Source organism: Mus musculus, chromosome 6 (assembly GCF_000001635.26).
Source record: "Mus musculus strain C57BL/6J chromosome 6, GRCm38.p6 C57BL/6J".
Lineage (NCBI taxonomy): Eukaryota > Metazoa > Chordata > Mammalia > Rodentia > Muridae > Mus > Mus musculus.
This window is the reverse complement of record NC_000072.6, coordinates 57,426,480-57,570,658: the sequence shown is the minus strand read 5'-3', so window position 1 is coordinate 57,570,658 and position 144,179 is coordinate 57,426,480. Positions and strand designations below refer to the sequence as shown.

At 40.9% G+C, this 144,179-nt stretch overlaps 2 protein-coding genes, 2 long non-coding RNA genes and 1 pseudogene across 21 annotated transcripts; 2 read left to right on the top strand and 3 right to left on the bottom strand.

Annotated features, from left to right (window-relative positions):
• The first annotated feature begins 35,106 nt into the window (after positions 1-35,106).
• Ppm1k (protein phosphatase 1K (PP2C domain containing)) lies at positions 35,107-64,157 on the top strand. Of its 7 annotated transcripts, none has more exons than NR_156744.1 (8): positions 35,172-35,379; positions 45,405-45,922; positions 47,810-47,910; positions 52,452-52,614; positions 54,901-55,066; positions 55,541-55,685; positions 56,583-56,717; positions 59,810-64,157. NR_156744.1 is itself a non-coding variant. In NM_175523.5 (7 exons), exons 2-7 carry the CDS (start codon positions 45,483-45,485, stop codon positions 59,939-59,941), a joined length of 1,119 nt encoding a protein of 372 aa, NP_780732.1. In that variant the 5' UTR covers positions 35,172-35,379; positions 45,405-45,482; the 3' UTR covers positions 59,942-64,157. The 7 variants fall into 7 exon arrangements, 2 of the variants coding, with proteins under 2 accessions (XP_006506145.1, NP_780732.1); NR_156746.1 differs by having other exon boundaries at positions 52,452-52,710; NR_156743.1 differs by having other exon boundaries at positions 52,423-52,710.
• 4930533I22Rik lies at positions 64,156-106,586 on the bottom strand. Of its 12 annotated transcripts, XR_377720.2 has the most exons (6): positions 106,531-106,586; positions 94,235-94,387; positions 93,869-94,046; positions 92,904-93,310; positions 84,802-84,886; positions 74,968-75,104 (listed from the first exon to the last, which is right to left on the bottom strand). It is a non-coding gene; the product is annotated as an RIKEN cDNA 4930533I22 gene (long non-coding RNA). The 12 variants fall into 12 exon arrangements; XR_001785264.1 differs by having other exon boundaries at positions 92,904-94,046; XR_869131.1 differs by lacking the exon at positions 92,904-93,310.
• On the bottom strand, positions 86,480-92,891 carry LOC108169146. Its single transcript, XR_001785266.1, has 3 exons — positions 92,190-92,891; positions 88,574-88,667; positions 86,480-86,776 (listed from the first exon to the last, which is right to left on the bottom strand). It is a non-coding gene; the product is annotated as an uncharacterized LOC108169146 (long non-coding RNA).
• Vmn1r-ps11 (vomeronasal 1 receptor, pseudogene 11) lies at positions 122,333-123,295 on the top strand (annotated as a pseudogene).
• Positions 138,057-138,968, bottom strand: Vmn1r20 (vomeronasal 1 receptor 20). The gene has a single exon (NM_001101533.1). It carries the CDS (start codon positions 138,966-138,968, stop codon positions 138,057-138,059), a length of 912 nt encoding a protein of 303 aa, NP_001095003.1.
• Between the last annotated feature and the right edge of the window lie 5,211 nt (positions 138,969-144,179).

The window sequence follows — 144,179 nt, the reverse complement described above, 5'->3', positions numbered from 1 at the left end:
CTTGGCTTCAGTACACTCTGGATAATACAAATAGCCACCAGAGGGCACTCTAGACTTTAGCATCCTCTTTGATCTTGAAATTTTCTTCTGGCTTATGGTTAAGTGGCCTGAACTCCTTTATGTTCAAGGGTTTTTTTTTTTGTTTTGTTTTGTTTTGTTTTGGGGGGGCGAGGGGGGGAAATGCACTCCTGCCCATCCCTCTGTAGCCAATGCTTAGCGGCCCAGGTCTGGTTGGCCAGGTTTACAGCACCACTAGACACCCTTTCATCTGAGGACTTGTATCCTGAGCCATCTGCCATAACTGATTAGTCTCTCTCTGCTGCTTCCCTGATCCCCACCTCCTCCCCTGGACCTTCTACATTGCCATGTGCTTTACCCAGTGGCCAGCCTTCCTCCCTCTACCCTTCCCTTCCTCCTCCCCCTACCCAACCCTCCCCCTTCTACACTGCTTTACCTACTGACCAGCCTTCTTTTTCCTCTATCCTTTCTGCCTCAGAACCCAAGCTGGGAACTCATGACCCACCTACCTTTTTTCTGCCCTGCTATGGGCTGTAAACATTTTTATTCAACCAATAGATTTAAATTAAGAAACAAGGTTTGCAGAGCAAGAGGAAGCATATGTGAGAATTTACTGGTCTTGAGGCAATTAGGCCTTGGTACACATAATTTAGCATTACAATACATTGCAACTGACTAAGCCTCAACAATTCCTCTTTTTTTTTTTTTGTCTAAATAAGAAGGCCTTTTCTCTTATAATAATAAACAACATCTATTAAGAACAGAAATGAAACAATTATGAAAATTATTAGGTAAGAGTTAAATTCATAATGTCAAGTCTATTTATATGTGGCAACTTGATAAAGTATCCTACCATTATTCTATCTTAAAGGGTTCAGAATTTTGTATCTAACTCAGTTTCCATCCTAACTTACATTACTAACCTACAAACACCTGTTTATACTTCTTCCAACATTCATAAGACATTTTCTGGACCCTCTAACCATCCTTAAAACATCTCCTTAGACCCTTAAACATTTTCTTAGATCCTTTACAACTTAAGGTTATAATAAGACTATGTAGCTTCCAAAAATTATACAAATGACAAGACAGTCCCTAATATTTTCTAAAATACTAGACCATCATCTTCAGCCTTGTGATATCTGATCCTTTTGTGAAGCACGAATTATAAGGGATTTTCTAACCTTGTCTTGCCAGAGCTTGGCAGTCAATTTGCCTATATCTATTTGTCCTTTCTGGACAGCATTCTTTCCTGGTGGCTAGCTTGCCAAAATTAAAAGCCCAAATGGAGGTGCTTTGATTCACATCGCCTTCTTCCAGATCAAATAGAGTGCTACCAGTAGCTGACATGTCTTAATGTCAAAAAACAGCCTGAAATTAATAAAAACTTTTTTTGTGTGTGGATTTTTTGAGGCAGGGTGTCTCTATGTAGCCCTGGCTGTCCTGGAACTCACTCTGTAGACCAAGCTGGCCTCGAACTCAGAGATGTGCCTGCCTCTGCCTCCTGAGTTCTGTGAGTCCCTGAAGTTTTTGAAGACTAAATACGATAGATAGTAGAGTTCTTTCTCCAAAGAATGCCAAATACAAATGCACTGAACATTGGAAATGTACTTCTTTTTTTTTTTTCTTGGAATTTTCTTTATTTACATTTCAAATATCTTTCCCCTTTTCAGGTCTCCCCTTCGGAAACCTCCTCTCCCACCCTCCTATGAGGGTGCCTCTATGAGGGTCCAACCACATCCACCCACTCCCATCCTCCCACCCTGGCATTCCCCTACACTGGGGCACTTAACACCCTCAGGCCCCAGGACCTCTCCTCCCCATGATGTCTTACAAGACATCTGCCATATATGTGGCCAGTGCTATGGGTAGTTCCATGTATACTCTTTGATTGGTGGTCCACTCCCTGGGAGCTCCAAGGGATCTGGCCTGTTGACACTTTTGCTCCCTCCATGGAGCTGCGAACCCCCTTAGCCCATTCAGTCCCTTCTCCATCTCCTCTATTGGGGACCCTCGAGCTCAGTCCAATAGTTGGCTGTGAGCTTCCTTCTCTGTATTTATCAGGTTCTGGCAGAGCCTCTCAGGAGACAGCCATATCAGACTTCTATCAGGTGAATGTACTTCTTACTTGATCATTCTTGTAATTTTTCTTATTGTATGTAGTGTTTTATTGAGAGGGCTAAAGTGGGGAGATGTTAGGGTATACTGTGTGAAATTGTGTCTCTGTCCTTCTTCACCTACCTACATCATTCTTGGATTGTCTTTAGTAAAACAATGAGCTGGGCAGGAAGTGGAAGACGGGACTTCCTGAGAGGGAGAAAGGAACTCTGAGAAGGAGAAGAAGGGAAGCCTTTTTGTTAGGAAGGAGAAGGATGTGGTCACAGGCCTCAAAGGTATAGTTAGCCATGTGGCTGGATGGAGGTAGGTGGTTGGGTTAACTTAGATGAGCTAGATGAGAGCCAGTCCAGCTAAAACCCAAGGCTTTGAAATATTGAAAGGTCTCCATGTGGTGATTTGGGGCAAAAACTGGTTCAGGAATAATTGCCACTGTATTAATTTCCAGCATTAATTAATATATGGAGAATGCTAATAATCATTTTTAGTTTACACTTTCTAGACTCCAGTTTCATGTCTCTGAAAAATCACCATCTCAGTCTCAAGCCTGTCATTACCGACCTCCTATCTCAGGGACTCCTAATTCCTATTGACTAACCTTGCAATGCTCCCATTCACCCAGAGGATAAGCCCTACAATGTGTAAGCCCTCTGGTTCCTACTGCTTAGTACAGGACCTCCACCCTACTAATGAGGAAGTAATCCCAATTTACTCTGTGGTTATCAACCCATCCTTTCTAACTTTCTTCTTACAACTTCCCACTTTACCATACCGAACCTAAAGGACACTCTCTTTACTGTCCCCCTACACCCTGATTCATATTTTCTCTTTGCCTCTACCTAGAGGTCCCAGATACACAGACTTCAAGACAGCTCACATGGACAGTTCTCCTTTGGGGGTTTTGGAATAGTCCTCATTTCTTTGGCCAAGCCTTGGTTTGGGACCTCTCCTCCTTAGACCTCATTCCTCGAACACTTTATTGTGTTGATGATATCTTATTTTGCGGCCCCATCTCTGCCCCAAAAAGACACTTTGTCACTCCAAATTTGCCATCATGTACTTGGGTGTCCAACTCACCTGAATCTGACCTTTACAGAACTTGCAGCCCCTGATGACTGGGGATCAAATCCTTTCATTTCTGTATTCTTCTATCACTGGATCCCTAACTTTTTCATTACTTCCAAGCCCCTGTACCAGGCAGCCAGGGCCCTCATGGGGCCTCTCACCCACCCAACCATGCTCTGCCATGTCTTTACTGCAGGATGACCTCTTTGTGGTCCCTGTGCTGGCTGTCTTGGACTCCATCTGCCCCTAACACCTCTTTACAGATGAAAGGATGGAAGTGGCCATGGGTATCTTAGCTCAACATGCTGGGCCTTCCCATGGCCTATAGCTTTTTTTTTGTCCAAACAGCTAGATTCCACTGTATTTCAGTGATGTGTCTGAGAGCCCTAGAAGCAGTCTCAGAACTCACCTGAGAGTTTCTTCAAGGCCACACTGTTCCAGCCTATCACTGTATATTCTACCCACTGGCTCTCAGACTTTCTGTGTCATTTCTCTACTTCCTTTCTTGGGCCCTCGTGGCCCAAACCTTTCATCTATTGCTTTTAGAAATCCCCCATATTACCTTGACCTTCAGTCCTGCCCGAAATTCTGCAACCTTCCTCCAAGTTCCATTCCCCCCTGATACTCACCTCTTATTCCTGCCCAGAGGCTGTGAAAGCACATACTTACCGCATCTTGTTTCTCCTAGGCCAACTCCTCACAGACCTCCAACTCACCCTCTTTATGAATGGAAGCTCTCTCATAGACTGATTGGGAAACTGCTAGGGGGCCTATTCTGTAGTCAGCTCCATGGATACAGTTAAGGTAATACATCTGCTGGTAGGTTTAACTGCTCTGAATAGACACCATGAACAACACTACTCTTATAAGGACAACATTTAATTGGGACTGGCTTACAAGGTCAGAGGTTCAATCCATTATCATCAGGGTGGGAGCATGGCAGCATCTAGGCCAGCTGGTGCAGGAAGAGCTGAGAGTTCTACATCTTCATCAGAAAGCTGCTAGAAGACTGACTTTTTTTGGTTTTTTTTTTTTTTTTTTTTTTTTTTTTTGGTTTTTTGAGACAGGGCTTCTCTGTATAGCCCTGGCTGTCCTGGAACTCACTTTGTAGACCAGGCTGGCTTCAAACTAGGAAATCTGCCTCCCTCTGCCTCCTGAGTCCTGGGATTAAAGGTGTGTACCACCATGCCTGGTTTAGGACAAGAATCTTAAAGCCCACACCCATAGAGACACACTTCCTCCAACAAGACCACACCTCCAAATAGTACCACTCCTTAGGCCAAGCATACTCAAAGCATCATAGGACCTCTTCATAAAAGGCCAAATTAGTCACGTTAAATGGGGTTCTCCAGCCGGGTGTGGTGGCGTATGCCTTTAATCCCAGCACTCGGGAGGCAGAGGCAGGCAGATTTCTGAGTTCAAGGCCAGCCTGGTCTACAAAGTGAGTTCCAGGACAGCCAGGGCTATACAGAGAAACCCTGTCTTGGAAAAAAAAAAATGGGGTTCTCCAAATAGCCAAATGCCTATGGGATAACATCTATACCGATTTTAGATATTTTAATAGTTCTTTTGGTTTTTCGAGACAGGGTTTCTCTGTATAGTCCTGGCTGTCCTGGAACTCACTTTGTAGACCAGGCTGGCCTTGAACTCAGAAATCCGCCTGCCTCTGCCTCCCGAGTGCTGGGATTAAAGGCGTGCACCACCATACCGGGCAATACCCACTCTTATCATTTGGAAGGAAAGAGGTTTCCTTAGTGCCAAGAGTACTCTCGTTGTCAACACACCCCTTATAGCCAAACTCTTGGAGGCCCTCCAACTCCTGGCAGAGATAGCCATAATCCACTGCCAGAGGCACCACGCTTCCTCGGATCCAGCCACCTTGGCAATCCCAAAGCTGACACAGTGGACTAGGGGCTGGCCTCTAGCTCCAGCAGATCCACAGGACTGGATCCATAGGATACCTCTTTCTGGAACCCTTCTCTTGGCCTAAATATCATCAGGAGGAGAGAGACTCATTCCTCAATAAAAGGGCCACACAGACAAAGGAGGGATAGTTCTATTTGAACAACTGCCCCAGCCTTCCCCAGAATCAGGTGCTCTCAATTGTCTTGATAGCGTCAAGCTCTACACATTGGTACCAAGGGTCTATTCCACTTTCTAAAATCAACAATATTCATGATGTTTTATACTGTAAGTACTGGTGTTTCTTGATTAAATTAGTGTCTAAGGTGTCCTGTAGTGTAACAAACCAGGATTTTGAAAAAAAAAAAAATAAATCAAACAATTTGTATTTTACTAATAAAAGGAAATAAGCAATACTGCAACGATTCCTTCTAGGGTCTCATTGTACTTCTAACCATTAAAATAAAAGGTAATGTTTGGTTATATCTGTAAGGATGACAAAATTCTGGTTTCTAGCATGTTCCGATTTCTTGTTTCTACCTCTATTAATACATCAATAAAATAGAGCAAATAAGTATTCACATAGAAGGGATTATAATTTAAATATTGAAGACCAGTCTTTCCTAAAGTTATATCTAATTATGCCATATGATTTTAAACTATAAACTCAAACTACACAAAATCCCTGAGAGAGATGGAGGGAGAGAGCGGGAGAGAAGAAGGGAGGGAGGGAGGAAGGAAGGGAAGGAGGGGAAGAAGAGGAGGAGGAGAAGGGAGAGGAAGAGAGGAGGAAGAAGTCAAAGAGGGGAAGAAAGAAATAAAAAAGGAAGGAGAAGAGGAGGAGGAGAAAAGGAGAAAAAATAATTTGTTTAAATATCTCAAATATTAGTAAGGTGGTTCATAGAATAAAAATTGCTATAAATACAGGTAGAAATAAGTCTAGCTTTTTTAATTTCCATTTTAGTTAATAATCTTATATTTGAAATGTGATATCAAATATAGAGGACACAAAAGAAATCTGATCCAGATCATAATGATTAATAATCTGATTTGGTTCAGGAATTTTTTGATGGTTTTAATGGTTTTTGCCAGCTATTCCTCTCTTCTGAAGACTGCTTTCCTGACCACTACTTGACCTCATTTAGATTGAATCCTAGAAATCAGAATGCTAGCTCTTTGGGGATAATTAAGTGGCTTACTGGACTCCCAATGTGATGCCTGGGCAGCAGGGGGCATTGGAAATAGAATTCCTGAAAAGAAGCTGTCTCTTAGGGCTTCTTGACTGTGAACATCAGTGGAGCTTAGAATGTTGCCTTTTCAGAACCTAATTACAATTTATGCAGGGCTGACTTTAGCACATAAATAGGCTTAATTTTGCACATCTGTGTCAAACCTAACATCCTGTGACTAACAGACAGATAAGAACCTTCTGTAATGTATTCATTTGACAAAATCCAGTTTTCATGCCATCAAAGGACTAACAGCATTTTCAGCATCTGAGACCTATAGCAGAGATCTCTTCGTTGGGCTTAATTCCCACCAATGTATTTGAAAAGTACCTTGATTTATGACTTTTTAAATTTTGTCTTGTAAAACTATAAAAACTTTATGAAACTGCTTCTATGTTTGAATATGAAATTTTGAGTAATCTAAACTTGTGTGTCTGCGCCATGTTCATTCCTATTTGGCTCCAGAATAAACTAACTTTTAGCCTGTGTGAGGTAAGATCTGTGCTTTTTGTGCTGACAGTAACTACTTCTCCACTGGATGTTCTCTTCTGGAAGGAGGAGGCCCTTAAGATCAGGAAGATAGTGAAATGTGCTAGGATCAGGACTCTCAGAAAGTTATGAGGTTAATAAGGCCCTCCACAGGGTTGTAAAATCAGTGGCAAGTTGCCATGGAGATGAGACTTGTTGCAAGAGTTGCCTGCAAGGTGTGTGTGTGGAGTTCAGTGATGCAGCTTTTGTGAGTATTGCTCAAGATTCCTTTATGTCTTTACGTTACTCATGCCCCTATGGGTTATCCTCAGAGCCATGTTTCTGTAAGTAATACCAATGAACTCACTGATTTACAAAGATAAATTTTGGTAGGATTTCTTTCTTTCTTTCTTTCTTTCTTTCTTTCTTTCTTTCTTTCTTTCTTTCTTTCCCTTTAAATCTATTGTCAGTGTGTTATCTGTGGTGAATAAGCATTTGTTCATATCCCACTCCCAGAATAAGTCACAACAGAAGGAAAAGAGATATTAAAAGGAAACCCAACATTCAAGGGAAATCTAAATAAGCCCTGCATTTTCACTTTTTTTTATGGAAATGGAGAGGAGCCTGAGGAAAAGAAGGTCTAGTGACAGGTCCAAAGTGGGATCCAGCTCAAGAGGAGGTCCCAAGGCCTGACACTATTACTGAGGCTATGGAACACTCACAAAAAGGGACCTAACATGACCGCATTCTGGAGGACCCAACAATTAGCTGAAAGGGTCAGATGCAGATATTTGCACCCAGTGGACAGAAGCTGCTGACCCCTGTGGTTGAATTAGGGAAAGGCCTAAAGTAACTGAGGAGAAGGACGACTCTGTAGAAGGACCAGCAGTATCAATTAATCTGGATCCCTGAGATCTCTCAAATATGGGACCACCAAACAGGCAGCATACACTGGCTGATATGATGCCCCCAACACTTATACAGCACAGGACTGCCAGGTCTGTGTTCAATCAGAGATGATGTACCTAACCCTCAAGAGACTGGAGGCCCCAGGGAGTTTAGAGGTCAGGTGGGGTGGGTGATGGAGGTAGGGACAGTCAGGGTGGGGGGGGGGGGATAAAATCTGGAGTGCAAAATAAATAAATAAATGAAAAGATTCACAAATTTAGGGGCTCTGCAGTTAAGACCACTTGCTGTTCTTACAGAAGATCTAAGTTTGTCCCAACAGCCATATCAGATGGCTCACAATCTCTTTATTCTCCTCCCTCCCTCTCTCCCTCTCTCCCTCTCCCCCTGTATCTGTCTCTGTCTCTCCCTGTGTGTATGTGTGTGTGTGTGTGTGTGTGTGTGTGTGTTTTTGTCTCTCTGTCTGTCTCTGTCTCTCTGTGTCTGTGTGTTTGTGTGTGTGACTTTAAGTAGCTTATTAAGATATAGTTAATATCCCATAGAATTCATCCATTAAAATTGAAAAGTTGCTCAGTTGCTAGAATGTTTATCTATCATGCATAATGCTCTGAGTTTTATCCTCAACACTATATAAAACTAGTCATGCTAGCAAACACCTGTAATCCCAACATTCTGAAGTTGGCAAGAAGGTCAATGGGGCTGGTTAGGTGGTTTAATGGGTAAGGCAGTTGCTGACAATACCAAAGACCTGAGTTCAGTCTTCTAGACTCATATTGTGCAGAGCGAATTGGTTCTTGCAACTTGTCTTCTGGCTGTCACACAGATGACATAATACATGTGTGAGCACACACACACACACACACACACACACACACACACACACTGTCTTTGTTTTCTGTTGCAGAAGAAAGGGTTTATTATGTCTTCATGTTACTGTCTGTCGCTTAGGAAAGTCAAGGCAAAGCAGGAACTGAAATGGAGATCATGGAGGAATACTTCTTACTACCTTGAATACAGCTGTAGTTTACCTGCCAAGACATGGTACCACCCATCTCATGGTGGACTGGATCCTCTCCTATCAATCGTTAATCAAGAAAATACCTCCGCTCCTGCCTACAAGTCAGTTTGATAGAGAGATCTTCTCAATTTGAGGTTCCTTCTTCACAGATGACTCCATCTTTTGTTAAGTTTATAAAATCTAACCAGTACACTCTTGTCAGCTGGACACACAAACACATCACTTCTAAACCATAACCTTTCTTTTCTTGCTTATCCCTGAGATTTCATGTTAACATCCTAGTATAAAATGCTATATTTTCTAAAAACCCCATTGTTTTAAAAATCCCAACAATTGGGAGTCCAAGTTATCATTAAGAATTTAAAGTCTCTTACCTATGACCTCCTGTAAAAATCAAAAGCAACTTTTATACTTATTTCAAAGGGAGAACACCAGGGCACAGGTACAATCAGATTAAAAGAAAGAACCACCAAAATCCAATAGTGTAGGTAGTTCAGGGTCTTTAGGACTCCAGGGGGTTGGGCATTCCTACTTCTCCAGCTTGACCATCTGAAATACACATAGCTTGTCTAACAGTCAGGCAAACCCCATCGCATACCTGTCACTGTTATTGGAGAATAACCTATAGCCCTGGAATCTTGAAAATTCTGGGGCCTCCACTGAAACTGAGACTGCATCTTCATAAATAGCCTCTCTTGGTATCTTCAGGGACTCTGACCCTGTCACATGTGTCTGTCTGGTGATGCCTATGGCCCTCAGCATTTGGGAAGTCAAGGAAGAAGGATAAGACATTCAAGGATAACATGGGCTGTATATTAAATTTATGACAATCTAGGCTACATGGGATCCTGTATCATAAATAAATAGGTAGACAGACAGACAGACAAACAGACAGACAGAGCCAGGTGTGGTGCACACACTTGTAATCCTAGCAGGCATTCAGTAAGCAGAAGCAGGAAGATTACCCATGAGTTTGAGGCCAAATGTTCTAGTTGGTAAGTTCCAGGCCACCTAGGGATACATAGAAAGACACTGTCTCAATCAAATCTACAACAGAAATGTGACCAAATACCTGTCAACTGATGAATGAGTAAAGTAAAGGTGATACAGTTATACAATTAAATATTATTGAACAACGAGGTAAAATATATGTTATATGTTATATCTGATATATGTTATGATGTTAGTAAACCTTGAAATATGCTGAGTTCAGGAAGCCAGTTTCAGATTATCCCATTCACACAAAATTTTCATATTACACTACAACTTGTAAATATATATCTTTTAGAAGAACATTTTAAATACTGAATGTTGATCGTAGGCACTATCAACTCCCCACTCCAACACCCCAAGACTCACCAACACAGCCTATCATCTTCACATCCTTACCTTCATTTTTTAAAAAATACCTGAGTCCAACTAATGAAATCACTATGCACATGGGTGTGGGGCAATCCACCCCAGGATGAGCAACCTACCAGTAGACACACCCCAGGAGAAAAGTGACTTCCTTCTCTCAACAGCCATTAACTGTCAATAGCTCCTCATCTAGGAGAAGAACCTCATAAGCCTCTCCCCTGTTCATGATGGAATGCTAACCATTTTGATATTGTGCATACCAAAGTTGCTATGAGTTAGTGGTGCAGTGGTCATGTCATACCCAGAAGACAGCATTTCATAGCACATCTTCTCATCCTCCAGGTCGTGCCTTTCCATTTCCTCTTCAACTGTGTTCCCTGAGCACTGGGGGAGGTTGAAATTCCTAATCTGTTTAAGGATGAGCACCAGACAGTCACTATCCTCAGGTCAGTCACGTTGACCTTCTTTCATGAGTTTCTACATTGATTGCTGTTCACAACAACAACAACAAAAAAACCTTTTCTGACTAAGGGTGAAATCAGCACCATGGGTATAAACAGAAACATTTAAAAGACAGTTTGAAATGTCCATTTAGTGGTTAAGTTTCTCCACCACCACCACCACCACCACCTATGACATTTAAACTATAGCTTTTGGCCAGGATTACGTATCAGGCAAAAATTCCCTCCCATGGAGCAAACCTGAAACACAATTAAAACAGTCATGTCATGGTTGCACCAACACACATAACCTGGCAGGTCAGAACTGTAACATACAGGATTCACCACTGTTTAATACAATTAAGAACTATTCTCTCCCAAAGCACTTTCTGACACTGTGAAAGGTAGCTAGCAGGAAGTTTCCAGGCCAATTCCAGTTTGATTTCTCTGCATCCTACCACTGAAATGCATTTTGTTTTCAGCAATAGGACCTTAATATATAGTTATGGTTGACAACCAAGAACAATGGTTATTGTTTCTGGACAAGATGATCTTATGTCCTATTTCATAATATCATTTTTTTTTCTTTAAACTGATTAAATACCATTGTACCTGGATAGCATAGTTCATTATTCATTTATCTGGCAGTGAGTGTCTAGACTGATTCCATTTTCTAGCTGTTGTGAATGGAGCCACCCTGAACATGGATGTGCAAATACCTCTGTAGTAGAATATGGTAATGCTTTCAGTATATGCCCTGGGATGATATAGCTAAGTCAAATGGTATTTCTATTCTTAGCTTTGTAAGAAACCAACAGAGATGAGCTGGACGTGGTGGCACACGCCTTTAATCCCAGTACTCGAGAGGCAGAGGCAGGTGGATTTCTGAGTTCGAGGCCAGCCTGGTCTACAAAGTGAGTTCCAGGACAGCCAGGGCTATACAGAGAATCCCTGTCTCGAAAAACAAAACAAAAAAAAAAAAAAAAAAAAAAAAGAAAGGAAGGAAGGAAGAAAGAAAGAAAGAAAGAAAGAAGGAGAGAAAGAAAGAAAGAAGGAGAGAAAGAAAGCAAGAAAGAAAGAAAGAAAGAAAGAAAGAAAGGAAGGAAGGAAGGAAGAAAGAAAGAAAGAAAAAAAAGAAAGAAAGAAAGAAAGAAGGAGAGAAAGAAAGAAAGAAAGCACCAGAGTGAGTTCCATGTTTGTAACAATGGATAAGGTTAGCTGACTCTTAATTTTTTTTTTTTTTTTTTTTACTGATCAAGGCCCCAGAGTTTACTAAGAGTCTGAGCTTATGAAGGCCCATCCCCCGCCACGCCAGGCTCTTGATGCTTTGTTGCCAGGCTGTCAGCACTTGTTTGCCAGGGTGTTGCTTAAACAGGAACCCACTCTTACATTCTTTTTGTTGTTGTTGTTTGTTTTTGTTTTTCGAGACAGGGTTTCTCTCTCTTACATTCTTACAAGCATTTATTGACACTTGTTTTCTTGATTCTAACCATTTTGGTTAAGGTGAATGGAATCTCAAAATAGTTTTAATTTGCATATCTTAGATGGCTAATGATGTTGAACATATTGAAAAACATTTGCCAGGCATTTGTATTTGACAGCTCTCTGCTCAATTCCATACCCGCTCCCTTTTTTATTGGATCATTTTCTTGATCTTTTGTTTTCTTGAGTTCTTTGTGTATTCTAAATACTAATCCTCTGTTGCATTCCTGCCAGATGTTCTTACTTGCTGGAGGCTTCCTTTTCTCTGAGTTGACAGTTTCTTTTGCTGTCTTTTAATTTCCTAAGGTCCCCTGTGTTGATTATTGGATTTATTTTCTAAGGGATAGAGTCCTCTTCAGAATGGCCTTACCTGTGCCTATATTTTAAAGTTACTTCCTACTTTTTTTTCTGTAACAGTTGCAGAGGTTCAGTTCTCACTTTGAGGCTCTTGACCCATTTAGAGTTGATGTTTGTGCAGTATGAGAGATAAGGATCAAATGCTACCCATACAAATTCCAGATTTCCCCAGAGCCATATGTTGACAATACTGTCTTTTCCCTGATGTGTGCTGGTGACCTCTTTACCAAATCCAGGGCTTGACGTGGCACGGCTTTGTATCTGCATTCTCCATTTCATACTATTGATCAATGTGTCTGTCATTGTGCCAGCACACCTTGTTTTTATTCATTACTGTGGCTCTATCTCCAGCAGTATTATTTTATGCTCAGACTGGGCCTGCCCTCATTCATCCTCGTTAATCTTTGATCAAGGAAATGCCCTCACAGACTTGTACCCAAGCTAATCAGATGGTGGTAATCCCTAAATTGACTTTCTCGCTTCCCAAACCACCCTAGCTTATGTCAAGATGACAAAAAGCACAAGTTGTTTTCTTGATTTTTCTTCTCAATATATTTTTTTCATTGATATATAGGAAGGCTACTAATTTTGTATTTAAATTCTATTGCATCTTTATTAGTTTTTGTATTAGTACCTAACTTCCCTGAATTTGGTAATGTTCCTTTGTACTTTACAAAATACTTTGAGAAGCACTGGTGTTAGTTCTATGCAGATCTGGTGAACTTCATCCCTGAATCCTTCTGGGCCTGAACTGTTTTCGATGATGGTACAGAGATTTTTTTTTTTTTTAATACTGCTTCAAGCTCACTGCTCATTACATACCTGTTTAAAGTATCCATCTCATTTTGATTTAACTTTGGCAGACTCTCAGCATTTAGAAATTCATATCCATTTTCGTTAGACTTTTTAAATTTAGTAGATACAGGTTTTTAAGGCACAAGCCTAATGATTTTCTGAACTTCATTGCTATGTGTTGTAATGGCTTCATTTTTAGTCCTAATTAGGTTAATTTCAGTCTTCACTCTCCTTATTTTGGTTGCTTCAGATAAGGATTTGTCAATCTTGTTTATCTCTTCAAATAACCAACTCTGTTTACTGATCTTTGTATTTTTGTTTCTGCTGTTGTGGTTTCCACTGCACAAACTTTTGCTCCTTTTTCCACTACGTAGATTTCTGCCCTAATCTTAATCATTTCTCTCTATCTACTGGTTTAGGTTTGATCTACCCTACCTTTACCACAACACCAACATATATTATCAAGTTATTTGTCTGAGATTTCGCTGGGATCTTAAAACAGGCACTTAGAATTATAAACCTTCCTCCTAGGACTGCTTTCATTGTATCCCAAAGGTTTTGGTATGTGGTGATTTCATTTGATTCTAGGAACTTTTTAAAAAGTAATTCTTGATTTCTTCCATTCATCATGTAGCAGTGAGTTGGCTTGAGTTTGCCTATGCTCTGGGGTTTCTCTTTCTGTAGATTTTAGTCTTACTCCATTGTGATCACACAGAATTCATTACGTTATTCTAATTTTCCTGTATTTATTGGGACTTCCTTTGGGTTCTAAAATATGATCTAGCTTATAGAAAGTAACATGGGCCTGGCGTGGTGGCGCATGCCTTTAATCCCAGCACTTGGGAGGTAGAAGCATGTGGATTTCTGAGTTTGAGGCCAGCCTGGTCTACACAGTGAGTTTCAGGACAGCCAGGGCTATACAGAGAAACCCCATCTTGAAAAACAAAAAACAAACAAAACAAAACAAAACAAAACAGTCACATGGACTGTAGAGAATGTATTTTCTGTGGTGTTTGGATATAATATAATGGCCTGTAGATGTCATTTAGTCCATAAAGTGATATTTCCATTTTTTACCCTAAGTAAAAACCCATCTTTTATGGTGAGGCACATTTCTTAGAGACAACAAGTAACGCTTCCATTGACAAGTCTTCTGTTATTCTGATGATTTGTCTTACTATGTGACTTGGTGTTTTGTCTTTGTTTCTTTCAACATGCTTTCTTTGTTCCTAATATTTGTTTCTTTGTATTTAATGTTTTACTTATAGTCTGAGATGGAAGGTTCCTTTCTGGCCTTGTCTGCTTGATGTCATAAAGCTTTGTGTATCTGAATTTGTTTCTGTCTCTGTAACTCTGTGAATATTCCCATTGTGATGCTTTTGAAAATGATTTCTGTGATATTGAACAAGATTCTTCTCCTTCAGCACCTAATTTTTGTTCAATTGGTGTTTTCAGAGTATTTTGTAAATTTTGGAATTCCCCAGTACCTCCTTAGGATTTTATCTCTGTTCTTGTGTGATAGTTCCAGATCCTCCGCTCTGTCTTCAGTTATTTGATGCTTTCCTTGATCCATTCTACTGCAAAGACTTTCTGTAGGGTTTCCAATCATTCAGATTGGTTTGTCTTCAGATTTCTGTGTATTTATTGATTCTTCTTTCATATCTCACCTCACCTTCAAAATTTCCTTCAGCTGTTTGTGTTCTTACTGAGAGCTTATTTTCCTTATTTTATTTCATAGGAAATACTTATAATAATTTCTTTGAATGATCTGTCTGGGATTTCAGGGTAGCTAGATTACATCACTAGAGGATTAGTAATTTTTGGAGGAGTCATGTTGCTTTGGATTTTATGTTTCTTATATTTTCTCAAGGTAATTTATGCATCTGGGGTATTTTCCTTTATTTGGTAATCAACTATAATCTGTCAGTTGAAGAATTTTCAATGATACATCTGAGGTACATGGTTCAGAAAATAGTTTAGGAGCTCAGAATGTCTAATACAAACTTTATATTTTCCCCAAGAAGAATATTAACTATGAGAACAATATGGTTGCTGGATATTCCCACTTTGCAAGTGTCATCCTAACCAGTTAATAACAATGACCCTTTGACTTCATAACTACTGAAAGATAAACTATCAAGGGCAATATGAAGTATATACAGATTCAAGTTAATAAGATAATTGGGAGGAAAATAGAGGGAGTGAGAATAAGGATGATTGACAAATTGTCTCTTAAAAGGAAAAAAAATGGAGTAAAGTAGCTGGGATGTGGTAACTTAGACCATTGATATAGTTCACAGATTTTAGAGACTGTGAAAGCTATTAAATGTTTTTTTTTTTTTTGAAACTAGAATCTTCTGCCATACAATACATCCCAATCAGTATTCCCTCACTCCACACCTCCCAGGTGCCCCTCTTTACCTCCCATCTCCACCAGATCCACACTTCCATTTCCTCTTCAGAAAAGAGAAGACCTCCAAGAGATGACAACCAACCCACATATCAAGGCTGAACAAGGGAACCCAGCAGAAGCAAAGGAGTCCAGAGAGCAGGCAAAAGAGTCAGAGATAAACCCACTCCCACTGTTAGGAGTCCCACAAAAAAACCAAGCTAACAGCCAACAAGGTATATGCAGAGGATCCGGCACAGGACGACACAGGCACCAGGTTTGCTGCTTCAGTCCCTGTGAGCCCATATGTGTCCTCCTTAGTTAATTCAGTGGACCATGTTCTCCTGTTGTCCTCCATCTTCTCTGACTCCTACAATCTTTCTTCCCCCACTCCCATGGGGTTCCCTGAGCTATAAGGGATGGGGACTTGATGGAGACTTCCAATTTAGACTCTCTCTCAGCATAATGCCTGGCTGTGGGTCTCTGCATCTGGTCCCATCTGCTGCTGGAGGAAACCTCTCTGATGACTACTGGACAAAGCATAGATCTATGAATATAGTAGAATATCATTAGAAATCATTTCATTGATTTTTTTTTTTTTGTCAGTCATGTTTGGTTCTACCCTAAGCCTCTGGGACACACAGTCTCTGGTTCTTGGCCATCCAGGCAGTACAGAGCGTAGGTTCCCTCTCATGGCATGATCCTCAAGTTAATCCTAATATTGGCTGACCCCCTCCCACAAGTTCTCCACCACCGTTGCTCCAGCATATCTTGCAGGCAGGAGAGATTGTAGGTGAAGAGTTTTGTAGCTGTATTAGTGCCCAGGTTTCTGTTTCCATAGCCTACAGAGTGTCTTTTAGCATCAAAGAGACTAGACTATAGGCATGAGTGCTCCATGAAGACATCAGGTCAACCTTTCTACATTCAATTAGCTGTGTAGATGTTGTCCTCAGCAATGGGACCCAGGTGTCAGTTTTCAGAGAGTGATTTCCAGTCCTAATGTCAGCCTAGGTTCTCAACAGGAAACCCTTGGCCAACAACTCAACTGAATGCAACTCGGTCTTACCATTGGAAGCCTTGCCTGACTACAGAAGATGGCCAGTTCAGACACCATATCCCCCATTACTAGGAGTCTTCACTAGGGGCATCCTCATAGACTCAAGGGAAGTTTCCACTGCACTAGATTTCCACACTCCTCCATTGACCCTCAGTTCCAGCTGCCTCTCTCCACACTCTCTTCCTCTATTCCTACCACCCCTACCATATCTCTCTTGCTTCCATCCTACCTTCTCTATTCTATTTCCCCGTCCATGCACAACACACATACCCTGCCCTTATTTTTTCCAGATCATTCTGGGTTTGTAGATTGTAGATGGATTACCATTTATTTAACAGCTAATATCCACTTATAAGTGAATACATACCATATTTGCCTTTCTGGGTCTGGGTCGCCTCACTCAAGATAATTCTTTTCTAGTTCTCTCCATTTGCCTGCAAATTTCATGCTGTCATTTTTTGACATGAAATAATGAGTAATATACTATTTCTTTTTACTCCATTCTTTTGCTGAGAGACTTCTAGGTTATTTGATTGTTTCTAGTTTCTGGACATTATGAATAAAGCCATATAAACATAATTGAGCAAGTGTCCTCATAGTAGGATGGAACATTCTTTGGTTATATGTCCAAGAGTGGTATAGCTGAGTCTTGAGGTAGATCAATTCCTGGTTTTCTAAGGAATATACATATATATGTATATATATATAATATAAGTCCCTTTTTAGAGACATGATTTTAAAAGACAATATCCCCCAAGGGACAACAAAATCTGTGAATGTTCACATCCCTTATATACAATAGCACAGTGCTTACCTATAACTTTATGTATTTTTCATATACTTAAACCACCTCAATTATTTGGGACATCAAATACCTTGTAAATGCTATTTGGGTTTTCTAATATGTTGACTTGGCAATAATGATTTTTAAAAAGAGATCTTACATCTTCAGTACAAATATATGTTTTCCTTACTATTTTCTATCCACAGATTGAGAAGAAAGAATACAAAAATCCAACTCTGTTTTGTTGAGCAAACGCTCTCTTTACTTGACTTTGTTACTATGCCATGTTTGGAGTCTAATAGTCAGAAAATCAAAATGGAGTCACCTAGGCTTTTGGAGCATGACGCCAAGTTGATATCAAGTTGTCATCAGAATTGGGAGAGAGATGAACAACTTTCCCTAGGTAATCAGTTTTAGTTGGCATGATAAAGAGGTTCAGTCTGACTTAGTTTTTACATGACAACTTGAAGTAACCTCAGTTATTTGTCTATTGTTCTGTCCCTCTTCTCCATCTCCACATTTCACAAGGAAAGTAACTTTGATCAATTAGCTCTTTGTTCTATCTACAAAAAACCTCTTCGGTTTGGTTCACTCAATATTTATTCTATTTTATGAAATGAAGCTTTGCCTGTTTTAAAAAATTGACGTTCATGCCTATTAAAATCTTTGTAATTATAATGTTGTCCTTAGAGAGATTAAATACCAAAAATGGAACATGTATAACCATAACCCAGGACATAGACAAGGCAGAAGAAAAAACAAAGACTCCAGATGAATTTTTCAAGCCAGTTTAAAACTCATATAATGAACAATGTACAAACCTCTCCTCATATTAAAGTTGGTCAAGGTAACCTAGTAAGGAGTAAAAAGAGTCAAAAAAAGGCAGGTAAAAGAGTTAGAGATAGCCCACCTTCAGTGTTAGGAGTCCCACAAGAAGACCAAGATACATAACCATAACATAAATGCAGAAGGTCTAGGTTAGACCCATGCAAGATCCCTGATTGTTTTAGCCCACAGGGAAGCTTTAAGAAGTTTGCAATCACCACATAAATGTGTGGATAGAGATTGCTAACATGGTGAAATATCAGAAGCATAAAACTGTTCTTAAAGTTTCAGTGTTTCCAAGGCCTTGTCAATATCTAGCACAGTAGTGATTCTAATATTTCTTCAGGGTAACTGAGTGAAGAAATTTACCATGTGAGGAAAAACAGAAGGAACACAAAAATACAATATCTGTTAATTCCATTTAAAAAATTGGTCTTTGTATTTAAATAGGAACAGAATAATGGAGTAAGTAAGAAAAAAGTAGAGAAGTCAAGTTTGAAAACAGACTAAGAAGAGTAGTGTTGAGATGAAGAAATGGGCATGCCTGCAGGAATTGAGGAGGTGTATGAGGTCAGACAGTATAAGTGTGTGTGTGTGCTTGCGTGTGCACACATACATGCATGGGGATATATGTGTGTGCTATAGGCTTGTGTATGCACATGTGAGTATATCAGAGGAAGACATCAGGGGATGTCACACCAGTCTTTGCCTTCTTCTTTTGAGCACTCTCTGCCTTGTTTTCACAGAAGCTAGGGCTAGATTGGTTAACTAATAAGCTCCAGTAATCTTCCTGTCTCTGTCTTCCATCATCTGGCTTTACATGCATGTGATCACACTCAGCGTTTTATGTGGGTGCTTGGAATTTCAAATCAAGTCCTCATGTTTACACAGAAACTATTTTTAAACACTGAGTCACCTCTCTGACCCCCAGAAATTTAGTTTATAAAACACTTTGGAAGAAAGGATCAGGTACTTGCCTCCACCACCAGAAGGCTTCAGTGGATCTGAGGTTTATCAGCAGCAATGATTCATTGTGTCACTCAATATATAAAGTAAAGTAATAACCATAATATAGGGTGTGTGCGTGTGTTTGTGTGTGTGCATCTTAAGTGAAGTTATGCCGCTTGGGCTGACAATACTCCTGTAAATAATCTAACAAAACCTCTGTACCAGACATGAGAAACTTCTGTTGAGCCCTTGGAGTTGTTAGTTTAAGTGACTTCCAGAACAATGTAGTTGCTGTTACCTTTGGTTACCTCACAAAAATTGAAGGTAAGTCCCTCTTGCTAAAGATAGCACTTTGGACACAGGAGCAATAAAATTTTATCTTATCTAACCTGAAAGTTAGCTTGTCTTTCTTTCTTTCTTTCTTTCTTTCTTTCTTTCTTTCTTTCTTTCTTTCTTTCTTTCTTTCTTTCTTTCTTTCTCTCTCTCTCTCTCTCTCTCTCTCTCTCTCTCTCTCTCTCTCTCTCTCTCTCTTTCTTTCTTTCTTTCTTTCTTTTCCTCCTCCTCCTTCTTCTTTGATAGAGATTCTTTGTGTAATAATCTTGGCTGTCCTAGAACTTGCTCTATAGACCAAGCAAGGCTTTAACTCACAGAGATCAGCCTGCCTTTTCCTCTGAAGTGCTGGGATTAAATGTGCCACCATGCCAACTGAAGGTTAGCTTTTATAGATCTCAGAAAGAACAGTATAAGCTGACAAGGAAGGAAGCAATGAACAGCCTTATCTTTCTGTAATGCCAATGAATTGTAATGATGACCACCATAGAAATATATTTCTAACATGCAATAGTGGTACTAAGATCTTGACAGTAACCAAAAGTTCTTGAACTAAACTAAAGCCTATAGGAGGAAAATCATGATCATAATATTAAAATCCAGCCAACCCAGAGCTTGGAAAATCTTCCAGAAAAGGGGAGCAAGGATTACAGGAGACAGTAGGGTCAAGGATACAAGAAAACCCACAGAATAAATCAACCTGTGTCCATAAGTGCTCACAAAAACTGAACTAACAATCAGGGATCTTGCATGGGTCTAACCTAGACCTTCTGCATTTATGCTATGGTTATGTGTCTTGGTCTTCTTGTGGGATTCCTAACACTGAGGGTGGGCTATCTCTAACTCTTTTGCCTGCCTTTTTTTTTTTTTTTGTCCATTTTTACTCCTTACTAGGTTGCCTTGACCAACTTTAATATGAGGGGAGGTGCCTAGTCTTCCGCAACTTGATATGTCGCATTTGGTTGATATCCCTGAAAGACCTGCCCTTTTCTGAAAAAAAATGGAGGTGGAGTAGATGGGGAGAAAGGGAAGAGGAAGAGACTGAGAGGGGAGGAAGAAGGGAAACTGTAGTTGGGATGTAATATATGAGAGAGGAATAAATAAAAAAAATTAAAAATAAAAGAAAAACCTAGCCAACTTCCTGAGGCTGGTGAGGTCATGAGTTAGAAGAGAGCCTACTACCATCACCCCACTAGACTAGCATAATTCCTGGCAACATTCTAGAACTTGACCTTATTATATCCAACGATGAGTGTGGCTCTCACCCTTCATCAAAGAAGTTTCTCTTTATAGAGAACAGAGACCATGGAAAAGACTGTTGCTTTGAAAAAACACCACAACTAACAACTAAGGCAACTTCTAAAAGAAAGAAATTAACTACTAGCTTTCTTGTAGTTTTAGAGTGAACATGGCAGCAGGAAGACAGACATGGCTCTGGGGCAGTAGCTAACATACTGATCCACAATTTGGAGAAAGGGGGGGGGGGAGGGAGGGAGAGAGAGGGAGAGAGAGAGAGAGAGAGAGAGAGAGAGAGAGAGAGAGAGAGAGAGAGAGAGAGAGCGCTTGGGTCTGGCATGGTCCCAAAGCTCACCTGTAGTGACACACCTCCTCCAACAAGGCTACATCTTCTAATCCTCTCCAAAGCAGGCTCACCCAGTAGGGACAAAATATTTAAATACAAAAAAATATGCCTATGAGGGCCATTGTAGTTGAAACCACTACAACATAAGGCAGAGATTGCCAAATTGTGTGGAGCCCAGCCTTAGTACCACAACTCCTGAATCCATGGGTCAGAGAACATCACAGCAGAGGGGGTGGAAAGTTAGTAAGAGCCAGACTACTAAGAGGTTTGCTGTAAAATTATATCTCCTAGAAACGACAAGGAAGTAACACCCATAACACCTCTTCTTTGTTTAGGCTTCCCTAAACAAGACCCGAGCAAGGATAATATAAATAGACATGCTAAAGAGGAGAGGGAAAATGTCTTGGGGCCCTGTCCCTAGACAAAGAACAACAGGTAACTTATGACTACTGAGAAAGGAAGATTAGCTTCTCCCAGGGATAATCATCTAATTGGTTATTCAATGCAAAGTGATGATCCTTGAAATCATATACACACAAGCCATATTCATATATTTATGCATATATACTATGGTGGTTTGAATGATATGGTCCCCTATGCTCATGTTTGAATAGTTGGTCCCTATTTGGTGAAACTGTTTGGATGGGAAATATGATTTTATTGCAAGAAATGAGCTGGGCAGAGGAAAGCAAGCTTTGAGTTTTCCAAACACTGGTACCATTCTCAGGGATGGATCCCTCTTGGCCTCCTTTTTGCAGATTAAGATTCAAGCCCTCAACTATTTCTGCAACCATGGCTTTGCTCTGAATCTGTAAGTTCAAAGACTCTGAAACTCTGAAACTGTAAGTTATTAATCAAATGCTTTCTTTTATAATTTGTCTCCTGCTTCTCCTCTTTAGGTGGGTGCTGAGGCTTGCCCATCCACAATCTTTAAGGTGTTGGAAGTTTAGGTATGCACAGAGGATTTGGAGGATTATTGGAATTCACTGTAGAGTCTGGGGTATGAGCTTTGGGTCTAAGCAGCACAGAAGAATTGAGAGGAGGCCTGGCTGGACAGCTGCAGAACCTGCTAGGGCCACTGCGGTCTATGGGCAAGCATGAGAGGAAGGTGCTGCAGAGCATCTTTCAGCTGTTTCTCTAGGCCATGCTGTAATAACAGAAAATGTTGAACAATGAAAACAGTAAATGTAAACCTTTTGCATTTATGAATTTCAAGCAGGAAGAAGTACTTGTTCCTTACACAAGGAAGCTACCCAGTGGATCAAGCTTTTCCCAATGTCCTTTAAAATTCAGTTTAGATCAGAAAGCTGTCATGCTTTGCAGGGTGTTTGAATGTCAAACTCTAGCCTCATGTTCCAAATTCCAGCCTACCTCTATATCATTCATATGACATATGCTGAAAAACTTGGTTGTTGATCTACATATAGATCAGTCGGGATTTTCATAGACAGTTCAGTCATGTAATCATTCTTTTAATGAGACTTCAAGTTTATGGTGACCACAAGATATACTATCATCTCAGCATAAAATCAGAAACCTCATCCCTTTCTGTAGGCAGTTCATGGTGTTACTCTGATTTTGGGTCTGACTATCATTATAGAGCAGACAGGGGATTTCTCCTGTGAAGCCCAGAACCTTACTGATTATTTTAGTTAGGGTTTTAGTGCTCAGAGGAGACACCATGATCACTACAACTCTTATAAAGGAAAACATCTAATTGAGGATGGCTTACAGTTCAGAGGTATAGTCCTTATCATTATGGTTGGAAACACCACTGGTGGCATGCAGGCAGGCATGGTGCTGGAGAGAACCTGAGAGTTATACATCCAGATTGGCAGGCAGCAGGAGGTAACTGCCACACTAGGCCTAGTGTGAGCATATGGACTTTAAAGCCCACCTCCACAGTGACACACTTCCTCCAACAAGACCACATCTATTCCAATAAGGTCACTCTCTATTGGCCAAGCATTCAAACACATAAGTCTAGTGGGTCTATATCTATTCAAACCACCACAAAGACAATAAAAGAAAGATGAAAAATGGCTCTCATCTCAACACTAATGGGTGTTACAGGGCAATGTTTTTAAAGATATTTTCTGGTCTTTTTTGACTAAGGTCATCTGACCCTTCATAATGATTACTGTGACTAGATACATGCTCAATGGGTGTAAATGTTATGGAAGTAAGCAATGACTCTCTTATTGGACTTAAGGCCCTCTTCTTAGGAGGAAATGTATATCTATTACTATAAACCTGGCCAAAATCCATGATTGTGGATCTCCCAATAGCCCAAGGGTGAAAGATATTATCACTATTTTGCTAAAATGACATAGTATCAAAGTGTTCCCTAAACTCATATCCCCATACTTCATAGATTAGTACAGCTTTTTTATTGTTATCTTATTAGAGAATCTTTTTGTGCAGTAGACAAGTTAATGCAGAAACTCATAACTAGTTAAAGTGTAGAGAATAGGTGTCTATTAGATACTCTGCCCAAAATAGGATGCCTATATAACCCACCAACCCAAGGCTCAGGCACTATCTCAAAAGAGAGGATGTAGATGTTATAAGATCCAGAGACCAGGAAAAACTAGAGGGAAAACTGGTGTTTTCTAGATATGACAAGACCACTGCACACATGAACTCACAGCAACTATGGCTGCCTGGAAAGTTCTACACAAGATCAAGCAGTCAACATTCTAGAATGGAGGTGGATGGTGAAGGACGATGAGACCCCCACCCCTAACTGAGGAACTATGGACAGTTGAGCTTCTGTAGGAGGGAAACTCCGGACATTTCCTAAGTTTGGAGGCCCTAGGAGGTTGAACATGCCCAGGTGGGTACTAGTCTTCCCTATAGAGTTTGTAATTACCAATCCTGTTAATCATCAATACATCATATTTGAGATAAGGTCTTACCATGTAGCCAAGGCTGATCTCAAGTTTGAGATTTTCTTAATTCAGCCTCCTAGGTGCTAAGTTTATAGATGTGTCTCCTATTGATCCTTTAATCGCTTTCTATTTCTCTTGAGAAACTCACCTAAGACAGTTAGCAACTGTTACTTCTGTTTGTATATACTATGATAGTCTTTATCCTGGTTCTTTTTTTAAAAGCACAAACAACCAGTAACCAAATAACAACTTTCATTTTAATCCCCTCAAGTCTTATGACAGGGAAAAAAAAAAAAAAAACTAAGCAGAAAATACAGATTGATTCCTAGGAAGTTAACGAAGCGAAGAGGCGAGACCTTCCTGGCAGGTTGGGATAAAGAGTTTTGAATAGAGGAAGGATCTATTTGGAGAAGTAGTGGGACCAAAGATTGGTGAGGGCCAGGATCTGCCCATGGAAAGTTTGGAAAAGTGGAGTAGACATTTCAAAACTTCCTGACTTTCCTCGGGAGAGGACTTGAATACAAATCTGCTTCTTCCTTTAGGGGGTTATGTGACTCAGCAGACACATGCACAAGACCCCAGGTTAGATCTGCAGCAGCACACACACAAGCCCCACTTTCTCTGTGGATTTCTGTCTTCTTGTTTAAGGGGAAGTGGACAATGGAGTCTCTTGGTCCTCGCAGCAATACTAGCCTTAGTAAATGGCAAAGGAGACTTGGTGAAGTTTTGTAAGGCAATGTTGTGAGATGAAAAATATGTCAGTGAGTCCAGGATTAATTGTTGGTGACAGAGGGAGAAACCACAGAAAGAAATGACAGAAAAAGAGGAGTTATATCACTCATTGCCAACTCAGAAAAGGAATAGTTTTGTCTTTTTTTTTTTTGCTACTTACACTGAAACACATTTCAGGATAAGTTCCCAATGATGGCAAACTGATAACCATTTTACCTCCTTCCTTCTACTGTCATAGAACTCTGCCTTCCTGCCAGGTTATGGCTTCCTATATCTTCCTGTATTGCTTACTTCAAGGTAGGCAGATTTAGGGAACAGCTATGCTATTGTCATTTGGATTCAGCAAAGTGTTGTCTAATTTCACCATAGAAGTATGTCTGAGGATCCTAATTTCCTTTACATTAAGGCATCTTCAGGAAATAGATGAGCTCTTGACACCTTTATGGCATACACCTGTAATTCCAGGAGGTGTACAGAAATAGGGACTTGAGGCAAGATCTGAATTTTAAGAACAGACTAGGCTATTCCAAACACAGAGGGAGGGAGGGAGGGAGGGAGGGAGGGAGGGAGGGAAGGAGGGAGGGAGGGAGGGAGGGAGGGAGGGAACTTGCATACTTCTCATAGTAGAACATATACAACATTTGGTGCCATTCGTTTATTTAAACTTTTAAAAACTTCTTTTCCTGTCATCCTTTTGAACCCAGATTCCTTAAAAACCTTGGTTTTTTATGTCTATATTTGACACTAGCAGAGAATGAAACATAGTTGGTTTCTTTCCCAGAGTATGCTAATTAGCTGGGAAAATAACACTTTTCTTTTCTGCTATTGGAAGAGAATGCAACCAATAGAAACACAGTTAAGCACCTACACCCACTCCATGTACAAAATAAAGGAGTACATGCCAGTAACTTCTGCCTTTGGTTGCTTGACAACCAGCCACAAACATGCCTTTCGTCATCTCTTACACTGTTACCTTCAGATTCCAAAGGGTCATTTGCACGAGACCCAGAATAGACTAGTGAGTTTACAAAGCTAGTTGTTATTTCCAACAAGTTAAAAACCCATAGGCTTCTAGCACTCCAGATTTCAAAACAACAGTTTTTCCTAATATTATTTGTACTTTTCTATTGTTATGTGTTTACATAGAAATAATTATTCGTTCCTTCACTTCATTGCCCTGACAAAAAAGCATTTTTTGAATACTGTTTATGAAGATTACACAGGAGGGAACTTGGCTCTGTTTTAGTTATATCTTAAGAGCACTGCTTTGGCATATATCACTTGGTAACAGATACTGTGATCCTGCTTGATCATGAGTGCTCACTGCCACTCACTCATGAATTTATACAGTTTAGAGTCTAAAGGCAAGCTTGTAAAGTCTTGTTTCCAATGCATGGAGCAAAGATAAGATTCATCTGGGCAACTAGATATGTTTATAAAAAGGACAAATGCTTTGAGTCCAGCCAGTTGTGGACTCAATGGTGAGTCTCCTGTTCAGTGAACATCACTAGATTCAGTTTCATAGAGTTACAGTTTAACTGTGTACACAGATAATATTAATTTATATGTATTCAGTTGGATTCAACTTTCTTTTATTAAGATGGAATTAGTGTTATTGTGTTTCATAAGATTGTCGGATATTTTTCTTTCTTTCTTTTTTTGACTGTAAAGATTTTTTAAACTTTTTATTAGGTATTTTCTTTATTTACATTTCAAATGTTATTCCCTTTTCTATTTTCCCCTTCGAAAATCCCCTATTCCCTCCCCCTCCCCCTGCTCACCAACTCACCCACTCCTATTCCTGGTCCTGGCATTCCCCTATACTGGGGCATAGAGCCTTCACAGGACCAAGGGCTTCTCCTCCCATTGATGACCGACTAGGTCATCCTCTGCTACATATATAGCTAGAGCCACAAGTACCACCATGTGTTTTCTTTGATTGGTGGTATAGTTCCAAGGAGCTCTAGGGGGTACTGGTTAGTTTATATTGATGGTCCTTCTATGGCTTCAGTCCCCTTCAGCTCCTTGGGTATTTCTCTGGCTCCTTCATTGGGGACCTTGTGCTCCATCCAATGGATGACTGTGAGCATCCACTTCTGTATTTGTCAGGCACTGGCAGAGCCTTGCAGGGGACAGCTATATCAGGCTCCTGTCAGCAGGCTCTTATTGGCATCTGCCTAGTGTCTGGGTTTGGTGGTTGTTTATGGGGTGGTTCTCCAAGTGGGGCAGTCTCTGAATAGTCATTCTGCCAGGCTCTGCTCTGAACTTTGTCTCTGTAACTCCTTCCATGGGTATTTTGTTCCCCATTCTAAGAAGAAATGAAGTATCCACACTTTTGTCTTCCTTCTTCTTGAGTTTCATGTGTTTTGCAAATTGTATCTTGGGTATTCTAAGTTTCTGGGTTAATATCCACTTATCATTGAGTGCTTATCATGTGTGTTCTTTTGTGATTGGGTTACCTCACTAAGGATGATATCCTCCAGATACATCCATTTTGGATATTTTTCTAAGGTGAACAAGAAAGCTATAAAGCAAGTAATAAGAGTATCAGAAAGTTATATTAGGTGTGTGAAAGGTAAAAGTCCAGTACCCTGATGTGAAACCACTGCTTAAATCAATAGAGTTCTTGTTCTACTCTTCATAATATCTATAAGGCCCGACTAAAGAACAAAAATGTTTGACCAAAACTTAAATGCTTTGTTTTCGCTTAAGTTTTATCTAAATATTACACAGTAGTTAAGAGTAAAAGTTTTACCAAATTGTGTCCTCCATATCCATACTTAGAGGCTATGTTAATATACTCAGAGGGATTACAAGAGAAAATATTTCCCTCTCACTGTCCAAGGTAAAGTGGGTGCCAGGGCCCGTGAGGCATCTCTAAAAACATGATTACTGTGAGGACTCATCTTTTCTCTTGTTTAGGGAATCCATGGAGACACCACCTGGTAAGTTCTGACCAGTATCCAGTCTACAAAGAGGAGCGTCAACACAGAGGAAAACTTCCATGATTTCAAGTGAAGCAGCTTTGGTTTAAGATCTTTGAATTACCCTCGCACACAGGAACCTGGTAAAGGGAAGGTGAGAAGAGACAGAGGTTCCTCTCAGTAACCCCTGAGAACAAAATCTGCAAAAGTCATGACAGCAAAAAAAGAAAAAAAGTGAAATTAAATAAAAGTGATTAATTTCAGCTACCACTGTGGCCTTAAGTACCTCAGAGGAAAGTATAACTAAAGAATAAAGTGACTGCTGCTTCTCTTTAATGGTTCACACTATCTGGACATTAGACTTAATACTGTAGGAGATCTTACTTAGCCGTCTCTCATTAATGATTTTCTCCTTGGTAAGAATAGCTCTGACTGTGTAATAGTAAGACATCATGACCGTAGATCAATTGAACATTGCAGAGCTTAGCTGCCACCAAGATCAATAGACCCACTATTGTTTCAATGTAAAAATCAAATGATAGTTACATTTTGTCTTCCTCCCTGTCTAGAAAGGATCTGGGAGTGCCTCATACTGAGTCTCTCCACTTCAACAGCTGTCAATGTGCCTGAAAGTGGACCCTGGGGTTGATTTTTTTTTTTTCAAATAAAATCTCAATTATTTGATTTTTCAATGAAGACTTAGTAGCCAGATGCTGGTGTGGAAACCTGCTAGCTCAGAGAGGCAGAGAAAGCATGTAGCTGACCTTCCTCCATAGCCAACATCCCAAAAAGGAAGCTCTTCTTCCCCACATTGTGTGAAAAACAAAAACAAAAACAAAAAAGACAAAATGAAACAAAAACCTTCAAACTATATGTTCCTGCCTTCTACTTCCTGTGCATCTCCCTATCTGTCCTCCCGACTTCCTCTTTCTCTCTATGGTTTTCTCCTGTGTTCACTCCTTGTCAACTGGTTGCTAGCTTTGACTCTTGACCTATGGTTGACTTTATTTAACACTATTTACAATAAAGAGAAATCTCTTGGATTAAAGGTGTGTGTTAGGGCTGAGCTACAACACAACTAGAAACAGGTTTTTCCAGTAAGTAACACAAACTCAGGGTTCACAATGTGATCAAATATCTTGCAACACCCTGGACCCATTGCTATCCAGGCCAACCTCAAAAGGATTGCTCCCATGTGAGACTTTTCTGAGAATGGTCATTCTACTCTGGGGTATACTGCAGTGTCCTCTAGCATTCTTCTCTCCACTCCTTCAGCTTCTTTGCTTGTACAAATGATCCTGAAGATGGAGCTTTGGACATACTGCCTCCCAGAATTTTACCACAGCACTCTAGATAGGCCCTAGGAGCCTGCCTTAAAAACATCTTCTCTTTCATGGACCAGCTCCCTGCACCACCCCCTCATCCCCTGTGAACAAAGGAAGCAGCTAGAGTGTTCATTTCCCTTCTGGCAGAAGCAGGTCAGTCTCTGAGAGGCAGGTATGAAGCAGTTAAAAGGACGTAGGTTAATAAGGAAAATGAAAGTAGACTTTATGAAATGTCTGTTTCTTATTCCCAGAAAACATTATCAGGAGAAGTGATAGAAAGGTGTGGTGGTAGCGGTGGTGGTGGTTGAGAAACCAGACCAACTCCATCTTTGGTTTAGGCGTTATCTTTAGAGAACCTGACCTAAGGTTGAACTCAAGTTAACCACCAGGCCTGCACCTAGCATTGATCTCCAGGTCACTCCCTAGCAACTATTAACCAGGAGGAAAGCAAAAGTTACAGTTGTACCTAAAGGTATTTACTTATGAAAGTTTAAGGTTTGGCTTCCAGCACCAGCCAATCATTTTAAAGGGCAACAAATAGCCCTCCAGTTAGATGTGTGTCAAGCTGGATGCCGCCTTGCTTGTTTGCTTGCTTCTATAAATGCTTTGTTGAAACTGGGCTCAGGACGTACTCCTCCAGTCCTGCTGTGTCAGTGACACTAGTGTAGCCCAAGCTTGAGTTTAAATAATAGCCTTGTGTGATTGCATCTGAATCGACTCCTTGGTGGTCTTTGGGGATGGAGAAATGAGCAAAACAAGGTTTCTATCTAAACAGGACCAATAGTGGAAAGAGGAGGATCCAGGTTCCATATAAAATCTGTAACATACCAAACCAGTAGCAGTTTATTGGACTTCAAGCATTAGTCTTCTCACATCCTGCATATATGAAGTTATTTCTTTTCTTTGAGGCTTGGTCTTGTGCTTTTTGAAGTTGTTTGAGTCATTGTTTGTGCTAAGGAATGCACCAATGATCTCCTAGACAGCTGCCATCACTCCTATTACAATTGTGTTTTAGATCCATAAAGATATAATTTAAATGTTAATGCAATCTTAGTCAAACAGCTGGATGCATGTTTGTTTGCTTGTACTTTAATGTTTAAATTGGCTTGGCTATTCTGGAATTGAGAAGCACTTCATTACATAAAAATAAGTTAACTGATCTCTAGATGATGTTTTACAAAATATTTGGGCACTCCAGCCTGGCAAAATTGACATAAATAACCATGATTCTAACTGTTGCAAGTGCTTACTCCCACTGTGCACTGAGCAAAGGTTCTCCCTTAATTGATATTTCCCTTACAGGCCTATGAGGCCTCATTCTGTCAACCTCATTTTAACAGACAAAGCACAGACAGGTTAAGCCACTTGCCTGAGATCGTACTGTTCGTAGATAGTATCATAACTTTCAGACCGACTTTTTTTGTTTGTTTGTTTGTTTTTTCCCAAGACAGGGTTTCTCTGTGTAGCCCTGGCTGTCCAGGAACTCACTCTGTAGACCAGGCTGGCCTCGAACTCAGAAATCCACCTGCCTCTGCCTTCCGAGTGCTGGGACTAAAGGCGTGCGCCAGCACTGCCCTGCTCAGACCGACTTTTAAGTATTGTACTATTCCCTTTTCAAAAAGATGAAAACTGAACTCATTAGCACTTTGTGTTTTAACTATTCTTGTAAACATCCTTGCCCCAATGGTAATGCATTTATTATTAATTATTATTATGTTGTATCAACTTTTACACTTCACACAATAGCTCTTGGTACAGTCAGTGTTATCCTGATTTTCCAGATGAGGAGATTTTTGACAGAGTAAGAAGTAAATGATTTGATGTAGGCCTTTTGAAACTGAGGATTTGAGTCCCGGTCCAGTGTCCAAAGCTCATTTCTTCTACCTTTCTGTACATGGTTATTGATGCTAAATACTGTAAAGATGTTCCTGCTAATATTTAGTCTTATAGATCTTACATTAGTTTAGCCAGAGTTGGCTTTCTGTTATGCTTTGTCCCTTACATAAAATACATCATATAGAGCATACGTTTCTGACCAGTCTATGCCTCTGGAAAAAATATAGAATGTAAAGAATGGAGGAGACTGCCAAGGACCAGCCTTGCCTTGGAGAGGGGTTCTGAGAGAAGGGATGTCTGGGAATCGTGAAAACAAATGACTCCAGGTCGAAGCATGGTCCAAGAGGCTTGAGATTGCTCTCTCTCAGTTCTGCTTTCTCTGGAAATCTCCAAACAACCAGCTCTCTCTCTCTCTCTCTCTCTCTCTCTCTCTCTCTCTCTCTCTCTCTCTCTCCCTCTTGCTCCTTCCCTCCCCCGTTTCTTAAACACACACACACACACACACACACACACACACACACACACACAAGCCCAGTCTTTATATATCAATCCAGTCATTTACACCAGGTTCCCCTTTGATCATCCTATGAATCAGCATCCCTCCAACAGCAAGCACATTTTTTTTTTAACATTGTAAATAAATTTAGAGATCTGCCCTCCTCTGTTAAACACAGATGATAAGCTACCCGGTGGGTCCCCACCTTGAATTTACCATTTCTACCACTCCTCTGCCTGGACCGGAACTCCCTCTGTTTCAGGCTAATCTTGAACTCAGGAATCTGTGTGACTTTGCACGCAAAAAACTTAGCTGGGTGGGATCTCCTGGAATCATCCCTCTCTAAACCGACTTCCTTCCTTAGTATCTTTCTGACAAGTTGGCTTACAGTGCAGCTGCTTTGGTTTCTTTAGATTTGTGAAGCCCTTCATATAATTCAAATTACATCATTATATTTTTGAGAAATGTTTTCGAACCCGTGGTTTTAAAATTCTTTTCTGTAGCCTTAAGGGCTGCCCTGAAGGTCCCAGTGTTTACCATTTTACTGAGACATCAGCCACACCTTCTCCTCAGGGACTCGAGCTATCTCTGATTATCATGGATCATTAACATTAACAAGGAAGACATTCCTTGAAGGAGGAATGTAAAATATGTATGTTATTATACAGAGACAGCAGTTCACTCTCACTTAGGCCCACATCCTGTTGACCCTGTCCCGGGAGCCAAGTTATTATAATCCCATCAAAGCCATAGCAGGAGAAAAGAAAGAGGGAAAGAGGTGTGCAATACTACACTTTGCAGCAGTTCTCAGCCTTTGGGTTGTGACCCCTTTGGGAGTCGGACGAGCCTTTCACAGGGGCCACCTAAGATCATCGTAAAACACAGATATTTACATTATGACTCATAACAGTAGCACAATTAGAGTTATAAAGTAGCAACAAAAATAATTTTATTGTTGGGGGGGTCAACACAACACAAAGAACTGTATTTTAGGGTCACACAGTATTAGGAAGGCCGAAAACCACTGGAATATTCGGCTCTGCTGTGTTTAGCAAGGAGAGAGAGCCCTACTGAAGCCTGCAGCTCTGAAATGGGGAAAATAAGTAATTTGGTTCAGTTAGAGTAGAATATAACCATGCCTGTGAGATGAGTTCTATCAGATTTGCCTTCGGGCAAACTCTTTCCTTAGAAAAGGAGATGAAAACCAGAAACGGATGGCTTTGCAATTCTGCTTGTAACATGGAATTAGGTAAAGTTACCTTTAGCCTGTTTGAAGTGACTGATACACAAAGCCTTTTGCCAGAAGGCTGTTTCCCAATGGAGCCCAGGAGCAGGCAGAGTATACTGTGAGGTTACTGTAGATAAGGGTCATAGTGACCTATCGCTCACTTCCTCCTCCTAAATTCTCCAGTAAGATTTGTACGTTAGGAGAGTAAAGTCTCTGTCTACAAGCTACTATGACTGGATGGATGTGCCCTGGACCACAGGAACTCGCTCCCTCTCCTTTTCTTGTTGAAAAATACCAAAGCAATCTGCAAGAGAAAGAGATCTGCTGAGATCACAGACTGACAAAGGCCACATTTATACCTCTTCACATAGCACAAAATCATCATCAGTCCTAAAAACAGAACAGGCAACAAATCTCACCAGAAAGTCTATAAAAGAAAAGGCCTGGGTGTGTAAATGCTTCAGAATTAGGTGGTGCTGTTTCTGCAGTGCGTGTAGGAAAGACATCAAAGATGCTCTAGAGAGAAAGGCTCTGGGCAGTACTGCATAGTGAATATGAGTTCAGTGTCTTCACACTTACCTCTCATGAGAAAGAAGCGGAGAGCCTGGCTATGAAGAGAGACATAGCCAAGTAGTCCCAGTTCAACCTCTTGCAAACTAAGTGCCTCAGCCCACTTTTTCAGTCTCTTTATCCAGTTTCCTTAGTTACAAATACAAATGATAGTAATTAATTTTCTTTGTTTTTTTTTAAAAGATTCATTATTTTTAATTATGTCTATGGGTGTGGTCAGTGTGTAGGTATGTGCCTAAGAGGGCTGATGTCCTTGGAGGCCAGAGGCATTGAACCCCCAGAGTTATAGGTTATAAGCTGCCCTACACATGAACTGGGAATCAAACTACAGCGTTCTGGAAGAGTAGTATGTGTTCTGATAGCAACATGAAAAAATACATCTTACACATACGTTGTTGAACCAGAGAAGCCAAACAAACAAAAAGTATGTGTAGGTTATGGTTTAATACATACCAAGTGTAAAGACAAAATTAATCTACTGTGTTAAAAGTCAGCGTGGAGGCTGCCCCTGGACAGAAGCAGTAATGGGATGCCCGGCAGGATGAAGGGTCCCTTGGGGACTAAAAACATTGTTTCTTGATCAGGTGCTAGATATAAAGTCAGGCTGTATGTTGTGAAGATCTCTTGAGCCACACTCAATATGCACACTTTTCTGTCTATATGCTGGATCCGGTAACAATTTCAAGAGCTTTATGAAAATTGATTCTCTATCCAACATAAGCCATTGTTAGATTTAGTGAGTCACTAACACAAATATCACTGTCGAAACATATTATTATTAAATGCACTGGGTCTCCAGATGCTCTTGGACCAGGAGGTGCAACTAGGCAACACAACTTAATTATTAATTTTAAGAATATTTTTAATTAAAACTTATTCCATACATGCATTTTGAGCAATTCTTTCCCCTTCCACAATTCCTTTCAGATCCTCCCCACTTCCGTACTACTCACTCAACTTTATGTATGTTCTCTCTCTGTCTCAAAAAAAAAACCCAAAAACAAAAAACAAAACAAAAAAACAAAAACCCAAAATCAAAACAAAAACAACCCAATTAAGACTTAAAAAGTGGAGGTGGGGGGAGCTGGTGAGATGGCTCAGCGGTTAAGAGCGCTGACTGCTCTTCCAAAGGTCCCGAGTTCAAACCCCAGCAACCACATGGTGGCTCACAACCATCCGTAATGAAATCTGATGCCATTTTCTGGAGTGTCTGAAGACCGCTATAGTGTACAGTGTATAAATAAATAAATAAATGAATATTTTTAAAAAGACTTAAAAAGTATCAAAACAAAACCAAAACACGCACACATAAAAAATCATGGAGTCAATTTAGTGTTGACCAGTATTCCTGTGCATGAAACCTGCCCGGGAGTGTGCTGATACAGCCTGAAAGGCATCTGCTATTGTCTTCTGCTCAGATCCATCCTGCCTTGACTAGATTCAGCGCGGTAAAATCCGCTGCCCAGTGTTCTCCAGCCACACCTGAGCCGTTCCCTCTTTAGACGTGATTTGTCTTTTACTGTTTATTTGTTGGCTTGCTTCCTCATCTTCCTTATTAGACCGAAGGTTCTAAAGGCAGTTATCTGATTATTTGAATCAGTTTGGACCCCCAGATCCAAGGCAATGCTTCCTTCAAAAGACGGAAATCTTTTTGGCATGCAGGATAGTCGCGAGCCATCCCAAGATGCCTGTTAATGCAGTCCGAAGAACATTGGTTTGTGATTTGTCAAAGAACACTGGATGACGTACAAGTGCTACACTCAAGCAAAGCGTGGCTGTCCGAGTCTCGATTTCTTGGGTCAGAGTTAAGATAACTTTGGCAGAAGTGAAACTCCCTCCTCCAGTGGCTGGCGAAAAGCAAGGTCCCTGGTGCCTGATTCGAGGCCGCCAGGCCCATCAGGAGGGCGGGGCGCCAACGTCGAACAGCTACTGGCCCACTTTGACGTCGCTCTACGGCGTTTAATTGGCAATCTGAGAGGTCAAATTGCCTGTGCAGGAGGCTCGTTCCTATCTAAATCTGTAATTGGCTCAGATTGAGGGCGGGCAAAGAGTCTTTCAGAGCACCAACTGGCTAGTGTTGCTGTCAATCATCGGAAATACACTCCTCCGGGTCTCCATTTGGCCAGCTGCGGTTGATTTTTTTTTATTTTCCGAGAATTTCCAGGAGTGGAAGAGACTGTGGCTTCCCTAATTGCTTGTTCTGGAGATCATAATCAACAGAGAAGTCAGTCTAGTTTATCATCCAAGAAATCCTTCCCTTCCTTCCATTAGCCAATTAAGAAATTTACAGACACCTACCCATCACAAGGTAAGAGCCTAAGGAGTTTAATTCGCTTATTCTCCTAGGTTGTTGACGAGACATTGGCGGTCTCCGGAGGTCCCCGGGAAGGCGAAAGAGAAATATGAAATGAGTTCCTGCAGCTTACTCTGTCTGAGACCGAGTCCCACGCGCATCTCTCTGGGTTCGATGTGCTCCCTTTTTCTGGAAGTGGAAAGCAGCTGCTCTCGCCTAGGCCCACGGTGGCTGCGCCCGAGCATCCGGCTCCCCCAAAGCAGCCTTGGTCGGCCTTGAACTTGACCTCGGGCTGATAGTGAGCCCCAGGGAAGCAGGGATAGAAAGATGGGCGGGGTCCCAGGGAGAGAATGAGAAAGCTAGCAAAGATAACAGAACCCTGATTCACTGCAGCGAGACCCTTTGGTGCGCTCCTGCCCGCGAGAGCAGGCATAGCTGCCTAAGAACTTGGGATGCCAGATCTCAAGAGCTCAGGAGAGTGTTGTCCTGCCGCGTCCAGCTTCGTTCAAGGCCAGCAAACCAGCCCACGATTCTATCCAGCCCAGGCTTGCAAAGGGACTGGTGTAGAGAAGGATTGCGGAGCCCTGGTCGTTTGGATCTGAGAGCTTGTGTTTTGCTTTGCTAGGAGAGCACTGTATCTTAGGGGCATGTGGCTCCTGGCGCAGGTTTTCGCAGACGCTTTCTGTAGATGAGAGAATTTACCCGGAGGAGACAAAGATTGAGGCTCTGGGTAGAAATAGCTAGGAAATTTCGACTCTCAAAAGCTCCACCGGTTTTCGTTGTAGGAGCTGCAGGAATAGAAACTGCGAAGCCCCCAACCCCCAATGTGCATGTCAACCCGGCAGAGCAGATGTAGCCTCTGCTGGACCTGTGCCCTGGTGAGGAAACCTGGGGCTCTCTTGAGATCGAGATCTGCAGGGCTTGGCGGAAGGGGCTGTGTTGCCCTTCTAGTGTGTGTTGGAACTTGTGGAAATTGGAAACCAGCTCACCACACTGTATGACAAATGTCATAAAATAGGAAGCTTTGGATAATGGGCTCTTGTTTATAATTGTTTTTCTTGCAATCCGAGTCTCTTTTTCCTTGTCTACATCAACCCACCCCCTTCACAGAGTTGAGTAACACTTACTTTTCAATACTGTATTCTCACTTCGCCTATGAAAACAGACTCTCACATACAACCGAAGGGAGTTATTGACCGTTTTGTTGTTTTCTTTTCTCCAGTAAACTAACATTTCCTTTCCTCCTAAAAGGCGATAAAGGCATCAAGAGTGCGGATTTCCTAAAATACATTTCTGAGGTTTTCAGATGATTTTAGTTGTTTATTGGGGTGCACTGGGGTTTTGTTGTTGATGGTGGTAAAGAAATTTGGAGTTTAAGAGTGTTAAAAATCGGGCCGATGATGTTGCTTGACCACTAAAGGCCTCTGCCTGCTTGCACTGGCCTGCACTTCCCCCGGGCTCACATACATGTATGTATGCATACATACATATCAAAAATTATCTTGTGTTTCCATTATGGAAAAATACCAAAGTGCCACTTTCTAGTTACCTCACCAGCTTCCTGGAGGGAGGAAACTCCAAGCCCTCTGCTGACTGCCAGAACCCTCAGTCAGTTAATCCTGCCGAGTTCTTGTGTAAAGTGATAATAATAAACTTCCCCTTTGAATAGTTTTTGACATTCAGATTCCAGTGCCAAAACCTGCTATCGAGATAGGACTCCTTTTTCCAAAAATGAAATTGAAAAAGCTCAGGGGTTAAACTGCTGAGCAAGTAAAACATCTGAGAAATATGAAAAGGAAAGTTGGTGCAGTAGTCTTGCATCTGCATGTGTGGGTCCTTGTGCTATGAAATCAAATGGTGACTGGCAAACTTCACAAGGCCCATGAGTTGAGACTGGGTGTTAAGTAGTCCAGACTGGGCATTAACTCCTGATCCTCCTGCCTCCATCTCCTAAGTGTTGGGAATCAAACTCCTTTGGCCTGAAGTTGTTGTTCTGGAAAAGTGGGTTTCACAGTACTGTCTTGAAGATGATCTCACAGCTTCTTAAACTTTTGGGGCTGAAATTTCTGCTAAATGGAATTACTTATATGGCAATAACATTGTTCTAACATTGCAATTCTATTTATTTCTTTACTTCTTAACTTGTCAGTTTTAAAGTATCAGGTTGAGGAGGAAGATGGGGAGAAAGACATAGTCACACAAATCAGGAGGAAATGGTGGAAAAGGCGTATTTTCAGAAATTTATAATAGAGAACATAATCTAGAATGCATATTTTTAAAAGATTTATTTATTTTATGTATGTGAGTACAAGGTCCCTCTCTTCAGACACAACAGAAAAGGGTGTCACAGATGTTTGTGAGCCACCTTGTGGTTGCTAGGATTTGAACTCAAGACTGCTGTCAGTGCTCTTAATCGCTGAGCCATCTCTCCAGCCCCTAGAATGCGTTTTTACTTTTGGACATACACAAACATATTTTTAAAGACTGATGTGGGGTTGGCGAGATGGCTCAGTGGGTCAGAGCACTGACTGCTCTTCTAAAGGTCCTGAATTCAAATCTCAGCAACCACATGGTGGCCCACAACCACCTATAATGAGATCTGACCCCCTCTTCTGCTGTGTCTGAAGACAGCAATAATGTACTTATTTATAATAATAAATAAATTAAAAAAAAAGACTGATGTGGTTAAGTTGTGATACATTTTGTTTTGGTTGAGAAATAAGAAAGAATTTGAAATAGTTCGGGCAAGATTACCATTTTTCCTTTTATATACAATTACCAATATATTTTAGATTGGTTATGTTTTATATCTAGGATTCCAGGCAAATTATTTTTCTTTATTTTTTTCCTTGGCATAGTTTAAAGTTTATGCATTGTTTGTGTATATGCTTTGTACATGTTCCATTAGTTTCCTGGGATATTTTGTGTAGTATCAGGAATGACGGATGCTTCACTTTGAAAGCTTACATATAATTGTTTAAATGGTTTACTAACATCAGTTAGCTTAGATTTCTAAACCACAGAGTGGCATTCCTGATTATAAACACCTTGTTAAGTAGCTGCTTCTTAGTGGAGAAGCTGATAAGCTTATCCTGGCTCAAGCTCACTGAGCTGATAAACATAGAGACTGCTTAGGCCCCTGTCAGGTTGTCCTCCACTCTTTTCTAAGTGTGGTCTTTCACACTTCCACTCTGCCCCTCTCATCTGCTGTTCAGTTCATGGCTATTTTTGCTGGCATTCCAAGACCTCTCAGGCTGATGATGCTGTGTTTTGTTTTTCCTCAACTTGAAGCAGGAGAAATCTTTCTCAGTGTAGACCTTTGTTTGGTTTGGAGTAACGATGCTTCTCTGTCTCTGTCTGTCTGTCTGTCTGTCTGTCTGTCTGTCTGTCTGTCTCTCTCTCTCTCTCTCTCTCTCTCTTGCTGTTTTGTTTTTTGTTTGGTGGGAACTGGTTAGATTTTTGAATTGAGGGTTTTCAACCAATAAGCTACAACTCTGGGTTGTGAGCAGGTTTAATTGAAAGTCCTCATGTAGCTTGGGAACACAAGTTGCCTTTGAATAGTTTTCTTGGGTCTCTGAAAGGGATCAGTGTGGTATAGTTGTGGTGTGGCTGCAAAGGAGAGGGAACCACATAAATCTCCTTGCGTAGGTGGTACTGACCTAGTTCTGCATCACTGAGGAGCCAGCTGTATAGCTCCTCACACTGAACCTCTGCCAACAAAATGCTCTCCAGCAGTTGTTTATTGATAACTGCCCTGCTGCTGACTTTCAAAAGTAACAGTGTGGATAATATAGAGCAAGGTCAAGTTGATGATAAATGTTAGAGGCTCAAAGACACTCTCCACTTTTACCTTATCTTACCATCCAATAATATGTCTTGTGGATATTTGTTCTCCGCTGAGACTGCAGTTGTGTTTATCATTTAATTGTTATTTATTTTTGAGCATTAGAAAGAAACATAAAAGGAGGGCAAGAGTATCCTAGAAGTCTTGTTGTAAAACTTGAATCATTTCTCTACTGTCCTGCATTTCTGCTAAGTAGCAGGACATTTGGTACACATGATTTCAGGCTGAAGCCAGAGAGGGCGCTTTGGTAATCTCTGTTTTCTCTCAACTTGCTTTCGACTGCTCTAACAGTTACTTCTGTCAGTAACTATTACGTGCTATGTTACATTAGTTTGAAACTTCTCATTGCTGCCACCTATATCTCACACACTTTTACTGAAGGCTGTATCTTGGGGTAATATTTAAAAAAAAAAAAGTTTGTTTAGGACCAGTGAGAGATGGCTCAGTGAGTTAAGGTAATTGCTGCTTAAGACTAGTGTTTTTAGTCTGGTTTGTTTAGTTTTTATTAGATGTTTTCTTCATTTACATTTCAAATGCTATCCCTTTTCCTAGTTTCCTCTCCAAAAATCCCCTATACCCTCCCCCCGCCCCAACCTACCCACTCCCACTTCCTGGCCTTGGCATTCCCCTACCCTGAGGCATAAATCTTCGAAAGACTAATCCATGACATAGGAGAGGGTAGCCTGGACTAGATAATATGCTGTTAGCACTTCCTCTCATATAGTGAACTGGGAAGTAGTTTTTATCTCCTGAATTTCTTTGTAATAAATAATATCTTGTCTTTGGGGAAAAAAAAAGGACTAGTGTTTTTTTTCCTTGTTCTGTCACTGGAACCAACATGGCAGAAGGTGAGAGCCAGCTCCTTTAAGAAGTTTTGTGGCTTCCACATGTACACCAGAGCACCACCTTCCCATAATATAGCTAAATCAATAGGTGTAAAAAAATAAATAAAAATAAAGTGTTTAAGTGACTTTCATTCATGTTGCTCTGTCTCTTCAAGGCCATGGCGCTGGCAAGTGTTCTGGTGAGCACTTTATGGCAGATGGTACCATGGAAACAGGAAGACACACAAGAGAGGAACATGGACTCCCCTAGCCAGGGAGCCGGAGAGCAAATTCTGGGGCCAGCTGGGCCAAGGCTTCCAAATAATTTGTTCTAGTGAGAACTAATGGGCCCCAGAAGTACTATTTGAATGTTTCCATGATCCCAGTATGAATCTGAAGGTCTGTAAGCATCCTGGACAATCACTGGTGTGAATCTTCATTCAAAGTCTTGGGAAGCTGGATTCTGGTGTTCACTGGATCAGCATCAAAAATACCCCCATTCTGTTCATTGTCCCATGGTGTCACCTATATTTAGTATGAGTCTTTTGCCCTCTGTTTGTTTTGGACACTAACTCATATCCCATAGACTCTAAAAAACACCCTCACAGATAGATACAACACCGTGTGTATTACCCATTTGCTGTATCTCTCAAAATTTAGCCAAAAATAATTTTATAATGTTTTTAAGAATTTCGTACAATATATTTTGATCACACTTACCCACCCCCTGACTTTTTCTCGTAACTCCTCTAAAATATACTCCCCAATCCCACCTCCCTTCAACTTTGTGTCTTTTTTATTTTCTCCCTTGACTATATTTCCAATTTATACTGGCCGTCTATTCATGAGTGTGGAACCATCCAGAGAGCATAGTCAAACCTACTTGGGACAAAAAAAAAAAAAAAAAAAAAAAAAAAACCAAAAAAACAAAAAAAAAAAAAAAAACAAAAAAAAACCCCCAAAACCAAAAACCAACCAACCAAACAAAAAAACCCCTAAAAGTTATCCATAAAGAAAAGCTAACTCTCCCTCTCCATCAGCTGTACATAGCACCTCAGGGGTGAGTTGGGAAAGTACCTATGAGTGGACCCCCATTCATCCTTGAATGCTGACTCAGATGGTCTTGTGTAGGCAACCACATCTGCTCTGAGTTTCCTACTGCAGTAATGGTGTCATGTTCAGAAGACACTGTTTCCCATCACACATCCTCAGTTGACAGGTCTTAGCATCTTTCTGCTCCATTTTCTTAGAGCAGTGGTTTTCAGTGTTCCTAATGCAGGTCCTCATGTTGTGGTGACCCCAACCATAAAATTGTGGGTTTTTTTTTGTTGCTACTTGATAACTGCAATTTTGCTGTTATGAATCATAACTGTAAATAATGTGTTTCCCACAGTCTTTGGCAACCCCTGATGAAAGGGTCGCTGAACTCCCCAAAGCAGTTATGACCCACAGCTACTATAGCTGACTCCTGACCCTTGTGAGGAGAGGTGTAGTATAATGTACCACTTTTGTTTTGAGTACTCTACAAATAATTATTCTCTTCCCTTGGATGGGTTGTGAATTTCTGCATGAGTAACAGTCCAAACAAAAAGATGCCTACCTCCAGCGATCTTTGAGAGCTGCACTAAGCTGTGGTATAGAGATTGAAATTTACAAAGCAGTCTCTGTGAACAAACTACATGGTGGTTTCAGCAGTGGGGTCTTTCCATATGGTTCTGGTGGGCAACTGAGAGCAATGATGTTAGCCTGTATTGTTTAAGTCATTTCTGGGACACCCCTGACCAATAACTAGAAAAGACATTCCAGCATTGGGCTTTTCATTTGGCTTCCTATAGCTTCTGGAGGGAGTATTATCTTCTGCAAAGGGTTTCTGTCCTTCTCTCTCTCCCTCCTCTCCCTCTTCCTCTCCCTGAGCCACACAGAGGACATTATATTTGTATGTATATGTAGTAGGAAGTCTTTATAACTTTTTCAAACATCCTTAGTGTTAGTTATCATTCTCCTTACCTACCTCCATTCTCATCAAAATTTCTAAGGGAATTCTTTGCTGCTGTATTCTTTGTTTAACTGTTTTACCTGCTAAACAGGATAATGGCCCTTCCCACCCCTAGCTAAGCTGAATTTTCAAAATGTTATTGTTTGAAGTTTGTAATGCATTCCTGCATATATGGACTCCAGTTGATGCTCTCTTTCTCTCCGCTTCTCTGTCTCTCTGCCTATTTCTCTGTCTCTGTCTCTCTCCTCTCTCTCTGTCTGTGTCTCTCTCTCTCTCCCTCCTCCCTCTCTCTCTCTCTCTCTCTCTCTCTCTCTCTCTCTCTCTCTCTCTCTCCCTGCATTTTGGAAAGGTTGATTGATACAGTCATATCTCCAGCCCTGAAGAGATAGGTTTTTTTAAATTCATTTTTATTATGAAATAATTTTGGTTGTTTGTTTTTTAAACAGTGTTTTGATGTGTTTTCTAGACTAATCTGAACTGGATGAAAATGATTCTTCTTTCTTCATTGTCCTCAGTAGCTAGGTCTACAGGCACAAGCCACTACTATAGTTGAGAGTAATATAATACCTATATATCTTCTTTCAGCATTGTCAAATCTTAGCCTCAGGAGTTAACTTCATTTGTAAAGTAACAGAACAAACTGCTGTGGAGAAGAGGCTCTGCTCAGCACTTGGTGTGTATGGTAAAGTGTCAGAAATACAGCCCTAACTACAGGGATATTAGAACTCCCTGATAATGTCTCTTAATGCCAAGAAAGGTTTAGGATTGGGTTTAAGTAGAAATACAGAATAAATAATGGTTTCAAGAAATACAGCCTTAATCTAAGTGTTACAGACTTTACAGCGCTCAGGAGGCAGAGGAGTGTGGATCTCTATGAGTTCAATCCAGCCTATTCTACAGAGTGAATTCCAGATCAGCCACGGACAAAAAGTGAGACCCTCTTTAGAAGAAGAAAAGGAGGAAGAGTCATGATTGTCTTGCATGTTGGAGAGCTGCTGGCTTTAGAGGAAAGGAGGGTTAGACTATTATTGTAAATGCATGGATCACTTGCTTACAATCTGGCCTGCTTGCCATCAACAGTGCCCAGTTCCTCATTTACCTCTTCATGAGCACCTACCACAAAGCACCATTGGAACTGGCTTATATTGCTAGGAGATGTTAACATGGAACCAACTGATATTGGCCGTGATAACATAAAAAACAAAGTTTAGTAGCTAACAAATCGTAAAAGTCAGATCTGACATTTATACCACACTCCCTCTCCAAGGCACAGGGACATCTCTGAGGAAGAAGTGGAAAGACTGTAAGAGGCAGAAGTCACTGGTGAGGATGAGGGATCAGTGAAATAGGGACTTCTGTATTTGACAGGCCTGCTGAACTGAGAAGCACAGAGCAGCCCTGGTGCACCAAAGCCAATCAGCATTCTAATGGAGAGTGGGGAGGGTGCATGAGTGCCCACCCCTAACTGGGGAGTTACAGACAGTAAGTGGCCTCTAGGGGAGGGAGAGTCAGTTTAAGTGTGTGGCTCCTGGTAGGTCACCTATGCCCCAGTCAATGACCCCCACCCAGGAGTACTTGGGCAGCTCGAACTGGAGTTAATGCGTTACTTTTCTTTTAAAGGGAGAGGTTAGGAAGTAGGGATGGCTCTTGGGGAAGTTGGTAGGAAAAGTTAGGGTGAATCTGACAAAAGTACACTGTATGCAATTCTTTTTTTTTTTTTTAAATTTATTACGTATTTTCCTCAATAACATTTCCAATGCTATCCCAAAAGTCCCCCATACCCTTCCCCCCACTTCCCTACCCATTCTCATTTTTTGGCCCTGGCGTTTCCCTGTACTGGGGCATATAAAGTTTGTGTGTCCAATGGTCCTCTCTTTCCAGTGATGGCCGACTAGGCCATCTTTTGATACATATGCAGCTAGAGTCAAGAGCTCCGGGGTACTGGTTAGTTCATAATGTTGTTGCACCTACAGGGTTGCAGATATCTTTAGCTCCTTGGATACTTTCTCTAGCTCCTCCATTGGGGGCCCTGTGATCCATCCAATAGCTGACTGTAAGCATCCATTTCTGTGTTTGCTAGGCCCCTGCCTAGTCTCACAAGAGACAGCTACATCTGGGTCCTTTCAGCAAAATCTTGCTACTGTATGCAGTGGTGTCAGCATTTGGAAGCTGATTATGGGGTGGATCCCTAGATAAGGCAGTCTCTAGATGGTCCATCCTTTTGTCTCAGCTCCAAACTTTGTCTCTGTAACTCCTTCCATGAGTGTTTTGTTCCCAATTCTAAGAAGGGGCACAGTGTCCACACTTTGCTCTTCATTCTTCTAGAGTTTCATGCATTTGGCAAATTGTATCTTATATCTTGGGTATACTAAGTTTTGGGCTAGTATCCACTTATCAGTGAGTACATATTGTGTGAGTTCCTTTGTGATTGGGTTACCTCGCTCAGGATGATGCCCTCCAGGTCCATCCATTTGCCTAGAAATTTCATAAATTCATTTTTTAATAGCTGAGTAGTACCCCATTGTGTAAATGTACCACATTTTCTGTATCCATTCCTCTGTTGAGAGGCATCTGGGTTCTTTCCAGCTTCTGGCTATTATAAATAAGGCTGCTATGAACATAGTGGAGCATGTGTCCTTCATACCGGTTGGGACATCTTCTGGATATATGCCCAGTAGAGGTATTGCGGGATCCTCCGGTAGTACTATGTCCAATTTTCTAAGGAACTGCCAGACTGATTTCCAGTATGCAATTCTTAATAAATAAAAATATTTAAGGCAAAAAGGATCCAAAATTGTGTATTCATTAAAGCTTAGATGCTCTTAGATACAGAATTATTACAAATATTCTATTAGCCATCTTTTTTCCTAGTCCCATCCTTAGGAGAGGTCGTTATTGTTAATATTTACATTATCTTTTTTTCAGAACAACTGAGTGTGTGAAGAAAGGATATTTACTTACAAAGTGTGGCCTGATCACCAGCACTTGTGTGATCACAGCTGATTAGGGGTGTACACTGTGACCTTACTTCGTACTAGCTGAATCAAAATGTTCATTTTAACCATGTCCCAAAGCCATAGCAGGTTAAATCGGAGAAGAATGTGTTATTTGTATGTGTGTATTGTCAAATATTTATAGAATTCAAACACTGCAAAGGGGGTAGGTAAAGTTTTGATTCAGTGTTTTTAAGCATAGGATGTAGGGTACCTAACACACACACACATACACACACACACACACACACACACACACACACACACACATGCACACATGCACTGTCAGACTCTTTATGGCTTTTGTCTCTGGTGACTGGTGATGTATTTATTGGCAGTATTCTGAATTACTGAATGTGACTCTGTCTTTCCCCCACTTCTAGGTACATCATTTTTCTGCACGGAATACTATTATTGCTCTATTTGTCTTTTCCTGTGACTGGGGCCTTTGGCATTGCATTATGTTATCAGCGGCCTTCATTACTTTGTTGAGAAGTGGTGGGAATCAGGTGAAGAAGAGAGTGTTGTTAAGCTCCATCCTCCTGCAGGACCACAGGCAGGCGACTCCTGCCTGCTACTTCTCCACTTCAGAGGCCAGGTGTTCTCGGTTTGATCCAGATGGAAGTGGGCAGCCAGCCACTTGGGACAATTTTGGGATCTGGGATAACCGCATTGATGAGCCAATTCTGCTGCCACCTAGCATCAAGTACGGCAAACCAATTCCCAAAATTAGCCTGGAGAACGTGGGCTGTGCCTCTCTCATTGGCAAACGGAAAGAAAACGAAGATCGATTTGGGTTTGCACAGCTGACAGAAGAGGTGCTATACTTCGCAGTCTATGATGGACATGGGGGCCCTGCAGCCGCTGACTTCTGTCACACACACATGGAGAAATGTGTTATGTATGTATACTCCCCTTGACTTTGAAGTTCCTCTAGCTTTTCTGTTGAATTGTTCTCCCTTTGGCTAAAACATCCAGTATGGACAAAATTACTTGAGTGACCACATGCCACTTCATCAGAGAATGGTAGTCAACATAGCATTTAGAACTGGTGATTATCTCCATTTCAGAAATGAGATTCAGAATCTACAGGCGTAGATTTACATACACTTCAAGTAAATTATAAAGTACAAAGATAATTTGTGGGAAAATTTACTTGAGTGTGTGTGTGTGTGTGTGTGTGTGTGTGTGTGTATGTGTGTATAGGCCAGGGGTCAACATTGGTGTCTTCCTATACCATTCTCCTACCAATCTCCACATTGCCTTTTGAAATAGAGTCTCTTACTCTACCTGGAGCTCCATGTTTTGGCTAGACCATGAGCCCACCCCTGGGGTTCTATGTAAAGACACATGTTGTCTTTATATGAGAGCTAGGGGTCTGAATACATCAAACACTTTACCTATAGAGCTATCCCCCTGGTTCTGAAGAAGAGTTTAGTCAGCACAAGTAGGTTTATTTCTTGTCTTAGTTACTTTTTGGTGAAGGGACATGGTGACCAAGGCAACTTATAAAAGAAAGTTTATTGGAGGCTTGCTTACAGTTTCAGAGGGGAGCCTGTGACCATAGCGAGGAACATAGTAACAGACAGGAGAGCATGGCATTGGAGCCATACATTATGTCATTATATCCTTATCCACAAACAGGAAGCAGAGAGGGAAGGGAAGGGAGAGGAAGAGGGAGGGAGGGAGGGAGGGAGGGAGAGAGAGAGAGAGAGAGAGAGAGAGAGAGAGAACGTGCTGAGAATGGTGTGGGTTTTGGAAACCTTAAGCCCACCTAGTCACGCACCTCCTCCAACAAGGTCACACCTAGTCCTCTCTAAACAGTTCCACCAACTTGAGTCCAAGCATTCAAATATATGAGCCTGTGAGAGCTGTTCTCACTCAGACCACCATACTCACTGTATTTTTGAGAATCACACTGTTGCTAGAATTAGAGAAAGGAGACAATGTGGCAGTATGGCCATGAACTAATGTTTTTGTTTTTTTAAACCTTCCTTTGTATAGTTAGTTTGTCAGTTGATTTTCTTTTTTACATGATTTACCTCATCCGATGGACAGACTCAGTGATTTAAGCCCATATGAAGGACCTCATAATCTATCAGGTTTGCAGTACTGGGAATTAATTCTTTAAGAGCAGGGACCTCAGGCTTGTGAGATGGCTCAGAGGATAAGGTACCTACTGCCAAGCCTGAATCTGAGCTTGGCTTAACTCACATAACAGAAGAAGAGAACTAACTGCCAAAAGTCCTCTAAGACTCCACACATCTGCTATACAGCCTGAGAGCATACACAATAAATAAAAGTGTAATCAAAACTTTACAAAAAGAGGAGGGACTTAGACTTGGTCGTTTTCTTTTACTTTGCATGTGAGGCAAAGCCCTTACCAACTTCATTGTGTCTTCAGACAGCCATGTTTGGTGTTTTGAGATACAGTCACATAATCCCAGGCTGGCCTAGACCTGATTATAACAAACAAGTAATTCCATGCCTTTAAAGCCTCAGGTTTGATACTGCTCAATTAGTCCTAGCGTGCAGGAAGCCCTGAGCTGCATCTCAGGCACCATGTATCCAGAGCATGGTGGCCTGATCCTCAGGCCAAGAGTGTTACAGTTCATCCTACTTAGTACCTTCGAAGATCAATAAATGTCCCTTAGTCCTTGGATCTTCAGCAAAAGCACCCGAGAGGAAAGTGGTGAGGTCTGTTGTGTGGCACGACTGCTGCAAGGCTGACTGTTGGAAAGAGAAACCTACTGCAAAATGATAGCAGCTTTCTCTCCTCTCCACAAAGGGATTTGCTTCCTCGGGAGAAAGACTTGGAAACTGTCCTGACCTTGGCCTTTCTAGAAATAGATAAAGCCTTCGCGAGTTATGCCCACCTGTCTGCAGATGGTAAGTGAGCTGTGGCATTCCTCAGAGCTTTGAGGATTGGCAAGTTGAGAGAAAACAGTGTAGGCTTTTAGTGGCGGGAGTTTGAATGCATGTTTATTTGTGGGGAGTTTTTGTAGAAATATTTTATGCAAGGAATCATTGTAAATGCTGTTTAGAATCTGAACATAATAATAATAATAATAATAATAATAATAATAATAATAATAATAATAATAAATCTCACCTTTATGTTAAATGAAAACGTTCTAGAAAGGGAAGCTCCAAAATTGCTCTATTACTGAATTTTAATTTTAAGAAGATTTTTAAATGTTTCGATCTGATTTGTAATTTTATGGACAAGATGTCCATATTAAGAAAATCCCGTCCCCTACCACCAATGCAAATAGTACAGGGCAATCACATCTGGTAGGTTGATAATTGCTCAGCATTACTATAAGAAGAAATAGGGGATCGATGGGATGGCTCCGTGAGAAAAGGTGCTGCCACCAAGCCTCACCGGTGACCTGCGTTCTGTTCCCAGGACTCACATGGTGAAAGAAAGAGAAACGATTTCCATATGCTGGCTTCTAACCTTCACATGTGCGCTGTGGCATGTCCGCATATACTTAATGCAGACTCATGCATGCACACACAAAATAAGTAATTTGGCAGATATTAGTAATAGGTCTTAAGTATAGTAGAAAATGGCTAATTGGCATCCATTTGTATATTCAGGAGGGGGATATTTATTTGTCTTCTGCTTTTCAGTCTTGCAGCTTTCCTGTGGTAACTAGTGAGATCTTTGTTTTCCTTAAGTATAAGGAAGAACGTGGCAGGAGGATTTAAAAAAAAACAGTTTTAAACCTGTGTATAAGGTTTGAAAATGAGTGTTCTAGTTTTGACTAAGTTATCAAAATAATTTCAGGAAATTATATCCAGTATTTTTTTAGTTAGCTTACCAAGAGTGTATTTCTACTAATGTTAACTTAGAAAGCTTTGGCAGCCGCCATCCAATGTATGCCTCCTAACTGACTGGAAATATATACTGTAGTTCACATACACTCTCTATGTACTACTTATCAAATATAAATTATTTTGCTTAGGAAATAGTTTCTAATATTGCTACAAACTGAATTTATAATGCATTTTTCTGTCTCAATAAGAATATTGATATCATGCCATCCAATGTATGCCTTCTAACTGATTGGAAATGGGGTTGTGTGGCAACGATGATTTTAGCTCTGCCTTTTCCTTTAATAGGAAAAGTGCACCACGGAGACGCCATTTCAGTCAGATGGACGGAAATTTTCTCCATTTCACGCACAAGTTGTTTCAACTCAAAGAGAAACAGTGATTCGTTCAGATTAGGGCCTCATTCATTTGCATATTTAAAAACAAGAGGGCAAAAGGTGACCCTAGCATCACCATTTAAACATCACACATCCACTCCCATAACTCTTCAACCCAGGGCCTTGAGACACGCCACCCACTTCCTGCTCACTGAGATCTTAGTTGCCATTACACTCCCCTGGAACACCTTATGACCCATTCTTTCTCCATTTGTCTAGTTTTCACTTGGTAGATTATTTGAAACTATTTTGTCTTTTTCTTCCTTCGATACCACTTCCCTAAAGGTCCCCTCTGCTTCTTTAAGAGAGGAATTAACAGAGGGTGGAATTTATGCTTGAAATTTAGCTTTTGTTCTGACACAGGAAGAAGAAGTGAAACACTTTCTCCAAGTTTTACTTTTGGGGGGTGGGGGCTGGGGCAAAGTTCAGTAAGCAGCCCAGGCTGGTTTGAAACCAATAGCTATGTAAACCCTGCTGTCCTCAAACTCACAGAGAAAAGTGCACACGGTTACTTCTAGCATTGTCATAACAGCAGTGGTTATGATGTGTTCTTGACCGTGAATTTGGCTGCATCATCACTACAATATTTATGGGCTATGGTGTCAGTATTATGCCCCAACTGTTCTACAGACAGCTGCATTTACTGCCCATGGATTGTAGAATGAGTGTTCTAGAACATTTGCATATGGCCAACACTAAAATTTATTAACCCTACGTATGTACAAACATGTTTTATAAAATTGATCGAATCAATGTTGGTGATTAAAACCATCAATACCAGATTTGGTGTCAAATCTTAAAACATTTTTTTCTTTTCTTTTCTTTTCTTTTTTTAAATTTTTTCTTTTTTTAAATTTTTACTGTTTAAATTAATTTATTTTTTTAAACTCCATATTTTATTCCCCCCCCCCAATCATTCAGAGATGATGCACCTAAAACATTTATTTTTTAATCATTATAATTCAGGAGGTTTGAACTGATAATATTTAACATGTATATCTTAAAAAGACTCTAGATGACTCACATAATCAAATAGCTAAAGAACTAAAATATCATTTATTTCTAATAATAAATTTAAGTTAGATTGCTTAATCTGGTTCCTCTGTCATCCTTTGGGATAAGCTTCATGAAGATGTCTTAAAATTTATCCTGCTTCTTAATGATCATTTGCTTCAAAACATAAAAGAACAAGATAGGGCAGTGTATGGTATGCTGTGTTTAAAAGGCGTTATAACAGTTCTGTTACGCACTGTGTACAAAATTATGCTTTTTAAAAATCAGCATTTTGGGACTATTTTAAAGATGTATTTGTACAGATCTTCCAGATGACAAAATCTGCCTATTGGCATCAGGGAACTATTTATCAAACATATTAAAAATCACTGCAGACAGAATACTGTTTTCTAGCCTTTCAGGATTTGAGTAAAAGAAAATTAGTTCTATCTCTTATGGTTTCAAAGTTACCCAAATTTAAGAAATTTAAATTTTTAACTAAAATATTGAACCAGTATCAGCTTTTAAAAAGTATATAATATTCTTTTAGCATGTGTGGGTGTGCATATTGCAAGTGTTTGTGTGGTGGGGGCGGGGGTGTTCAGAGCCACAGCTAGCTAGCAAACATTCTATAGAACCACAGTTACCTTCTCTACTAACTATCTTTTCGCATTTCTTTACATCTGCCTTACTTTCACGTCTGTTGAGCCCTTCCTATAAGACCAGGATTATTTTTTTAACAGACCTCAGGCATACAGTCTAGACGAGTGTTCTACCACTGAGCTAGATCTCCAACCTTTTTGGCATCACCTTCAAAAATTTTAAATTCACATTTGATGAAGCCAACCAATTAGTTAAAATATACCATCACTTTATTTTTTACAAATAGCCACTTAAAACAGAGTGGATTGTAGAAAACACAGATCCCAGCGCCACCTACACTGTACCTACTGAAAGTCTACTGTGCTTCCGCGTGGAAAGCAGCAGCGCTCCTAAGGATGACAGATCAGGAGGAGAACTGCGCAGACTCAGAGTGGGAGCGATTAGGGGACACAACCGCAAACTTCAAATTCTGTGTTCGTTACATGTGGCTTTTTGTAGGGAACTAAACTCCAAGCTAAAAGAGCTATAAAGGCAGATTTGCTTTCTGTGCTGGGATTGAACCCAGGGCTATGGGCACGCTAGGCAGGTGCTTTGCCACAGAGCTATACTTGTAGCTCTGCACAGTATTTTTGAATGCCCCTCTTATGCTGGAGGTCACCAGATGTGAACAGCTCTTAGTGTGTTAACTGCTTCAGGTTGTTAATTTCCTTTTGGTGTTCATGAATTGTGCATGTCAAGAGCACCCATTTCTAATAAATAGTTCACCAATATTGGTTGATGTAGATTATTATTTACATGGTTTAATAATTACTGGGGGTGATGTTAGATTTTCTCTTTCTGTTGCTGTTCAAATTGTGATTATTTTTCTTTTGTTCTATTGTCCTACAACACTGGGGAACGAGAGGGAAAGAGCAGCAGTCATTTATGACTACATAAACATATAAATATCCATTATCACCCAAGATCCACACTGCCTTCGTGTAAACAACAAATTTAAGTTAGCCAGCTGGAAAAACTTCTTCGTGCTAAATTCCTGTCTTACTGTGAATAAATATGCTATGAATAAATGTCTTATGTCTTGTTTCTGGCATAGGAGCTACTTTGACCGCTTCTCTGTGTCTATTGAAACCCCAGTCTGCTAATATATACTGTAGTTCACATATATTCTTTATGTACTACTTATCAAATATAAATTATTTTGCATAGGAAATAGTTTCTAATATTGCTACAAACTGAATTTATAATGCATTTTTCTGTCTCAATAAGAATACTGATATTCCTGTGTTCAAGATCAGCTATTAAGTGCATGCTTAATAGCTGTGTGTGTGTGTGTGTGTGTGTGTGTGTGCGCGCGTGCGCGCGCGCGCACACACACATACACAAACATGTGCAGATGCCCGTCAGTGTCACTACTGGTCTTTTTGTACAGATGCATATGTACATACATTTTTTTTCTGTTTTGGAATGATCAATAACTATTAACTTTAAGCTACTGAGTTTTGAACTCATTGATCTGGAAGCTCCTGGGATATTCTGTGACTTGCTAGTGAAATTTTCACCAATAGAAACCCTTCCCCTTATTTTGCAGCTCTTTCTCTGCTTCCCCCTGTGTTGCAGGTTTGTTGTGTCTGAGCACAATTTCTGGGTGAAATTCCTGTTTGCCTCTGTGCGGGTTGTTTGTGGCAGAGAACTGTGCCTGCTCAGCTGCTCTAGACCTGGAGCCTGTGGACGCTCTATGCCGGGCTTCAGTGGAAAAGAGATCTGCTTAATTTTGTCTCAGGTGAAGGAGTCCAGCAGTTCCTAGTCTGAACTACTGGAAGGGTCCCGCATCCTCTTTGTGCCATTAGTTGAGATGACTTGCAGAAGAAATTATCCAGTGAGTGTCAAAGCTCAGTGACAGAAATCTTAGTTCTATAGTTTTGTTGTTAGGGAGGCAGGAAGTGAGAGTTTTTACCTCTATGTTAAATGAAAATAAGTGTGGACTCACTGTGTACTCAGTCTTCCCCATCGCAAGCCAGAGTCGGTGCTTAGTTTTAACATTTTCCCCATATATCCTCAGATTTTGAAACTGTGTAGGTGAGTTGAGAGAGAGCTGGGAACTACAACCCAAACTGAAATTGCATTTATAAAGTGTTAGTTCTTCTGTCATCCTCAATTAAAGACCACTGTTGCTGATAGCTACCATGAAGACTAGCGGATCCTCTGGACTGGTAGCATCTAATGACTGCCTGTGTTCTCTTTCTTGCCTTTTAAAATAATTTGAAAATAAAATAGCTGATTGACCTGTTAAGATTGCATTGTGGTATAGTCTTTTAACTAATCTTAAGTTGAAAGCTATAACACTTGTAATAAAAAGCATCTCAATGTTTTAGTTAAAACACTTATGTCACACACTAACGTATCTTAGTGTTGCTGTGATAACCTTGCTTTGACCTAACGGTTCCAAAATCAAGAGATAAATGGGAACATAGTCCAACTGTAGATGCTGTGTTTCAGTAGAGCAAACGTAACATGACTACAAAAGATTGAGTATACTTTATCCATGCTTTTCCTTTTTAGTTTTTCTGATTAAAGCAGGCATTTTAATATAATTACCAAAAAAAGTATTCATCTCTTTCTAAGATGCATTATTGGTAGATTTTCTTTAAAGTTGTCTTTTTAAAAAAATGTTGGAAAGACTTGACTGTCAATGAAATCAATTAAAGTTTTCTAAAATCACCTATTAGAGTGAAAGTCATCTTTGCACGATCAGGAGACTTTCTACAAATATTACATAGAGCCACAGTCAAGTGAGTGGCTAAGGAATTTTTTAATACAAAATTTAAAAATTAGTCAAATTTAAAAATTGACAATGTTTTAAAGAGTTAACGATGTTATTAGAGATAATTCCTGCTTTGTGTAAGTTATTTCTCAATTTCTTACTTTGCTATATTGTTCTTTGGTTCATAGTTTCACAGTATTCCCACTTTCTGCAAGACTCAATGCACCTTAAATATTTTTAGTAAGTGGTGAATGATAGAGAACAGATGATGTTAGACTAAATCAAAAGAAGACACACAAATGCATTTGCTTGGTTAGAAGAAGAAAGAGTAGCCACCTCAAGGCTAGCAACACTGGGCTTTACTTGATGGCAGAGAAAATGCACATGGCTCACAGGTTCTAGTCCGGGCAAGGCGCATAAGTTGCAGCTGGTTCTGCTCATCTGCTGTTGGCTGCAGATTCTCTGATTGGATATTTTGGGGGCTAATAGTGTTAACTATACCATGTTTATAAGGAACTGAAATGAATTTCACTGTCTACTACTCACTCAGATCTATTCATCTAAGGGTGGCTATAACTTTTCTTCAGGTGTAGAGCAAAGAAATCGAAAAAGGGTATGCGACTCTAATTGGTGCAAGCTTGCACGAGTGTGTGTGTGTGTGTGTGTGTGTGTGTGTGTGTGTGTGTGTGAGAGAGAGAGAGAGAGAGACAGACAGACAGACAGACAGACAGACGGACACAGAGTTGACATGGTTCTAGAGGGAAGAATGTACACAGTAGTACTTGAAGAACAGATGGGCTGTACTTTGCCTTTCTCTCTTCACCTATTAAGTGGTAGTACTTTGACTGGATGGGAGTAAGGAATACAAGAGAAGAACCCAAATCTGATTATAGCAAAGGCGTCTCACCTAATGGGCCCAGCAGATCTGTTGTGCTGTCATAACAGCCAGACTAGCGACATTTTCATGTTTTATTTTGATGCCCATTAGGCATACTAAGACGTCATAATTCTTAGTTTTTATCAGCTCTGTTTTTTACACACAGACTACTTGGAGACACTGATGCTTTGCACACCAAATTAGTTTACCAGCCATTTTGTTTGCATGGAGCCTTGTTACAGAGTTAAGTAATCGCTTCTCTGCATGGCATTACTTACATAGTTTGCATTTCATTTGCATAGCTCTGGTTGAATTAGAATGGTTCCTCCCAGCCTTAAGTTATCATGCTTCTGTTTTATTTTGTAATGAAAACTCCATATCTGAATATTCCTATTGCTAACAGATGCTCTGTTTTATAATATTTGTAGCAAGCCTCCTGACCTCTGGGACTACTGCAACAGTAGCCCTGTTGAGAGATGGTGTTGAACTGGTGGTAGCCAGTGTTGGAGACAGCCGGGCTCTTTTGTGTAGAAAAGGAAAACCCATGAAGCTGACCACTGACCATACCCCAGAAAGAAAAGATGAGAAAGAAAGGTACTGTCATCACACCTTGTTATGGGGTGATAGCTATAGATGCCATAGAAACAGTGTTCTATTTTCTTCTCTGGTGTAAAACACCCGGGCCTCTTGAAAGCAGGCGCACAGCCACTACTGCAGTGCAGATTTTCTTGTTTTGGTTGTTTCGGGTTTGTTGAGCCTGGATCTCATGCAGCTCAGCCTGGCTTTACATCTGTACCCTGCTTCCTTGGCCTCTCACACGCTGGGATTATCAGGTTGTGTACACCATACATGGCTTAAATTTTTCATTTATATCTTATTGTGGAATTAACATGGGCTGGCCTTATACTGGAAACCCTTCTCGGCCTTCCCAAGTTCCTAGATTATGGGTATGTTTTGAAACACTAGGCTCTAAATTTCCATTTGTACAATTGGTATTTAAACCAGTGCCATAGTTTCTTGCACACTATATTGTTATTGTTATTACTATTAATACTTTTTCTTAACTAGGATCAAGAAATTCGGTGGGTTTGTAGCTTGGAATAGTTTGGGACAGCCCCATGTAAATGGCAGACTTGCAATGACAAGGAGTATCGGAGATTTGGATCTTAAAGCCAGTGGGGTAATTGCAGAACCTGAGACAACAAGGATTAAGGTAAGACAGGATCAGAAGCATTGAGTCATGCGCAGAGAAATTCTAAGGACTTGTCTCACACCGCTGGCTGTTTAAAGATTACCTGAAGGAAAGATGTTTTTAAAGGGATATTAGTTTATGAAGAAACTTAAAATACGATGTTTATTTCTGGCCTGATGAGGGTGAAATCTTTTTTCCTCTGGTAGAAGGCCCCTGTTGTCCTTCCTTTCCCAAAGCCTGCTTGGAAAGGAAGGACAACGATTAGTTGTTATTTAGATTTGTTATCCCTGCTTGGAAGTCATCCTCAACTTTCCTTCTCCACTGAGCTCAATAGCCAGCCACTTTTATATGTACAGCCCAGCGCCTGTTACTCTAAACTAGCCACTGCATGGTACATGCCCTGCTGCTTCCTGCTCTAGAGCTCCTAAGTCAGCACAGTATAATGGGAACTTTACAAATGACAGGGCATGAATGCTTATAGTTGAAGGAAGGATTTCCACATAAGGAAGATATCTCACATTTATTTTATGAAACAAATACTTATGTAAGATTTACTGTGTGGCAACCTCTGTTCAAAAGAGATACAAAAGCTATCCTCATTTTGCAAGGAAATAAATTGAAACAATACCAAGACCTAAAGCATATCAAGTGCCTCCCAACCCCCAACCCCTGTCAAATAAATAATAAAGGCAGCCATTAGATCGAGCATTTGTCTGGCTGGCTGGCTCTTTGTTGATACTGCTAGGTAAATGTTTGGTTTATCCCAAGTAGTGTTGATGCTTAGCTACATTTTCAGTTTGCCAATGAACTCTGACCCAGACGAGCACTCCCTGCAGAATCGATACAATTTCCCAATTATTGAGTCATTTGGAGGGGATGATCTTGTTTGTAGTCACATTTGTTTGCTTCTGGTTGCAGCTCTACCATGCTGACGACAGTTTCCTGGTCCTTACCACAGATGGGATTAACTTCATGGTGAATAGTCAAGAGATCTGCGACTTTGTCAACCAGTGCCACGATCCTAAAGAAGCAGCTCATTCGGTGACTGAGCAGGTGACGTAGCGGAGCTTCTAGTGGGAAATTCCCAGGGAGGAGAGGATTAGGGACAGCACCACCGGCAAAGGGTGTTTTAGCTGGAGTGTCACAGTGAATTTGATTCATGATTGCATAATAGTTCTCATGAGCAAGTGCTGACAGTTCATACATTAAGGAAATGTGGAGTGGGCCTTCTAACTTTGAACACAACTTGAAAGAGAGTAACAGCAATCATTATAACAGTAATAAAGTAATATTTTCCTCATATATATTAACATAAAGCAGCATCACTGTGATCCTCTGAGGTCAGGCTTTTAATGAAAGGGAAACCAGACAGACCAGGCCACAGGACAAAACTGAGCCTCAAACCTAGGCAAGCCAGGGATCCTGAATCCAAATATTTGGCCTGGAACTGTACTGATCCATGTAAACAAGCAGGGTGAGCCGTGGAATCACAGTCAACTTCTGCCTACCAATGTGGGTGATGAAAGAGACCAGTAAAGTACAAGAGGGTAAATGGATGGCATTTCCTATCAGTCAGAGCTAAAACTTGAAAATGGATAATGACCAGGAAAGAACATGTAAAAGATACTTCTAGTCTGTCCTGATAGATTGTGGTTTTAAGTCATTATGTTTTAACTCAACACCTACGTTACATTTCCACTATTTACATTTTGAGTTCAGAGATTCGATTTGGCCCAAACTTTTAAGTCCTAATATTTGTGATTTAGACATAAGTCCTTTCCTTAACTTTTATTTATTTGTGTGTGTCTGTCTGTCCCTTTCTCTCTGTTTGCCTGCCTGTCTGTCTATCTGTCTCTCTCTCTCCGTGTGTGTGTGTGTGTGTGTGTGTGTGTGGTGTAGTTTCTTTTCTATTTCTTTTTCCTTTTTTTTTTTGGAGACATTTTCATGTAGCCCATGCTGGCCTTATATTTACATCTGGGCTGTCTACCTTGTAGTAACTAACAAGCTGCCTATGAAATTGAAGAAATAGGCCCAAGTCCATGGATAATTTTTTTTTAAACTCAGCTACCGATCTTGTAAGTAAATGTACTTTAGTTTATCCAGTTAATAATATTTATGATAGTAAAAATATTTATGATAATAAAAAAGAACATATACTGATGTTCTGTCTTACTTCTGTCCCATAACAGTTCTCCCGATAAGGAAATTTGTGTTTATTCTTTTATAGAAGGGATGAGAGATACCTTTTTAGATAGAAGTAAAAAACAAACATTTTATGGTATCTATTTGTGTGTGTCTCTTTTTTCAGATATTATCTTGTTAGGTTAAATTGTTACTGAGTTCATGCGCACGTGCGCGCGTGTGTGTGTGTGTGTGTGCGCGCGCGCGCGCGCGCGCGTGCGTGCACGCATGTGTATGTCTTTGTGCACACTGATACTGTGGTATGTGTCATGGAGGTTAGAGGGCAACATGTAGGAATTGGTTTTCTCCTTCCACCATGTGGATCCAAGGCATTGAGTTCAGGTATTCCAGCTTGACGTACAGCCTGATGGACAGCCTGACAGCCAACCTGATGGCAGGCCACTTTACCCACTGAGCCATCTCACCAGTCCTTCTTAGTTTGAATTTTGGGAAACAGCCTTGGCATGGGTGACACATGGCTGTAGTCCCAGCTACTCTGGAACCTGAGACAGGAGGATGCCTCGAGCACAAGAGTTCCTATTATTCTGTGTAGCAGTGAGAATTCATGTTTTCTCCTCCCCCAGTTAAAAAGAAAAGAAAAGAGAAAAGAAAAAAAAATGATGAACAGCCTCTTCAAATAACCCCTTAAAAGTACTTGCAGTTTGGGCCGTGGGTGTAGGTGTAGGGGGTTGTTATGCGTGTGGTTCTCTCTCTCTCCAGATTTGGAGAACTTTCTGGCTAATTTGAGAAGTGAGAATAAATTTATTCCGCAACTGGGAGCTGAACATATGGTCTCTTGAATGCTGGATGAGCACTCTACTAGTAAGGGAGGCCCAAAGTCCTGAGAAAAATAAAGGTTTTTACTGTTTAGCTTTGGATTTTTAATGTTAATCGAACTAACTTTTGTTTTTTGTTTTTGTTTTGTTTTGTTTGTTGTTTTTCAAGACAGGGTTTCTCTGTATAGCCCTGGCTGTCCTGGAACTCACTTTTTAGACCAGGCTGGCCTTGAACTCAGAAATCTGCCTGCCTCTGCCTCCCAAGTGCTGGGATTAAAGGCGTGCACCACCATGCCCGGCTTGAACTAACTTTTAACATGGGTTTTTTCATAATTTGTATTTCTTGGTTTTTGTCTCTGCCTATTATTTTATTACCATTTTAAATGGTTATTTTAACAACTGTATATTAAGTATAAATGGTACTTGACACATTTTAAGCAAGTTTTTTTTTCTTACAGTTGGTTTGTAAGCCGTGACATCCTTACCCACGCTTTCCTTTGCAGTCTTGGCCCGAGGATGTAGAATCTTTTGGCTTGTTTGATGCTAACTGGAACTCTCAGCACTTCCAAACACTGCTGACCAGCACTCATCTATGTGAACTGGTCCCTAAAAGTGATTTATAATCCTGCTGCAGGCAATTTCATTTATTTCCACTTTCCCATTGAAGAAGGAATATTAAAAACATTTTTGTTATAACCTTGTACATACCCATTTCTGAGGTTTTAAATGTTAAGGTAGCTTATACAGTGGTAGGTTTCTAGCCGCACTTTCATACAAAGATGTTCCTATATTTTGTTCCTTTTTATCCCTCACCCAATCTCTTCCATTTCTTGGGCTATACTCCTACCAGCAGTTTCATTGGTAAGAATCAGCATTTATTAAGGCTTGCCCATAATTGGTACCATGCTAAGGGCTTTGGGTGTGTCCTCACTGGGAGCACAGGTAATTTCTATTGCCAAGATTGCTACAGTGGAGCATAGGATATAGTTGAACCATCTGAAATTCATATGCACTTAATAACCATATGGCACATGGTTACAGGGTGAAACCATTCCAAACCTTGTTAGGTAGTTACATTTGTATCGTAAAGTGTGTGTAGAACCAGTTGGCCTTCCAGAGAAAGGATGCTGTGTGATTGCACAAGGTCCCTTGACTCCAGCGCCTGTCTCTTCTTCCCCACTCCTGCAGGCAATACAGTACGGTACCGAAGACAACAGCACTGCAGTAGTGGTGCCCTTTGGTGCTTGGGGAAAATACAAGAACTCTGAAATTACCTTCTCATTCAGCAGAAGCTTTGCCTCCAGTGGGAGATGGGCCTGATCGACAGCTCAGACTCGGAGTTCCTATGCAGCAGTGTCAGTGGGCTTATCAAGAAACTGGTAACACACAGAAGGCCACCTGTACCCGTGTGTCATTGTGACTGATCGATCCTAACAGTATAAGCTTACCAGCCACATACCCAGTAGTATTTTCATAAATCCTCATCATCATTATGGTCAACTGCACATGCTCAGTGTAAGCATCATAACACAGCTGTGAAGCCGCTGTGCATCTCTGAGCTGAATGGGAGAAGAAGCGGTTTTGGTCCATTTGATGAGTGATGAATCTGTGTTTCCTTTGTAAGGCTAGAGATTGAATCTGGGGCTTTCTAAGTTTTTAAGACTAAGAGGCAGATTTAGTTTCTTTTTAGTAAGTTTGTTCTTTATTCAGTTGGACAGGTATTTTTTTTTTTGAATTTTGATAGCTGGTCAATGTGTTATTTGCAAGTGTTCCTTTTTCCTTTCTCTGTAGAAAGCAGGTTTTCACTGGCTGACCTTGAACTCCTGGGTTCAAATGGTCTTCCTAACGTCAGCTTCCTGAGTACCTTTTAATTTTTTTTTTTTTAAAGCAGAACAAGCATATTTTTTCCCAAGAAGAGTGAGAACATATACCTAGGAGATGGGGGCATTCCAAGGGAGGGATACAAGGGATATAAGAGATAAAGGGATACAAGGTACATTTTAATAAATGTACCTAGGAGTTATAATAAAGCCTAGGTTCTCTATGACTGAATAGTGTACTCTGGATCACTTATTAGTAAATTTAACCCTGCAAAATACATGGCTAAAGTGTATACATATTTATAAATAGCTCTCTTGTGTATTTTAAATATTTTTAGCACTTCCCCATCCATTTCTATTTTTGTGGAGTTAAATATGCTATATATTGGTAACTGTTCGGTAAGCTCCAGAGAAGAATATTCTGAGGCTTTGGTCAAAATCTGTAAAGTGAAACACTGACAGTGCCAATCTTGTGTAAGTTTGTTGCTGTGTGGTTTGTATGTAGCGTTTTTATACCACTTTCTGTGCACACAGTAAGCGAGTTGGGGCCTTTGTTAGTAAAGATAATATTACAATGACTTATACTGCTATAGACATAGCTTGGGGTTTATGTCTCCAATTTCCTCATTTCTAAGATTCATGCGGAAAAAAAAATCTTTTACAAAGGATATTCAAACATGTCAGCTTGCTATGTAAATTAGGGGTGTAAAACCACACTCCTTTTTACCTGCATATAAAATTACTGTCAAACTGTGAATCCCTGAATGTGTGCTTGTAGTTAATCTATATTTTCACAGGGTAATTTAAATTTAGTATATGTGCAGTGAGTGTATATATGTATATTTTGAAGTAATATAAAATTAAAGGGAACAATCTTGTGGCGCATTTATCAGCTAGCTGTAAATTATTGATATATTTATCTCTAAGGACACTCAATAACATTGAGTGTCAAATTCTCTGTAATAAAGATTCAGTTGTTACTGGTAGATAACCACTATGGATTACAAATAAATATGGGGGCCAGTATTGGTGGCCTCTACCTATAATCTCAGGACTTAAGGAGGAGACAAGAGAATCGGGATGGTAACTTTGAAATTAGCCTGAGCTACAGAGCAAGTTCCACGGTAGCCTGAGCCACAGCTTGTCTCCCCGAACAAAGTATCAGCAACAAATGGCTGTAAGAGACATTTTATTAGGTGTCACGTATGTGGATAACCAAAGAACAGAGGCAGACATATCGTTGTGTGGTAATTCGAATATAAAGTTATGGGATATGAGAAGAACAGGAAATGTCAAAAGTGACTTGGAATTTTATGGCAGAAAACAAAGGAAAAATAATGAAATATATATACCTTCAAGTCTGACATGTTTTCTGCCTTTAACTTTTGTTTAAAATATTTAGTAGAAATAAAGAATAAGTTCTCAATAAAGAATTTAAGGGGGCTGGTGAGATGGCTCAGTGGTTAGGAGCACCCGACTGCTCTTCCGAAGGTCCAGAGTTCAAATCCCAGCAACCACATGGTGGCTCACAACCATCCGTAACAAGATCTGACTCCCTCTTCTGGTGTGTCTGAAGACAGCTACAGTGTACTTACATATAATAATAAATAAATCTTTAAAAACTAAAATTAAATTAAATTAAAAAAAAAAGAATTTAAGGTCTTTTCATGGATGTCAGTTGAAAGAAACAATGCTTTTCCAGACATGTTAGCTTACATGTGCAGTTCCAACATCTGGGGAGGCTGGGGCACAGTCATCCTGAATAGCAAGAGCCCAGGTCAAGGGACAAAATACACGGAAGAGAGTAGAGGACGTGCTCACTGTCCGAGGAAGAATGGGGAGACTAGCAGAGCTTAAAGGCCTTCTTGTTGAGTCTGGTGTTGAAAAGTTATGAAAACAACGTGTTTGTTTGTTTGTTTGTTTGTTTTTTTGTTTGTTTTTTGGTTTTGGTGTTTTTTTTTTTTGGTGTTTTTTTTTTTTTTTTTTTTGGTTTTTCAAGACAGGGTTTCTCTGTGTAGCCCTGGCTGTCCTGGAACTCACTTTGTAGACCAGGCTGGCCTTGAACTCAGAAATCTGCCTGCCTCTGCCTCCCAAGTACTGGAATTAAAGGCATGTGCCACCACATCCTGGCTTGAAAACAACTTTTAAGAGTATGGAGAACTTGTAAACTAATATGCACAACAAAATTCTCAAACATTAAAAATGACAACGTGGTGTGTCTTATTTGTTTCTGTTTTGTGTTCTTCACATTGCTGGTCTCCCTCCCCCCTTTACTTTGAAACTAGGATTGAGAATGACCTTGTGATGTTCAGAGGTTTGAGGGTCATTCATAGATGAAGGCGAGTTCCAGACCTGACAAGGAGGAATCTGTAGATGATGGCCTTGGGCGCATTTGAGCCTGTTTCTTCTGGAAAAAGCTTTTGATGGTGGCGGTGAGGTTAGGAGTGTGTAGGTGTGTGTTTAGACAGACTTGTTTTAACCTCCTGAGTGCTGAGATTATAGGCATCTGCTTTCATGCCTGATTCTACCTGAAAGAAATTTAAAGCCCAAATTCAGTCACCCTTGATTAAGCATAAAAAGTGCTGCTCTCCATAGGGACTGGGCTGCATCCTTTCCTGTAGACTTTCTTAACACACATTTGTTAAGATCAAACCTGATAAAACTACATGTTAATATGAAAAATACATGTGTCTTTATTTTCTAAGTTTTTGTATTAAAATGTAATTTAAAGAGTATATTATAATCCTTTGTGATAGTTTATAATCCTAAATTCTTAAGTCTTTTGTCAATTCAGAAGTAAATGTGTCTTGCTTCCTGTCAGCTGTTCATGTGTTAGGATTCTTTGTGTCTCTTAGCTGCTTCAAATCTAGGCTCTGGTCCTCATCTGGGGTCAAAGGATCCCTTAGGAGGGGTCAGTTTTGCTTCTGATTGTTATATGACATGAACTTTCCCATATTATATCATTTAATAATTTTTATTTTGAAGAGGTAATAGCATATAATCTAAAATACAGAAATTATTTAAAATTTGACTATTAGTTAATTTTCTAAGACTGGATATGGAATTAATCTCATGGTAACAACAGGTTTTCATGTTATGAGAATGTTTCAGGGTGGGACCTGGGGAGTTCAAGTTTGGAGTTAAATAAACTCTAGCCATGTGTTTGTGTTTTCCATTACTGTGAGGGTTCCCCATATTCCTGTGCATGTAAAACACAGGGCCATAAGATTTGGGCTGTTCCCTTACTTTCAATTTCTTAGTTTTCATTATGAGAATGGCTTAAGCAGGAATAGCAAGTTGTGTTTAACAAGATGAAGAAACCAAATGTTGACTTGCCTGCTGCTTTTGGCAGCTGGAATAAGACCAGTAGTTTCTGTGGCAGCTCACACTGATTGTCTCATGGTTGGAATGGCCCATGGTGTCACAGAATTCTGGACTGTGGGAACTCAGATGTGTCCCACCACTGAGAGCGAGTGACCTGTGGTTGGGTTCCAGTGCAAAAGTCACCACTGTGGTATAACCTGAATTAACTGAATTTCTGCTGCATTTCTCTTGTGACTATTTCTTTCATAATTTGCCAAAGTACTACTTGGTATAGTATGTTTGTAGTGAGTTTGACTATTGTTTTAAATGAATGTGCTAGAATAACTGTGAACAAACTAAAATTACCTGTTTCAATGTTGAAAACATCTTAATAAAGTGCACATTATAAACTCTTTCTAAATTCCAGTTCTTTTTTTTTTTTTTTTTTTGCATCCAGATTGTTCTTTGCTTATTGTGTCTGTGAGCATTATAAACAGTGACTGGGGTAGGTGAGAGCGGAGCTGGTTCTTCAGTAGCCAAATTCTATTTGCCTATTAATGACAGGATGCTATAGGAAAAAAAAAAAAAAACAAAAAACCTCTTTCAATATTTGTACTGAGGATTTAAGCTAGGGCCTCACAAAGGCTAGGCAAGGGTCCTCAACTAAGCCAAGTCTCCAGGCCTTTTTTCCTTTTTTTTTTTTTTTTTTTTTTTTTTTATTTTGAAACAGTGTCACTAAGTTGCCAAAAAAAATAAACTTTACGAGAAGAACCCATTTGTGAATTGGGAATTTTCAGTTCTGGCCTCTTGGAGATGTTAGAGAACAAGAGAATCTTGTCAGTCTTTGAAATATAGGTTACAAAATACCCCCTAAGTGAAAAGGCAAAGGGAATGGAATTATTAAAGCTGGAGAAGAGGAAAAGATGAGAGGTAATTTAATTATGGAGGGGGGACTGTTTGGGGAGTGTGGAGCTTCCCTCGCACACACTGTAAGGGGATGAATCTCTTTATGGTATTCTGAGAGAAATGATTTGTGGATTTTATTTCTAACATTTGAAAAGTTCTTTTCCTGCATCACGCATAATTTACATATGATCTGTGTTGAAGACCAAGAAATAGTGAAAACAAGGTCTTCTCAGAACCATTACTGTCCAGAGTCATCCTATGACAGCGCAGTCTGTTCAAATCTTGAGAAATGTGACATAAATCAAAAGCTATCATTCATAACCCATACTAGAATACTTCTATCTAAACTCGGCCACTTTTCTACTCAAATAAATAATTTTAATATAAAGACTAGAAACACGGCTAAAGAGATGACTCAATATGTAAAGCTCTTGCTATGCAAGCCTTTTTACCTGAGTTCACATCCTCAGCATTCATGTCAAAGCCAAATACAGAAGGACACATGCCCTTTAATCCCAATGCAGGCAGCCCTAGTAGGAGATAGGCTGAGGAAAGGTGATGAGCTAAAGCTCACAGGCCAACTAGCCCAACGCATGCAAGTGTGAGCAAAAAACTCTGTCTCAAACAAGATAGAAGGCATGGACAGAAATCAAACATTGTCTTATGGCATATGTAAGACTTCCACAGCATGCACATATTCACACAGGGGCAGGGAAAGAGGGAGAGAGAGAGAGAGAGAGGGAGGGAGGGAGGGAGGGAGGGAGGGAAAGAGAGAGAGAGAGAGAGAGAGAGCTAAACCAAGCATTTTAAATTAGGCTTCCTTTATGTATTTTTCAGAAGGGATGGAGATGTTACTTCAGATATAATACTGTATCCCGATTTGTCATTTTCTTAAACCAATCTGAAACAATGAAATGACAGCAGTAAATCTGCTACTTGGAACCTTAAATGATTTACATGGCTCTGGGGCCTCAGTCTAACAGTTGGTTTATGATGCGGTTTCAGGATAACACATTTAAGCCTGGTTTGTTCCTTCCTCCAAAGCTGACATGAATCCATAAAGCCTTTAAAGGATGACTCTAAAATATACAAAAGAATTCTCTGAGGCATATTTTCAGATTGTTTATGTAAGGTTTTTAGATTTCTGACTTTCCTTTCATGATGATCCCTACTGTGGGATGCTGTCTCCAGGTTAGCTGATAAATGTATAACATCAACCAGACATACCACTCAGCTACCTGCTCCATCCAGTACGTTCCTCACTCATCTTCTATTCCATGGATCTTAGGTGCTGTGTGCATATTGTAAGCGTTGATTGCCTAGGTCCACTGAGTCAGAACCTCTGAGTTTGACTGACTCTGGACCCCACACTGGGGAGCCAGCATTTTAACAGGTTCTAATGAAGGCAATCAGAGAAATGTCAGGGGTCTAGCACTGCTCAATGTCGACTTTCAGTTCTAGCTCTGGGAAAATGATGCTTTGGAGAGCCTGACACACAGATGCTCAACTTTTTCAAAGAGATTGCTGCATGTGTAGGTTAAGGGCAACAGTGGCTTTCCCTGTATGACTGGCCTCTGCTGCCCAGACCCTCCCTCCCAAGCCCACAACCTTGAATTGCAAAAACCTGGCATGTTTGTCTTTGGCTGCACAGCCTCCTCTCCAGCCTACCTGCCTGAAATTGAGGCTTCTGTCCTCTATCCTATTTGTCTTTATTGCCCTCTTCTCTCCAAAAGACCACAGTCTGTTCTCACTAGATGCCTCCACCCTCTGACAAAGCTCTCTATTACAATAGAGAGCTTATCTATTGCATAGATAGTATATTCTGAGTATTTGCACCCTCACCCTCTCTTATCATCCCTCACCCCTTTTACCACACCCACTTCATACTTAAAAAGCCCTTCCCTAAATTTATGTCTCTTTTGCTTTTTTAATTAATTAATTTACATCAAATGCTGCCTCCTTCTGGTCCCCCCACAAAGACCCATCCCTCATACCCTTCTCCACTGAGAGGGTACACCCCCCCCCCCACGCCCCCCCCCCCCCGGATATCCCCTCAACCCTGGCTCATCAAGTCTCTGCCAGGGTAGGTGCATCCTCTCTCACCGAGGCCAGACAAGGCAGCCCTGTTGGGAAACAGATACCACAGTCAGGCTACAGCTTTAGGGAGAGCCTCTGCTCCAGTTTTTAGGGGGCCCATGTGGAGACTGAGCTGCATGTCTGATACATATGTGCCAGGGACCTCATTTAAGCCCCTGTGTGTTCTTTGGTTGGTGGCTCAGTCTATGATTTCTCCCAAAGGTCTGGTTTGTTGTCTCTGTTGGTCATCCTGTGGGATTCCTATGTCCTTCAGGGCCTTCAATCCTTCCCCCTGACTCTTCCATAAAAGTCCCTGACCTCCATCCAATGTTTGACTGTGGATATCTGCATCTGTTTCAGTATATGTCAGAGGACAGTTATGCTAGGCTCCTGTATATAAGCATAACAGAGTACCATTAATAGTGTCAGGGACTAATGTTTGCTCATGGTGTGGTTTTAAAATTTGGCCAGTTATTGGTTGGCCATTCCTATATCTCTGCTCCATATTTGTCCCTGAATTTCTTTTAGACAAAACAAATTTTGGGTCAAAAGTTCTGTGAGTGAGTTGGTATCCTTATCACTCTACTGAGGGATCCTACTGGGTAGTCTCCTCAGGTTCCATTTCTTCACTGGTAAGCATCTTGGCTAAAGTCACCCACATTGACTCCTGGTAGCATCTACCATCTCAGTTCTCTGGGTCTTCTTAAAGATTCACCTCACCCCACTCACTCCTGGCAGCTGCAGTTTGGATCTCTCCTGTATCTCCACCCACCTGACCATGCCCCCCATTCCCCTCTCTCTCTCCTCTCCCATCTTCTTCCCTTTCTCCCTCTGCCTCCTGTGACTATTTTGTTCTCCCTTGTGTCATGGGTATTCTGTACCTTATGGCTAATATCCACTTATTAGTGAGTATATACTATGCATGTCCTTTTGGGTCTGTGTTAGTTCCATGCATTTGCCTTCAAATTTCATGATATCCTTGTTTATAATACCTGCATCCCATTGTGTAAAGGAACCACATTTTCTGTATCCATTCTTCAGTTGATGGGCATTTGGGTTGTTTCCAGTTTCTGGTTATCGTGAATAAAGCTGCTATGAACATCGTGGAGCACATATCCTTGTGGTATGGTGGAGCATCTTTTGAATATATGCCCAATAGAGGTATAGGTGGGTCTTCAGGTAGAACTATTTTCATTTTTCTGAGAAACCACCAGATTGATTCCCAGAGTGGTTCCACAAGTTTGCAATCCCACCAGCAATGGAGGAGTGTTCCCCTTTCTTCACATCCTTGCCAGCATATGCTGTCACTTGAATTTTTGATCTTAGCCATTCTGATTGGTATAAGGTAGAATCTCAGGGTTGTTTTGATTTGTATTTCCTTGGTGATTAAGGACGCTGAGCATTTCTTTAAGTGCTTCTTGGCCACTCAAGACTCCTCTATTGAGAATTCTTGTTTCATGGACACTAAGTTTAACTAATGTGCATCTATCCATTGGAGCATGATAGGCTCCTCAATGGATATAAAACTGAAAACAGTGTTTGTCCCTCACCCAGAATCCATTGGTAGGCAATAGTTCAGCAGGGAGGAATAGGCCAAGTGGGCCCCTCCTACTCTGTGCTTGACAGTTGACAGGCCCATGAGGGCCATTCTCTGTCCACTAAGCCAAAGGATCCAAATGAGAATATGCAAACACCTTTGACATTCAGCGGTGCCCTCTGTAGAAGAGTCTTGTAGGAAAGAAGTATACGTATAAACATGCACTCTAACCAATATATACAAGTATTCTAGGTGTGTGAAGGAAGATAAATCTTTAACTCATTCTTATGAACTTTGTGAGCTAAAACAGAGGATCTCTCTCCTACTGGCCATCTCTCTTCTTGCTCTTTAATAGATATTCCAGTGTTAGGGCATCTTAGAGAACAAGATTTTCTTCTATGAGGGCCAAAATATTACCACAATTGAGCTAAATATTTGAGAATTGTGAATTTTAAAATACACTCTCTGGGCAATGCACCCAATTTTTTTAAAAAGAAAAAGATGAAAGAAAAGTGCATCTCCCAGAGTCTAGAGTTTTCCTTTTATAATTGATTAATTTAAAAAAAAAAAGCCCAAATCAGAAGCTTTACCATGAAGACATTCACTGTAGTATTGTTTATAAATATAAGTGAAAAGAATCCAGAAGGTTCACTTTAGTAAAGTAGTATAAAAGAGAGCCATTGTTTTATGAACCATCATGTGCCCATTAAAATAGTGTTTATGCAAAGTCATTAAAGACATAGGGGCAATTCATATAATATAAGGCTACACAAAGGAAAAGCATACAGCCTTGAATGCATAGTATCAGCTCTAGAAAACAGACATGGATAAACCAGAAGAGCAACGGTGAGTACTTAGACTGGGATTTTTATGCATGGCTTGTTCTTCCCAAATAACACCATTCTGTGCATGTCAGATGCTCACTTTGAGTGTGTGTCACTTTTCTAGTAAAAAATAAATAAGTAAAATCAGAAAGTAATAGCTCAAGAGAGAAGATGCTCAACCCCCATACTTCGGGGGCTCAGGCAATTACTGGCCCTGAGTCAGGCTCAGCGGGTGTTTTAATCCATTCCTGTTCTCCCTTGTGTACCAGCCTCCTCATAGGCAGACAGCCTGTAGCTTGCCATATTTTACAAGAGGAGTCTTTCACCTTGAGCATATCAAGAATCTGATGAGCATGTACTAGTGGACACTGTGCTGTCTGCTCCTCTGTTACTTACTTGCTAAATTTGCTGCCCAGCTGTATACATGGTAATATCCATGCATATTGCCTATGTCCACACAACATGCATGGTGCTCCTGTGTGGGCATTTATCATGTAAAAGAGCTTCAGTCAATCGATTCTACAGTAATGGTTGCCAGATAATGGTGCTTACCTATGCACAGCACTCTCCTAAGTGCTTTAGAGGCATTGATTCTGATGACTCCCACAACTCTGTGTGGTAGACATAATTTTCATCCTTCCCTCTGGATGGCAAAGCTGGGTGCATTAAGATTAATAGTCTTGCACAATTAGCTTGTGAGGGGTATGTGGGGCTCTCTGGATGTAGGTGCCTGAATCAAGGCTGGGAGCTCTCTATTGCAGGTATCCCCAAAATATTCTGGTTGTGTTTGGAAAACAACACAAGACATTTTCTTTGGTAAGCAATCCTTAAAAGTGTTGGAGGAAATGTAGCCATTCCACTCTCCAAATACCACATCTACCATTATATGCAACACCTCCAAATACCATTGTTAGCTGAAATTTATAGTAAAAAGGAGAATGATCAAAGGAAGTGTTCAGAAGAGAGAGAGAGAGAAGAGAGAGAGAGAGGGAGAGAGAGAGAGAGAGAGAGAGAGAGAGAGATCACCAGTAAGGTCTACAAATGCCAGTGTACAGGGGAGGCTGAAGACTAAACAATTTAAAAGTCTTAACTGAATATCCTGGCTTTATCAAAGGCTCTTTTATTATTTCCTAGAGTCAGCTTCCCTGAATTCTCCTTGTCCTGCTAGCTATCACTGCCTCTCAGAGGCTGTGTTAACATCCCTAACTCATTATCTATCTTTCCAGTTCTTGTAGGCCATCCAGGCAATGAGTTCCATAGAACCTACCCTCATAGTGACCCATGGTCTTTACTCCTTTACTCCTACTACTGTACTCCAAATCAAACATCTTCTAACTTAGGCTTTCTGACGTTTTTCACATTGACACCCCAGAAGGTAAACACACGTGAATGGCATGGAGAAAATGATGGGGTTGTGTTTACAGTCCCCTCACCAGAGACTCTCAGCTGTCTCTCTCAGTTATACCTCTTGTATAACTGAGAAGAACTGATGGAAGCCCATGTCCCTAACACCCTGTCAGGTTTAGATTTCTTCCTTTTCTCTGCTTCAGTACCTTCTGCCTTTCCCACCCAAACAAGACAGCCAGTCTTTCCTTACAAAGATAAGGCTGAGTAGGGAACTGTATTGTATCCCTATTAAACATCAATTGGGCTCTCTCTCTCTCTCTCTCTCTCTCTCTCTCTCTCACACACACACACACACACACACACACACACACACACACACACACACACACACACACACGAAACATGAGAGATGCATCCCACAACCTTTGTGTCCAGACCCATCAGTCTTTTGGGAGAAGACCTATCTAGATTCAAATTCTGACTCCTTTTTGCTGCTGCCTTAGGGAGTATATGTGGGTAACTCATATTTCTGTTTCCTGATCTGCAAAATGTTATCCCCCCTCAATGGATTAATATGCAAAGGAGTGACCTGTTAAGTCTAAAAACTCTGTAGTATATTCATGTAAGATAAGGTGTCTTAGTTACTTCTCCATTGCTGTGACAAAACCCCATGACAGCTTATAAGAAGAGGCAATTTAATAGGAAAACAGTTTATTTGGGCCATACAGTGCAGGGGAAGGAGCCTATTACCATCATGGCAAGGATCATGGCCACAGGCAGGCTGGGTGCTGGAGCAGGGCCTGACAGTTCATATCCCAGTCCAAAAACAGGAAGTAGAGCAAAAATACACTGTGAATGGACACTTGAAGCACTCCGTCCTGCTGCCCCTCAGTAACACACCTCCACCAACAAAGCACACACCTTCCAATCTTTCCCAAACAATTCATGACCTGGGACCAAGTACTCAAACATATGAATGACCTCATATGGGGCCATTCTCATTCAAAGCACCGCATGAGGGTTAGTAAATACTCTAGCCAGCCTACCAGTTCAATGTATATCTCTGCATTGTTTACAGATCAATAAACTCAAGCATAATAAGACTCTGGGGCCACCTGTGCTCAGCTCTTATGCTCATAACACTCCCTGATCTGATCCTACTCCCTTTCCTCTATAGTGCACACAGTAGATGCCTTCTGCTATATAGCCCTGACCAACCCTCACCTCCTTCTGATGACTCCTGGTCAAACTCCAATTACACATATTTTAAGTTTCATTTGTTGTTTGACACCCAATGTATTACTATCTGTCTCTGTTATAAATATGCCATCTTTCCAGAAAGATGCAAAACTCCTAGCACTACATCTCCTGTCTACAATAGGTTCCCTGTAAGTGTTTGGTGATGGTAGTGGTGATATTCAGGAGATAGTAAATCTGCTAAGCATGTGATTTGCTGCAACTAATAAAAGAACAATTCCTTATAATGGCTTTAATTCACTTGTGAGATGAACATGAGATAAGAGAAGGAAGTGTCCCTCTATTTGAATAATATTTTACTTTAATGGGTAAATATTAAATTCTTCCTACCATCACTTAGTGGTCCTCTTCTGCTGTTATTTGAAAGGAATAAATGCATCATTTAAATGTCATTACTTGAATGTTGCCATAATTGTTTATAGTCACTACCTATACATTTAAATTTCAGTTCATCCCTTTTTCTCAGAGCAGATAATTTCTGTTAACATTAGGTGAAGCACTTACTAGAATTTTATATCATATTTACAAAGCCCAAAGAATCCATGAAAAAAATAAAAAAAATAAAAATAACTTAATAGAGGTGGCAAACAAATAGGCCGTTGGTGAACAGTAGAAGCACTGTGCCGAGGTTTCACATTATTATCAGCTCCCTTGACCTCCAGCCTGCAGAGGGAGTTGCCTTTCTTTCACAGGTCTCTGTGTCCCCAGATCTGCACATAGCACCTGACCCATGCTGGGGATCTGGGACAGTTTTCATTATTGGAACTCCACCCCACACCTATAGTTAGACAGACAGCTCACTTTGAGGCCTTAAGAAATCTGTGCTTTGTCCAAACACTATGTATATTTGTTACAAAGAAATGAATAAATGAAGAATGAATAAGTAGATACAGCTGCTTACCTAAGCTATCTAATACCTAAACTGGATGTTGTGTCAGCCACAGTACATGCTGGGCATGACAGCATGCACCTGTAATCCTAAACACAGGGAGAGAGGCAAGAGGATCCCTGGGGCTCACTAGCCAGCCAGACCAGCCAAGTAAGTGACCTCCAGACTCAGTGAGAGACTCTGACTCAAAAATTAAAGTGGAAAGCAAATAAGGAAGCCATTTAGAGTCAACTTCTGTCCTTTACATGCTTAGGCACACATGTGTAAATGCACATAGATACAGACACAGGCACACGCACATAGACACACACACACACACACACACACACACAAACACACATACACGCCAAGACAACTTGATTTTTGTGCATTAGTTACTAAGAACCTGACTAATAATCTCCTTAAATACAAATAGAATTATTTTTTATTCTATAAAATATCAGGGAAACATTAATTGGAGGGGACAGCTTGGCCAGAGGGAGCAGAGGTAGGTAGAGAATAAAACTTTCTAGAGAATCCAAGGTAGCTAGCTTAGATATAAGAGATCAAGTGTCATGATTTGCAATGAAGCAGCAAGCACAGCTCCCAGAGGACAAGACTCCACAACTAGGAATATAAGCCTTCATTCTGTGAAAAACTGAAACACATTGAATGATATTAAAATGAAACAATGAAATAATTGATTAAGTGTTTTTGGAAAGATCTTTCTAGTTTGCAAAGAAAATATTGGGAAGAAAGCATAAGAGGAAGGAAACCATTCACAACCATATTTACCTACCAACTGGGTGGTGCCTTAAAGAGTCGTTATAGTCTCAAGACACAGAAATGAATATCCTTGCTCTCTTGGAGCTCTCTCACTGAAATCCAAGACAGACAAAGAAATGAAATGGAATCTAGAGTGTGCCATATGTGAGAATTGTTATGGGCATGGAATATAAGGCAGAAATGGAAGAGCCTAGACAAGGAAAAGGTGTGGGAAGTTTCCCGTTTTATGAAGAAGTCACAGAAATAATCCTTAGGAATATGACTCAGGAGAAAATGGCTGAAGGAGGGCGGGGTCAGCTATGCTATAACTATAGATAGAACATTCTATCAGAAGAGCCCTGAATGTAAAAGTCCTGAAGCCAGGCGTGGTGGCACACACCTTTAATCCCAGCACTCGGGAGGCAGAGGCAGGCAGATTTCTGAGTTCGAGACCAGCCTGGTCTACAGAGTGAGTTCCAGGACAGCCAGAGCTAAAAGAGAAACCCTGTCTCGAAAAACAAAACAAAACAAAACAAAACAAAACAAAACAAAACAAAACAAAACAAAGTCCTGAGACCAGAACTTTCTGGCCTTCTAGGGTGGCAGCTAGAAAACAGGCTCAATGTATACAGGTGAGGAGTGAACAAGGAAAGAAGTGAGAAGAAAAGGTGAGTGTGGAACTCCGTGTAAGACATGGGGGCCACTGGGAGAACAGGAGTTATGACCCTAAGTGGCATAGTAATTCATCAATGCATTATGAGGGAGGTTCACTCTAACCTCTGTGTGGAATTAGGAAGGGCAAAGGGCAGACTTGTATAAGAGAAGACTGGGATAATAGCAGGAGAGTTTAGTGTGGAAGATGTCACAACCAGCTAGGCAAAGAGTGTTTCGTAGGTAGAAATGGAATAAATAAGAAGTGGTAAGATTCAGGGTCTGCTTTGAAGATCAAGTCACGGATTTCTCACAGTGCGTGAAATATTGAAAATTGAAGAGCTATGGTGGTGTCAAGAATAACTGGAAGCCTAAAATGACCATTCACCAAAGTGCATAAGATGATGATAAGGTGGAGGGCCAATGCCATGTCCAGGGTTCCAAAGAGACATCCAAGCAGAAATACTGAGTTGAAGGTTGGAAAGAGTCAGACTAGGATAGAAGTTTGGCTGGATTACAGATTTGGAGTCCGATGTGCCTGCAGCTGAAACAATGCCTAAGACTGAATGACCCCAGAAAAGAGGATGATAAAGGACTGAGCCAGTGAAGAACCCAGAAATGACTGAGGAAACCCAAGCAGTGAATAGTGGAAGCCTGGTGTAGATGTCATGTCCTAGATAAAGGCCCAGATCTGTGTTAAATGCCCTTCCAGAGGTCTTCGGGCCCTCAGACAGCAGCCTCAGTACAGTCAGAAGATGGGGAAATGAAATGTGATAAATGGGGAAGGGACTGGCCTCAGAGAGTGGACCGTCTCCTTTAATAGAATTCAGGTAGCTCATGCGATAAAAAAGAATTAATGAATGTAGACACATTTAGAAGAGAAGCATTGTGGGTGATTGGTAATAATGCCATAGCAAAAAGAAAAAAAATTAGATGTGAGGATAAAAATTCAAAAATAATGACTTAATGAATTTTGTTCAGAATACAAAAATAGGAAATGCAATTAATTATTGATTATACTCACAAACGCTTCTTTCAACTGCAGAAACATGGTGTTACATTCTAAATGGCATGTGTTGTTCCATCCAGCAGGACCCAGTTATTCGTGGGTGCGAGGGGGACCACAAACCTGGAAGAGAAATGGAGGAGTGTTCCTCTTTCTCCACATCCACGCCAGCATCTGCTGTCACCTGAATTTTTCATCTTAGCCATTCTGACTGGTGTGAGGTGGAATCTCAGGGTTGTTTTGATTTGCATTTCCCTGATGAATAAGGATGTTGAACATTTTTTCAGGTGCTTCTCTGCCATTCGGTATTCCTCAGGTGAGAATTCTTTGTTCAGTTCTGAGCCCCATTTTTTAATGGGGTTGTTCGATTTTCTGAAGTCCACCTTCTTGAATTCTTTATATATGTTGGATATTAGTCCCCTATCTGATTTAGGATAGGTAAAGATCCTTTCACAATCTGTTGGTGGTCTTTTTGTCTTATTGACGGTGTCTTTTGCCTTGCAGAAACTTTGGAGTTTCATTAGGTCCCATTTGTCAATTCTCGATCTTACAGCACATGCCATTGCTCTTCTGTTCAGGTATTTTTCCCCTGTGCCCATATCTTCAAGGCTTTTCCCCACTTTCTCCTCTATAAGTTTCAGTGTCTCTGGTTTTATGTGGAGTTCCTTGATCCACTTAGATTTGACCTTAGTACAAGGAGATAAGTATGGATCGATTCGCATTCTTCTACATGATAACAACCAGTTGTGCCAGCACCAATTGTTGAAAATGCTGTCTTTCTTCCACTGGATGGTTTTAGCTCCCTTGTCGAAAATCAAGTGACCATAGGTGTGTGGATTCATTTCTGGGTCTTCAATTCTATTCCATTGGTCTACTTGTCTGTTTCTATACCAGTACCATGCAGTTTTTATCACAATTGCTCTGTAGTAAAGCTTTAGGTCAGGCATGGTGATTCCACCAGAGGTTCTTTTATCCTTGAGAAGACTTTTTGCTATCCTAGGTTTTTTTCCCCCCTTTCCCCTTTCCCCCCTTTCCCCCTTTCCCCTTTCCACCTTTCCACCTTTCCACCTTTCCACCTTTCCACCTTTCCACCTTCCTCCTTTCTTTAGGGGGAAAGAAAGATGTGATGTGTGCCAAGGAGGAAGGTGAAAAGGTGGAGGGGGAAAGAGGGAAGGAAGAAAGGTGAAAGGGGGAAGAAAGAAAGGGGAAAGGAAGGAGGAAAGGTGGAAAGGTGGAAAGGTGGAAAGGTGGAAAGGTGGAAAGGTGGAAAGGTGGAAAAGGGGAAAGGGGGAAAAGGGGAAAGGGGAAAGGGGGCAAGGAGAAAGGCACACATCATATCTTTCTTTCCCCCTAAAGGGGGGAGGGGAAAAGGGGAAAGGGGGCAGGGGGAAAGGGGGGAACTGGAAAAGGGGGAAGGGGGAGGGGGAGAGGGGGATGGGGGAAGGGGAAAGGGGGTATAACCTTTCTTTCCCCCTAAAGAAAGGGGGAAGGGGGAAAGTAGGGAGGGGAAAGGGGGAAGGGGGACGGGGAAAGAGGAAAGGGGCAAAGGGCAAAGTTTTTCCCCTCGCCCCCTTTCCCCTTTCCCCTCCACCTTTCTCATTTCCCCCTGCCCCCTTTCCCCTTTCCCCTTCCCCCCTCTCCCCTTTAGGGGGAAAGAAAGATGTGATGTGTGCCAAGGAGAAAGGTAGAAAGGGGGAAATGGGGAAGGGGGAAAGGAGAAAGGGGGAGGGGGAAAAGGGAAAGGGGGTGAGGGGGAAGGGGGGAGAGGGAAAGGGGAGGGGAAGGGGAAAGGGGAAACAACCTTTCCCCCTCCCCCATTTCTCCTTTCACCCTCCCCCCTTTTCCCCTTTTCCCCTTTCCCCTTTCCTCTTTCCCCCTTCCCCCTTCCACGTTTCCCCTTCCCCCTTTCTACCTTTCCACCTTCCTCCTTGGCCCACATATCTTTCTTTCCACCTAAAGGGGGGAGGGGGGAAGGGGAAAGGGGGAAGAGGGAAAGGGGCAGGGGGGAAAGGGGAAAAACCTTTCTTTCCCCCTAAAGAAAGAAAGGGGGAAGGGGAAAAGTGGGGAGGGGGAAAGGGGAAGGAGGAAAGGGGAAAGGCGGGAGGGGGAAAGGTTTTTCCTCCTTTTCCCCTTGCCCCCTTTTCCCTTTCCCCCTCCCACCTTTCCCCTTTCCCCCTCCCCCTTTCCCCTTTCCCCCTCCCCCTTTCCCCATTTCCCCTCTCCCCTTCCCCTTTTCCCCCTTTCTACCTTCCTCCTTGGCACACATCACATCTTTCTTTCCCCCTAAAGGGGGAGGGGGAAAGAAGGGGGGAAACTGGGAAAGGGGGAGGGGAGAGGGGGAAATGGGGAATGGGAAAGGAGGCAAGGGGAAAGGGGGCATAACCTTTCTTTCCCCCTAAAGAAAGAAAGGGGAAAGGGGGAAAGTAGGGAGGGGGAAAAGGGGAAGGGGTACAGGGAAAGAGGAAAGGGGGCGAGGGGCAAGGTTTTTTCCCTCGCCCCCTTTCCCCCTTCCCCTTTCTCCTTTCCCCTCCCCCTTTCTCCTTTCCCCTTTCCTCTTTCCCCCTTTCCACCTTCCTTCTTGGCACACATCACATCTTTCTTTCCCCCTAAAGGGGGAGGGGGAAAGGGGAAAGGGGGAAACTGGGAAAGGGGGAGGGGGAGAGGGGGAAATGGGGAATGGGAAAGGGGGCAAGGGGAAAGGGGGCATAACCTTTCTTTCCCCCTAAAGAAAGAAAGGGGGAAGGGGGAAAGTAGGGAGGGGGGAAAAGGGGAAGGGATACAGGGAAAGAGGAAAGGGGGAGAGGGGCAAGGTTTTTTCCCTCGCCCCCTTTCCCCCTTCCCCTTTCTCCTTTCCCCTCCCCCTTTCTCCTTTCCCCTTTCCTCTTTCCCCTTTCCACCTTCCTTCTTGGCACACATCACATCTTTCTTTCCCCCTAAAGGGGGGAGGGAGAAAGGGGAAAGGGGGCAGGGGGAAAGGGGAAAAGGGGAGAGAGGGAAAGGGGAAAGGGGAAAAGGGGGGAGAGGGAAAGGGAAAAGGGGAACTGAGAAAGGGGAAAGGGGGAAAAGGAGCGGGGGGAAATGGGGAAAGGGGGCAAGGGGAATGGGGGAAAAACCTATTTTTTCCCCTGTCCTGGCTAGTTTTGTGTCAACTTGACACAACTGGAGTTATCACAGAGAAAGGCACTTTAGTTGGGGAAATGCCTCCAGGAGATCCAACTGTAAGGCATTTTTCTCAATTAGTGATCAAGGGCAAAAGGCCCCTTGTGGGTGCGACCATCTCTGGGCTGGTAGTCTTGGTTCTATAAGAGAGCAGGCTGAGCAAGCCAGGGGAAGCAAGCCAGTAAAGGACATCCCTCCATGGCCTCTGAATCAGCTCCTGCTCCCTGACCTGCTTGAGTTCCAGTCCTGACTTCTTTCAGTGAAATGTAAGCTGAATAAACCCTTTCCTCCCCAACTGCTTCTTGGTCATGATGTTTGTGCAGGAATAGAAACCCTAAGACAAATTGGTACTAGCATAGTGGGGTATTCCTGTGACAACCTGACCATGTTTTGGGGAGGACTGTGGAAGGACTTTGGAACTTTGGGCTACAAGATCTATTCCGTGTTAAGAACTCTGCAGGATGTTGTATAGGAGCTTGGAAGATAATGTTGAGAACAGTGCAGAAGATGGAGGCCTGGCTTGTGAAATTTCAGAGGGAAGATTAAAGACTATTTTCAGGGCCATTGATATTTTGATTATGAAGATTCTGTGGTCCTGGTTAGCTGGGGCTGAAGAATCAGCTGTGATTAACAAGATACCAGAACTACTAAAGCAAAAACTTTGCATTACTGGGACTATTGATGCTGGTTAGCTGGAGCTAAGAAATTAGTGGTGATTAAGAAAAGACCAGCATCATCAAGGTGACATCTTCTGGGAAGTGTTTTCTGAAAGCACAAAGAGGCTGTGTTCCAGAGATAGACAAGGTTGTACTCCTGCTGCAGCGGGACTTGGTAATGTGTAAGGGTCCCCCAGGTGGTACTGGTTTTGAAGGCATGAAGGAGTCATGCAGAGCAGCTGAGGCTCGGCACTGTGAGAGGCCATGGAAGGCCATTGGTGAAAGTGCAGCCTCAGTTGCAATTGACCACCCAGGACTGAAGGGGTCATGCAGTGTTTCAGAGATGCCAGTACCATGAGATGACCACCAAGAGTGGCAGCAGTGGAGTACAGGCATCTGGAGCCTAAAGGATGATGGGTGTGCTACAAAGGGCATGGCTGGAGAAGTGACCCAAGCCCTTGGAGGAACCCAGAAGATCATGAGTTAGATCCCAGACATTGGATGGTTGGAGATTGATTTTTTGCTTTTGATTGTAACTGTGCACTGATATTTTCCCTCTTGATGGAAGAAACTATTTTAGTGGAGCCCACAGTTAAGAGACTTTTAATTGTAAAAAGACTTTGGATTTTAAAAGAGATGGATATTTTAAAGAGATTGAAAATTTAAGAATATGAAAAGACTGTGGGATGTTTAAAGTTATTTAGACCTTGGGGATGAATAAGAATGTAAGGGTTGAGGCTTAATAGTGATGTGTTTGTGTGTCAAGTTGACGAGGGGTCAATTGTACTGGCTAGTTTTGTGTCAACATGACACAGCTGGAGTTATCACAGAGAAAGGCATTTCAGTTGGGGAAATGCCTCCAAGAAATCCAACTGTAAGGCATTTTCTCAATTAGTGATCAAGTGGGAAAGGCCTCTTGTAGGTGTGACCATCCCTGGGCTGGTAGTCTTGGTTCTATAAGAGAGCAGGCTGAGCAAGGCAGGGGAAGCAAGCCAGTAAAGGACATCCCTCCATGGCCTCTGAATCAGCTCCTGCTCCCTGACCTGCTTGAGTTCCAGTCCTGACTTCTTTCAGTGAAATGTAAGCTGAATAAACCCTTTCCTCCCCAACTGCTTCTTGGTCATGATGTTTGTGCAGGAATAGAAGCCCTAAGACACACCCTAAAGAAAAGGGGAAGGGGAAAAGTGGGGAGGGGGAAAAGGGAAAGGGAGAGGAGTAAAGGAGAAATGGGGGAGGGGGAAAGGTTTTTCCCCCTTTCCCCATTTCCTCTTTCCCCTTCCCTCTTTCCCCCTTCCTCCTTGGCACACATCACATCTTTCTTTCCCCCTAAAGTGGGGAGGGGAAAAGGGGACAGGGGGGAAGGAGAGAGGGAGAGGGGGAAAGGGGACAAGGGGACAAGGGGACAAGGGGAAAGGGGTAAAAACCTTTTCCCCTAAAGAAAGATGTGTTGTGTGCCCAGGAGGAAGGTGGGAAGGAGGAAAGGGGGAAAGGGGAGAGGGAGGGGGAAAGGAGAAAGGAGGGAAGGGGAAGGAAAAGAAAGGAAAAAGTAAACTTCAGGTATAGGCCTAGGCCCCCATCATTTCTTGCTTTAAGCCCAGGCCACTTCAAAGTGTCAGGGTTAGGCCCAGGCCCACATCACTTCTTCCTTTTGGCCCGAGCCTCTTCAAGGGTCAGGGATGGGCCCAGGCCCTCATCTCTTATTTACTTTGGCCTGGGCCTCTTTAATGTTCAGGGATAGGCCCAGGCCCTCATCTCTTATTTACTTTGGCCTGGGCCTCTTTAATGTTCAGGAATAGGCCCGGGAACATAAAACTACTTTCTTTAGGCCCGGGCCTTTTCAAACTTCAGGGATAAGACCAGGCACTTTAACTTCTTTCTTGTGGCCCGGGGCCTCTTCATATGTCAAGGATAGGCCTCTTCATGGATCGGGAGGATAGGACAATGCCCATATCACTTCTTCCTTTTGACCCAAGGCTCTTCTAGGGTCAGCATAGGCCTAGGCCCTCTTCACTTCTTGTGTTAGGCCCAGGCCTCTTCAAATTTCAGGGATAGGCCCAGGCCCACATCACTTCTTTCTTTTAGCCCAGGCCCTCATTTTTTTGCTTTTTGTCCGGGCCACTTCAAAGGTCAGGCATAGGCCCAGACCCTCTTCATATCTTGCAGTGTGCCCAGGCCTCTTTAAATTTCAGGGATAGGCCCAGGCCCACATCACATTTTGCTTTTAGCCCCGGCCTCTTCAAGGGACAGGGTTAGGTCCAGGCCCATATCATTTTTTGTTTTTCCGTCCGGCCCTCTTCAATTGTCTGGGATAAGTCCAGGCCCACATCACTCCTTGCTTTTGGCCTGGGCCTCTCAAAGTTAGGTATAAGCCCAAGTCCACATTTCTTCTTTATGCCAGGTCTCTTCAAAGGTCAGGGATTTGCCCAGGTCGACATCACTTTTTGCTTTTGGTCCGGGCCTCTTCAAAGTTCAGGGACAGGCTCAGGCCCACATCACTTTTTGCTTTTGGCCTGAGCCTCTTCTGGAGCAGGAATAGGCCTGGGCCCATATATCTTTTTTTTTTTTTTTTTTTTTTTTTTTTCATGTTTGGCCAGGCCTCTTTCTTTTCAGTCCTATTTATCTAGGTCCAGAAATCCTCACTCTCAGGGTATATGATTCTTTTTATGTTTGAAGTACTGGATTCTTTTGAGTTCAAATTTGTCCAAAGCTTCTTTGTTTTTAGCCTTGATCTTGGTCAATATTTTAGGGAAAAAGGAGACAGATATTGATTGATGTATTTAGTATTCTTCTCTGGCATCTCAAATACACTCAGAACATCATTAACCTATCCACTAGGAAACGTGCTCAGACTTTACACTCATAGCTTACAGTCCAGGTAAAACAAATTATACACTATACAATTAGGAAGATTAAAAAAAAAAAAGATTCCTGTTGCATAGCTGTCCATGCCTGTGGTAGAGTGTACCCATGAACTCATGTGGAAAGATTGTTGCTTCTAAGTTGTGAGAGCGACAGGAGAATCTCACCAAGGCCCCATGATGTATAACCCTCCTTCCGGAGGTCCCATGATGGAATATCACAGGAAGTTAGGGGAAACAATAGAGGTTAGTCCTCCAAATGTCTTGCTAAGGCACTGAAGGCTGTGCAGATCTTCACAATTTCCTATATGGGATGGATCTTCTTTCTATGTGTTATACATGGCCATGCTCTGTGAGGATATCCCTCTAGTCCTTGCTATTACCACATCTGTCCTGTTCATCAAAAGTCCTCAGATACTGACCTGTGCGTTAGTCACCCCTTTCACAAAAAGCCCTCTGTCAAGTACATGTCCTGATGTGAGATCAGGTCTTTACCCAAAGATTTTCCTGCACTGACTTACCTAGAAAGGATCTCTGCCACCTTCTCCTATCATGGACTCTGCTGACCTCAGAGCTAGGGTACACCCATAACCATGACAGTGACCCCTTCTGTGAGATCACAGAGGCCAAGCCTCACTCTGTTTAGGAAAGCTTAAAGGGTGTCCAGGCACACAGGTACCTTTTGGACTGGTATCAAATTGATCGAAATTTTGGCCTCTAGCCTGTCTCTTCACCGCCATTAAACACAGCTTGTAGTAGGATTTCCCAGAAAGCAGCATTTCAGGAAGTTTCCCTCCCTGGCCTCATCATGATAGTCAATGACTTCTGAGAATGTCACTAAAGAAACAACTGTTATGATCCTCTACGCACGCGCGCACACACACACACACACACACACACACACACACAGATTCATTCACAAATACATTAACAGCCATAAATATAAATATGTTACGTAGATGAAGAAGGGATGTGATATCAATGTCTGTGGCCATGCAGGAAAGGGCCTGTGAGTTGAAAATAAAGATTTCTAGGAAGGTTCATGTTTAAAAGAAAACACAGAGAAGGTCCTGGGAAAGCACTTCCTTATGAACCTGTGTAACATATGTTCCCTGAAATAATGACATAGGGGGCAGTGTAAGTAGTTGATCACTTATGAGCGTGAGTTTTGAGTCTTAAAAGCAGGCACTGACTTGACAGTTTCTTCCAGAGGCCTCCCTTCCTGGCACGTGTATGGTGTCTTCTCCCTGAGTCTATATATAGCATGCCATTCGGCAGGCACCCTTGTATTTACTGCTGTCTGGCTTAACAGAACTCCTGTTGTGCTAAATAAGGAACACCTCAAGAACTTCACGGAGCCCCTGTCACTGCCATTCAGGTCCTTACTCCTGCTCTTTCCTGCATGCCTTTATACCTGAAGGCACATGTACTCCCGTATATACACTCCCAGACCATGCACACTAACATACAATTTAAATATAATTATGTATAGTGTGCAGGGTTAGGTAGAGTGCTGGAATAATATGTCCTGTTTGTGGGGCAATGGACTATATACAGACAGTCTGGTCTCCAGTAAAGCTGAGGTCTGAACTCTGGGACCCGGTGGTGATAATTCACCTACATGGGACAGAAGGAGTTCTCTCATGTCTCCTGGAACTCTGGCTCCTGTCAAAGTTACCGTCCCCTCGGCCCCCACAGGAGAAGCATGGTTAGTAGTCATATAGGCAATGTCCCAAGCTTCTGACCTTCAGGCTAGACTCCTCCCCAGTTAAGATAAGAGCATACCATAAAAGGGGCTGTTTGACCCCTCCTCACTCTCTCACTACTCTTGCTCTTAATCCCCTTACTCTCTCTCCTTTCCTCTCCGTCTCTCTCCCTCTTACTCTCTAGACTTTCTTCTCTATCTCCCTTTCCCCTTTGTCTCCTTTTGGCCATGGCCAGTCTCTCTCTCTTTTACTTTCTATCCTTTCTCCCTGCCTTTCTATAATAAAGCTCTTAAACCATAGACTGTCTCTGCTCATCAAGGCCCGCTGCACAGATTCTCACCTGTGTGGAAACCTCTCTCCCTCAGCTCTCACTACCATAACCCCGGGGCTACAGGGTGTCACTCTGGGGCCCCCTGTCAGGGGCTGCGCCCCTTGTCCACCCCCCATTGAGTGAGGTCAGTGGAACTCTGGCGGGACGTGGGCTATCCTCCTTCCCCCCTCTTCCCCAGCCTCCCTTTTAGTTCCCACACCTGTTGAGTACCTGCTTTCGGTCATGCTGGAGACAACCCCTGGACATAAAAGACAAGATTATTACTGTGAAGAAGCAAAGTCCCTTCAGAAGCCCAGACAGTAGGACTCTCTCTGCACCATCTCCTACCTGCCCTGGACACAATGGGCTGCCATAGCTGATAGTTGTCCATGGCTTGGGGCAAAACAGCAGAGCTTCATCCTGCACTAGTCTGGAGCCTGGAGTCTTTTCATGTGGTACAAGCTGGGTGTGACCATTCCCTAGGCTTATTCTCTGGTGAGTTGTAGGTGTTGTCTCCCTGAGTACTTGTTTGGCAAGTTATTTAGCATGTGCATACGCACACGCACAAGCACACACACACACACACACACACACACACACACACACACACACCCTGCTGATACTGTAACAGTTTCTACTGCTTTAGCTCAGGCCCTGCTAAAGGTCACTTCAAGGACCACATTAGGCTTCATACACCTCCTTACTCCTATCTCCCAGTATAGCACACTGAGGTTTAGTCAGGACTTCAGCAGAGGGATCTGTATATATTCTCCCAACATACAGCCCAACAAACCTGCAGTTCCTTCCAGATCCCAGCCCACCCCTGAGCTCCCTCACACCAACACCACAGCCTTTAACCATGGCAACAGGCTATATGAGGTAACAGAGGCTGACCACACCTCTCTCCAGCTTCTTCCCATGTGCCTAGATGTAACATGGGGAACGACCGTGCTTTCTCTCTTAATATAAAGTACCCTGACTTATGTAACTACAACTGGTGAGTTGTAGGTGTTGTCTCCTTGAGTCCTTGTTTGGCAAGTTCTTTAGCATGCGCATATGCACACACACATACGCGCGCGCACACACACACACACACACACACACACACACACACCCCTTGCTGATACTTACAGCAACTGTTTATACATATTTGTAGCAAGATATGTGGTATCATTCCATGTCCTCCTCATGCACTTTCACACATATGGATGTAGACCTGCAGACATGAGCACATACATGAGAACGTGTACGACACACCTACAAAGTGAAAACATGTATTTAAGTACAGAATGAGAGGGGTAGGTGCTGTCATGGCGTTTCCTGTGGTACTGGCATTGATGTTTGACTCATATTGTGGCAGCTCTCTGAGTACACATGCAAAGATTGCTATTGCCATGGCCTGAAGTCACCAGGGAAGATGCTCTGCCTCCTTCCCTGGACAAGCTATGTGTGATGGTCAAATGTGGGTGTGGCAAAAGCACTGTTCCTGCCTTCCTGATCTAGTCTGGGGGCTCAAGTCCTGGTCCAGATGTATATATGTGGCTTCTTTCCAAGGCCTCTCCTCCTGGTGAGTGAGGGGTTCTACTTCCTACAGTCTTGAGTGGCCATTCCCATTACTGTGAGACTTCTGATCTGTTTCTAGCTCTCCTTAGCGCTCTTGAAGACAATCTTAGAGCTGTGTTCAATCCGAAACACTTTAAGTCCCTCTCCCTATTTCTGCCTCCCCCGCTTAAGACCCCAGTGAAGAAGTGCTTCGCACCGAGTAAGCTACTCACGTGACGAATTTCAGGTAGTCCATCCCAGAAAACATCCCAAGCCTAGGCAGACACACATGCAAAGTGTGAATCCCAGCCCTCCTTGCTGGACTCTGAGTTATCCTCAGGCTAAGCAGTCTGCTATTACTAAGGCAGGGATTTACCCTGTGATGTCACAGAGGTCTCACCTCATGGCACTCTGAGAATTGCAAGGGACATCCGGTGCTCAGTCATCTCCCAGTTTGGTCCATCCTGTTCTCTACACAACTGTTTCAAGCATCTTTGGAAACACTTAGCTTTGGGAAAGTAGCTGAAAGTGTTTCTTAGACACCTCCCTGGGAATCTCCTACAAGCATCTCCTGTCAGCCCTCCATCTTCCCACATTACCTACATCCTTAAGAGGAGGAACACAGTGGATAGCACTGCTTCCTCAGCTCAAGTGTCTGTCCTCACCATCTCGGATCCTCTATTGCCATCATGGTTTATTGCTGCCCCTCAGCCCACAGGGTGCCATCGTCTGCCCCTTGTCTCTGACTCCAACTGTAACCATACATACATAAATATATACATAATACATTTAATTAATTTTTCTCTTATTTTAAACTACCCAATCCATCACATTTGTTAAAGAGAATGACATATCTTGTATGCTAGAGAAATGGCTAAGTGCTAAATAGCTCAGTGGCTAAGGTCACTCACTGCTCTTGCAGGGGACCTGACTTTTAACCACAGCAACCACATGGCATGGCTGACAACCATCTGTAACAGCTCCAGGAGATTCAATGCTCTTTTGGGCCTTCTTGGGTACTTAAGTGCACAAACCCACATTCAAATATACACATAGACATATAATTTTAAAAATAAGCAGCCAGGAGATGGCAGCACATACTTTTAATCCTAAAATTCGGGAGTCAGAGGCATGCAGACCTTTTGTGTTTGAGGACAGCCTAGTATATGCAGCAAATCTCAGAACAGCCAAGGCTTCACAGAGAAACCCTGTCTTGAAGAAAAAAAAAATCAATAACAACAATAATAATAAATAAACAATTTTAAAAAGAAAGTGGTTTCTCTTGCCACTTTTCTGTTATAAGATCTTAGCAGTTGTAAATAGCTAAACAACTAGCTATAAGAACAGTACGAAGACTAACCAATGCCCAAGATGTTTCCAGTTAGCCTAATACTGCCACAGTGAATTAGAGGTCAGCCTGGAAAGGGACAGTCTCAGGCAGGGTAAGAACCTGAGGCTCCTGGGACTCTGAGAGCCAGCCATGTCTGTGCAGCTGAAAACACAGGGAAACCAGAAGACTGAAATGGTAGGCAGAGTTCAGTTCTCCTGTTCTAGGTTCTTTAGACTGTAAATGAAAAGAAAACTCAGTTCAGAATTAATCCACTGGATAGAGATTTCTAGACTATATTGTAGAATTATAGAACTTAAGAGAGAAAACCAAAACAGTATGGTAGTTTGAATAGGAATGGCCCCCATAAGGCTCAAATATTTGAATGCTTGGTCACTAGGGAGTGCCACTAAAGAGATTAGGAGATATGGCCTTGCTGGAGGAAGTGTGTCACTAGGGGTGGACTTTAGTGTTTCAGAAGCCTAAGCCAGGCCCAGTGACTCTCTATTTTCCCAATGCTTGTGGATCTGAATATAGAACTCTCATTTTTACTGTACCACAATGTCTTTGCACACGCTACCATGCTTCCTAGCCATGATGACAATGAACTAAACCTCTAAAACTGTAAGCCAGCCACAATTAAATGCTTTCTTTTTTAAGAATTGTTATGATAGTGGTGTATCTTCACAGCAGTAGAAACTGACTAAGACACTTAGGAAGATTAAAATTATAGAAATGTCATTGGGTCTCCCTAATTATTTTTTCCTCCCTCCTTTCTTTTTTCTCTCTTCCCAACTTTTTTTAGCCATACCTACTCTATCCTTCCTCATCTCTCTGCTGTTGTACCTCTCAATGAAGTCTAGGTTAATCCATGTGCCATCTTTCATGTTTTATAGGTTAGAGTTGGCAGTAGAGCCCTGGACTCATGACTCCACAATTTTTCTACCAGAAAAAAAAAAGGTCCTATTTTCTTGGTTCTTATTTTAACCCTCCAGAGAATCCATTTGAGCCTGGCTTGGATCCAGTGCTCATTCCATGGTGGAGAAGAACAACATGAGAAATGAGGTATAGTCAAGTCCTACTATTAGGGCAGGGGGTGGGGAATCTCCCCCAGAACAGAATACAGTTCCAGTGAAAGTCAGGGAGGCATGATGGCTATGAGAACCCTGAAAGAGCCATGGACTTAGAAGAGGAAGGCAGATTTTAGAAGCATTTCGAACAACAAAGAAAAAATTGTGCATAGGAATTGCACCCATAGGTGCTAGAAAGATGTGCCTCCAGCTGTCTCCTATCATAGGATATAACACAGTTGCCCTTCAATGATTAGAACAGCCCTGCCTTCCCTGAGGAAAGATGGAAGAAAAGCTAAAAGGTAGTATAGAAAGAAAAGACAGTATTCCTCCTCACAGAAAGTGAGTTCCAAGACTCATCACCCCAGAAGTACACTTTCTCTCAGGCAGAAAGTTCTTACTGTGCCAAGAGGAACCCTGTAGAGCTCCAAAAGCCACTCAGTGTCTGCCTTAGAGCCATCTACTGATCCATCTTGAGAACTTCTGTGGCCTTAGCAATGTGTGGGAAGAGATACACTGAAACACTCTGTCTTAGTCAGGGTTTCTATTCCTGGACAAAACATCATGACCAAGAAGCAAGTTAGGGAGGAAAGGGTTTATTCAGCTACACTTTCCACATTGCTGTTCATCACAAAAGGAAGTCAGGACTGGAACTAAAGCAGGTCAGGAAACAAGAGCTGATTCAGAGCCCATGGAGGGATGTTCTTTACACGCTTCCCCTGGCTTGCTCAGCCTACTCTCTTATAGAACCAAGACATCCAGCCCAGAGATGGCATCACCCACAAGGGGCATTTCCCCCTTGATCACTAATTGAGAAAATGCCCCATAGCTGGATCTCGTGGAGGCATTTCCTCAACTGAAGTTCCTTTCTCTGTGATAACTTCAGCTTGTGTCAAGTTGACACATAAAACCAGCCAGTACAAATGTTATATCTACTAGTACCAGTTTTCATAAGCCACACTACCTGATTTTAGATTTTATTCCTCTTCTGAGTTTCCTTTCCCCTCATACATTTGTTTTTATTCCCAAATCATCAAAACGGGTTTTGCCTTGAACTCCTCAGGGAAAACAGGACAGAAATTAATTCATTGATGCTTATGTCAGTCACTGTCTAAAATGCTTCTTATGTATGATGACTTCAGTCAATAGCTATTTAAGTTAATTTAAATTCTAAGAAAGAGATATTAAATATCCTAGATACTGGTCCAGACATCATTGCTTCAAACTCTGTAAATAGCTTCTGAATTTTCATTTGCAAGTCAAAGATACAAACCTAAAGGCATTCATTAATTTTTTCTGACTAATTTCTTTGCAATTATGTAATGTTTGGCACATTCATGCTACACATGTCATTGAAGCTAATGCTATTAAGGAAATGCTACTAAACCAACTATAAAGTAAGAATTTCTCCTCTCATTTATGGATATTTATTTTTTAATTGTACAGATTTGTTGATGCTAGACAGTCTTCTTTGTTTTTAAACTATCTGGAGTCTTAAATACCATGTAGTGTTTCTCCAGGAGGTGGAGTGTTAGACTAGAGAAAGCAAAGCCATGGGTGAAGCCTAATCTTTTCCTTTTTTGCTATTTTGAGAAATTTTTTATAGAAAACATAAATCACCTAATGGGCTCCCTAATTCTTAAAATTGCATCAATTCAACAGAATCGAATTACACTAGACCTTTAGAGGCAGATATATTTTACTGATTGCATTACCATAATATTGATGGCATAGTGACAATGGCGAGCATTTATAATTCCTCTCATTCTAACATGGCTTATCAAGCCAAGCCGTACATGAAGTCTCCTGGCATCTCTGAAAGAGAAATCATGCACACAAACAGCAAAGAAAGAGCTGCCTCTGAAAGTCTCCACCTCCCAGGAGTCTTCTGCCTCATGGAAAAGAATGTCCTTCCTGACTTTGGTAATAAACCAAGAGCCACGTGACCACTTCCAGTCTGGGAACTGGTCAGATTGCTAATGTCCCCCAGGGACACCAACTCCTGCTTTACAAGTCTGTCTCTCAGGTCCCTCCCTGCTTTAAGACCCCTTGTTGAACCTGGCCTTGATAGTAGCATTTTCTTAAGCCCTAGTGCTGGGATCAAATTTGCTGAGATCACTAGGAGCATACGGCACAGACAACTATTAATGCACTCTCTGGATCTCAAAACTGTGAGGTGCAGAACAGCAGCCTGGCGCGATCGACTCCTCGTCCCACCCTCTATCTAATGTTGCAACACTTTAGTGCAGCTCCTTATCTTGTGGTGACCCCTAACCACTAAGTTTTCTTGTTGCTCCTTCCTAACTGTAATCCTACTACTGTTATGAATCAAAATGTAAATATCTGGTATGCAGAATATCTGATATGCCACACCAAAGAGGTCATGACCCACAGGCTGAGAACCACTGCCTAGCTAGGTAACCATTAGTTGACTAAACCAAAACTTTTGAGGGAGCCATTATTGTTTCAAAGCAGAGGGGATAAAGTTTCATTTAAAAAATGTGAATCTTAGCACCTTTATCCAAGCTACTGGCTTCATAGATATTGATGATAAATGCAGGGTTTTGTTTAGCCTTGAGGTCAGTACAGGTACTATAAAATGACTCTCATGAAAGCCAAGTCCATCTAGGCTGAACCCTTAGAAACAGCTGAGAAGAAGAGACATGGTGTGCATTCAGAAGGTATCTTGGGACTAACTTCACTTCTATGACCATGGCTTTGAGAAGAGCACTGTCAAATGTCAACATGATTGCTCTGAGCATCTGTCAGGTGCTGGGAATGGTATAGACCCTTTGTGCACATATTATTTTTTCTCTTTCTCTGTTTGTGTGTGTGTGTGTGTGTGTGTGTGTGTGTGTGTGTGTGTGTGGCCACTCTACGTGCATGTGGAGGCCAAACACCAAAAATTGACATAGGTCCCTCCATCACTCTCCATCCTTTTTTTTTTTTTTTTTTTAAGGCAGTGTCTCTGTGAAGGAAATATCTAAAAAGTAGAGCCGGCTCGCTCCTGAGGTTGTGCCTCTGCTCTGGCAGCCTGGCTGACCATGCACTGGCAGGCAAAGGCTGACCTATTTTATCTCCTGGAGATTCTCTGGCCTGGAGCTCCCGAAACGTCTCCACCCAGCTCACTAGGTTCCCACTGTCAGGTTGCTACCATGCCAACCTCATGCTTCACCCCCCCCCCCTCCAGCCTTTGTGGTGCACATCTGGCAAACCCATGCTTTGCCACTGTACCTCTCTCTCTTGAACCCAGCTGAGCTCCTACCTAAAAGAAAACACAACACAGACTTATTTCAGAAACCATGGTAACTCAATCTCCCCAGACACTAAACACTAAAATTTGATATTTTTAAAGGCTGGACTTATTTGCTCTATAGAGCATGCATATAAACATTGTTATATTGTGATATATATCAAAAAATTGAATGATAATTATCCAGAAACTGACAAGTGATTCAATTATACATTTACTATAGACAGAGAAAAAGTTCACAATACACTGTGAAGTTAAAAGAGGGCATGTCAGGACTGGAGAGGTGGCTCAGTGACCAAGAGGACTGGCTGGTTTTTCAGAGGACCCAGGTTCAATTCCCAGTCCCCACATGACAGCTCACAATCCTCTGACGTCATCCCTAGTGTATCTGATACCCTCTTCCCACCTCTGTGGGCACTAAATGCACATGGCACACAGAAATGCATGCAGGCAAAACACCCATACACATAAAATAAAATATTATTAGTTTGTTTCTACTCATTTTTGAATAAATGAAAAAAACATAATTATCATTATCTGTATGCTATTATCACTGTATGCTATTTTTCTGCATGTTTACATTATTATTTTTCTGTGACAGAGATATACATACATATCTCCGTTCTCTCATGTCTCCTGAAACTCTGGCTCTTGTCAAAGTTACCTGTCCCCTCAGCCCCCACAGGAGAAGCATGGTTAATAGTCATATAGGCAATGTCTCAAGCTTCTGACCTTCAGGCTAGACTCCTCCCCAGTTACCTAGCAACAGTAAAGATGACAGCATACCATAAAAGGGCTGTTTGACCCCTCCTCACTCTCTCACTCCTCTTGCTCTTAATCCCCTTTCTCTTCTCTCTCCTTTCCCCTCTCTTCGTCTCTCTCCCTCTTACTCTCTAGACTTTCTTCTCTATCTCCCTTTCCCCTTTGTCTCCTCTTGGCCATGGCTGGTCTCTCTCTCTTTTACCTTCTATCCTTTCTCCCTGCCTTTCTATAATAAAGCTCTTAAACCATAGACTGTCTCTGCTCATCAAGGCCCGCTGCACAGATTCTCACCTGTGTGGGAACCTCTCTCCCTCAGCCCTCACTCCCATAACCCTGGGGCTACAGGGTGTCACTCTGGGTCCCCCTGTCAGGGGCTGCCCCTTGTCCACCCCCCATTGAGTGAGGTCAGTGGCTTAGATGCCCACCCGGGGCTGAGTGGAAAGTGTTGGGCAGCCCTCCCATGTCCGCCTGCCCAGAGCATAGGTGGAACTCTGGCGGGACGTGGACTATCCTCCTTCCCCCCTCTTCCCCAGCCTCCCTTTTAGTTCCCACACCTGTTGAGTACCTGCTTTCGGCCATGCTGGAGACAACCCCTGGACATAAAAGACAAGATTATTACTGTGAAGAAGCAAAGTCCCTTCAGAAGCCCAGACAGTAGGACTCTGCACCATCTCCTACCTGCCCTGGACACAATGGGCTGCCATAGCTGATAGTTGTCCATGGCTTAGGGCACAACAGCAGAGCTTCATCCTGCACTAGTCTGGAGCCTGGAGTCTTTTCATGTGGTACAAGCTGGGTGTGACCATTCCCTAGGCTTATTCTCTGGTGAATTGTAGGTGTTGTCTCCCTGAGTACTTGTTTGGCAAGTTCTTTAGTATGTGCATGTGCATACGCACATACACACACACACACACACACACACACACCCTGCTGATACTTACTGCAACAGTTTCTGCTGCTACTGCTTTAGCACAGGCCCTGCTAAAGGTCACTTCAAGGACCACATTAGGCTTATTCTCTGGTGAGTTGTAGGTGTTGTCTCCCTGAGTACTTGTTTGGCAAATTATTTAGCATGTGCGTATGCACACATACACACTGCTGATATTTACTGCAACAGTTTCTACTGCTTTAGCACAGGCCCTGCTAAAGGTCACTTCAAGGACCACATTAGGCTTCATACACCTCCTTACTCCTATCTCCCAGTATAGCACACTGAGGTTTAGTCAGGACTTCAGCAGAGGGATCTGTATATATTCTCCCAACATACAGCCCAACAAACCTGCAGTTCCTTCCAGATCCCAGCCCATCCCTGAGCTCCCTCACACTAACACCACAGCCTTTAACCATGGCAACAGGCTATATGAGGTAACAGAGGCTGACCACACCTCTCTCCAGCTTCTTCCCATGTGCCTAGATGTAACATGAGGAATGACCATGCTTTCTCTCTTAACATAATGTACCCTGAGTTGTGTAACTACAACTGGTGAGTTGTAGGTGTTGTCTCCCTGAGTACTTGTTTGGCAAGTTCTTTAGCATGTGCATGTGCATATGCACACACACACACACACACACACACACACACACACACACCTTGCTGATACAGCAACTGTTTATACATATTTGTAGCAAGATATGTGGCATCATTCCATGTCCTCCTCATGCACTTTCACACATATGGATTTAGACCTGCAGACATGAGCACATACATAAGAACATATACAACACACCTACAAAGTGAAACATGTATTTAAGTGCAGAATGAGAGGGGAAGGTGCTGTCATGGCGTTTCCTGTGGTACTGGCATTGATGTTTGACTAATATTGTGGCAGCTCTCTGAGTACACATGCAAAGATTGCTATTGCCATGGCCTGAAGTCACCAGGGAAGATGCTCTGCCTCCTTCCCTGGACAAGCTATGTGTGATGGTCAAATGTGGGTGTGGCAAAAGCACTGTTCCTGCCTTCCTGGTCTAGTCTGGGGGCTCAAGTCCTGGTCCAGATGTATATATGTGGCTTCTTTCCAAGACCTCTCCTCCTGGTGAGTGAGAGGTTTTTCTTTCTGTAGTCTTGAGTGGCCATTCCCACTACTGTAAGACTTCTGATCTGTTTCTAGCTTTCCTTAGCTCTCTTGAAGACAGTCTTAGAGCTGTCTTTAATCAGAAACACTTTTAGTCTCTCTCCCTATTTCTGCCTCCCCCACTTAAGACCCCAGTGAAGAAGTGCCTCGCACTGAGTAAGCTACTCACGTGATGAATTTCAGGTAGTCCTTCCCAGAAAACATCCCAAGCCTGGGCAGACACATGTGCTCAGTGTGAATCCCAGACCTCCTTGCTGGACTCTGAGTTATCCTCAGGCTAAGCACTCTGCAATTACTAAGGCAGGGTTTTACCCTGTGATGTCACAGAGGTCTCACCTCATGGCACTCTGAAAATCAAAAGGGACATCCAGTGCTCAGTCATCTCCCACTTTGGTCCATGCTGTTCTCTACACAACTGTTTCAAGCATGTTTGGAAACACTTAGCTTTGGGAAAGTAGCTGAAAGTGTTTCTCAGACACCTCCCTGGGAATCACCTACAAGCATCTCCTGTCAGCCCTCCATCTTCCCACATTACCTACATCCTTGAAAGGAAGAATATAGTGGATAGCACTGCTTCCTCAGCTCAAGTGTTTGTCCTCATCATCTCAGATGCTCTATTGACATCAAGGTTTATTGCTGCCCCTCAGCCCACAGGGTGCCATCGTCTGCTTCTTGTCTCTGACTCCAACTGTAACCATACATACATAAAACATATATAATACATTTAATTAATTTTTCTTAGTTTAAACTACCCAATCCACCACATTTGTTAAAGAAAATGACTTATCTTGCATACTAGAGAAATGGCTCAGTGGCTAAGGTCACTCGCTGCTCTTGCAGGGGACCTGACTTTTAACCACAGCAACCACATGGCATTGCTGACAACCATCTGTAACAGCTCCAGGAGATTCAATCCTCTTTTTTGGCCTTTTTGGGTACTTAAGTGCACAAACCCACATTCAAATATGCATATAGACATATAATTTTAAAAATAAGCAGCCAGGAGATGGCAGCACATACTTTTAATCCCAAAATTCGGGAGTCAGAGGCAAGCAGACCTTTTGAGTTTGAGGACAGCCTGGTATATGCAGCAAATCTCAGAACAGCCAAGGCTTCACAGAGAAACCCTTGAAGAAAAAAAATCAACAACAACAACAATAATAATAAATAAACAATTTAAAAAAGAAAGTGGTTTATCTTGCCCCTTCTCTGTTATAAAATCTTAGCAGTTGTAAAGAGCTAAACAACTAGCTATAAGAACAGTACAAAGACTAACCAAATGTCCAAGACGTTTACAGTTAGCCTAATACTGCCACAGTGAATTAGAGATCAGCCGGAAAAGGGACAGTCTCAGGCAGCGTAAGAATCTGAGGCTCCTGGGACTCTGAGAGCCAGCCATGTCTGTGCAGCTGAAAACACAGGGAAACCAGAAGACTGAAATGATAGGCAGGAGGACAAGTCTTATTCAGAGACAGCAAGACCAACTAACACCAGAAATAAACAGATGGTAGGAGGCAAGGACAAGAACATAAGCAACAGAAAACCAAGGCTACTTGGTATCATTAGAACCCAGTTCTCCTATCATAGTGAGCCCTGAATCCTCCCACACACATGAAAAGCAAGATTCTGATTTAAAAATCACATCTCATGATGATAGAGGACTGTAAGAAGGACATACTCCCTTAAAGAAATACAGGTAGAAGTCTTAAAGAGGAAGCACACAAATCCTTTAAATAATTGCAGGAAAACACAACCGAACAGGTGAAGGAATTGAACAAAACCATCCATGATCTAAAATGGAAATAGAAACAATAAAGAAATCACAAAAGGAGACAATCATGATGATAGAAAACCTAGGAAAGAGATCAGGAGTCATAGGTGCAAGCATCAGAATCTCAGGTGGAGAAGATACCATAGAAAACATTGACACAACAGTGAGAGACAATGCAAAATGCAAAAAGCTCCTAAGCCCATACATCCCCAGGAAATCCAGGACACAATGAAAAGTCTAAACCAAAGGATAATAGGTATAGAAGAATGAGAAGATTCCCAACATAAAGGACCAGTAGATATCTTTAACAAAAATTATAGAAGAAAACTTCCCTAACCTAAGGAAAGAGAGTCCCATGAACATGCAAGAAGCCTACAGAACTCCAAATAGATTGGACCAGAAAAGAAATTCCTCCCATCACATAACAGTCAAAACACCAAATGCACAAAACAAGGAAAGAATATAAAAAGCAGTACGGGAATAAGGTCAAGTAACATATAAAAGCAGATCTATCAGAATTACACAAGACTTCTCAACAGAGACTATAAAAGCTAGAAGATCCTGGGCCAATGTTATACAGACCCCAAGAGGACAGAAATGCCAACCCAGGCTACTATATCCACTTACCATAGATGGAGAAACCGAGATATCTCATAATAAAAGCAAAATTACACAATACCTTTCCACAAATCCAGCCCTACAAAGGATAAATGATGGAAAACTCCAATACAAGAAGGAAAACTACACCTTAGAAAAAACAAGAAAGCAATCTTCTTTCAACAAACTCAAAGAAGATAACTATACAAACATAAAAATAACATCAAAAATAACAGGAAGCAACAATCAGTATTCCTTAATATCTCTTAACATCAATGGATTCAATTCCCCAATAAAACGACAGGCTAACAGACTAATATCTAAACAGGACCCAGCATTTTGCTGCATACAGGAAACTCACCTCAGTGTCAAAGACAGACACTACCTCAGAGTATAGTACTGGAAAAAAAAATTTCCAAGCAAATGTTCCCAAGAAACAAGCTGGTAGCCATTCTAATATCAAATAAAATCAACTTTCAACAAAAAGTTATCAAAAAAGATAAGGAGGGACATTTATTACTCACCAAAGGTAAAATTTAACAAGAAGAACTCTCAATTCTGAACATCCATGCTCCAAATGCAAGGGCAACCACATTCATTAAAGACACTTTGCTAAAACTCAAAGCACACATTTCACCTCACACAATAATAGTGGGAGACTTCAACACCCCACCCTCATCAATGGACAAATCCAGGAAACAGAAACTAAACAGAGACAGAGTGAAACTAACAGAAGTTATGAACCAAGTGGATTTAACAGCTATCTATAGAACGTTTCATCCTAAAACAAAAGGATATACCTTCTCCTCAGCACCTCATGGTACCTTCTCCATAATTGACCATATAATCGGTCACAAAACAGGCCTCAACAGATCCAAGAATACTGAAATAATCCCATGCACCCTATCAGATCACCATGGACTAAGGCTGGTCTTCAGTAGCAACAAAAACAATGGAAAGCCCACATACATGTAGAAGCTGAACAACATTCTACTCAGTGATAACTTTGTCAAGGAAGAAAGAAAGAAACTGAAGACTTTAGAATTTAATGAAAATGAAGGTATAATATACCCAAACTTATGGTACACAATGAAAGCAGCTGTAATAGGAAAATTCATAGCTCTGAATGCCTCCAAAAAGAAACGGAAGAGAGCATACACTAGTAGCTTAACAGCACACCTGAAAGCTCTAGAATAAAAAGAAGCGAATACACCCAAGAGGAGTAGATAGCAAGAAATAATCAAATTCAGGGCTGAAATCAACTAAGTAGAAACAAAAAGAACTATACAAAGAATCAACAAAACCAGAAGCTGGTTCTTTGAGAAAATCAACAAGATAGATAAACCCTTAGCCAGATTAACCAGAAGGCACAGAGACTGTCCAAATTAAAAAAATCAGAAATGAAAAGGGAGATATAGCAACAGAAACTGAAGAAAATTTTTAAAAAATCATCAGATTCCACAACAAAAGCTTTTATTCAATGAAATTGAAAAATGTGGATGAAATGGAAACTTTTCTAGACAGATAACCAGGTACCAAAGTAAAATCAGAATCAGATAAACTACCTAAACAGTCCCATAATCCCTAAAGAAACGGAAACAGTCATTAAAAGCCTCCCAACCAAAAAAGGCTTATTGCAGAATTCTATCAGACCTTCAAAAAAGACCTAATAGCAATACTGTTCAAACTATCCCACAAAATAGAAACAGAGGGAACACTACCCAATTCATTCTATCAAGCCACATTTACGCTGTGTAGTCTCCCTTGGAGACGGAGAGGTTTCTGTCTACTCAGGAACTTGTCACAATTTCCTTTCATAGAGGACTTCATAAGAGATTTTTTCCATTTCTATCATGTTTAATGTTTCAAATAGATTTTGAAAACTGGTAAAAAAACACACTACATATAATAATGTCTTCAGATTTAAAATAATAATAATGTAGTATGTCACTTAGTAAATGTTCAATATTTCTTTGCTTACAAGTATTGGATTTCCTTTTAAAAGATAAAGAAAGCTTTTATGTCCAAAAAAAAAGATGCAAGTAGTTATTTCAATATTATTGTATTGGTTGGGACTTGCCTGATTATATGGTCAATTTTGGAGAAGGTTCATTGAGGCTGTGAGAAGGTAAAGTCTTTTGGGTTTTGTTCATATGTTAGATCCATTAGGTTCATAACATCTGCTCATTTCATTGTTTCTGCTTAGTTTCTGTTTTAATGACCTGTCCATTGGTGAGAGTGGAATGTTGAAGTCTCCCACTATTATTGTGTGGGGTACAATGTGTAATTTAAGCTTTATTAATGTTTCTTTTACAAATCTGGGTACTCTTGTATTTGGAGCATAAATGTTCAGAATTGAGACTTAATCATGGTGGACTTTTCCTTTGATAAGCATTAAGTGTCCTTCCTCATCTCTTGTGATTACCTTGTGATACCTATCTAATATAATAAGTCTATAATACTAGATATTTAAATGGCTACTCCAGCTTGCTTCTTGATTTTATTTGTTTAAAAATCCTTTTTCAAGCCCTTTACTCTAAAGTAGTGTCCATCTTTGTTGATGAAATGTGTTTCTTGTATGCAGCAGAATGATAATCCTGTTTATGAATACACTCTGCTAGCCTGTATCTTTTTCTTTCATTGGCTAATTGAGCTCATTGATGTTGAGAGATATTAATGACCAATGATTGTTAGTTCCTGTTAATTTGATATTAGTGGTGTTTCTGTATGTATGCGAGTCTCTTGGTTTTGCTGTGAGATGATTAATTTCTTGTGTTTTCTTCAGTGCCATTACCCTCCTTGTGTTAAGAGTTTTCTATGTATTTTCTGTATGGCTAAATTATTAGAAAGATAGTTTAAATGTGGTTTTCTCATGGAATATCTTGTTTTTTCCATCTATGGTGATTGAAAGTTTTGCCATATCTGAAATAGACAATCGTATTTTTGTTGTGTCAAAGAATACGTTTTTTAAAAAGTAAAGCTTGGCTTCTCCAGATTTAGATTCTTTGGGGGTACTGACCTTGCCTGTCAGGAAGTTAAGTCCTTCCCATTAAGGTATATCTGGAATAGGATGCTGGTTCCCAGGAAGTTTTCAATCGGTTCTTACAAACCAAAGTAACTCTTGAATTGAGGAGTGTATGCTACTGCTGATTCTCAGCTCTATTGGTTTTCCTGGCTATTCCACATTTCTCTCTACTTTTTTAAACTCAAGCCTGGCATGACATCTTTGATGTCAATGTGACCGCATCTCGAAGCAACTAAAATCCAAGATTCTGAACATTCCAATAAGGGATTTCCTTAATCAGACAACTTGAATTTAGAAGACCTACTGTAAACCTTAAGCTCATATTAAAATCATGGAAGTGGGAAGCTTTGCCTTTTTGATACTTTCACTGGCAACTTTATCTATCCTGTTTCTGAGCCATTCAGTCTCCGGTTTTAGAACCTACTTCTTTGGGATTCCAGAGCAGACTGAAAACTGGCAGCTCTGTAGGACCTCCCTGGGATTCCAGCACTAGATTGAGATTGCACAGACATCTACTCTCAGGTACTGAACAGATATTGCATATTTGACATTTCCATTGCAGACATGGAAATATATATTGTTATATTATATTACATATTTACTATATTGTATCAACTCTTTTCATTTAGAGAAACATGGTTTATACCGCCAGTAAATAAGGGAAGAAAATGTTTAAAAGTATACAAATATATATATTTGAGACAGGGTTTCTCTGTGTAGCCCTGGCTGTCCTGTAACTCACTCTGTAGACCAGGCTGGCCTTGAACTCAGAAATTCACCTGCCTCTGCCTCCTAAGTGCTGGGATTAAAGGCATGCGCCACCACATCCAGCCTAAAAATATTTTTATTAAAAGAATATTTTCGTATGGTGTTTGTCCAAAATCAAAAAGCTAGGGAGCCTAAAGAGTCCATGGAAGGTCTTAGTAAGTTACATAAGGTATATAAATAATGAAACAGATAGTATGTATAATATTTTCTAAGACCAAAGATGAACTTATTAATAGCAAAGTTCTATTTAAATCAGTATATTTCTCTTATGATCTATTCTTTGTAACATTTACAAGGATTTAAAAATTAAAAAACTGTCTAATCAAGATAATGAAAAACTATTTCTTAACAAAATCAGGATTTACTTGAAATATTTGGTTCTACTTAAGCTTTATCCAAATGTTACACTACAGTTGAAAGTACCAGATTGATGTAACAGTGTTGAGTAGGCATGCTTGTAGGCTTTAAGAGTCTGAACGAAGGGAACTTTCGGGATAGCATTTGAAATGTATATAAAGAAAATATCTAATTAAAAAAAAAGATCAGGGGACAAGATGGAAAAATTATATTTATATTAAAGATAATTATTTTTTAACTTTCATGTACTTTAATTGCTTTTAATTATGAAACAGTCATATAACTTAAGCACAATTTTCAATTAATATTCCAGCATTACATGAGTACAGGAAAAAAAAGATTCTGTAATCTTTTAAGTAGCCATCAATCTTACTGCAGTTACAAAAATTTTTTTCCTTTTGAAATAAAATTTTTTTCTTTTGTTACAACACATTCATTGAGAAACATTGTGATACTGTATTAACTCTGTGTGAATAAAAAGCAATTATTGAGACTCTCTTTGAATGAGTATAAAGCACAAATTGCTTTTTAATGAAGCCCTCAACCCCTTCCCTTTCCACAAAAGGCCTATAGCCTAGTTTGACAGAACACTACTACAGTAGGTTACTTCGGTTAAGCCCCTAATAAACTATTAACAGTCAAGGGCAGTTTTTTCTTGTACATGGGATATGTTCTTCTAACTTAAAGATAATTCTTTCTTTTTAAGTGTAAAATACTCTTTATGGTTAAAGGCAGCATCCTTGATGTAGGGAATTCTAATTAAAACAGCATTGTCAAGAATAAACAGTTGTTTCCTGGTGTTTAGCCATTGCCTATAAGAGGCTAGTGAACACAAACTGAAACAAAGGTGTGTCTTATTGTTTCCGAGACAGTGATAGAATTGTCCCAGTGTTTAAACATATAACCCAGTTATATAAATCTAAGTATAAAACCGTGTAATATGTTTTAGGGGACATCCCCAAATTTATGGAAAGTAAAATATTACTAATTAGGTCTAATCTTATCTTGAGAAAGGGAGAGCAGTGATAGCATGTATACTTTTGGGCCCCATTTTGACCCTGCTTTGGGCCTTGAGGACAAGCCTGAGCCTGGCTCTAGTTTTGAAAACTTTCTCAGTCGCTTCTGTACTGGAGTGATTCAGCACAACCTGCTTGAGCCTGCTTTTGACTAGCTACATCTGATGAGGAATAACTTTGTTAGCTTTGTGTCACCTGATAGCCTTCCTTACCTTTCCCCTTCCCCTAAGCCATCTCACCTCAACAAAAAATCCCACCTCCTCTCTCAGCCCTTTATAAACAAAAGGATTGATACAGTTAAGTGAGTTCCTGCTTCTACAGACTCCTGGCTCAGGGTGTTTAATCTCCGGAAGGCAGGAGAAGAAAAAGAAAAAAAGAGTTTGAACAAAGATGACTTCTGTATAAGCGGAAAAAAGATGTCCAACATTTGGTCTCCCATTGGTGATGCTGTTTGGGAAGGTTTGGGAATGGCAACCGTGTGGGAGGAAATGTGTTACTATAGATTGGAGAGGGATTTGAGATTTTAAAGATTCCATGCCATACTTGGCTTTGTGCTGCAGTTCAATATGTGCACGGTCCTCTTCCTACTGCTGCTATGCCATCCTCACCATTATGGACTCCAAATTTAAGGGCCATAAGTCAAAATAAACGTTTATTTGTTTTTGAATAAGTTGCCACAGTCATGGTGTGGCACGTGTTTGAACCAAGTGTTCAAACCTCTGATCTACAGAGGCCATCCTCATTCAAACTCTTACAGCCTCCAAGTCTGGTTATTCAACACCCAGAAGGGTATGTAAGACCCCCAAAGCTGGGCCTCCGCTCAAGTCCCGGGATGAGCTGGCCAGCATCCCAGTGTCCTGAGAGAAAACCACACCTCATGCAAACTGCAAGAGGTTTTATTATCAGCTGAGGATGAAGTCCCTCTGCAGTGCAGGGCAGGGGAGTTCGACCAGGAGTGGTGACAGTAGGGGGGCTTTTAACAGCTAGCTGAGGAATTGGGAGGAGTTGGGAGGAGTTGGAAGGAGTTGGGAGGAGTTGGGAGGAGAGTTGGCTACAGCTCCTTTCTGGCGAGGGTGGGGGGAGAGTGAGCTGCAGCCTCCCCTCCAGTGTCTATCTCCATGTCCTTGTAGGTCTTCCTACAATTATCGTATCTCTGGCTGTAAGGCACAGAAACAAAAAAGCTTTTTGCTGGCTATAGAGAACAAAGAGCTTCTTTCTGGCTGTATTTTTAGAGATCAGGGAAAACAAGCTTGGGGAATGTCCAGGGGCTTTACCTTCCAGGGAGAAACATTCTAAGTCGGGATCCCACAGGTACATCAATCTTTTATTTTTAACTTTAGTGTTTCATTTAGATAAAGCTTAAGTAAAACCAAACATTTACAGTAAATGCCGATTTTGTTAAGAATAGCTTTAAAATAGTTACAGAAATATAAAAGTTATTAATATAGGAATTCAACCTAGAGAATAGATTGTTGCTGTAATGAACCTAACCATCTTAGATTTTAGAGGAATGTAGAAATTTTGGAACTGGAAAATAAAAGCAGTTGAATGATGTAAGCAGTGTTTAATGGCCCATCCTTATAGGAAACAGAAAGACAGTAAATACGAAATGAATAAACAAACAAACAAATAAATAAGCCCCTGCTCTGCCCTGGAACTAAGCGAAGGCTGTCTTCAGAGCAAAATTCCACCCAGCTAAGCATGCAACTTGTGAAACAAAAAGAGCTGAGGAATGTTCGGCTCCTAGAAAGCATCATGATATGGCCAGGAAGTGGAATACAGTGGTTTGAATAGCAATGTCCCCCACAGGATCCAATGTTTGGATATTCTCAGTTGCTGGTTCTATTTGGGGAGTTCTAAGATATGACATGGGAGGCAGAATATGAGTGTTTAAAATCTCCATGTTACTTATGGTTCACTCACTGTTTTGTGCTTGCAGTTGTTCAAGATGTGAGCTCTCTGCTTCCTGCTCCTGCTGCCCTGCCTTCTTACACGCGTTCTCGCGACCGGCCAGGAAGAACGCAACAAACTGGAATCTTCTGCGGCAAAAGCTTTATTGCTTACATCTTTAGGAGCCAGAGCGCAAGAGAGCAAGAGAGAGCAAGAGTGCAAGAGTGCAAGAGAGAGAATGGCAAAACCCTGTCCCTATTAAGGAGAATTATCCTCCGCCTAGGACGTGTCACTCCCTGATTGGCTGCAGCCCATCGGCCGAGCTGTCATCACGGGGAAGGCAGAGCACATGGAGTGAAGAACTACCCTTGGCACATGCGCAGATTATTTGTTTACCACTTAGAACACAGGATGTCAGCGCCATCTTGCAACGGCGAATGTGAGGGCGACTCCCCACACTGCCTGTCACCATCATATGGACACCTAAATTTCTTTGTTACTTTTCTATTGCTGTGAAAACACACCATGACAAAGGCAACTAATAAAAGTTTATTGGGATCTTACAGTTTCAGAGGGTGAGTCCATGACCATCATGGTGCAAAGCACAGCAGCATCAGGCAAACATGGCACTGGAGCAATAGCTGAGGGTTTATATCCTTATTCACAGCATGAAGGAGAGAGAAGGGGAGCTAACTATGATAGTGTGGGCTTTTAACACTTGAAAGGCTAACCCTAGTGACACACCTCCAGTGGCCATACATCTTAGTCCTCCCAAATAGTTCTGCAAACTGGAGACCAAACATTCAAATAGATGAGCCTATGTGGGCCATTCTTATTTGAATCATCATATTAACCTTCTGGACCATAAAACAAAATAAACTCTTTTTCTGTAAGTTGTATTTGTCTTTTATTACAGCAACCAAAAACAAACAAACAAACAAACAAAAAACTAAGAGGGAGGTCTGTACCAATGTGGACAGAGGAACTAAATGGAAGTCACTGTATTCTGATCTTTACCTTCCAAGGTCAACCAGGTCCCAGAAGATCATGAGGAATCTCTCCTAAGGTTTGGCAGCTCTGTCTCCTTGAACAGAGAAGCTGTGGAAACCCTGATGTTTGACTCTATTCAACATTCATTCTCCAAAGGGGATAGTCAACATGGAGAAATGGCTTCAGTGCTTCTAAAGTGATATGGTCAGGAGATCCCAACTCATCTCAACAAATAATACAACTGGTAAACAAACAAACTAACAAAAAACAACCCAATACAAAAAGAACAGGATCCAAAACTAACTGACCCCTGAGTGTCGTATCCCTAATTTTGACTACTGCATGATCTTAAAGACCCTCTACACTTTTTAGCATCTGTCTTAGTTAGGGTTTGGTTGCTATTAAAGAGACACCATGAGTAAGTCTTATATAGGAAAACATTTAATTGAGTCTTATAAATTAAAAAACATTTAATTTAAATATAGTTTCAGAGGTTTGGTCCATTATCACCATGGCAGGAAGCATGGCAGCCTATAGGCAGACATGGTGCTGAAGAAGGAACTGAGAAGTCTACATTTTGATCCAAAAGAAACCAGAAGGAAACTCTTCTATGCAGGCAGCCAGGTCTCATCACACTGGATAGAGCCTGAGCATAGGAAGAGACCCCAAAGCCCACCTGCACAGTGACACACTTCCTCCAACAAGACCACAACTCATAATAGTGCCATTTCCTATGAACCAAGCATATTCAAATCAACACAACATCTATACTACTGGAAAATACTCTATAATCTGTCAAAAGAGATTTGTAAGCATCAACCCAGCCACAGCACCACTGTCTACATTGGTACCCTGCTTGCAAGATATGCTAGTGGAATGGTGACACAAAACTTGTAGGAATTACCAAACAATATTTTCTTTGACTGAAAATTCACTGGGAACCCAATGTTCCAGAGGAGACAGAAAGAGTTTAAGAAACAGAGAGGGACTATTGGAAAGATGGCACAGCAGTTAAGAGCACTGACTGCTCTTCCAAAGATACTGAGTTCAATTCCCAGCAACCACATGGTGGCTCACAACCATCTGTAGCAGAATCCAATGCCCTCTTCTGGTGTGTCTGAAGACAGCTACAGTGTATTCACATACATTAAATACATACATACATACATACATACATACATACATACATACATAAATTCAGGTGACAGCCAGATGCTGGCAAGGATGTGGAGAAGAGGAACACTTCTCCATTGCTGGTGGGATTGCAAGCTGGTACAACCACTCTGGAAATCAGTCTGGCGGTTCCTCAGAAAACTGGACATAGTACTACCACTAGATCCAGCAATACCTCTCCTGGGCATATACCCAGATGTTCCAAATGGTAATAAGGACACATGCTCCACTATGTTCATAGTAGCCTTATTTATAATAGCCAGAAGATGGAAAGAACCCAGATGTTCCTCAACAGAGGAATGGATAAAGAAAATGTGGTACATTTACACAATGGAGTACTACTCAGCTATTAAAAACAATGAATTCATGAAATTCTTGGGCAAATGTATGTATCTGGAGGATATCATCCTGAGTGAGGTAACCCAATCACAAAAGAAGTCACTTGATAACCACTCACTGATAAGTGGATATTAGCCCGAAACCTAGAATACCCAAGATACAACTTCCAAAACACATGAAAATCAAGAAGGAAGACCAACGTGTAGATACTTCATTCCTCCCTAGAATAGGGAATAAAATATCCATGGAAAGAGTTGCAGAGACAAAATTTGGAGCTAAGACTAAAGGATGGATCATCCAGAGACTGCCCCACCCGGGGGTCCATCCCATAATCAGCCACCAAACCCAGACACTATTGCATACACCAGCAAGATTTTGCTGAAGGGACCCTGATATAGCTGTCTCCTGTGAGGCTTTGCCAGTGCCTGGTAAATACAGTGGATGCTCACAGTCATCTATAGGATGAAACACAGGGCCCCTAATGGAGGAGCTAGAGAAAGTACCCAAGATCTGAAGGGTTCTGCAACCCTACAGGTGGAACAACAACATGAACTAATCAGTACCCCCAGAGCTCGTGTCTCTAGCTGCATATGTAGCAGAAGATGGCCTTGTCAGCCATCATTGGGAAGAGAGGCCCCTTGGTCTAAGAAACTTTATATGCCCCAGTACAAGGGAATGGCAGGGCCAAGAAGTGGGAGTGAGTGCGTAGGGGGGCAGGGCGTGGGGAGGGTATAGGGGACTTTTGGAATAGCATTTGAAATGTAAATGAAGAAAATATCTAATAAAAAATGTGGGAAAAAAATAAATCTTTCAAAAGAGAGAAAGAAACAGAGACAGAGGAGATAGGGGACACTGAAAAAACAAGACCCTGTAAACTAACAATGTCTGCACACATATGAACTCACAGAGACTGAGGCAGCATGCAGAGGGCCTGCAGAGGTCTGTACCAGATTGGGTCCCAGAGCTGAAAAGAAAGTAAACACATGATTCCATTTCTAATCCACTACTAGCAACCTCCAGTTGATAACCACTTTTAAATGAAATTTTGTTTTTTTCCCCCAAGGGAAACTGGGGGAACAAACTACTGTTTAAGAGTAATCTGCATGCCCAGAATTAAATGGTCAACAGAAAACAAAATCAATGGCATCTTTGGAGGTTCCTTGTCTCATAAAGTTGTATTGGAGTCTTTCCATGTTTCTTCTCTAGGTCCTTTTATGCATATATTATGGCTTCCAGTTTAGTGTTATTATGGGATTCCTGAGTATGTGATGTGTGTATATCTATTTCTTGTGCCATACCTTTTTTTGGTCCCTCTCCCCTCTCCTCCCCTCTCCCCTCTCCTCCCATCTCCCATCTCCCCTCTCCCCTCTCCTCCCCTCTCCCCTCTCCTCCCCTCTCCCATCTCCCCTTTCCCCCTCTCTGCTCTCCCCTCTCCCCCTCCCCCCTCCCCCGTCTCCCCTCTCCCCTCTCAATGAACATATTTACAATCTATACATGAGGACATGACTAAAAGGTAGAGGAGAACCAGGGTCATGATTGGGACAACGGGAGTGACCAACACACCCCCTCCTCATTGCCCCACTTCAGTTCGTGCCATGAGTCTTACACAAAGTCCCTAGGCCAGCAGTTTGCTGGTGCCCTGCTTCTCAGGACCTCCTTCTTCTTTCTCTAAAGCTCACACCTATGAACTGACAACAAACTCCTTTTATAACTCTTCCTCCTGTAAACAAGAGCTCCTGAAAAGACTGATGGAGCCTGGATGTAGTGGCAGACCCCTTTAAATTGAGTATTCAGGAAGCAAAGGCAAGAAGATCTCTGAGTTTGATGCCAGCTCAATTTACAGAATTAGTTCCAGGAAAGCCAGGGTTACACAGAGAAACCCTGTCTCAAAAAACCAACACTCTTAGCCCCCACCAAAAAAGGACGATTGCTTACAGCAAGTGGTTGACATATCAGAACTGCAATACTCTGGAGAGATTGGAATGCTGCAGGACTAGAGGAGAAGAGGCTAACTACCTTGTCTTGGTCTAGTTTTATTGAGCCACTCATCCTTACCCAACTCTATCAGAACTATCACCATATGACTAATAAAAAACATATTTCTCACGTCAAGCCTTGAATTTGTTGAGGCAATCTGTGAGCTGAGGTCCTGCATGGCAGGACAAAATGCCCAGAAACCTTGGTACATTAGGTATTTGAGTGTATTACTCTGGCCCATATAACAAATGACTTGGAAAGCTTCTAGTTTTGTGTGGGGCCTATAACAGCTGAACGCTCTTCAACAGGTCCAGGTTGCTATGCAGGCTGCTCTACCACTTGGACCATATGATTCTTCAGACTATATGGTACTTGGGATGACAGACGGAGATGCTTTCTTAGAGTCTTTGGCAGGCCATTATAGGCGAATCACAAAAGAGACCTTTGGGATGTTGGAGCAAGACTCTACCATCATTTGCAGTCTCTTCTCCCTTTGAGAGATAGCTCCTAACATTGGACCTTAGTGGAAACTGAGTGTTTCAACTACTATTTGACCTGAGCTACTCATCATGAACTTGCTGTCATCTGATCCACCAAGTCATTATGTATGACTGCACAGCAGCCATCTGTTATCAAATGGAACTTGTCAGGCCCAAGCAGGTCCTGAGCACACAAACAATTTACGTGAAGAGGTTCTCCAAATTCCTATGGTTTCTACTCCTGTTACAATGCTGTCTCCTGATAAGCATGCACCCATAGCCTTATGGGGTGTGTCCTTCCATTGGCTGTGTGAGGAAGAGAAGACTAGGCCCTGGTTTATTCACAGTTCTGAACATTATGCAGCCACCGCCTAGAAGTGAATAACAGCATCATTCTTACATCTCCTTTCTGGAGCAACCCTGAAAGACACTGATGAAGGGAAATCTTCAAAGTGGACAGAACTTCCAGCAGTACACATGATCATACATTTTGCTTGAAGGAGAAACGGCCAGACATGGGATTGCTCAGTGATTCGTGGGCTGTAGCCAATGGAAAAGGGAATAATTCCAGTCACTGTCACCCCTAATGACCCACTAGGGAAAGCTTTGCTTCCTATTCCTTCAACCCTAAGTTCTTCTGGCCGAGAAATTTTGGTTCCATGGTGGGGAGTGCTCCTGACTGAAGCCACAACAGTCTATTGAACTGGAAGCTCAGACTTCCCCCTGTCTACTTTGGGATTATGATGCCCTTAAAAAAATTAGCTATCACAAGTCCACCCCTTGTCAAGAAAAGGATAACAGTTTTAGGAGGGGTGATTGACCCAGATTACCAAGGGGAAATTGATTGTTTCTCCAAGATGGAGGTAAAAAGGATTATGTGTGGAGTGCAGGAGATCCGTTAGGGCATCTCTTGGTGCTACTGTGCCCTGTGATTAAAGCCAATGGGAAACTACAACAATCAAAGGGCACAGACCCATCAGGAATCAAAGTATGGGTCACTCCTTCAGGAAAGGAACCCAGATCTGATGAAATGCTTGCTAATGATAAAGGAAATACAGAATGAGTAGTAGAGAAAGGTAGTTATAAATACCAGCTAATTTCTTGAGACCAATTTCAGAAGTGAGGATTATAACTGACAGGAGTGTTTGTTTTTGTTGTATTTTTGTTAAGAGAGTGATTGTACAGATATGTAGAAATTTCTATGTTTTTTTCCTCCAGTTTTCTGGTCAGTTAAGAGATTATTACTGGTTATCATATTTAATTTTGAGATACTAAAAGAATATCTGTCAAGGGACGTTGCCACCTACTCTAAATTTTAGATTCTAAATACTAAATTTAATAAATGCAATTTTACAAGGGCTAGTTATAACATATTAGGCATAATTATAACCAGGTTAAATATATAATGCATTTATGGTGGTACATGGGATAGCTGTATCATGTTCAGGTGTAATTATGGTCTGGGTATTGTTTTCATTTGGAAATTAACCATGACATAAGGAGATAAGATTGTGTGTCAGGTTGACAGGGGTGGACTTGTGATAGCTTTTTTTTTTTTTTTTAAGATTCATGTATTTAGTTGATGTATATGAGTACACTGTAGCTGTCATCAGATCCATTACAGATGGTTGGGAGACACCATGTGATTGCTGGGAATTAAACTCAGAACCTATGAAAGAGCAGTCAGTTCTCTTAACCATTGAGCCATCTCTACAGACCCATGATAGCTATTCTTGATTGTCAGCTTAAGTAGGTCTGGAATTAACTAAAATGCAAATGACTGAGCACACTTGTGAGGGATTTTTCTCCTAAATCATTTACAGTGGAAAGACCGAAGTCTAATAAGGCCTTTGAGTAAAAACTTTTAATCTGGATCTTTTGAAGTGGGAAGATCAACCTTTATTCTGATCCACACCTTCTGCTGGAAGTTTATATAAAGGACTTAAAGGAAGGAAGCTCTCTCTCTTTGCCTCCTTTCTTCCCATCTCTGCTACCATGTCCACTCCTTCACTGTCGTTAGAGCCTATTCTTTAGGATTTTGGCATATACTGAAGATCAGCTGAGGACACCCAGACTTGAAGATTGAACAACTCTTGGATTCTCAGAACTTTCATGCTTAGGCAGCTATTGTTGGACTAGATAAACCACAGCTTTTAAGTCGTTCTAATAAATAAGATAGATAGATAGAGAGAGACAGACAGACAGAGAGAGAGAGAGAGAGAGAGAGAGAGAGAGAGAGATTCATTTTATAACTTCTCTTACTCTAGAGAACCCTGATTAATGTAAGTATTATTTGGTTTTTGTATCTTGACACAACTCAAATGCTTCATTTTGCATTTTTCTTCTAGTTTTGATATGATACCATGCCAAGCCTTAGTATAGGATTTTTTAAAACTTTTAATCAATTCTTTGTGAATTTCATATCATGCGCCCCAATCCCACTCATCTCCCTGTCCCTCCAAATCTTCCCTCTGTCTTTACAAGATCCCCTATCAAAACAAAAACCAAAAACCAACCAACCAAACAACAACAACAACAACCCCTGTATTGGCTAGTTTTGTGTCAACTTGACACAGATGGAGTTATCACAGAGAAAGGAGCTTCAGTTGAGGAAATGCCTCCATGAGATACAACTATCAGGCATTTTCTCAATTAGTAATCAAGGGGGAAAGGCCCCTTGTGGGTGGGACCATCTCTGGGCTGGTAGTCTTGGTTCTATAAGAGAGCAGGCTGAGCAAGCCAGGGGAGGCAAGCTAGTAAGGAACATCCCTCCATGGCCTCTGCATCAGCTCCTGTTTCCTGACCTGCTTGAGTTCCAGTCCTGCATCCTTTGGTGATGAACAGCAGTATGGAAATGTAAGCTGAATAACTTGCTTCTTGGTCATGATGTTTGTGCAGGAATAGAAACCCTGACTAAGACACCCCCCCCCCCAAAAAAAAAAAAAAACAAAAAAACAAAAGAAATCTCGCTGTGGACGCTGTGGTGTCTCATGCTGTATCACATAGTATACCCTTGTTGACAAATGTCCATTGTAATGAGTCATTTTTCTTTTTCAAGGCCTCTGGCTTCTGTTATATTATCAATACTAGACCCTCACCAGGATTCCTCTCAGACATATTGTTGTTGCCCTGTGTCATGAAAAGACTGTAGTTTTTGGTTCTGCAGGACTGGCTCCTTCACAGGCTCTATTAGTTCACAGATGGAGTAGACGTTGGGGTGGGTCAACTCAAAGCCCTGGATCTGGGCAAAGGTGGTAGCTGATTTGGTCAGTCTGACAGCTCTGTTCCTGAGAAAACAGGGCCAACACTGTCCCTTTGCCCAGGTTAGGGGTGAGGCCAGATCTCCTGCATATAGCAGCTTGCAAGGTGTGAGATCATCTCTCTGTGTGTTCATGCCATAGGGGTCAGCTCTTTTGAGCCCACCTCATCAAGGCCAGCTTTCCAGCAGCATCCTAGCAAAGAGCAGGACCACCTCTTCCAAACACATGCCACCAGGGCAGCTCTAAGACAATACCCCAGGCAAGGTACAGGGTCTGCTCTCCCAAATGCTGAAGCCAGCAAGGGATGGGGCCATTAGCATAGGAATTTTTATGAGCATCTGATCAGAAAGACACTGAAGATGGGAAGCATTTGTTACTTTCAACCATTAATGTGGAGGTGTCTGAGTGAATACCTCATCAATGGCCTCATAGGGAAACTGGAGAAATGTTCCTCTTTCTTGGGTCAAAAGTGTTGACTCAAAACCACATCTCTAATCTTAAAGGGAATAAAAGATAATTTTACTGAAACCATTTTGGGTGACCATGGCCTAAGAACACAGACTTACATTACCTCAAATTCATGTTCAAATGTAGAAACAGTTTCATGAAGTATTATAGCTTTATAGAACAAAAAGTCATAAATCAAAGCAAGTTTAAAATACCTTGGAGTTACAGCAGAGAAGTAGGTACATAGAACTTGAGGAATCTTTTTTTATAGGCCTAAGATACTATTTAATAACTTGCTTAGTTTTGAGGTTGGTAGAAACTTGCAGTCTGGCAAATTAATACATTTTTATCCATTAATCACAGGATGTTAGTTCTGACACCATGGCAAGACTAATACTTGCCCAAGATAAGGTATTCAGCTTCTGGACCTACCACATTCCAGTCTTTCCACAGTGCTGAAATTCTAGTCACTCAGTTTCTGCAAATACAGCTGCTTTTTCGGAATTCCCCTTTGTAATCCTTTTTGTTAGCCAATCAAACATTTTTTGAGTGGGGGGTCACATATTATTTAATAAATACCATAAGTTCCCACATAGCTAAGCAACTCAGTGCTAGGATCTGATATAGATGCTGAGTAGAGCAAGACAGCATCTTCTGGAAAGAAGAATAGGTGATAAATGTAATCTTTTAAATTACCTGATATTAATACCAATAAAGACAGGGGAGATGTAAACTGAGGATAAAGCTAGCTCAGCAAGGTAACTTTATTTTCTTAACGATATACAAAGTATCTATTTACAAGCCTCATCCTACAAGTAAACTGCCAGTCTTTGGAGCACTCAGGAGGCAGAGGCAGGCGGATTTCTGAGTTCAAGGCCAGCCTGGTCTACAGAGTGAGTTCCAGGACAGCCAGGCCTATACAGAGAAACCCTGTCTTGAAAAAAACCAAAAGAAAAAGAAAAAAAAAAAACAAAAGAACAAAAAAAGGAAGTGTCTATCTGTGTCATTCTATGGAGCTAGTCTACTTTTCTCTCGAGCTCCTCCAAACCCAAAAGGGGCTCCTCAGTTCTCTTTGTTAGAATAGTGCTTTACTGTGTCCTGCCAGTTGCTTTTCTGTTGCTCTTTCCTGAGAGAGAGAGAGAGAGAGAGAGAGAGAGAGAGAGAGAGAGAGACTATGAAAGGTCCCATTGCTTATAAAAGAAGTCTCTAGCTCCTCCCCTACACCCTTGACAGGCTGAACTATGTCACTATCACCAGGTGAGATGCAGGAGGGTGTGGGGGCGGGGGTAGGGGCTCCAAGTCAAGTCAGTAGTGGCTAAACCATTTCAAGTTTATGGTGAGTTAGCTCTAGAGCACCCAGCTGACTTTGTCTGGGGTCATACAGCAAGCAACACAAGCCTTCTCCCAAGAAACTTGCCTTATGGACAGGGACTTGCCATGCATTAGCATTCTTATCTATGGAGGCATGCCTAAACTGCATCTCTTCAGAACACACCTAACAGCAACTGAATAATGTTACACCTATTAAAGCTTTGACATTTTGCTAATAATTAGTGTTTCTACATACAATAATCAAATATCCTGTAACAGGTAAAGGCCACTAAGAAACAAAATCCTGGATGGTGTTAAACCATCTGCTCATGATGCAGATCTGAATGATTTTCTTATGCTCTTTATCTGACTGTCATAGCACGTGAAGTGGGATGACTATATCTACAATCAAATAATTAAAGACACAATTTGACCTAATGGAGTAAAGCTAACAAATGAAGGAAAGATGTATTTAAAATGGCCAAAATGTACATATTTTAACTAGATTGACGATATGTCCCTGTTTATAGTTATTTGTACTGTATGAGCTATCTTACTTATATTTAAGTGGCTGGAAATAACACCTCCATTCACTTTAGTATTGTCTTCCCTTTTTATTTGTAAAATACAAACATTCTTTAACGATTTTTTTAAAAGGCTGGATAATTGCATTATAGAACTTTTTAGATAATACTTAAAGCTAGAAACATCAATACTTAGTGTATAAAACAACATAGGTGTTGTTATTTAAGATTGCTATCTTTTGTATAATTCCCAAACTTTGGTTATCTACAACTAGAGTAAAGAGAATTAAAGTTATATTTAAAAACTAGATTTTAAAATTTTATCCAAACTATACTGTGTAATGAGAATATATAGGACATTAAAAGCCTTGGATCTCTTAAATGTTAGTTTTGGAATAACGTATGGGCTTAGGTTAAGCCAGCAGCCATAAGGACAAGGCCTGATCAAATGAAAGGACATAATATCTTCACTTGAAACTTCTCTAAGACCAAGATTATTTTATCATTTAAAGATATATTTGTGGAACAACTAAATATCACAAAAAATTAAATCTAAAAATTTAAATCTAAGAAATATAAACAGTGAGAGAAACATTTGGTTCTTGGGGTACTCAATTGTGGGCTAAGAGGAGTATCATCCAGCTACTTTAAGTCCACATGCGTGAGCTCTCAGACGATGAGAGAAAGCTCACTGTCTTCTAGGAAATGGGTTAAAATTATCTGGATACACTCTAGTTCTTTTAATAAGAATGAAACCTTCTGTGTGATTTTATTTTTCTTTTAAGTGATGAATTCCTGTCCAAACTGCCTCCCTGCCCTGTCCTCCCATCCCACTTTGGCCCTCCCTCCCTCCCTTTGAGAAAGACTCTGTAGGTAATTTTGAATTTTAGTAACCAAAGTTAAAAGTCTTTTACAATATTACTTTACATTATTAGTTTATTTAATAGACCAAGTCTTATAAACAAATCTAAATATTTCTGAGCTGGTTAAGGAAGACCCCTTTTAGATCTGCTCTCTAAGCATGGGGTTTAATATATCTAGTTTGTTTATTTGCTTTGAAATGTTTGCTCTAGAAAAGCTTTTCTAGACATTTAGTTTGGCTTGTTTGCTTGCTTGCTTTTGAATCTCCAGAGACATTTTAGATTCTGGTTGTTTAACTCATTTTTCAGATTTTGTTTGCTATTGGAACTTTAAAGACAGTTTGGTTTTTAAAAAGTTTGTCTTAGTTTTCTTTGTCTTTTTTAAAATATTTTTTATTATTACGTATTTTCCTTAATTACATTTAGAATGCTATCCCAAAAGTCCCCCATACCTTCTCCCCCACTTCCCTACCCACCCATTCCCATTTTTTGGCCCTGGCATTCCCCTGTACTGGGGCATATAAAGTTTGCTTGTCCAATGGGCCTCTCTTTCCAGTGATGGCCGACTAGGCCATCTTTTGATACATATGCAGCTAGAGACAAGAGCTCCGGGGTACTGGTTAGTTCATATTGTTGTTCCACCTATAGGGTTGCAGTTCCCTTTAGCTCCTTGGGTAATTTCTCTAGCTCCTCCATTGGGGGCTGTGTGACCCATCCAATAGCTGACTGTGATCATCTACTTCTGTGTTTGCCAGGCCCCGGCATAGTCTCACAAGAGAGAGCTATATCTGGGTCCTTTCAGCAAAATCTTGCTAGTGTATGCAATGGTGTCAGCATTTGGAAGCTGATTATGGGATGGATCCCTGCATATGGCAATCACTAGATGGTCCATCCTTTCGTCACAGCTCCAAATTTTGTCTCTGTAACTCCTTCCATGGGTGTTTTGTTCCCATTTCTAAGAAGGGGCAAAGTGTCCACACTTTGGTCTTTGTTCTTCTTGAATTTCATGCGTTTAGCAAATTGTATCTTATATCTTGGGTATCCTAAGTTTCTGGGCTAACATCCACTTATCAGTGAGTACATATTGTGCGAGTTCCTTTGTGATTGGGTTACCTCACTCAGGATGATGCCCTCCAGGTACATCCATTTGCCTAGGAATTTCATAAATTCATTTTTTTAATAGCTGAGTAGTACTCCATTGTGTAAATGTACCACATTTTCTGTATCCATTCCTCTGTTGAGGGGCATCTGGGTTCTTTTAAGCTTCTGGCTATTATAAATAAGGCTGCTATGAACATAGTGGAGCATGTGTCCTTCTTACTGGCGGAACATCTTCTGGATGTATGCCCAGGAGAGGTATTGCTGGATCCTCCGGTAGTACTATGTCCAATTTTCTGAGGAACCACCAGACTGATTTCCAGAGTGGTTGTACAAGCTTGCAATCCCACCAACAATGAAGGAGTGTTCTTCTTTCTCCACATCCTTGCCAGCATCTGCTGTCACCTGAATTTTTGATCTTAGCCATTCTGACTGGTGTGAGATGGAATCTCAGGGTTGTTTTGATTTGCATTTCTCTGATCATTAAGGATGCTGAGCATTTTTTCAGGTTGCTTCTCAGCCATTCAGTATTCCTCAGGTAAGAATTCTTTGTTTAGCTCTGAGCCCCATTTTTTTTAATTAGGTATTTTCCTCGTTTACATTTTCAATGCTATCCCAAAGGTCCCCTATACCCACCCCCCACAATCCCCTAACCACCCACTGCCCCTTTTTGGCCCTGGTGTTCCCCTGTCCTGGGGCATATAAAGTTTGCAAGTCCAATGGGCCTCTCTTTGCAGTGATGACCGACTAGGCCATCTTTTGATACATATGCAGCTAGAGACAAGAGCTCCCGGGTACTGGTTAGTTCATATTGTTGTTCTACCTATAGGGTTGCAGTTCCCTTTAGCTCCTTGGGTAATTTCTCTAGCTCCTCCATAAGGGGCCGTGTGACCCATCCAATAGCTGACTGTGATCATCCACTTCTGTGTTTGCTAGGCCCCGGCATAGTCTCACAAGAGAGAGCTATATCTGGGTCCTTTCAGCAAAATCTTGCTAGTGTATGCAATGGTGTCAGCATTTGGAAGCCAATTATGGGATGGATCCCTGCATATGGCAATCACTAGATGGTCCATCCTTTCGTCACAGCTCCAAATTTTGTCTCTGTAACTCCTTCTATGGGTGTTTTGTTCCCATTTCTAAGGAAGGGTAGAGTGTCCACACTTTGGTCTTCGTTATTCTTGAATTTCATGCGTTTGGCAAGTTGTATCTTATATCTTGGGTATCCTAAGTTTCTGGGCTAATATCCACTTATCAGTGAGTACATATTGTGCGAGTTCCTTTGTGATTGGGTTACTTCACTCAGGATGATACCCTCCAGGTCCATCCATTTGCCTAGGAATTTCATAAATTCATTTTTTTAAATAGCTGAGTAGTATTCCATTGTGTAAATGTACCACATTTTCTGTATCCATTCCTCTGTTGAGGGGCATCTGGGTTCTTTCCAGCTTCTGGCTATTATAAATAAGGCTGCTATGAACATAGTGGAGCATGTGTTCTTCTTACCGGTTGGGACATCTTCTGGATATATGCCCAGGAGAGGTATTGCGGGATCCTCCGGTAGTACTATGTCCAATTTTCTGAGGAACCGCCAGACTGATTTCCAGAGTGGTTGTACAAGCTTGCAATCCCACCAACAATGGAGGAGTGTTCCCGTTTCTCCACATCCTCGCCAGCATCTGCTGTCACCTGAGTTTTTGATCTTAGCCATTCTGACTGGAGTGAAGTGGAATCTCAGTGTTGTTTTGATTTGCATTTCCCTGATGATTAAGGATGTTGAACATTTTTTCAGGTGCTTCTCTGCCATTCGGTATTCCTCAGGTGAGAATTCTTTGTTCAGCTCTGAGCCCCATTTTTTAATGGGGTTATTTGATTTTCTGGAGTCCACCTTCTTGAGTTCTTTATATATATTGGATATTAGTCCCCTATCCGATTTGGGATAGGTAAAGATCCTTTCCCAATCTGTTGGTGGCCTTTTTGTCTTATTGATGGTGTCTTTTGCCTTACAGAAGCTTTACAGTTTCATGAGGTCCCATTTGTCAATTCTCGATCTTACAGCACAAGCCATTGCTGTTCTATTCAGGAATTTCCCCCTGTGCCTGTATCTTCGAGGCTTTTCCCTACTTTCTCCTCTATAATTTTCAGTGTCTCTGGTTTTATGTGAAGTTCCTTGATCCACTTAGATATGACCTTAGTACAAGGAGATAGGAATTGATCAATTCGCATTCTTCTACATTTTAACAACCGGTTGTGCCAGCACCAATTGTTGAAAATGCTGTCTTTCTTCCACTTGATGGTTTTAGCTCCCTTGTCGAAGATCAAGTGACCATAGGTGTGTGGGTTCATTTCTGGGTCTTCATTTCTATTCCATTGGTCTACTTGTCTGTCATTATACCAGTATCATGCAGTTTTTAATCACAATTGCTCTGTAGTAAAGCTTTAGGTCAGGCATGGTGATTCCACCAGAGGTTCTTTTGTCCTTGAGAAGAGTTTTTGCTATCCTAGGTTTTTTGTTATTCCAGATGAATTTGTGTTATTCCAGATGAATTTGTTCCTTGTCTTTGACATGCATTGATTCATTGTCTGTCGGCCTTCCTCTCCTGACTCTCCTCTTCAAATGCATAGAGATGTGTTTGGAGATGAAACTGCTGTCTGGTACTCCAGTGGCTTATGCATGATAGTTGCTAACTAACTTGCAAGTATTTGAACAAATGGAAAGATCTAAAGACAACATAAATATTTGCTACCTACAAACTAGTATATCTCCTGTGCTTAACAATGCCCTAGGGCATTTGTTCTCAACCTGGGGGTCACAACACCTTTGGGTCCCACGTCAGATATTCTGCATATCCAATATTTACATTATGAATTAAAATAAAAACAGAATTACAGCTATAAAGTAGCAATGAAATAATTTTATGGCTAGGGGTCTGTCTTAGTCAGGGTTTCTATTCCTGCACAAACATCATGACCAAGAAGCAAGTTGGGGAGGAATGGGTTTATTCGGCTTACACTTCCATACTGCTGTTCATCACCAAGGAAGTCAGGACTGGAACTCAAGCAGGTCAGGAAGCAGGAGCTGATGCAGAGGCTATGGAGGGGTGTTTCTTACTGGCTTGCTTTCTCTGGCTTGCTCAGCCTGCTCTCTTATAGAATCCAATACTACCAGCCCAGAGATTGTACCACCCACAAGGGGCCCTCCCGCCTTGATCAATAATTGAGAAAATGTCCCACAGCTGGATCTCCTAGAGTCATTTCTCCAACTGAAGCTCCTTTCTCTGTGATAACTCCAGCCTGTGTCAAGTTGACTCAATCCTGGCCAGTACAGGGTCACCACATGTGAAACTGTATTAAAAGGTCACAGTACTAGGAAGGTTGAGAGCCACTGCCCAAAGAATTAAAATTTTTAAAGATAAAATAGGAAACATTCTTTAATTAAAATGTGAAACTGGGTGGGCTGCCTTGTCTAGCCTCAATAAAAAAAGACACACCTAGTCCTTCTGCAATTTAATCTGCCAATGCAGTTGATAACCACAGGAGGCCTCCCCTTCACTGAGGAGAAAGGGAGAGGGTACTGGGAAGAAGGGAGGAGAGGCAGAGGGACTGGAAGAGAAGAGGGAGAGGAAGCTATGATTGGGATGTAAAGTAAATACTAATTAATGAAAAATGTAAGTGAACCATAAAAACAATAGTCAAATTGGTAATTCATTACAATAAAGACCTCTTTTAAAACTCCATGTGGATTAAGTTATATGCTAAAATAAAAATAATATTTAAAAATGTTTAGTTTATACCAAAACTAAGGACAGAATCTACAATACATCCTCATTCTCTCTCTCTCTCTCTCTCCCTCCCTCCCTCCCTCCCTTCCTTTCTTTTTTTTCCTCTCTCTTTCTTATAAAATGTGACCCCTCCATGTAACTGGTGTGGCAGATACAACAACATTATAAAGAGACTGTCTGTCAATATGATTAGACTGTTAAAAGAATAAAAATTTGCCAAAGATAAGGGAGTTTCCTGTGATTCTCATCTTCAGGGAAGGAAAGAGCAGCAACCAGAGAGTGAACTTTTCTCCCAGAAAGAGACTTCACACAATTCTAATATCTTGTCAGGCCACATTGCAGGATGAGACTAAAAGTTAGACAAGGAAGAGTCAAAGATGGGAATGACTAGGGCTGATTAGCTGTGGAAATCCTAAGCCCTCTATTTAAATTGTGTGCTCACTTCAGGACTCTAAAAATGGACTTGATGGGTGTATTAGATTACTGTGTCCCTGTTCCCAAAGTGGCTCCATTGAGTAGATCTCCCTTTTCTGCTTTCCATTTTTAATTTTGGCTCATTTTATTGGCTTTTTGAGAAGTGGCTACAGCAGCCTCTGACTTGGTCACAAGTTGTGATCTCCAAGTGTCACCAGATGCTAACTCAGACCCACTCAAACACAGTGTATAGTACTTAGTGTTTATAGACACCTTTTCAGGCTGGGTAGAAGCTTTTCCTACCAGGACTGATATAGCCAATGTGATAGCCAAGAAGATCCTAGAGAAAATCTTCCCAAGGTTTGGGATACCCAAGGTAATTGGGTCCAATAACGGACCTGCCTTTGTTGCCCAGGTAAGTTAGGGACTGGCCAAGATATTGGGGATTGATTAGAAGTTACATTGTGCATACAGGCCCCCAAACCCAGGACAGGTAGAGAGAATGAATAAAACCATAAAAGAGACCCTTACTAAATTGACAGTGGAGACTGGCTCTAATGATTGGATAGATCTCCTACTTTTTGTGCTCTTTAGGGTTAGAAACACCCCTGGACAGTTTGGACTGACCCCCTATAAATTACTCTATGGGGGCCCCCTTCACTGGTAAACATAGCCTCTGTACATAGTGCTGACATGCTGCTTTCCCAGCCTTTGTTCTCTAGGCTGAAGGCACTTGAGTGGGTATGACAGTGAGCATAGAAGCAGCTACAGAAGGCCTACTCAAGAGAAGAAGACCTGCAAGCCCCACATCTCTTCCAAGTTAGAGATTTGGTCTACATTAGTTGCCTCTTCACAGAAAACCTTGAGACTCGGTGGAAAGGCCCTTCTCTTGTACTCTTGACCACCCTAATTTCTACCTTTTTGTTTTGGTTTGGTTTTTTTTGAGACAAGGTTTCTCTGTGTAGCCCTGGTTGTCCTGAAACTCACTCTGTAGACCAGGCTGGCCTCGAACTCAGAAATTCGCCTGCGTCTGCCTTCCAAGTGCTGGGATTAAAGGCATGCACCACCATGCCTTTATGGGACCCCTTTTGATTTTGCTTCTGCTTTTAATTATAGGTCCATGTGTGTTAAATAGGCAAGTCACCTTTATTAGAACAAGAATTAGTGCAATGCAGCTTTTAATTTTGAGACAACAGTACCATGCCCTAAAGGATCAAGTGAGTCAGGGAGAAGATAGTGTCTAGTTCTAAGATTAGAACTATTCACAAGTAGAAGTGGGGAATGAAAAAGTATAATGTAAAAACAAAATTCTAGGCCTTTAGGTCCAGGCTTGAGAATGTGACCTCTGTGACTCAATGCTCTAAGGTATGCTAATCATAAAACAGATAGTGACATTCCTCCACCCACCCGCTTCCTGGGTTCAAAGAGTGTTCATTCAAAGAAAGTCACTCTGACCCACCCTAAGCATTGCTGGAACCCGCTATGCAAATGTGCTATTGTTAGGGCTCTTAGAAACTGTCTTGAGAAATAACCTGCACACATACCAGGTATTCCTTGCAGAACTGCTGAGGTAAGGGTTAACTTATTTCTTTCTGGCCACTGCCTGACAGCATTTCTCATGTCATTTATCATCTTCTACATAAGACTAAAGTGACTAAATTTTAGGAAAGATTCCTTCTATTAATATGCATTTCTTTCATTATTAAATATATATTTTATATATACTATATATATACATATTTAATATATATATATTTAATATATATAAAACAATCACTCAGTGTTAGCCCACATTTTTGGGCAGATTTATTTAGATGAGCAAAGATGTCTTGTAGTGATACTATGTAGACAAATAGATGATTTAATTCTTAATGATGATCTGAGAATTTCTAAAATTATATTAGTAATTATCAAGCACTTTATAGTAGGACTGCCATCTTTGACATGAAAAATGCAATTAGAATTCTGCCAGTCTCCAAGTGTCACAAATTGCTTCTGAGATTAAAAAGTAGGCATTTACAACTTGAGACACATTGCAGAGATTGTAAAACAATTAACAAAGGGACAAAAAAAATGGAACTAACTAGTTGTCATAGGTGTAAGAACAGAAGATAAAATATTGGCTGGGTTTTGATGATAGCTTAGATACAAAAATTAATAGATTTTTTTTCAGTGAACTTGTAGAGCCAGTGACAAATAACGTCTAATCTTAATGAGAATGCATGTAAATATCTATGTTGTAACCTTCTTATTCAATTTATGATTTGATTTATGTGGAAATTCGTTGGGTATTTTTTACCATGTGATCTATTCCCCTGGAAAAGGTGCTAAAAACTAAGAATGATTACATTGGATTTCTAAGACATGAGACTAAGATAAAATATAGGTATACAAAGTATGCACAGTAGAAATACATGTGGTGTCATTTGCTGTCTACACACACACACACACTCAAGAGATATGTGGACAGTATATAGAAATACAGGTTATAAAGATCTAAAGTTACAGAAGCAGACTAATCTACAATTGATAAGGAAAATAGAATGATGAAAGAGCCATGTTGTCAACTGAATCACAGGTTTGATGTATAAACAATTACTTTTTTTTCCCAGATAAATGGAGTAAACATCCACTATGCTCTTAAGATGAAAACATTCTTCACTTATACCTTTCTTCAAGAATGTCCTTTATTTCCAAGCTGGACTTAGAGCCCTAGTCAATATGTTTCTTCTTCTTTTCTATACTTTCATAATCCTTGGTCATAGACATAAAGCCACAGACCTGATCTCCTGTCAACTGACCTTAATTCACATAATAATGTTACTCATTGGAGGGGACATTTGCATCACAGACATAGTTGAGACACTGAATATTAAGAATTCAAATGTAAGGCAATACTTTTCGTAAGCAGGGTGATGAGAGGCCTCTCTATCTGCACCACCTGCCCCATGGGTATGGTCCAGGCTGTTCCAGTCATTCCCAGGACCTCACTGTTGGCAAAATTTAAACATAGATTGAAAATGTGCATGATCTATGTGTTCTTCTATATTTGATCTTTCAGTTTGTTCAATATTAACCAGATTTCTTCTGTTTGACTAGGAATGCACTAAATCCTGCTCACTCTTCACCATAACCTACATCATCAGTGGATTGATTTTAAAAGTGTCACTCTCCAGAGATGTTTTTCTTGTAGGAATCACACTGACCATGAGCACATACATGGCGATTATCTTGTTTAGACAACAGAGGCAATACAGGCATCTTCATAGCATCAGCCACCTGAGAGCTTCCCTTTAAAAAAAGAGACACCCAGACCATCTTGCTGCTGGTGGTTTTCTTTGTGGCCATTTACTGGGTGGACTTTACTGTCTCACCTACCTCAGAACTGTTATGGATGTATGACCCTGTCATCCAGACTATTCAGAACTTTGTGGTGAATGCCTATCCCACAATTACTTTTTTGGTACAAATCAGTTCTGATAAGAGAATAATCAATGTGCTAACAGACTTGCAGACTTAGTGCAACTAATTTTTTATTAATTAATTAATTAATTAATTTACATTTCAAATGTTATCCCCTTCCTGGTATCCCCTCCATAAACTCCCTACCCCATCCCACTCCTTTTTGCCTCTAAGAGGTTGCTTCCCCACCTGCCACCCATTCTTGCTTCGCCCCTCTAGATTCTACCTTCATTGGACAACATGCCTCCACAGGATCAAGCACCTCACCTCCCACTGATACCATTGCTAAGGCAATACATAGCAGGAGTCATGGAGCCACCCATGAATACACTTTGGTTAAGGGTTTAGTCCCTGGGAGCTCTGAGAAGTCTGGTTAGTTGATATTATTGTTCTTCCTAAGGGATTGCACTCCCCCTCAGCTCTTTCATTCCTTCCACTAACTTTTGCATTGGGGTCCCCAGTTTTAATCAGATGGCTAGCTGTGAGTATCTGCATCTGTCTTAGTCAGGTGCTGGCAGAAACTCTCATAGGACAGTTGTACCATGCCTTTTTCATGTAAGTACTTGTTGGCATCACAATATTTCCAGGGTTTGGTGCCTATAGATGGTGTGGATCTCACTGTGGGGTCTCTAACTGGCTGTTCCTTCAGTAGCTGCTCCATGTTTTTATCCTTGTGTTTCCATTATGCAGGAAAATTTCTGAGTTAAATTTTTGAGATGAGTGGGTGGCCCTATCCCTCAATTGCAGGCATGGTATCTAATAGAGGTATTCTTTCCATTTCTTTCAGATTTTATTTCTTCTTTGTTGGATATCAGATCACCATGGACTAAGGCTGGTCTTCAATAACAAGGAAAACAATAGAAAACACACATACCCATAGAAACTGAACAACTCTCTCTACTCAATGATAACTTGGCTAGGGAAGAAATTTAAAAAAAAAAGAAGAAAGAAAGACTTCCTGGCATTCAATGAACCTTAAGACACAGCATAACAAAACTTATGGGACATAATAAAAGCAGTGCTGGACTCAAGCCCCGAGCTACCTTGCCAGCAGAGTCTTGCCCAACACCCGCAAGGGCCCACACGGGACTCCCCACGGGATCCTAAGACCTCTGGTGAGTGGAACACAGCGCCTGCCCCAATCCAATCGCGTGGAACCTGAGACTGGGGTAAATAGGGAAGCAGGCTACCCGGGCCTGATCTGGGGCACAAGTCCCTTCCGCTCGACTCGAGCCCCGGGCTACCTTGCCAGCAGAGTCTTGCCCAACACCCGCAAGGGCCCACACGGGACTCCCCACGGGATCCTAAGACCTCTGGTGAGTGGAACACAGCGCCTGCCCCAATCCAAACGCGCGGAACCTGAGACTGCGGTACATAGGGAAGCAGGCTACCCGGGCTTGATCTGGGGCACAAACCCCTTCCACTCCACTCGAGCCCCGGGCTACCTTGCCAGCGGAGTCGCCTGACACCTGCAAGGGCCCACACAGGATTCCACACGAGATCCTAAGACCTCTAGTGAGTGGAACACAACTTCTGCCAGGAGTCTGGTTCGAACACCAGATATCTGGGTACCTGCCCTGCAAGAAGAGAGCTTGCCTGCAGAGAATACTCTGCCCACTGAAACTAAGGAGAGTGCTACCCTCCAGGTCTGCTTATAGAGGCTAACAGAGTCACCTGAAGAACAAGCTCTTAACAGAGACAACTAAAACAGCTAGCTTCAGAGATTACCAGATGGCGAAAGGCAAACGTAAGAATCCTACTAACAGAAATCAAGACCATTCACCATCATCAGAACGCAGCACTCCCACCCCACCTAGTCCTGGGCACCCCAACACAACCGAAAATCTAGACCCAGATTTAAAAACATTTCTCATGATGATGATAGAGGACATCAAGAAGGACTTTCATAAGTCACTTAAAGAATTACAGGAGAGCACTGCTAAAGAGTTACAGGCCCTTACAGAAAAGCAGGAAAACACAGCCAAACAGGTAGAAATCATTAAAGAAAAACAGGAAAACACATCCAAACAGGTGATGGAAATGAACAAAACCATATTAGAACTAAAAGGGGAAGTAGACACAATAAAGAAAACCCAAAGCGAGGCAATGCTGGAGATAGAAACCCTAGGAAAGAGATCTGGAACCATAGATGCGAGCATCAGCAACAGAATACAAGAAATGGAAGAGAGAATCTCAGGTGCAGAAGATTCCATAGAGAACATCGACACAACAGTCAAAGAAAATACAAAATTCAAAAGGATCCTAACTCAAAACATCCAGGTAATGCAGGACACAATGAGAAGACCAAACCTACGGATAATAGGAATTGATGAGAATGAAGATTTTCAACTTAAAGGGCCAGCTAATATCTTCAACAAAATAATAGAAGAAAACTTCCCAAACATAAAAAAAGAGATGCCCATGATCATACAAGAAGCCTACAGAACTCCAAATAGACTGGACCAGAAAAGAAATTCCTCCCGACACATAATAATCAGAACAACAAATGCACTAAATAAAGATAGAGTATTAAAAGCAGTAAGGGAGAAAGGTCAAGTAACATATAAAGGAAGACCTATCAGAATTACACCAGACTTTTCACCAGAGACTATGAAAGCCAGAAGAGCCTGGACAGATGTTATACAGACACTAAGAGAACACAAATGCCAGCCCGGCTACTATACCCGGCCAAACTCTCAATTACCATAGATGGAGAAACCAAAGTAGTCCACGACAAAAACAAATTCACACAATATCTTTCCACGAATCCAGCCCTTCAAAGGATAATAACAGAAAAGAAGCAATACAAGGACAGAAATCACGCCCTAGAACAACCAAGAAAGTAATCATTCAACAAACCAAAAAGAAGACAGCCACAAGAACAGAATGCCAACTTTAACAACAAAAATAAAAGGAAGCAACAATTACTTTTCCTTAATATCTCTTAATATCAATGGACTCAATTTCCCAATAAAAAGACATAGACTTACAGACTGGATACACAAACAGGACCCAACATTCTGCTGCTTACAGGAAACCCATCTCAGGGAAAAAGACAGACACTACCTCAGACTGAAAGGCTGGAAAACAATTTTCCAAGCAAATGGACTGAAGAAACAAGCTGGAGTAGCCATTTTAATATCGGATAAAATCGACTTCCAACCCAAAGTTATCAAAAAAGACAAGGAGGGACACTTCATACTCATCAAAGGTAAAATCCTCAAAGAGGAACTCTCAATTCTGAATATCTACGCACTAAATGCAAGGGCAGCCACATTCATTAGAGACACTTTAGTAAAGCTCAAAGCATACATTGCACCTCACACAATAATAGTGGGAGACTTCAACACACCACTTTCTTCAAAGGACAGATCGTGGAAACAGAAACTAAACAGGGACACAGTGAAACTAACAGAAGTTATGAAACAAATGGACCTGACAGATATCTACAGAACATTTTATCCTAAAACAAAAGGAGATACCTTCTTCTCAGCACCTCACGGACCTTCTCCAAAATTGACCATATAATTGGTCACAAAACAGGCCTCAATAGATACAAAAATATAGAAATTGTCCCATGTATCCTATCAGACCACCATGGCCTAAGACTGATCTTCAATAACAACATAAATAATGGAAAGCCAACATTCACGTGGAAACTGAATAACACTCTTCTCAATGATACCTTGGTCAAGGAAGGAATAAAGAAAGAAATTAAAGACTTTTTAGAGTTTAATGAAAATGAAGCCACAACGTACCCAAACCTATGGGACACAATGAAAGCATTTCTAAGAGGGAAACTCATAGCTCTGAGTGCCTCCAAGAAGAAACGGGAGACAGCACATACTAGCAGCTTGACAACACATCTAAAAGCCCTAGAAAAAAAGGAAGCAAATTCACCCAAGAGGAGTAGACGGCAGGAAATAATCAAACTCAGGGGTGAAATCAACCAAGTGGAAACAAGAAGAACTATTCAAAGAATTAACCAAACGAGGAGTTGGTTCTTTGAGAAAATCAACAAGATAGATAAACCCTTAGCTAGACTCACTAAAGGGCACAGGGACAAAATCCTAATTAACAAAATCAGAAATGAAAAGGGAGACATAACAACAGATCCTGAAGAAATCCAAAACACCATCAGATCCTTCTACAAAAGGCTATACTCAACAAAACTGGAAAACCTGGACGAAATGGACAAATTTCTGGACAGATACCAGGTACCAAAGTTGAATCAGGATCAAGTTGATCATCTAAACAGAACCATATCACCTAAAGAAATAGAAGCAGTTATTAATAGTCTCCCAACCAAAAAAAGCCCAGGACCAGACGGGTTTAGTGCAGAGTTCTAGCAGACCTTCAAAGAAGATCTAATTCCAGTTCTGCACAAACTATTTCACAAATAGAAGTAGAAGGTACTCTACCCAACTCATTTTATGAAGCCACTATTACTCTGATACCTAAACCACAGAAAGACCCAACAAAGATAGAGAACTTCAGACCAATTTCTCTTATGAATATCGATGCAAAAATCCTCAATAAAATTCTCGCTAACCGAATCCAAGAACACATTAAAGCAATCATCCATCCTGACCAAGTAGGTTTTATTCCAGGGATGCAGGGATGGTTTAATATATGAAAATCCATCAATGTAATCCATTATATAAACAAACTCAAAGACAAAAACCACATGATCATCTCGTTAGATGCAGAAAAAGCATTTGACAAGATCCAACACCCATTCATGATAAAAGTTTTGGAAAGATCAGGAATTCAAGGCCCATACCTAAACACAATAAAAGCAATCTACAGCAAACCAGTAGCCAACATCAAAGTAAATGGAGAGAAGCTGGAAGCAATCCCACTAAAATCAGGGACTAGACAAGGCTGCCCACTTTCTCCCTACCTTTTCAACATAGTACTTGAAGTATTAGCCAGAGCAATTCGACAACAAAAGGAGATCAAGGGGATACAAATTGGAAAAGAGGAAGTCAAAATATCACTTTTTGCAGATGATATGATAGTATATATAAGTGACCATAAAAATTCTACCAGAGAACTCCTAAACCTGATAAACAGCTTAGGTGAAGTAGCTGGATATAAAATAAACTCAAACAAGTCAATGGCCTTTCTCTATACAAAGAATAAACAGGCTGAGAAAGAAATTAGGGAAACAACACCCTTCTCAATAGTCACAAATAATATAAAATATCTTGGCGTGACTCTAACTAAGGAAGTGAAAGATCTGTATGATAAAAACTTCAAATCTCTGAAGAAAGAAATTAAGGAAGATCTCAGAAGATGGAAAGATCTCCCATGCTCATGGATTGGCAGGATCAACATTGTAAAAATGGCTATCTTGCCAAAAGCAATCTACAGATTCAATGCAATCCCCATCAAAATTCCAACTCAATTCTTCAACGAATTGGAAGGAGCAATTTGCAAATTTGTCTGGAATAACAAAAAACCTAGGATAGCAAAAAGTCTTCTCAAGGATAAAAGAACTTCTGGCGGAATCACCATGCTAGACCTAAAGCTTTACTACAGAGCAATTGTGATAAAAACTGCATGGTACTGGTATAGAGACAGACAAGTAGACCAATGGAATAGAATTTAAGACCCAGAAATGAACCCACACACCTATGGTCACTTGATCTTCGACAAGGGAGCTAAAACCATCCAGTGGAAGAAAGACAGCATTTTCAAAAATTGGTGCTGGCACAACTGGTTGTTATCGTGTAGAAGAATGCGAATCGATCCATACTTATCTCCTTGTACTAAGGTCAAATCTAAGTGGATCAAGGAACTTCACATAAAACCAGAGACACTGAAACTTATAGAGGAGAAAGTGGGGAAAAGCCTTGAAGATATGGGCACAGGGGAAAAATTCCTGAACAGAACAGCAATGGCTTGTGCTGTAAGATTGAGAATTGACAAATGGGACCTAATGAAACTCCAAAGTTTCTGCAAGGCAAAAGACACCGTCAATAAGACAAAAAGACCACCAATAGATTGGGAAAGGATCTTTACCTATCCTAAATCAGATAGGGGGCTAATATCCAACATATATAAAGAACTCAAGAAGGGGGACTTCAGAAAATCAAATAACCCCATTAAAAAATGGGGCTCAGAACTGAACAAAGAATTCTCACCTGAGAAATACCGAATGGCAGAGAAGCACCTGAAAAAATGTTCAACATCCTTAATCATCAGGGAAATGCAAATCAAAACAACCCTGAGATTCCACCTCACACCAGTCAGAATGGCTAAGATCAAAAATTCAGGTGACAGCAGATGCTGGCGTGGATGTGGAGAAAGAGGAACACTCCTCCATTGTTGGTGGGAGTGCAGGCTTGTACAACCACTCTGGAAATCAGTCTGGCAGTTCCTCAGAAAACTGGACATAGTACTACCGGAGGATCCAGCAATACCTCTCCTGGGCATATATCCAGAAGATGCCCCAACTGGTAAGAAGGACACATGCTCCACTATGTTCATAGCAGCCTTATTTATAATAGCCAGAAGCTGGAAAGAACCTTGATGCCCCTCAACAGAGGAATGGATACAGAAAATGTGGTACATCTACACAATGGAGTACTACTCAGCTATTAAAAAGAATGAATTTATGAAATTCCTAGGCAAATGGATGGACCTGGAGGGCATCATCCTGAGTGAGGTAACACATTCACAAAGAAACTCACACAATATGTACTCACTGATAAGTGGATATTAGCCCCAAACCTAGTATACCCAAGATATAAGATATAATTTGCTAAACACATGAAACTCAAGAAGAATGAAGACTGAAGTGTGGACACTATGCCCCTCCTTAGAATTGGGAACAAAACACCCATGGAAGGGGTTACAGAGACAAAGTTTGGAGCTGAGATGAAAGGATGGACCATGTAGAGACTGCCATATCCAGGGATCCACCCCATAATCAGCATCCAAACGCTGACACCATTCCATACACTAGCAAGATTTTATTGAAAGGACCCAGATGTAGCTGTCTCTTGTGAGACTATGCCGGGGCCTAGCAAACACAGAAGTGGATGCTCACAGTCAGCTAATGGATGGATCATAGGGCTCCCAATGGAGGAGCTAGAGATAGTAGCCAAGGAGCTAAAGGGATCTGCAACCCTATAGGTGGAACAAAATTATGAACTAACCAGTACCCCGGAGCTCTTGACTCTAGCTGCATATATATCAAAAGATGGCCTAGTTGGCCATCACTGGAAAGAGAGGCCCATTGGACTTGCAAACTTTATATGCCCCAGTACAGGGGAACACCAGGGCCATAAAGGGGGAGTGGGTGGGCAGGGGAGTGGGGGTGGGTGGATATGGGGGACTTTTGGTATAGCATTGGAAATGTAAATGAGCTAAATACCTAATAAAAAATGGAAAAAAAAAGCAGTGCTAAGAGGAAAATTCATAGCAATAAGTGACATGGAAAGAAATTGGAGACATCCTACACTAGCAACTTAACAGCATACTTGAGAACTCTAAAACAAAAAGAATCAAACACATGCAAGAGGAGAAAAGGTCAGGAAATAGTCAAACTCAGAGCTGAAGTCCACCAATTAGAAAGGAAGAGAACAATAAAAAGAATCATCAAAACCAAAAGAAGTTTTTTTGTTTGTTTGTTGTTTTGATTTTGAGAAAATCAACAAGATAGACAAACACGTAGCCAAACTAACTTAAGGGCTCAGAGTCAGTATCCAAGTCAACAAAATCAGAAATGAAAATGGAGATATAACAGAAACTGAGAAAATTCAAAAAATCATCAGCTCCTACTACAAAAGGCTATACTGAAAACTGGAACATCTAGATGAAATGGATGATTTTCTAGACAGATACCATGACAAAAGTTAAATCAAGAGCAGGTAAGCTATCTAAACAGGCCCCATATCCACTAAGGAAATGGAAATTATTAAACATCTCCCAACCACAGAAAGCCCAGGGCCAGATGGCTTTAGTGCAGAATTCTACCAGACCTTCAAAGAAGAGCTAATATTAATATTTCTTAAACTATTCCATAAAAAGAAACAGAAGGAACACTACCTAATTCATTTTTATGAAGCCACAACTACTCTGATACCTAAATCACACAAGGATGCAACAAAAAAGAGAACTTCAGACCAATTGCACTTATGAATATCAATGCAAGAATACTCAATGAAATTCTCACAAACCTAATCCAAGAACACATCAAAACCATTATCCACCATGATAAAATAAGTTTTATCAGAGATGCAGGGTTGTTTCAATGTACAAAATTCAATTAATGTAAGCCACTATATAACCAAACTCAAAAAAGAAATCACATGATCATGTCATTAGATGCTGTAAAAGCATTAGATAAAATACAACATCCCTTTATGTAAAAAGTATTGGAGAAATTAGGAATTCAAGACCAATGAATAAACATAATAAAAGCAATATACAGTAAACCAACAGCCAATATAAAATTAAATGGAGAGATACTTGAAGCAATTCCACTAAAACCAGGGACAAGACAAGGATGCCCACTCTCCCATATATATTCAATATAGTACTGGAATTTCTAGCTAGAGTAATAAGACAACAAAATGAGATCAAGGGAGATACAAATTGGCAAAGAAGAACTGATGGTATCACTATTTACAGATGATATGATGGTATTAATAAGCAACCCCAAAATTCTATCAGAGAAATTCTATAGATGATGAGCAAGTTCATCCTAAGGGTGAGATAAAAAATTAACTCAAATAAGTCAGTTGCCTTCCTTTGTACAAATAATAAATGGGATGAGAAAAAAGTAGGGAAACAACGCCCTTCACAATAGTCATAAATAATATAAAATGTCTTTGGGTAACTCTAACCAAACAAGTAAAATATCTGTATGACAATAACTTCAAGTCTCTCAAGAAAGAAATTGAAGAAGATCTCAGAAAATGGAGAGATCTCTCATGCTCATGGATTGGTAAAATAAACATAGTAAAAATGGCCATCCTACCAAAAACAGTATACAGATTCAACACAATCACCATCAAAACCCCAATAAAATTCTTCAAATACATGGAAAGAGCAATTCTCAAATTCATCTGGAAAAACAGAGAACCTAGGACAGGGAAAACAATTCTTAACAATAAAATAACTGTGGAAATCACCATCCCTGACCTCAAACTATAGTACAGAGCAATAGTGATTAAAAAAAAACCAGCATTGTATTTATTGGTACAGATATAGACAGTTTGATCAATGTTATAGAATTGAAAACACAAAACTAAAGCCACATACTTATGGACACATCTTTGGCAAAAAAGTCAAAAATATACAATGGAGATAGAAAGCATCTTCAACAAATGTTACTCATGTAACTGGCAGTTTGTATGCAGAAAAATGAAAATAGATCCATATTTGTCACCTTACACAAAGTTCAAGTCCAAGTCGATCAAGGACCTCAACATAAAACAAGATACACTGACTTTAATAGAAGAGAAAAATGGGAAAGCACCTCAAACTCATTGTCACTGGGGGAAATTTCTTAAAGAGAACCCCAATGGCTCAGGCTCTAAGGTAAAGAATCAATAAATGGGACCTCATAAAACAGGAGAGGGGCTGGTGAGATGGCTCAGTGGGTAAGAGCACCCGACTGCTCTTCCAAAGGTCCTGAGTTCAAATCCCAGCAACCACATGGTGGCTCACAACCATCCGTAACGAGATCTGACTCCCTCTCCTGTAGTGTCTGAAGACAGCTACAGTGTACTTACATATAATAAATAAATAAATCTTAAAAAAAAAAAAGACAGGAGAGCTTCTATGAGGCAAAAGACATAGCCAATAGGACAAACTTGCAACCTACAAATTGGGAAAAAAAAATACTTCACTAACCCCACATCTGATAGAGGGCTAATATCCAAAATATATAAACAACTCAATAAACTAACCATCAAAACAAACAAACAAATCCCAAACCAACCAACAAACCAAACAAACATCTAAATTAAACAAATGGGGTATAGAACTAAACAAAGAATTCAAGATAGAAGAATCTCAAAGGGCTGAGAAGCACTTAAAGAAATATTCAAAGCCCTTAATGATCAGTGAAATACAAATTAAAATGACCCTGGGATTACACATTACACCAATCAGAATGGCTAAGATCAAAAACTCAGGTGACAGCAGATGCTGGTGAGGATGTGGAGAAAGAGGAACACTCCTCCGTTGTGGTGGGATTGCTAGCTGCTACAACCACTCTGGAAATCAATCTGGAGATTCCTTAAAAAAAAAAAAACAACAACAACAACAACAACAAAAAAAAACTGGAAATAGATCTACCTGAAGACTCAGCTCTACCACTCTTGGACATATAACCAAAAGATGCCCCACCATGCCACAGGCGCATGTTTTCCACTATGTTTATAGCTGCCTTATTTGTTATAGCCAGAACCTGGAAAAAATCCAGATGCCCCACAATGGAAGAATGGATACAGAAAATGTGGTTCATTTACCAAATGAAAAACTATTTATCTATTAACAACAAAGACATCATGAGATTTACAGGCAAATGGATGGAACTAGAAAATATCATCCTAAGTGACATAACTCGGACCCAAAAGGACTTGCATGGTTGGTACTCGCTAATAAGTGAAAATTAGTTAAAAAAAAAAGTATAGAACACCCAGGACATAATCCACAGAACTACTCAAGAAAGAGAAAAATAAGAAGCTGAAGGACTCAAGTAAGGATGCCTCAATCCCACTTGGGAGGGAGAAGAAAGCAGTAATGAGGAGGGAGGCCCCTTGGTGGGAGAGGGGACAAGGAGGGGAATGGGGGAACATAATCATGTATTAGGGGAGGCAGGTGGAAACAGGACTGAAGCTATATGGGCCGGCAGAAAGAACGGAAACAGGCAACCTGGAGAGTTAGGAGGTGGGCGAAGCCTCTAGAATGTACCAGAAACATGGGAGGTGAGAAACTCTCAGGGATCAATGGGAGGGATCTTGGATGAAGAGCTCTACAGTGGTGAGAGGGAACTTATACAGTCCATCTCCAGTGGAGGGACAGGACATCCAGTGAAGGAATGGAGTTGTAATCCTACAGTCAAAAGCTCTGATCCAGAATTGTTCCTGTCTAAAGAAAGGGCAGGGACAAAAATGAAGAACAGCATGGGAGAAAGGAGGTCCAGCGATAGGCCCAAATTAGGATCCAGCTCACTGGGAGGTCCAGGGCCCTGACACTGTTACTGATGCTGTGGTGTGCTTGTAGACAGGAGCCTAGCAGCAAGCAGTTGAAAAAGTCTGATGCAGATACTTTCACCCAACCAATAGTCAGAAACTGGAGACCCCTGGGGTTGAATTGGGCAAAAGGTGTAAGAAGCTGAGGAGGGTAGCCCCATGGGAAGATCAGCAGTCCCAACTGACCTGGACCCCCAAGATCTCCCAGACATTAAGTCACCAAGCAGGCAGCACACACCAGCTGATATGAGGTCTCTGACACACACATACAGCAGAGGAATGCCTGGTCTGGCGTCGGTGAGAGAAAATGCATCTAGCTCTTGGAGAGACTAGAGGTCCCAAGGAGTATGGAGGCCTGGTGGGGTGGGGTGGGCCTGGGGGGTGGGGACATCCTCTGGAAGATGGGGTGTGGGAGAGGAGGTATGGGATGAGCCATCAGGGTGCAGACCACGAGGGGATGAAATATGGACTGTAAAAAAAGATTAAAGTATAAATAAATAAGTAAATAAATTAATTAAAGTGGGGGTTAAGAACTAAACAGAATTCTCAACAGAGGAATATTACATGGCTGGGAAGCTCTTAAAGAAATTTTCAAAGTCCTTAAGCATTCAGAAACGCAAATCAAAACAACTTTGAGGTTCCATCTTACACCCATCAAAATGGTTAAGATAAAAAAGCAAGAGATAGCACTTGCTGGTGAAGATGTGGAACAAAGAGAATGCAGGCAGACCAATTGACCCATCAACACATACTCCTGTCAGGAGATGGGAGAAAGCTCCTCACATGGGCACCAATCTGCTGGCTCTCTGCTGGCAGGTCTAGGCTGAGAGGAGAGAACCCGGTCCAGCTGAGTCTCTGGGCTGAAGTGGGATGGTGTGTGTTGTGGCTAGGATCTCCTGCCATTAAGAGAATAACCACCCTAAGAATAACTACCCTGAGCAAGGAGTCTGTCAAAGCAGGAACTTGTTTTATTGTATCAGTCTTTTGTTTATATACGGTTGAGGAAGGAGGTGAGGATTTTTGGTGAGGTGAGATGACATAGGGGGAGGGGAAGGGTGACGGGAGGAGGGAATGAGGTGACTGACAGAGCCAAAAAAGTTATTCTATGTCAGCAGTAACTAGGCAAAGACAGGCTTAAGCAGGTCGTGCTGAGTAACTGCAGTAAGGAAGTGATTGAGACAGTTTTCAAAACCCAAGCCAGGCTCCGGTTTGTCCTCAAGGCCCAATCCAGGGCCAAGATAGGGCCGACAGGAGAACACTCTTCCATTGCTGATGGAAATGTAAACTTGTGCAACCACACTGGAAATCAATGTTGGGGTTTCTCTGCAAACAAGGAATAATTCTACATGAAGATTCAGATATAACACTCCTGGGCATATACTCAAAAGGTGCTTCAATATCTCAGAATCTTGCTCAATTATGTTCATAGCAGTCAGAAGCTGGAAACAACCTAGATGTCCCTCAACTGAAGAAGGGATAAAGAAAATTTGGTACATCTACACAGTGAAGTATTATTCGGCTATTTGGGAAGGGGATAGGGGATTTTCGGAGAGGAAACTGGGAAAGGGGATAACATTTGAAATGTAAATAAAGAGAATATCTAATTAAAAATAATAATAAAAAATTCAAAAAATCCAAGACATTATGAATTTTTGTTTCTCAATTAAAAAATCATAATTTTAAATGGGGGAGGCTATGGTGATTAACACTTCCACTCCCAGAGCTGGAGAGGCAGTTACCGAAGAAGCCCTTGGACCACCATCTTGACACAGCTCAGAGAGAGAGAGATGTTCTATTAAGACAGCAGGTGAATGGCAATAGCAAAACAAACAGAAAGAGCAGGTGACAGCCAACATTGCCTTCTGGCATCCATGTGCATATATATATATATATATATATATGTGTGTGTGTGTGTGTGTGTGTGTGTGTGTGTGTGTGTATACATACTTCATCTGTGTACACACATAGATCCATGCATACAGATACACAATGAAAACATTTACAATATGTATGTGTGTCTAAACTATTTTTATTTACCAACAATATTTTAAAACATGCAAATGAAATGAAGTTCAAATAAACAGGCACATGGTATTTTCATATAAGAGTCATTAAGTAATGAAAGAAAATGAGATTTTGTATCTTGTGATTCATGTGAAAGAGTTGTCTATGAGCCCCTGACCTGGGGCCGAGAACAAAGCAGAACAGACAGGGCTGTTGTTAAGACATTCCTAAGAACAGCTTGATTGTACAAGCAGGGCTATCTTGTCTGGGTCAACACCACCTGGCCGGAACCTCCCCTCTGTCTACTGCCCCTTGATGCCTGGTAAAGTCATATATCAACTGGTTGCTATGTGAACAAAGATAAGCCCCCAGCCCACAGGAACAAAATCCTGATGCCCTGTAATCTTTCTGTTAATGTTTGAATAAGCCAATAGTGTGTCGCTATGCTGAATTCCACACCACTAAGCCCCTTACCCCATAAAAACCCCTAGCTTTCGAGCCTTGTGACCGTTATCTCCTGTGTGGGATGCATGTCAGTCCGGAGCTCCCTCATTAAACGACCTCATGTAATTACATCAAGAGATGGTCCTTCGTGATTTTTTGGGTGCACGCAGAATCCGGAATTGGGTGGGGGTTTCCCCACTAGGTCTAACAGTAACTGTAGCAAAAAAATGGGAATTTAAATTTGTAGTATTTTTATGGATCCAGAAAAGTTATAATTAGGGAATAGAAATAAAGCTACAATAAAATATTTTAACTATTCTTTGATGAGCAAGAGTACAAAATCTTTTTGGAGAGAAAGCTTAGAAAGTCACTATCAGCAAGGATCTCCTTTTGAGTAAACTCGGCAGCAAGGGAATATTCATTTTACAAAGGAGAAAGGAGAAAGGAGAAAGAGAATTTATGTGGAAATATCAATTTATTGTGTACAATTAACTTTAAAACTCTATGGTTCTTAACAACAGAAATGTCAAAAGAATGTATTTGTGTAATACCACAAATTTTAATTAAATCATATGAAGAATCGTGCTTTGCTACCTGAACCATTAAAGTTTAATTTTGTTTTTGGTTTTTTTTTGAGTTATTTATTTATTTATTGATTCATTCATTTAAATCCCAACCAGTGTCCCTTTCACAGAGTTCCACTTCCTATCCCTCATCCCCTTCTTCTCTGATATGGTGTCCCACCCCATTGTATTACACCGCCCAGGCAATAAAGTCTCTGCAGGGGTTAGGTCAGCCTCTCCAGCTGATGCTAAACAAGGCAGAACTGTTGGGGAATGGATTCCATTACAGACAGCAACTTTAGGAACAGGCACAATTTGCTGGGGAATTCACGTGGAGACTGGGCTGTACATCTGCTACATATGTGCTAGGGACATTAAAGTTTAAAAGAAACAAACTGTACTTTAGAGAAAAATAATTGGTGCTGAACAGAATGATTCCTTATAGCCAATCTATAAGTCCAATTTCAGGATTTTGCATGACATCTCACCTCTGCGGGTAGCAGGAATGCACGTATAGATACATGCTGGCACAACAACACTCATAGGTATAAATAAATAAATTAATAGTTTTTTAAAGAAATGAAAATATCTTTTTAAAAAAATCTCTGGTGGTGCTTTGAGTACATGTTTTTCACCATAATTATTATTCTGTTATCAGAACTGATTTGTACCAAAGGACTAATTGTGGGATAGGCATACATCAAAAACTTCTGAACCCTCAGGATGACTGTGTCATACCTCCACAACAGAACTGATATGGTTGAGATGATGAAGTCCACCCAGTACATGACCACAAAGAAAATCACTAGCAGCAAGATAGTCTGGGTGGCTCTTTTCTCAGGGGATGCTCTCAGGTGCTTGATGCTATGAAGGTGCTTGCACTGCCTCTGATGTCTACATAAGATAATCACCATGTATGTACTTGTGGTTAGCATCATTCCTACAAGAAATACATCTCTGGAGGTTGTCACTGTAAAAATGAATACCCTGATGATGGAGTTCATGCGGAAGAGTAAGCAGGATTTAGTGATCTGCATCTGGTTAGTCTCACTCACATTAGTAAAACCACGAACATAGAAGATCCGGCTACTACTGTAGGAAAAGCTGAAAGACCAAATACATAAGAAAACATAGACCATGTATTTTCTTAGTTTCTGTTTAAATTTTGCCAAACAAGAAGTACTGGGACTGATTGTGACAGCCTGGAACACACTCAGGAGGCAGCTGGTGCAGATAGAGAGGCATCTCATCACCCTACTTATGTAAAAAGTTGCCTTACATTTGAAGTCATTATTAATATTCAGTGACTCAAATATGTCTGTAAGCAACAGGTCCCCTCCGGTGAGGAACACCATTATGTGAATGAAAGTCAGTTGACAGGAGATCAAGTCTGTGGGCTTAGGTCTGTGACCTACAATTATGAAAATATAGAAGCAAAGAAGAGACATATTTGCTAGGACTCCAAGTCCAGCTTGGAAATAAAGGACATTCTTGAGTGAGAACATAAGTAATAATTGTATTCATCTTAAGAGCATTGTAGAAATGTATTTCAAATATCTGAAAAAGATAGAGTACACATCAAGCTTTTGATACACTGGATAATAAGACTCTGTCCTCATTTCATTTTTCATACTTGTTGATGATTGGCTTGTCTCTTTAACTTTTGATGTTCCAGATTTTACATCATTGCCTACATTTCTACATGCCTTGCATGCATCTCCTGTATACTTACCATATTATGAACAATACATTTATTCACACATATTTAGACAGAATTCATAATTTGTGAGCCTGTAGTGCCCCCTAGTCTCATGCTTTAGAAATCCAGCCCTGTTGATTTAAATTGACTCATTTTATACTTAACACCTAAAACAGTAGTGGTGAGAACAGATAACCGATTTGTATAACTGAATAAAACTTACATTGATATGGAAAATAGTCACAGAAGATAACAAAAAAATTGAGGTGAGGCTATAATTATACTGTCCTCTATTTTGTGCAAATACTTTTGTTTTATCTCATAATTCTAATGAAAGCATGGTGCTAATTCATGATAATCCCACTATTTTAATTAGCAAAATATCTTCCTCAATTCATCTATTTTTATGTTTCTTTTTAACAAATCCATAATCTGCATTTAAGACTAGATACAGTTGGAGACCACTAGTATACTTTCCACATCCTATTAGCATTAATTATCATTATAAATATTCATAGATGGCACTCAGCTTAGTTCCCATCTCATCACCTTTTATGAAACTGGACTTCAGGTTTAAAAAGCCTGACTCCCACCTCCCATGGCAAACACTGTTTTTCTCTTCCATTTGAATGGAATTGTAAATTGCTAATACAATCAGAAGTTATGTCTTTTCAGCCATTCGTATTGGCATTTTACCTAACTACCATTTTCTTCTCTATTTATCTTCCTCCACTCTCTTGGAAGCCCCCCTTTCCTATTTTCCTGTTGAGATACTTGTACCCTGCGATTCTGCTTTCTATTGCTCCCACCCCCAACCCTATCCTGGCAATGGTTCTGTTTTCCTTTTCTGTTTTCTGTAGTTACCACATAATCACACCTGAACATGTATCATTTGGAGCCTCCAACAAGATGGAACATGTGGTATTAAAATAATCACCATTTTCCAAACATTATGACAAACATGAACTTGTGTGGAAGATTTCTAGTTTAAAACAGATTCCTTCCCATGCAATAGAAAACTAAGTCCCCAGAGTTATCATGTGTCATCAGCACTCACACATGTTTTATAGATGCACTCAACAGTCTTACCTTTAGTGCCCATGTTTATTATTTGCCATGATTACCAAGATCAATTTATTATGGGACTAATTTAATTTACTTCTTTAAAGTCAGCTTGTGATAGAGAAATAGAAAACAACTATACTGGCCCAGATTCTTGTGAGGAAATGTGAGCCTAATTATATTTTCAACTTCACTAGTATACTCCATATATATAGATACACACATGCACTCATGTGTAGAAATAATGCAAAAGATATTGCCCGAGACCATCCTATAACATATCCATTAATACGACAGCATAAATCACACATTTTATATTTATATAATTTTTCTTCCTAAAAAGTTTAATCTTGTAAAGCAATAGATTCCTCAAAACTGCCAGAACCAAATATCTGATTCTCTCACCAACATACATTTATATTAGCTTCACCATGATGTTATGTTTTTAAAAGTTCTAGGATACAGGGTATTGATGTACCTGAGTGGTCAAGAGGACTTTTTGCTTTTGCAAAGACGTTTACATTTGTAAGGATAATTTTAAAAGGATTTAAAAATGAGGTGAGAGTTCCAAATATTTTTGAACTACATATAAAAGATCTACTTTAGTAGAGACCATTGAAATAGATTAAAGAATCTATGTAAAGCATTTAGAACTTTTATGCTGTTAAGAGGATTTTGTTGTTTACTATGTCATTAATTGAAACTTTCCTAAGAATTCCTAAGTATATTTAAACTTACCAGCTTGTTTCATATAAATAAATGCACACAGTTAACTCGAAAAAAGTAGTAAAATGAGAAAATACAAATTACAATTTAAATGTACATTATTTAAATGTACATTAATATGTACTCCTGTGCACCAATAAATGTCTGTGTTTTGTTTTTTTACCCTCTGAGGTATCCCAAGTATTTTGCTACAAGGATGGAAAACTAACACAGTTGGCCATACCTAGGTGAAACCATGATGTTAGAGTGCACTCTCAAGAGAATCCTCTGTCAGATATGCTCGTGAAAATATTGAGACTAGAGCTACATTTTAAATATATATCAGTGTACAATCATTGTAAAAAAATGAGGGGTTTGATGACATTTTTATTTAATATAAAATACTGGTTGATCATCTTCACCCTATGAGACTTTCCTGTCTCTGTTCATCTTCCTGCTGGTCCCTGTCTTCTTCCCAATACCCACTTCTACTCTCACATATATTAAGAAATCAAATTAAGTGAAATCTATGTCCTGTTATTAATCACTACACTGATAGTTTATGTCTTAAAGCATCTCTTTTATTTGCTTTTGGTATAACTCAAAAGTAAAATTCTAAGCAGAGACTTCTCTAACAATTTATTACAGAATCATGCTTCATTCTAACAACTACCTACAGCTCTCACTATAATGAAGAGAAAAAGAAACACTCACCCATCTGAGCCTTTGAAAGACATCTATACAGAAGGAGACTTGAAGAAGTAGTTATATAGATGAAAGGTTATTATCTCATCTCCCTCTACACGAATGCTTATCATGTCATCTGGAGAAGGCAGCTTTGACTTTAAGGATGTTAGAAAGTGGCACTATCAAATTGAAAAGTGAACTTTCCTAATTCTAGGAGAACAGTGGAGTAGAACCAGCTGAGCTCTGGGTTTCCCAGGTGTAAGCTGTTCTCTGTAGGCATTAACTGTGTGTGTGGATTAATTGATACAAGTCCTTGTGAACAAACAAAAGTAACAATAATATCCAATTTTTAAAAAGTAGAAAAACATTTTACATTCCACAAGGTATCCATCCTGCTTTTAAAACATTCATGGTATCCTCTATACATACTTGACAGTGGATTCATGGATTCACCTAAAATTTAGCATCTCTTTTGCTAAAATTATGAAAATGTTACCTCTACCAAACATACTTGGTGAAAGCCATTTTTCTTACAAAGCAAAAAGATGGGAGATAATATAACTCTATTATCACCAGAACTTAAACTATTGGTCTATAAATGTTGTTTATTTGGTAAAGTGTGTAGAAGTATTCTGTCATAGGTCATCATGAAATAAATCAACTCTTGAAATTATAAGCACAAGCTAGAGAGAAAAATGCCAAGTCAATGGCAAAGAAAATACCTTCACCAAGATCACAGAAGAATACTGCCGGAAAACCACACCCATACATTTATAAGAAGCACACAGAACCAAAAGGGACAAGACCAGAAGCAAAAGTTTTTATGTATCTTATAGTTAAAACACTAAGAATCTAAGAATATAAAACAAAAACTGGATTGAAAGTTCTAAGAGAAAAACTGCAAGTGACAAAGAAAACCCATCAAATGGAAAAGTGAACTTTCCTAATTCCAGGTTAATAGAGAAGGCAGAAAAGTCTACAGAAGTGCATCTTAAGTTGTAAATGACAATGCAAAATAATATACCTAGCATACAGAACCTGTGTGTGTGTTTACACTTGACCAATAAGTCATTAACATCTTAGAAAAAATATGTATGAAACTCAGGGGTGCAAAGTTTCTAAAAAGAAAATATACAATTGGATTAAAAGCCACAGATTGACATCAATCCATTAACAGTAGAAGATTTCAATACCCAACATGAGGTGTGTCCTAGGTTGTTAATATTTTCAATGTGAGAATGAAGATACTTGCCTTTCTCCATGAATCTGAGCACTTGGAAAGTCTTGCAGAGGTCCTCCCACTCCCTATTCTCTCACCCACCACAACCTCTTTCTTCTCTCTCTCTTTTTTTTTGGTCTTTGTCTCTCCCTGTTTGCAGCAGAGATAACATAATTAACTAAAAGAGTGGAAGTAGAGAATGCTGTAGAAGAGTGTGAAATGATCAGCATATGGTCTTGGCTCTAACATTTACTTCCTAAAGTCTGGATAAGTGGAGATCGTGTTAGAGAGTTGCAGAGACACAGAGAGACTCTCAGTAGGAGATTTGTCATTTTCCTATACAGTAACCATCAAAAAGGAGGAAGCTATATGTAGGCATGGTGTGAAATTAGTGCCTATCTTCACAACTAGCAGGGAATTACTTGATATCTACTCAAAGAATGAAAGTAGATCAGTGTTCTGGATAGTTTTATGTCAACTTGACACAAGCTAAAGTCATGTGGCAGGAGGAAACCTCAATTAAAATATTTCCAAGGGAGGGGTGCTGTGATTAGGATGTAAAGCTGATAAAGTGAATCAATGAAAAAAAATAAGAGAAGGAAAATGAAAATGTCTCCAAAAGATCTATCTGTAAGCAAGTCTGTACTATGAGTGATCGATGGAGGAGTTACATGGTACCATCCTGGGTTTGTCGTCCTGGCTTCTAAAAGAAAGTCGAATTAGTAAGCCACATATTACAAATCACTAAACAACACCCTTCTATGGCCTCTAGATTAGCTCCTGCCTCCAGGTTCCTGTCCTCTTTGTATTTTTGTCCTGACCTCTTCCAGAGAAAGACTCCGATATGGAAGTATAAGCCAAATAAATTCTTTCCTTCTCAACTTGCTTTTGAACAAGATGTTTGTCACATCAATAGTGAGCCCAAGTCAAGTTGGTATTGGTGAATTTCTTTGCGAGACCTGTCCATATGATTTGGGATGGATTGTGGAAGTACATTGGTCCTTTGGATTAGCATGCCATTGACTGTTGAGATCTTGGTGGACCATCCTCTAGGAGATTGGAACCTAAGAAAACAGTGTGGATGATGGAGATCTGTCTTTTGTTGTTTCAGAGGAACGTTTAAAGACTCTATCAGGAACATTTGCTATTGAATGAAGATTTCATGGTTCTTGTTAGCTGGGGCTGGGGCTGATGCATCAGCTGTTATTAACAAGAAACCAGAACTACTAAAGTGAAACCTTTTCTTTGCAGAAATACTCTATTCTTACCCACAGGGACTGAGAATTTAGTGGTGATTGGAAAGACACCAGCGTTGTTGCATTAAAAATCTTTTTTTTTTTGTAC

Coding starts and splice junctions, on each gene's coding strand:
- Ppm1k (NM_175523.5), top strand. CDS start 45,483: ATGTTATCAGCGGCCTTCATTACTTTGTTGAGAAGTGGTGGGAATCAG. Junction 45,923..47,809: donor CACATGGAGAAATGTGTTAT/GTATGTATACTC, acceptor CTCTCCACAAAG/GGATTTGCTTCCTCGGGAGA. Junction 47,911..54,900: donor TGCCCACCTGTCTGCAGATG/GTAAGTGAGCTG, acceptor TAATATTTGTAG/CAAGCCTCCTGACCTCTGGG.
- Vmn1r20 (NM_001101533.1), bottom strand. CDS start 138,968: ATGTTCTCACTCAAGAATGTCCTTTATTTCCAAGCTGGACTTGGAGTC.